The 144,179-nt window shown below is 46.1% G+C and overlaps 1 protein-coding gene across 1 annotated transcript; it reads left to right on the top strand.

Annotated features, from left to right (window-relative positions):
- The first annotated feature begins 37,413 nt into the window (after positions 1–37,413).
- On the top strand, positions 37,414–140,705 carry LOC115912681 (netrin receptor UNC5D-like). The gene is given in 17 exon segments (XM_030964337.1): positions 37,414–37,954; positions 77,343–77,561; positions 85,286–85,410; positions 85,412–85,430; positions 88,950–89,053; positions 105,672–105,852; positions 106,821–106,988; positions 108,031–108,195; positions 117,276–117,461; positions 119,900–120,277; positions 122,789–122,873; positions 124,998–125,166; positions 126,445–126,672; positions 130,253–130,402; positions 133,043–133,207; positions 135,929–136,107; positions 138,520–140,705. Coding segments are annotated over 17 exon segments (2,802 nt in total). The 5' UTR covers positions 37,414–37,875; the 3' UTR covers positions 138,722–140,705.
- The last annotated feature ends 3,474 nt before the right edge of the window (positions 140,706–144,179 follow it).

Raw genomic sequence — 144,179 nt, 5'->3', positions numbered from 1 at the left:
GATTAAAGGGAAAAGTAAACCTTTGAAAGGAGGATTTGCATGTACAACATGTTGCACTAATTCCAGCAGATCAGGGGGAATTGTTACTGTGCAGTCAGAGTCACATTGCAGAGTTTGGGATGAAAGAGCTGCTGGCTTGGGGGAGAAAAGTCTGGGCAGAGTTTGGGGATATTGGGGAAGGTTTGTAAAGCGCTGCTCTGTCTGTGTTGGATTTTCTGTTCACTGCAGGGCAAGGATTTGGCCAAAGGGGTTTCCACATGTACAGAAATGTCCATAAAAACCTAAAAACCTGGTGAGAGGAATGGCGGATTTGTGTTTCCAAACAAGCTGTGGGGCTGCTGGTAGATAAAACCAGCACTGGGAGAGAAAAGAAACAATGGGAAGGGTTCCACTGATTGATGAATGGAAAAATGAGATTTAATTTTACAAATAAACTTTAGAGTTGCTGATCAATGAAATTAGACATTGAAAGATGAAAGAAACAATGGGGAAAACCCTCTAAATTCTGTAAGAATTAAAATGAAAAGGAAGGGTTATACATTACAGGGGAATCTTTGGGATCAGGTGTTCTGGGAAGTCTGAACCTCTCAAGTACCTCAGAAATGGGGAAAGAGAGAAGGGAAATGTGGCTGGAAATTGGGATAAAAAGGGAGGCTGAGTCCTCCAAAACTTGCAGAGACCCCAGGGGAATGCCCCATGGCCTCTGCCTTGATTGGAATAAAGTCAAAGGACTTCTCTGTCTCCTTTTTGGACATAAACCTCTGGTGTTTGGGGACTAATTTTCCTAACAAAATCAAAGATTTTCCTGATTTGTTTTCTCACTGTTGTTTCCCCAGAATGAGGCGCGCAGCGGTGACAAAAAATGACACGGCAAAATCTCCTTATGTGAGGGATTAAAAGTTAAATCTGCTTTTGTTCTAATTTCCTCCTGTTTCAAGACGAGGAGCAATCGGGGCTGATTTTCACCCTGCCCAAAGGCAAGCTTGGCTTTTTTGGCGTGAAAGAGCAGAAATGTGACATTTCCTGACAGAGCCCTGGAGTGGGAATTTCAGCGAAGAGCCAGGTACACATTGAGCTGTTCCCTCTCTGAAATCACCTCCTCCATTGACTGGGCCACAGAAAAGTTTATTTACGGGGATCAATATCACTTTGCCTCCTGCCCACACCAGAAGCACCTCCTGCAGTCAATAGCAATTAAAGAGAGGAAATCTCCGTGGAGGGGGAGGCAGAGAACTCCAGCTGCTCCCTGAGCCTGCACCAGGACAGCTGATGGTGGGAAATGCGGCATTTGGGGACCTGTCCTGCAGAGGGGATCCCACCTCCAGAGTTATCATTTATTATTAGGTATTATTGGTATTATTGGTGGTAGTAGTAGTAGTAGTAGTAGTAGTACTATTATTATTATTTCTGATTTTTTATTTTATTAATTTTTAAAATTAATGTTACTATTTCTTTATTATATTAATTTAATTTAATTTAATTTATTTATTTATTATTATTATTCTAGCTGCTGGTTCTGCTAAACCCGGGTTACCAAGCAGCAGGGAAAGGCAGGGAAAATGGAGTTTGGAAATCCAGACTGCGGGGGTTTGGAAATCCAAATTGGGAGCAGTGGAAATCCAGATTGGGGGGTTTGGAAATCCAATTTGGGAGCACTGGAAATCCAGATTGAAGGGTTTGGAAATCTAGATTGAGGCATTTGGAAAGGATGATTCCCTCCTGACCCCAAGGTTCAGGATTCAAGAATCCATCGAGCTCCAGCTGAAGGGCAGGACAAAGTGAAGCACTGAGGAGAGGGACAGGAAATGAGGAGTTCAGAGCTTCAGGAGTTTCAGTTTTAGGATCTGTGTCTATATTGGATGTATGATGCAACACACACAAATACATATATTTATATATTGCAAAATCTTCTGTTTGATGCCTCAGCACTCAGGGCTTTGCTCATTTGGCACAGAGCATTTTGTGCCAGGAAAATGTGGTTTGTGTTTAAATTTCCCATGGAGTGCAGATGTGAGGCTGCAAAAGAAACAAACCCAAAGGGGCCAGAGCATTCCCCCTGCCCACTTCCCAGTGCCCTCCCCTCCCACTCCCTCTCTCCAAAAAGATTTGATTTCTGTCTGTTCTGTTTTGTTGTTATGAGAACAAAAGAATTAAAAATGACTCCAGGAATCAGCCCATTATCTCGTGGCAATAATTCAATTAAAGTTGCTAACACCAGGCCACGTACCCCCAGCACCTGCAGTGCTCACAGGAGTTTTGGGTCATTCCTGCTGCAGCAAGGAACATTTTCTTTTTTCCCTTTTCCACATGAATGCCTGAAACCCCCTTGGGGAATGTTCAACCCTGTCAAAACAAAGGCAGGGAGATTTTTAAGAAACAGTTGTGTGAACAAGTAGGACAAAATCCATGAAGAGTGAGCAGGAGAGAGGGAAATTCTGTTTGAGTCTCAAAATGGAGCCAGAGGAGCCCTGGATTCAGGAATGTGTGGACATGGATGCCCATCCCCATTTCCCTGTGTGCCAGAATTCCCACTCTGCTTCCTGCCCTTCCCATTGCCCTCACTTGTCTGGGATTTCCTGGATGTGCTCATTCCCCCCCTCTAAAAAACAGGAATGAATAAACACCCCCCAAAACCAACCCAAAGCAACCCAACCCAACCCAACCCAACCCAAACCAAACAAACCTAAACCCACTGAAACCAACCCAACCCGAACCCAACCCAAACCCAACCCAAACCCAACCCAAACCAACCCAAACCAAACAAACCTAAACCCACTGAAACCAACCCAACCCCAACCCAAACCAACCCAAACCAACCCAACCCAAACCCAACCCAACCCAAACCAAACAAACCTAAACCCATTGAAACCAAACCAACCCAAACCAAACAAACCTAAACCCACTGAAACCAACACAAACCAACCCAAACCAACCCAACACAACTCGAACCCAAACCAACCCATACCAAAAAAAACTAAACCCACTGAAACCAACCCAACCCAACCCAAACCAACCCAACCCAACCCAAACCAACCCAACCCAACCCAACCCAACCCAAACCAATCCAAACCAAACAAACCTAAACCCACTGAAACCAACACAAACCAACACAAACCAACGCAAACCAGCAGCACAGCCTCGTCCAGGACCCTGTAAAATGCTTTTCTTTGCCTTAAATGAGAGCTAAAATCAGAGAGATTTCACCCAAACTCCTGGCAGAGCCCGGGGATGTTTCCCTGCTGCCACCAAAGCTCCACGAGGCAGCAGGAAAAGCTCCTCCATGAATTTTTCAGTGGCTATCAGTGAAATTAAAAGCCCTGTGCAGTCGCTGGGGGGAGGCAGGGCAGGCTGTAATATTTCTCTTTTTTCCTGCGTGAAGCAGCAGTGCCAGGGAGCTCTGCAGGCAGAATGCCAGCTGCGGCTGGCACAGGTGTTAAATGGGAATTTTGCTGCCCAGCAGCCTGCACAGGATGCTCTCACCACCTCAGGATTGGGAATTAAACCCATCCTGAGAGCCTCTAAACACTTGGAGACATTTCTGTGTCATTTTTAGTCAGGCACGGGCCAAGGACTTGTTCCTCAGCAGTTCCTTTCACCAAATCCTTCTCAGAAAGGACAAAATTGTCTCTTTTTTGGACATTCTGCCCATTACAGAACGCAGAAATCTGGTAGTAAAATTCCTCTTGCCTTGTACTGCTTTGCCTCTATAACTTTTAAACCCCTGAAAGAACATAAAGTTAAAATTTTAATGGCATTTCAGCAGAAACCCTTTGAATTTTGTATTAGATCTCAATTTAGCCTCCAGTAAAGCCTTTAAAAATAAAAAAAAAAACCCCGATGCTTAAAAATGTAATAATCATACAGGAACCTTCCAAAGGCAGCATCAAATAGAATAAAATATATTTTATTAATGATACAATTCATAAAATTACCAGCCCTGCCACTCTGTGCCCGCAGGAGAGACTTCCTGGGTTGGGTTTTATGGCACATCCAGGAGCTGCTGGGTTGGTTCTGGTTTCACCCTGACTCCTCGGGGTGCTCCATGGGCTGGGGGAAATGAGGGGAATTTTTGGCCATTTCAGGGATTTGTGTCAGGAAATTCCAGCCCTAAGAGTAATAAAAAATGAAAAGTATTTTAGGAATGCTTGAATGGGGTTTTCCTTCTGCAGGGAAGGGTGTGGAGCCGTCAAAAACTTCACTGTAAACCTCTGGATTCCCAATAAAACCCTGGGAATTCACTCCTTGCTCAGGGGAAATAACAGAGCAGAGCCCTGAATTCCCAATAAAACTGGGAATTGACTCCTTGCTCAGGGAAATCACTGAGCAGAACCCTGAATTCCCAATAAAAAAAATTCCTCAATGGATCCACCTTGGGCAGCACAAGAGCCCAGCCAGGGCTGCACCCAAGATGAACCAAAATGGTCACAAAATGAACCCAAAATGGTCACAAAATGCACGACTGGTCACGAGGTCTTACTTTTATCAGTTCTGCTCCATTTGCATATTGGAGTTAATTGTCCAGTTACTTTAGCCCATGAAGTCTCATCCTGCTTGTTTTCCTCTCTTCTGTTCACTGTTTTTTGTACTTTTTGGGCCTGAAGTTTGGGTCATCTGTCCTCGGTCCCCAGCTAGAGAAGGAACTGTTTTGTCTCTGTGCAGAGAGCTCACCAACACTTCATGTGAAGTTCAGAACTAAAGCAGCAGAAAATGTGAAAATATAAAAGCTCAACCTGAGGCATCAGAAGGGCTGCGAGCTTCAGTGATTATTGGCCATTCCTGCCCTGCAAACCCCAGCAGCAAAGGCAGGGAATTGTCATTTTTCATTGGGAATTCCTGTCACAACTGGGACAGGAGCTGCCAACCTCACTCAGGGCTCCAGAGGCGGCTCCAGCCTGGGAGTTCTGAGGGTTGAACACAGCAAAAACACAGCCTGAGCTCTAAAACCCCAAACTATCCCAAACAGACAGAGCTCGACATCCCAAAATGCTTTTGGGATATCCCAGCCTGGATATCCCACAGGCTGGGATACCCCAAGTTTCCCCCACAAGTCTGGAAGAGCCAGAGCTGTGATGGGAGGGATTTTCTGAGCTGTTCTCACCCTGCAAACCTTCCCAGTGCAAACAAACAGACAAACAGCAAATAATTAGGGAGGGAAGAGGCAGATTTGCAAATATTTGGGCTCTGAATGTCAAACCTGAAAGAATGAGGGAGGCTTTTCTCTCCCCCACGGACACTTCCCAGGCAGCAATTACACAAAAGTGCAGTTTACAAGATCCCTTTCATTGTCTATTTGCTCAGGCGTCACTTTCTGCGTTCGTAAACAGCGCTGCAAACCCGAATTTAAGGAGCTGTAAAGTTGGGGAATAATTTATCACTGAAAATCTGCCAAAAAAAAACCAATTAGGAGGATTTGTTCTTCATTTAAAGCATGGCTGCAGCCTGCTCAGCAGGGAATGTGCATCCCTGATTTCCAGCTCTCCCATGGGGCTGGGAAGTGTCTGCTGGACCAAAGGCAGGGATTCATCCAAAAATTCCTTTGGAGGAACCTGTTGTGGTGTTGTGAGGGTGCCCAGGATGAGGTGAGAGGTGAGAATGGACTCCAAGTTCTCAGAGGACTGGTATTATATTATATATTATATTATAGGACTGGTATTTTATATTATATTATATTATATTATATTATATTATATTATATTATATTATATTATATTATATTATATTATATTATATTATATTATATCATATCATATCATATCATATCATATCATATCACCTTACATTATACTAAAATTATATACTGAAACTATACTAAAGAAAGAGAAAGGAGACATCAGAAGGTCTTAGACAAGAATGAATAATAAAAAACTCGTGACAGACTCAGAGAGTCCGACACAGCCAGACTGGGATTGGTCAATAATTAAAAACCATTCACACGGAACCAATCAAAGATGCACCTGTTGGGAAGCAACCTCCAGACCACATTCCAAGCAACTGGATATTTATTGTTTACATTTCTTTTCTGAGGTTTCTCAGCTTTTCAGGAGAAAAATCCTGGAAAGGGATTTTTCATAAAATATGACATTGACAGGCACCTCTGGATTTGCCCTTGCTCCGATCCCTGCCTGAAGCAGAGCCAGGTGGGGCTGCAGGGAATGTGCATCCCTGATTTCCAGCTCCCCCAGGGGCCTCCACAGGGCTGGGAAGTGTCTGCTGGACCAAAATCAGGGATTCATCCAACAATTCCTTTGGAAGCACCTCTGGATTCGCCCTTGCTCCAATCCCTGCCCGAAGCAGGACCAGGTGGGGCTGGGGGCTGAGGGCAGGGCTTCACATCCAGGCACAAAAATTTGGGGCACTTTTGTGTCTCTGGCAGCTCCTGATAAACTGATTTGTTGCTCAAAGCTTTAAATGGCTCTGCTGAGAGCTGCAGGGAGGAGCAGCAGAAATTCTCCTTTTCACAGAAGAGCAATGGGAGAGCAGGATCCAGGCAGGGGGAATTTAAATCCCCTGGGATGAACGGGGCAGCTCCTTCTGCTGCCCCAGCAGAGACAGCTCCAGGCACAGAGGGGAGGCTGGAGACACCCAGGGGTTTTATCATTAATAATAATGATTATTTAATCATTATCATTATTGTAAGCTGATTATCAACAGCTTCTCTTCAACAGGAAGAGCTGTTGAAAGCCTGGCAGTAAATAGGAATATGAATAATTACTGTAATTCCATTTATATAATTGCTATTATTTATTATTATTACTATTATGTATAGAATTACTATTATTATATTACTATTATATGAACAATTACTATTATTATAATAATATTACTATTACTATTATTATAGTAATAATAGTAATATTATTATAATAATGTTATTATGACAATAATAGTAATAGTAATAGAATAATAATACTGGTAATATGATAATACCAGTGATAATAGTACAATAATAGTAATAGTAATAGAAAATAAAAAATATATTATTATTATTAATAGAATAATAATAATATGACATAATAATAGTAATATAAAAATAATAATTGTAATATGATAATAATAGTAATAGTAATACAATAAGAAATATAGTAATAATAATAATAATAATAATAATAATAATAATAATAATAATAATAATAATAATAATAATAATAATAATAATACAGGAATTTGGGGTGCTGGCAGGAAAAGCCTCCCAGGCTCCCCAGGCAGGCCAAGGCACGGCTCCAAGCCCGGAATTCCAGCAATTCCGAGCAGATGGTTCTGGGCAGAGCCAGGCACAGCACAGGGCACTGCTGGAATAGAAATGCTGATTATTATTCCAGCAAACAGATGGGGAGGGCTGAGCCAGAGCAGGGCCACTTGTAAAACACTTTGGGATTGCAGGGATGTGAAGCCATTCCACGTGGAGGAGCGCAGGGAGCTGCAGGGAAATGTCCCTCCTGGTGCAGGTTATTAAATCACAGAGGTGCTGGGGATTATTGTGAAATAATCTGCCACATTCACATTCTCTGAAAAATCCCTTCACCCAGGATTTTGCTCCTGGGAAGCTGAGAAGCCTCAGAGAAAAAGGAAAACAATAGCTATGTGAATTGCTTCTCCTGTGTTTTGCTGCTTTGGAATGTGGTTGGATATTGTTTATCCAACAGGTGAATGTTTGATTCATTTCTGGTGTGAATTATTTTGACTCAATGGCCAATCAGGGCCAAGCTGTGGAAAAGAGTCACAAGTTTTCATTATTATCTTTTTAGCATTCAATAAGTATTCTTTCTCTATTCTTTAGTATAGTTTAGTATAGCATTCTTTAATATAATATAGCATTATAAAATAATAAATCAGCCTTCTGAGAACATGGAATAAGAGTCATCGTTCCTTCCTTCCTGCCACGGGGATCCCTGTATGTAATAACATAATAACGCTGATTGTTTTGGAAGGAAGGGGGATTTGCAAGGAATTACAAGTCCCCACCCCAAAGTGCCACCAGCCCTCCCAAGGAGTGTGACAAGAGCTCCCCCCCGTCCCCAGGGCACTGCTGCAGTTCCCACATTCATTCACTGCTCAGGGCAGGGAAGATTTAACACGCAGGAAATGTCAAATTGTGCCGCTCTGCAAACGCAGCAGAGCAGCCCCAGCGTGGCACTGACTGCTCTGACTATTTATTAGCTGAGCACAATGTCACTTTAATTGAGTTATTGCTGCTCTTCCCTTAAAGGACAGCAAAAGTGATCCAGGCTGGGATGGATTGGAGCCATTCCATGCTGGGGAATAATTCCACTCCAGTCCAAGAGCAGGCGTGGAATGTAAAGCGGGGAATTGAGATCTCCCATAAATTTCCCTCCGTACTCAAAGGCTGTCTGGGTAATTAAGAGCCTGAATTTACTGTTTGCTGTCCAAGGGTGCAGAAATTTTACACCCCGGAGCTGTGGAACACCTTGGGGCTGGAATTAAGTTGAAACCTCCACATAATGTAAAGATAGTTCAGACTGACAGATCTTAGATATCAACTCATGTTCCGAGCCCCTTTCATTTTGATTTGAGTATTTACCACCATCCCTTTAAAAAGCTGCTAAATTCAGCTGCTTGTAGCAGATCTGGATAGTTTTGCACTTTCAAGCCCTTTCCCATCCCATATTGATTATCAGAGAGCATTTCACATTATCATTCTGCCAAGTTTCCACCCAGCTGAATCATAAATCCCCCCCATCGATCCCTGGACTGATTAAATCACCAGTCTGGACCCCCAGGCCTGGAGCAGAACTCAGGGAGAGCAACTGAGGGCTTTAATTAGGCCTGATTGGGCCTGGAGCTCCATCACAAAGCAGACACAGGCTTTGTTCCTCCTCCCAGTTCCCTCCCATTAAAACCACTGGTGGCCTGAGGGGGATTCTGGGCAAAGTAACAAAATCCATTTTTTGGAGACTCCTGTGCCTGATTCTGGGGGATGGAGGGGCTCAGGGCACTCCAGGGATGGAGTTTGTGAGGGTCCCCAGGATGAGGTGAGAGATGAGAATCTGACTCTCTGTTCTCAGAAGGCTGATTGATTATTTTATCATATGATATTAAAGAATGCTATACTATAACTATACTAAAGAAAGAGAAAGGATACATCAGAAGGCTTAACAAGAATAATTAATAAAAACTCGTGACTGAGCTGAGAGTCTGATACAGCTGATGGTGATTGGTCATTAATTAAAAACAATTCACATGGAACCAATCAAACATTCACCTGTTGGCAAACAATGTCCAAACCCCATTCCAAAGCAGCAAAACACAGGAGCAGCAATCAGATAATTATTGTTTTCATTCCTCTCTCAGGCTTCTCAGCTTCCCAGGAGAGAAATCCTGGGCAAAGAGGATTTTTCAGAAAATATCCTGGTGACACTCCAGGGGTGGCACTGCACAGCAAATCCCCCAATCTCCTCCATTATTTCATGATTTCCCACCTTGGCAATAATTTCAGCCCAAGGAGGAGCCCAGCTTTGCAAAGCCAGGCCCAGCTCTGTCCCAGTGAAGGACAGAGCTTTCCTGCCATTCCCCTCCTTCCCCAGACACCAGCCGAGGTCTCCTTGGCTGCTCAGCTAATCCTTCCTCTGTCTTGGAGAAGAGATATGTTTTTGTCACTTCCTCCTGCTGATAAGACTTGTATCAAAGTTGTGGGGGGAGTGAATTGCAATTTTTCAATTTAAAAGCCTGCTGCTATCAGCCGGAGCCTTGGTTAAACAAATCCCCGGGGAGACCAGAGATAAGAGGAACATTTTTGTGTATTAAGCAGGAGATGTTTCCCCTGCTATAGGCAGCAAATAAATATCTGAGAATTCCTTTTCTGCTCATTGATAATGACTGACTAAATAGTGCAATTAATGAGATAGCGGCCAATTAGCTGTGCTCGGCTTTGGCTGCTGGTGGGCAGCTGACAAAGACATCTCAGCCACGATCTGGGAGCGTTTCCCTGCTCTGTGGCACTCGGCTGGCAGGGCCTGGCAGGTCCTGGAAGGACAGACACACAGAGGCAGCGCCAGCACCACGGGGGAGATGGAATTCCTGCTGCTGCCTGGGTTATCCTGGGCTTTCCTAATTAATCAGTGGTGAGGGTGTTTTAATTAAAGGACCAATCAGGTACACCTGTATCACACCTGTCTATAAAAGAACAATGGGTTTCTTAATAGAGATTATTATTGATCAACCTTCTGTAATCCATGGAGTATTATTACCAATATACTATTGGTAATAATATTGTTATACTATAATATGCTAGATCAATATTATTACCAATATAATATTGGTATAGTATATTATAGTATAATAATATCGGTATAACATTATTTTATATATAACCATATACAAAACTATATATATAAATAAATATAAAAATATATAAATAAATATAAATATAAATATGTATAAACCAATTCCAATATTATTACCAACATAATATTGGTATAGTATATTATAGTATATATAATATACCAATTATATATATATATAGGTATCATATTATTTTATATATAACTACATACAAAACTATATATAAATATAAATATATAAATAAATATAAATATAAATCTGTATAAACCAATGCCAATATTATTACCAATATTATATTGGTCTAGTATATTATAATATAATAATATTGATATAATATTATTTTATATAAAACTATATGTAAATATAAATATATAAATCTATAGATATAGGTATGTATAAATCAATACCAATATTATTACCAATATAATATTGGTATACTATATTATAGTATAATAATATTGGTATAATATTTTTATATAAAACTATATATAAATATAAATATTAAATATAAATATAAATATAAATATAAATATAAATATAAATAAATATAAATATGCCAATATGATTACCAACATAATATAGGTATATACCAATATAGGTATATACCCAGCCAGGCAGGATGGGCACATTCCCATAATATTCCCACATCACTCCCCTGGGATTGCTCATGGACAATTTCACTTTAACCCTGTGGTGAGGGGTCCCTGCACACCCCCAGGGGTTTGTCTGGGTCAGCATCAGAACCTGGGGCCTCTCCCTGATCGAGAATCAAAGCAACCACGGGGAATTGGCAGCTCTGAGGCTTTGCCTTCTCCCAGTCCAGAAATTCAAGAAAAACACAAGGTAGCCTCTCGCCCCGTTCCTTTTTTCAGTGAGATTCTGCCCATTTTCATTGCTGTTAGCGCTCTGCTCCATCCCCTCTGCAGCTGAGTGCAATTCTGAGAATGTTCACAGCCCAGAGCTGCCCCAGCTCCCCTCCTGTCCCATAAACCCCGAGGAGTTTGGTGTTATTTTTATGGAGTTATTCTGCTGGGCCTGGATTTATTCATTTCAATGACTGCTGGCTTCTCGAAGGGCTGGATTATTTCGTGGAGACTTCCACTTTATGTTCTTTACAAATGAAATCTTTCACAGTTACACGGTGTTATTTTTATTTATATTTTATTCTCTCTTCCTGGCTATTTAGAATAAACTGCTTGCCACAGCCCCAGGAGAAAAATCCTTCAAAGCTAATGACCTTGTTAAAGGTTCACTCATCACGGTAAAATGTCAAACAAGGTACTTTAAGGTAGCAGAGCTGGATGGCAAATGTAGCTTTACATTATTATTTAGGGGAAAAAAAGCTGCAGCAAACCCACACCTAGAGGTAGGGCTGTCGATTCCATGCATTTAAATGTCATTCTTGGCCATTTCTTGGCATTTTATGTCAGGTTGAATATAACAGGGACTCCACCAACATAAGTTAACAGAGCTGCTTCTGCCACTAAACATTGCTTTGCCCTGGAAAAAGGCACAAATGAGGATTTTGCAGGGAAAAAGGTCCGCAGGATTAAGGGTTTAATTTATTTTTAGGTAAGCAGTGCTGTCCCAGGGGAGGCAGCTCAGGCAGCTGCTGCAATCCTGCACAAACCCAGATTCCAAAACCTTCACAAGGTGCCCGACAGGAACTCTCTGGTGCTCAGACTGTCCCTGCAGCTCTGGGCTGCAAAATGGGCTGGAAAATGGGAAAATGGGCCCCAAATCCTGCCCCACCTCCAGGGGTTTCATGCCAATCCTTGTAAGAGCTGCATTTTGATCCTTTTGGCTCAGCCAAAGGTGGAACACCCTGGAGGGGCTTGGAGGACACGCAGAGGGGGAGGCTTGGGGCACCTTGGCTTGGAGGGAAGGACAAAAATCCCTTTTGGCCTGGCAAAACTCCAAATGTGTGGCTGCCACCACGGTGCCGGCAGGGATTTCTGTGCTGGTGGCACTCAGAAATTTCCAGATTTCACATTTCCATGGTAATGGCACCCAGAAATTTCCAGATTTCACATTTCCATGGTAATGGCACCCAGAAATTTCCAGATTTCACATTTCTATGCTGGTGGCACTCAGAAATTTCCAGATTTCACATTTCTGTGCTGATCCACCCAGAAATTTCCAGTTTTGTAATTTCTGTGCTTAGGCACTCAGAAGTTTCCAGATTTCACATTTCTGTGCTGATGGCTCTCAGAAATGCCCAGATTTCACATTTCCCTGCTGATGTGCTCAGAAATTTCTAAATTTCATATTTCTGTGCTGATGGCACTCAGAAATTCCTAGATTTCACATTTCTGTGCTGATGGAACTCAGAAATGTTCATATTTCACATTTTTGTGCTGATGCACTCAGAAATTCCCAGATTTCACATTTCTGTGCTAATGGAACTCAGAAATTCCCAGATTTCACACCGATTTTCAGGTTCACTCCATGAGTGCAGAGCCTTACTCCCAACCTCATGCCCAGCTTTTATCCCAGGTTCTTGGGGCTGCCAGAGCTGCTGTCCTGCAGGAGATGAGATCCCAAACCCTTTCCCACCTGAACCCTGGCACGGCCCAGAACTGGAGCTGGGCAGTAATTAAATTCCTGGGCATTGCACACCAGTGTAATGAGTTAATAAAAAACTAATTGCACCTCCATTGTTTCTGCAGGTTTGGGTAATTACGTGGCACTTCCATTCCTCCGAACTCACTCCCAGCAAGGGCTCTCCTCACCATCTGCTGATATTTAATTAATATATGCTAAATGTCCTGCTATATTATTAAATCTCATTTAGAAGTGTCCTCAGCTCAGTACAGGGCTGCCCGTATTGCAGCAGGATGAGCAGGGACCTCGCCTCGTGTTTCAATAATTCAGATTAAAGAAGGCTCATTAATGAGAGAGAGGTGTTATCTTCCCCCCTAAAAATGAGCAAAAGTGGAGGACAATTATTCCAGAAATGTAATGAAATACCTGGAGATTTCCCAGAGATAAAATTTATCTCGAAATCCTTAAGCAGCACCGGCTCTGACAGTGCTGGCTGAGGAGAGGCAACGCCAGGAGCTGCAGGTTCACTTTGGAGCTGGCATTAAACCCATAGGGAGAATATAGGGAGAAAATAGGAATAAACCAAACAGGGAGAAGTCTCCTATTCCCAAATCCCTGAGATTTGCCCTGGGCCAAGCCGTGGGGGACTCAGCCAGGCTGAGCTGGTGTTCCTGCCAGATTTGTGGTGGTTTCAACATTTCCCTGCCAGATTTGTGGTGGTTTCATCACTTCCCTGCCAGATTTGTGGTTTCCCCTCTGTTGTATTTGCAGGGTGCCCCAATGAAGGAAGGAATGATTAATCTGACTCCATGTTCTTAGAAGGCTGATTTATTATTTTATGATCTATATTATATTAAAGAATGCTGTACTAAACTATACTAAAGAATACAGAAAGGATACAGACAGAAGGCTAAAAAGATAATAATGAAAAACTTGTGACTCTTTCCAGAGGCCCGACACAGCCTGGCCGTGATTGGCCAATGAGTCAAAACAATTCACATGAAACCAATCAAACATTCACCTGTGGGTAAACAAGCTCCAACCACATTCCAAAGCAGCAAAACACAGGAGAAGCAAATCAGGTAATTGTTGTTTTCCTTTTTCTCTGAGGCTTCTCAGCTTCCCAGGAGCAAAATCCTGTCGAAGGGATTTTTTCAGAGAATGTGAATGCCACACCCCTCTGCAGAAATGTCCCCGAGGAGATTTTCCAGCTGTCACTGCCCAGGTCACACTGCCAGCCCAGATATCCCTGCACGTGGAAAAAGGGGCGAACACAGGGGAGAAACGGGACAGAACCAAAAAAATCTCATTTCTTAGGAAAAACCACAAGGAGCAAGGATTCCAGGAGAATCAAGGGTGAGGAGAAGAGCAGGGAGGGAACATGCAGTCCTGGCCGAAGGCAGTGGGAATTGAAGTCAATTAACGTCATCATTTCACTGTTTCCTCACTATTCCATGTGATAATAAGATAATATTTAATAATAAGCTATTAAAACCTGGGGGAGCAATGACTGCAAGTGCACTAACCCCCAATATGAGCTGGATTCCAGAATTCCAGCCATTTTTAAACCCCTGGCTCCATCCTGTTTTAAAGAACTGCAGGTTTGTCTCATCTTGTGTTGCCCGAGCTGTTGTGGATTTCCTTTCCGAGCCCTGGGCAGTGCCCAGGTGCCCCCAGGGACCCCAGGGTGTGCAGAAATGAAAAGATAATTTCCATTATGATCTTTGGGCAGTGCCTGGGTGCCCACAGCCTTTGCAGGGTGTGCAGAGATGAAAAGATAATTTGCTTTATGAGGATTTTGGGCAGTAACTGGGTGCCCACAGCCCCCAGGGTGTCCCAGCTGGGAGCAGGACAAACACCCCAAAACTGCTCTGGTGGCACCAGAGGAATCCCAGAGAGGGCTCTGCTGCTTTTACCTGCTGTGCCAAAACCTGAGGGGAGGGAGAAGAGGAACAAGGCCACAATTATTTCTAACGAGCTCTCCCAGATCTGTCCGTGGGGATTCCTTGCAGATCGAACTCTGCCTGTGTAATTTGTTTATTGCTGGTTTTGGTGAGGAACTTCATTCCTCACAAAGACCTGCTCAAAATCTGCAGGGGCTGATCTGCTGCTACCACCAAAGGCATTAATTTCATTATCTGTCTGTTTTATTCATCTATCTGATGAATAAAAACAAGAACACAAACCTGGCTCCTTCTACGACATGAAGAAGGAGATTTTTTTCCTAAGCTGCCCCAGGGATGTTGAATAAAAGCCACCAAAAGCCCCCAGAAGAGCAGGATCCTGTCCAGGACATGGCACAGAGCTCCTCCCCCATTTCCACAAGAATCATTGGCTTTGAGGGAACACTTAAAAATAATAACTTGATTTAATTAGCTAACGTGAAAGCAGAGATGAGGATTAGCAGCTGATTAAAATGCTTGCAGAAAACAGTTATGATGAAGCAAATTAATCCTCCACGAAAGCCAAGCTGCAGCAGATAAATCCTGCTTTGGAGCCCGGGGCTCAGCAGGCTCCTTATGCTCTGAGAAGGCTCCTCAAGAGCCCAAATTTATCCAGAAATCCAGAGGGAGCTGCCCTGCACTCCCTCAAAAGCACAGCCAGAGCAGAATCCATCCCCCAGCTCTTTATCCCAGTGTTTCATGTCAGTGTGGCCCTTAAAGAGCTTCTGCAGCTGGAATTGCGGGAATTTCCAGGAGATATTTCATGAATTAATCTGATTTCCCAGTGGTTCATGTCAGGGTGGCCCTTAAAGAGCTTCTGCAGCTGGAATTGCAGGAATTTCCAGGAGATATTCCATGAATTAATCTGATTTTCTATTTCTGGGCAGCTTTCCTGCAGCCTGTTCCTCTCTGGCAGCTTCACAGGATTATTGGAAATTCAACATTTCCTCTCGCCCTTTGCCTGGTGCTGCAGGAGGGGAATATTGCCCTGCACCTCTCTGGTTAGTTCAGCCTGGTTTCAGCAGGATTTCAGCCTAAATTCAGCATTATTTCAGAATTATTTCAGCATTATTTCAGCCTGAGTTCAGCAGGATTTCAGCAGGATTTCAGCCTGAATTCAGCTTTATTTCAGCCTGAGTTCAGCATTATTTCAGAATTATTTCAGCATCATTTCAGCAGGATTTCAGCCTGAGTTCAGCAGGATTTCAGCAGGATTTCAGCATTATTTCAGCCTAAATTCAGCATTATTTCAGCCTAAATTCAGCTTCCCTTATTTCAGCCTTATTTCAGCATTATTTCAGCAGGATTTCAGCCTGATGGATCCTCTGGATGAGGAAATCTTACCTGGGATGCCTGAGCACCCAAAATCTCCCCTGGCACACCTGAGCGCCCAAAATCCCCTCTGGGACACTTGAATGGATCCACTGGGTGAGGAAATCTCCCCTGGCACACCTGAGCAGCCCCAAATCCCCCCTGGCACACCTGAGGGTTTGTCCTTTGCTGCTGTGCCCTGTTCAACCCCAGCTCCCTCTGCTGTGATTCCCTCTATTTATGGCCCTTCCTGCTCGCCAGGGATCAATTCGGGCCTCACAACAGAAAAAAGGCAACAATGGTTTAAAAAAAAAAAAAAAAAAAAAGGGAAAAGGAAGACAGGAGAGATTGATTTTGCCAATGAAGACAGGGAGAAACAGCAGGCGAGCAAACAAGGCAGAACAATATCAATAAAAGAGCCCAGGGTGGCTGTTCAGCCACAGGCACACTCACAGCACAACCAGAGCTGTGTTTCCTGAATTTCCCGTGAGCTCAACAACTCCTCTCGTTCCAAGGTGGGCACCAAAAATGCTCCCGAGCTCCTCCCACCTGGCAGGGATGGCAAGGAAGGGCCTTGGAGGCTCCAGGTGGGAAATTGAATTTATTCTGGGATCTGTTTGGGCTTCCCAGAGTTGCTCTGCCTCAGAGCTGGCCGCTCTGAACCCCAGTTCTTCTCTTTTTGCCCACAATATTGACGGTTTGGAGGTTCTGACATCACTGAAAAGGCACAAACATTCCAGAAAAGAACATTCCAGAAAAGCTGCAGTGACCCACAGCAAGGTTTGGCTCTGAGCTTTCTATCTAAAGCCAGCAGATTGTCCAGCTAGGAAATGAAGGGTTTGTGGGTTTTTTTAGTTTCATGACAAAATTTGCAGCCTTTTATTCCCCAAAAGTGGAGGGGATGTGAGGGGCAGCAGTTTGTTCGTGGAGCTGTGACTGGAGACACCCCCATCCCTGCCCACCGTACTGAGGGGATGAAAATCCTTCATAAAAATTAAAATAAAAATAAAATAAAAATCCTGCACTGCCCAAGCTGCACCAACAGCAGGGGATTCCCAAGGAATATCCCAGATCCCTGAGCTTGTCCCGCTGGAGCAGATCCCAGGCTGATTTGAGATTGATTCCCTCAGGGATGCTCTGGGTGTTCCCAACCCAGGCTGGGGAGGGGCAGCAGCTGCCCAGGGGACATTTGGGGTTAATTCCCTCTGGACATTCCCAAATTGAACAACCCTGGGTGAGATTTGGGATTAATTCCAACCCAGGCCAGGAATGGGGAGCAGCTTCCCAGGGGAGATTTGGAATTAATTCCCTTGGACATTCCCAAGGTGAACAACCCAGGATAGGATGGGGGAGAAGTTTCACAGGTGAGATCTGGGGTTAATTCCTTCAGGACATTCCCAAATTGAACAACCCTGGGTGAGATTTGGGATTAATTCCAGCCCAGGATAGGAATGGGGAGAAGTTTCACAGGTGAGATTCGGGATTAATTCCCTCTGGACATTCCCAAGCCAGGCCAGGAGTGGGGAGCAGCTTCCCAGGGGAGATTTGGGATCAGTTTGGGATCAATTTGGGATCAGGTGTGGGTGCAGCCCCCAGGGAAGATTCTCCCCATCTCTCCTCGCATCCCCACTGACAGAGCATCAACCCTGAAGGGCTCAGAGCCTTTTGAAAAATCCAATTTGTGTAAAGTGAGGTAGAAAAGCTTTTATAAAAAAAACCTTTTTTTTTTCTATTCAGGGCATGCAGGGCCCCTCAGCCCAGGAGCTGCATTGAATTTCCAGCAGCTCCTGGAGGACGTGGGGGTCACTCCTGGCTCCAGGGGTGATGAGGGGTGCTCCCAACCATTGATCTCAGCGCAGGCAGCAGGAATCAGAGCTGCTGAAATTTGATTTTTTTAGCTGATGGCGAGGTGCTGAATCATGGCTTATTGCTACACCCAGAAACGGGGGATGCAGGTGGGGGCAGCTAAATCGAATCACACTCAGTGCCTGCGGGAGAAATGTCTTTAAAAGACATTGAAGGGTCATCAAAAACCCCTCTGTGGAGAAAAGGGGCCCTGAAATGAAATTAAAAAACAGTGGGAGCAGCAGAAAAGGATGAAATCATGGAAATGAAAGCCTAATTTTTAATTAAAGTCTCTAAGAACACTCACGGAGGTATAAATGCATATGCAAATGATATCATCTCGAGGAGCCGTAATTACCTGGTGGAGTGGCAGTTGTTTACGCTGAATTTGGGTTATTTTAAGTCTCATTCTGGAAAAGCTCAGCTCTCCCCGCTGCACTGAAGAGTTGGAGGTGTCGGGCACTCTGCAAATTGAGGGCAGAAAGAGAAGAATTGTGGCAAAATTTGGCACAAAAAGCCCAGGAGTGCAGGGCTGGCAGAGTGAAAACCCCACAGCAGCACGAGGGGGAGCAAAGCTTTGCTTTCTCTTTAAAAAGTTAAAAAATTCACACAGTTTTCAAAATGAAAAAGCACAAATCCGATTCTTCATTATTTACTCATTGCTTTTGTTTTCTTCCCAGAGCTGGCTTCGGCTGCATAAATACTTCATGAGAACCTTATTTATATAGTCTCAAATAAAATGAGGCTTCAAACCCAAAAATATTAACTCTGGGCTCCTCTGGAGCAGTAATTTCTTGCCTGTAAGTATAAAAGTTAGTTTAAAACTATATAAATACATCATAAACCACAATTCGAGTTGAAATGAAAAAATCCAGATTTTAGAAGTGGGAGACAGGCACAGGAAGAGAAGCAGCAGGGAATAATAAAAAAAAAAAAAAAAGAACAAAAGGACAAAAGTAACTTTGCCTTGGAGCTGGGAGCTGAAATGGGATCGGCTGGGATGAGGCTGGGAAGGTGTGGGGGGTTCATCTGGGCTAATGAACCTGTGTTAATTGGCTGCTGTAATGAACAGGATGGCCCCCAGCTCCGAAATTCCCAAAGCATTTCATGCCAGCAGGGCTCCCAGCAGAGCTGTGGGACCCCAAAAGGGCGGATGCAGCCCTCAGGGGACCCCGCAAACCCCACTGGGATCTGGATATTCCAGGGAAAAGGGAAATCCCTCCAGGCTGGGGAACTCACACCCCAGCAGGGCTCTGCCAGTGCCGGGACCTTCCAGAAAGAACCATTTTGCATTTTTGGGGTTGTTTTTGTCAGGATGGGCAGCTCTGAACACCCCAGGGTTCCTGCTCCCACCAGCAGCACGCACTGAACTCTGAGGGGAAAATCCAAATTTAATGGGAATTTCTGTCCCAGGGCTCTGCCAGAACTGGAAACAGGCAGAACCTTCTAGAAAGGCCCATCTTGGATTTTTTTGGGGGTTATTTTTGCAGCTCTGAACACCCCAGGATTGCCGTTCCAACCAATATCCCATGGGCACAGCGCCCACTGAACTCTGAGTCTCCAAATAAAATTATCAGAAAAAATCAAAAAATCAAAAATCCAAATGAAATTGGGATTTATGCCCCAGGACTCTCCCAGCAGCCCATTCAACTCTGAAAGCATTTGCCCAAATTTTCAGTCAGTTTTGCAGAATTTCCTCCTGAGTTTGTCCTTCTGGATGAGGAAGCAGCTCTGCTCCTGCTGGAAGGAGCAGCTCTCTGAGAGTTTATCAACATTTCAACGTGCCACTAATGGAAATTAAAAAGGCAAATGTTTGTTGTTTCGCTGCCTTCTAGGAAAATAAAAAGCAGAAAAAAAGGGACTCATTCTTGGGTGTTTCTCTGGGGAATTGGTGGGGAGGAGGCTCTGCTGAATCCACCAGGGTTTATTTCAGTGTGGTGCCTCTTCTGCAGCTGCACTGAGGGGAAAACACAGCAAGAATCTCTGAGAGAAAGGAGAGAAAAAGTGATTTTTGAAATATCTGTGGCCCTACAAAAATTTTCCACTTAATCTTGTATTTGTGGGTTTCCCAGAGGAAGGAAGGAGGGAGTGATGAATCTGACTCCATGTTCTTAGAAGGCTGATTTATTATTTTATGATCTATATTATATTAAAGAATACTAAACTAAACTATACTAAAGAATACAGAAAGGATATTTACAGAAGGTTCAAAAATAATAATGAAAACTTGTGACTCTTTCCAGAGTCCCGACACAGCTGGACAGTGATTGATCATGAAATAAAAACAATTCACATGAAACCAATGAAACAATGACCTGTTGGATAAACAATCTCCGAACATTCCAAAGGAGCAAAACACAGGAGAAGCAAATGAGATAAGAATTGTTTTCATTTTTCTCTGGGGCTTCTCAACTTCCCAGAGGAAGAATCCTGGGCAAAGGGATTTTTCAGAAAATGTGATGGTGACAACTCAATATCCTGGCACTCCTTGGTGTTCATTTCTGAATTCCTGTGAGCACAAAGGCTGCAGAGATTTCCTCTTTTTTTTATGGGAACATCAATAGTTTCCACCTCTGCCTGGACTCATTCAGGTGTCAGGAGCTGAATTTGCACCTGAACCGCATTTGAAAATTCATGAAAATGCACCTGAGCTGCATTTCCTGACATTTCCTTATTGTCCCTTAAATCCCTCATCCAAAAGAAAAGAAAAAGTGCAACTTCTTTAAAAACCATGATGATTTTTAAAATATTCTTGGCCCTACAATAATTTTCCAGTTAATATTGTGGCACTCCTTGGTGTTGGCTTCTGATTTCCTGCTCAACACAAAGGCTGGGGAGGTGATGGAAGGGTGGGAGCACCGTGGCTATTTAGCAGGAATTATTTCACCTCAGAACCTGGAGAAAAGGGAAATTTTTATTTTTAACCTCAAAAGGCTGGAGAACAGCCAGGTTGGAAGAGTTTCCCTGCAATGCCCAGGTGACACCTGATGAAAATTCAGAACCGTCAGGGGAAGAGCTCCTCGAAGCTGCTGGTGGGGGGAGTTTTCCCACCAGGAAATTTCCATTTCCACCCCTGGAACACTGGGATCCTCATCCCTTGGCTGAATTTCATAGGGCTGAACGCTGGATTTCTCCTCAGACACTCGTGAGATCTCCCAAGCTCTGGAACCAACTGCAAGCCCTTAATTCAATTATCCCTGCCACAGCTGCTTTCCTTTAAACATGAACTCTCTCAGAACAGGCTGTAAATTATTGAATTCCTATTTTAATTTGTTTTCTTACGTTTGTAGCTCTCTCCTCCACCCTCCCAACACCTCTTTATATAATAAAAAAAAAAAGGAGACACAACAACAACAAGCCCCAAGCAGGTATCAGGCTGTTAATAATTGATGAAGCATTTGTAAACCCTTAGCAGTGAACAGGAGAGTGACACATGAATAAAACATGGGCAGAGGCTCTGGCTGACAGCGTAAAACACCCGGGCTGGGCTTTAAAGCAGCTTTTGTGCAACAGGAGAACAAAGCTGGGCTTTGGTTTGTGTGTGAGAGGGGAGGGGAAGGTGCTGGGGGGCAGAACTCACCTGGGCAGGTGTCTCAGACCTCCAGCAACAGCCCTGGCATGCTCCTGAACCTCTATTTTAAAATAAAAATATCTTTATTATTGTTGTTGTTTTGTTGATGTTATTATTACTATTGCTTAGTACTATTGTGATTATTACTATTTATTAATAATATTACTACTACTATTACTATTATTATTACAAGTTATTATTATTATTGCTATTAATAGTATGCTATTGCTATTATTGTGATTTATTATTGCTATTATTACTATTATTGTTATTCCTCCTCAAAGAGTATTTTTTTGTTATTTTCACTATTATTTCACCCAATTCTTTGCCCACCGCAGCGAGTGAGAAAGACAAAACAGATTCACAGTTGTGAAATGCAGAATGCAAAGACTCCTTAATAAGGAGCTAATTTTATTAATTCCTTAATAAATGTGGAATTGACACCCCAAATTTCACTGATCCCTCCCCAATCCCTCTCCCTCCCTGCCTGCCCTTCCATTTGCAGGTACTGGATTTCCAAACCCTCAATCTGGATTTCCAAAATCCCAATTTGGATTTCCAAACCCCCAATCTCAATTTCCAGTATCCAAATCTGGATTTCCAAACACTCAAATCTGGATTTCCAAACTCTCAAATCTGCATTTCCAAACCCTCAATCTGGATTTCTAGACCCTTAATCTAGATTTCCAAACCCTCAGTCTGGATTTCCAAACCATCAATTTGGATTTCCAAATCCCCAATCTGGATTTCCAGACCCTCAGTCTGGATTTCCAAACCCCTCAATCTGGATTTCCAAACCACTCAATTTGGATTTCCAACCCCTCAAATCTGGATTCCAAACCCCCAGTCTGGATTTCCAACCTCCAATCTGGAATTTTCAACCCTCAATCTGGATTTCCAAACTCCTCAATCTGGATTTCCAAACCCTTCAATCTAGATTTCCAAACCACTCAATTTGGATTCCAAACCCCCAACCTGGATTTTCAACCCCTCAAATCTGGATTTCCAGCCCCTCAAATCTGGATTTCCGAACCCCTCAATCTGGATTTCCAGACCCTCCAGGCTCTGGTTTGTCTTCAGCACCATCTCCCCCCTGCCCTGAGGTGCCTGAGCAGGCATGGATGGATTTCCTGGAGATGGGATTCCAGCTCCATCACTAAAACCCAACTGCTGCTGTTGGCCTGGGTGAGATTTCCCTCCAGCGAGGGTTTTGCTCAATCGGTGATGGAATTTTTACTTTTTGTCACTACAGGACACGAAATAACACGCAGCTTTCTTAAGGGTAAAAGAGAATTTTTAAATTTCTGACTCCAATATTTATAGATTTCCAAAAGTGACAGTGCCACTTCTCCAATGGCACTGGACAAACCAACAGTCTGTTGTTGGGAAGGATGGAAGTTTGACAAGAAAGTCTCACAGATCTGTGTGCTTGGCAGAAAGATTTTTAAATGTAGAATCTGAAGAAGGAATAGAGATGGAAGCAAATTTTGATATAGAAGAAAAGAATTGCTGAGCCAGTCTCACTGGATAACCAAGAAGGCAAAGGGTGTGTTAGTTAGAAGGGGTTTTTATGGCTTAGAGCGAAGGATAAACCCACCCCAAACAAGAAGATGTTTTTACCAAGCACAAAGATAGCACAGATAAACAAGCCTGCTGATTTTGCAAGTAGAAAAAAGGTCTCAGAATTTTCCACTGCAAGAAAACTGAATAACAACTTCTAGCTTAAACTGTAATGTACTAACTTTTAGTGATTGGAAAACAGTAACATGAATATGGTAATTACAGTAATGACAGGCTATAGATAATAGTTAAGGTATAGATTGGTTCTGCTGTATTAAGACGCTCAGCAAAGAATTTATTTACACAATTTATTTCTGCTCCCTGTGTGCTGTCCCACAGCCACCTGTGACAGCACTCTGCTCTCACACCATGAGCTTCCTGAGGAGTATTTAAATGCTTCTATTTAAAAGAATTCAAAGGCTTTTTAAAAGGCTTTATATTTATATTTTATATTATTTATATTTATATTATTATTATTTTATATATTTGTATTTAATTATTATATTTATATATTTTTATTATATATTAGTTATATAGATTAACTATATATAGTAATTATATATTATATTATATGTTGCTATTGCTATATTATTATATTGTTCTATTAAATTTTAATATATTATATCATAATATATATTATTTTTATTAATTATATTATATTGTATTATATTATTATGTAATATATAATAATATAAAATATTGTTTTATATATTATATTATATTATATTATATTATATTATATTATATTATATTATATTATATTATATTATATTATATTATATTATATTATATTATATTATATTATATTATATTATATTATATTATATTATATTATATTATATTAATATTTGGTTATATTTGCTTATCTGCCAAAGGAACCCTTGTAAAATCTTCCAAGCTGAAGGTGACTTGTTTTGTTTTGGAGCTCGAGCAGAATTCTCTCCTTTCCATAGCAACTGGAGTTTGACAGCAGAAATGTCGGGTGCTTGGGGAGATGTTCAGCTTTGGCTGAAGGTTTTTGACAAAAAAAAACATGGTCAGAAATGTAGAAGTTTTTTTATTTGTATTAAATAAAATTAGATATCACTTAGGGACAGCCTGAGAGAAAAATGAGGAAATATTCTTTGTTGTTTTTTTTCTGGGCAATACAAATTTAGGGGTGAGGGCAAAAGAAACCGAAGGAAATTGTCGGGAACAACAAGGAAAGTGTGAAACCAGGGACATTCACACCTTTTTGTGCTGCAGCTGCCACCGGCCAAGGAAATCCTTCCCGGTCCCTGTGAACTCTGCTGCCCTGTCTTGCGGTATCACACATATCTTGAGATGATTTGGAAACCAAGTGGCTGGAAAATCAAAGGGTTGGGAGTTCATCTGAAGCGGGTTTTTAATTCTGTCTCCTACGTGATCACTTAGGGGAAAACGCTGATGATGGCAGGGGCTGGGATGCCAAAATGAACCAGCTGGGCTGGGGAAATTGGGATTTGGGGGAAATGTTGTAGGGAAATGCCTCTGTGGGAGGAGAACAAACCCACAGCATCTCAGCAAACCCACAGCACCCCAATTCCTGAGTGTAAAACAAACCCACAGCACCCCAATTCCTCCGTTTAAAACAAACCCACAGCACCCCAGTTCTTGAATGTAAAACAAACCCACAGCACCCCAATTCCAGCATCCCAGTTCCTTTAAAACAAACCCACAACACCTCAATTCTTCAGTTTAAAACAAACCCACAGCACCCTAATTCCCTCAGCTAAAACAAACCCACAACACCTAAATTCCCTCCATTTAAAACATACAGCACCCCAATTCCTTCAATTCAAAACAAACCCAGATCACCCCAATTCCTGAGTGTAAAACGGACCCAGAGCACCCCAATTCCTCAGTTTAAAACAAACCCACAACACCTCAATTTTTCTATTTAAAACAGATCCACAACACCTCAATTCTTCAGTTTAAAAAAAAGCTACAGCACCCCAATTCCTCAATTTAAAACGAACCCACAGCACCCTAATTCCCTCAGCTAAAACAAATCCACAACACCACAATTCCCTCCACTTAAAACACACAGCACCCCAGTTCCTTCAATTCAAAACAAATCCACAGCACCCCAGTTCCTGAGTGTAAAACAAACCCACAGCACCTCAATTCTTCAATTTAAAACAAACCCATAACATCTCAATTCCAGCACCCCAAATCCTTCAACGCAAACCCACAGCATCCCAATTCCTCAGGATCCTGACTCTGGGGCACAATGTCCACTGGGATCCCCTCCATGTCCCTGCTCTCCATCAATAGATGGAGCTGGCACCACACAAATCCTGGGAAGTCGCTCCTGGGAGGCCTCAGGGGCTCCTGCAGCCACCAGGATGAGAGGGAACACATCAAACAGAGCTGGCAGCCCTTTAAAACGGAGCTGGGATTGTTAGCCCACCAAAATGCATATGGATGAGCAAGATAAGGGGTTTTTTTTAAGGACCAATTCATTAAGTTCTGATGAATTTCCATCTTATACCTGCTACAGTGCTTGAGTTTATTGGGAGTAATGTTTTTATCAGCTGCCAACTCCCTATGGTGACTTTTCTTTCATGATTTTTTTTTTGGTTTTGAGATAAAACAATGCATTTTAGAGAAGCTGCTGATGACTCTGACATTTGCCCAGAAACTCCTCTTTCTTACAGCTGCAGATTGAAAATTAATTCCTCCTTGTACAATTCCGCTTTTTATTATGACTTTAAGCACTATCACTGGTCTGAAATGTTGTAAGTTCATTTGGAAGGGCTGAATTCCCAGAAATTTTGGGTTGTCTCTTCATCCCGGGGTGAGAAGGGCTGGGAGGGTTTTTTATTCTGCTGGTGGCTGGGAGGTCCCAGGAGCTGAGGTGGATTTTGGGGAAGGACAGGACCAGCAGCTCCTTCTGGGCTGGCCAGAGCCAGCCCTTTATTTCCCTGGTTACTGAGAAATAAAGGGTTGGTTTGGTGAGAAAACACTGAAATGGGGGAAGCCTGGGGCTGTGACAGCTCTGCCTCACCTGGAACTGCTGCACAAAGCCCAGGAGCCACCTGGGGCTGTTTGGGATCCAGGATGGGATCAAGGCAGGGAAACCTGGTGTGGCGATTCCCTCCCTCCTGTGGCTTCTGTCCCAGGGAAGATCAGGAAACCAAAACTGGGAGAGGATGAAACAGAGCTGGGGTTGGGAAAGGGAAGCAGAGCTGAGTTTGGGAAGCAGAGCTGGGTTTGTGTGGGAAGAGGAAGCAGAGCTGGGTTTGTTTGGGAAGGGGAGGCAGGGCTGGGTTTGGGAAAGGGAGGCAGGGCTGGGTTTGGGAAAGGGAAGCAGAGCTGGGTTTAGGAAGGGGAAGAAGAGCTGGGTTTGTTTAGGAAGGGAAAGAGAGGCAGAGCTGGGTTTGGGAAACAGAGCTGGGGTTGGGAAGGGAAGGGAAGCAGAGCTGGGTTTGGGAAACAGAGCTGGGGTTGGGAAGGGAAGGGAAGCAGAGCTGGGTTTGTATGGGAAGGGGAGGAAGAGCTGGGTTTGGGAAGCAGAGCTGGGTTTGTTTGGGAAAGGGAGGCAGAGCTGGGTTTGGGTTTGGGAAGCAGAGCTGTGTTTGGGAAAGCAAACATCATCAGTTCATGTTTTTAATGAACCACCCAGGCAGGCCCTCAGGGGCCATCATCCCCCAGGGGTTAATTGATATTAAAGTTGGTGTTTCTCCTTTAATAAATTGCAGCAGAGGAGCGAAACTTTCCTCGGTGAGGCAGCAGCAGCAACTCCTCCTTTTCCCCGTGTGACCCCAGGAGAGGAAGGATCCCAGTGTGGTTTTCATCCTCTGCCCCCACAGGCTGCTAACCGGGTTTGTTTAATAACTTCCCCTTTGTTCTGGCAGGTAATCATGGGCTGGCCCAGATAGCATCACAAATCCTCTGATCACGGGATCTTTATCAGGGCCTCAGCAGCACAGGCCATTGCCAGGATGTGGCTTTAATTAAAATGACAATATGGGACAGCCAGGTGAGCTTCCCTGGCCTGGCATCTCGGCAGCATCAGCCTGGAGAGGGACAGGGTAATAAATGGCTTTTATCTGCTACAGGGAGAAGGCAGAGAAGAGTTTTGCTGATGCTTTAATCAGCTGCGGCTGGATGGAACTTCACTTGGAAGTTGTACGGGGAAGGGAAGGTGTGTGGAAACCATGGAGCCCAAAACACCCAAAACCCTGAGCCGACATGAAAAGGGAGGCTGGAACTGAGCTGGGATGGTTTGCACCTCTCCTTTGGGTCCTTAGGGATGGGCGTGGGAGGTTTTGGGATGTAGAACACAGGATTTTGGAGCATAGCATCCTCAGTCTGGGCTGGGTTGGTTCAGGGCTGGATTTGTTCTCAGAAACTGCAGAAATGGGGCTGTAGGAGCATCCCCAGGCTGGAGATTGTTTACCCAAAGTGATTTGTTAATTGGGTGAAAGTTGTTTTAAATGATTAACCAGACTCAAAGCTGTGTCTGACTGTCTCAGACAGTCACGGGTTTTTCTTAAGTATTCTTAAGAAAATATATATATTATTATTCTATTTATATCTATTACATATATTATATCTTTTATAATATATATTATATATTATATAAATTATATCTAGTATATATATTATATATTCTTATATATTATTTTATAAACCATATATATTATATATAATATATATTATTCTTCTATTTTCTTAAGTATTCTTAAGAAAATATATGTAAGAAAAAATATATAAAATAATATATAATATATAAAATAATATATATAATATATAATATGGTATATGTAATATGATATATTGTATATAATAGATACAACCGATTACATATATTATATAATATATTATATAATATATTATATATTACATATTATATATATTATATAGAAAGATATATCATAGTTTTTCTTAAGGAAATATATATATTCTTAAGAAAATATATTCTTAAGTATCTCTAATATGTAATTTAGTATAGTATTACTGTAATATAGTATAGCTTAATAAAGCAATTGTTCATCCTTCTGAATCATGGAGTCAGAGCACGTATTTTTAATTCATTCATTCATTTATTCATTCATTTTTATTCATTCATTCATTGTATTCATTCATTCATTTTATTCATTTTTATTTTTTTTATTTATTTATTCGCCGGGTTGGGCTCACCTTGCAGCAATCCTCGTTCATCCTGGGGCTCTGTGGGATCCCCTGAGTTTCCTCCCCCTGGCATGGGGCTGCCCAGGGAGCTCCACGCGAGGCTCAGAGCTCATTCCCCACTTTTTGAGGTTTCTTTCCTCTCCTTTGGGTTCCTTGCCAGCCTTTGAAGGGTGAGGGGGGAGCATTTCAAAGCAGGAGCTGCCCCCAGCCGGTGCCCAGAGTTTCCCAGCACTAAGCATCTTCTAAATTGGGATTTCATTCTGCAGCCTCCGCAAACGGCGAGTTCTGTGAATATCCCAAAAAACAAGAGATGACAATGGATGAAAAAGCTCCAGGAATCAGCTGACTCAAGGGAAAATAATTACTTTTACTCAGCAAAGCTGAAGTTAATATTTTTGGAGTACCGAGTTGCCCGATAGAAACCTCCTCAGAGAAGTTTTTCCTGAATAATCTTAGCATTTTTCTTGCTTTGTTTTGTATCTTGTATATTTTGTATATTTTATTTTGTATCTTTTTGTGTCCTGTCATGGTTGGCTTTGAAATGAAGGGAAATCTCTGCTTGGCTGAGAATTTTTGGGGTTCATTCCCTTGCTGGGGGTCACGTTCTAAAAGCCTGATGTGATGCTGTGCCCCGGTGACAAAATTAATACACAGTGATGGGATTGGCTTTAATTTCTTTTTTCCTATCAAGGTTGTGTCACTTCCAGTGCAGAAATCCCTGACACCACGCTGGAAGGATTGGGTTTATCTGTCACCCTGCAAAACTCTTGGATTTATTAAAATAAATTTATTTATTAATAAATTTATTTATTTATTTATTAAAATAAATTTGTATTTCCCATGCTGGGTGTTTACCAGCATGAGAAACACAAACTTCTTACTAAAAAAAAAATAAATCTGCATTTTGATCTGAAAGCAGCAGCGTCCTGAACTGGAGCCCTGCACATTTCCTGGGACCGGGAGAATTTTATTGCAAATCTCAGCTTGGCTCCAGACCCAAGAGCAATTTCCTGGCAGTCACATTCCCACCTTAAAATACAGTGCTGGTTTAGAAATGTGAGTCTCTTTGTCTTAGTTCATTGCAGCCACCCTTTAAATAATCAGTAATTACCAGCCTTTAACCTTTAGATCTAACCCGAGACAGCTGTTATTTAATATTATTTTTACCTTAAGTGTTGAGGAAAGGAAGAAATCTGTATTTCAAAGCAATTTAGTCTTGAGCTTTTATCATATGATCTGGGCTTTTAACAGCTTCATAATTATTCCTACCTGGGCTGTCTCCTTCTGCCTCCCTTCCCACAAATCTTCTTTATAGCAGGATTAAGGAATTGTCTCCTTCAGCTTCCTGGGCACGGGGCAGGAAGGGGAATTTTGAGGCAGAAAGGGGAGCCCTGGCTCAAAACTGAAGGGAAAACTCCTCAGAAAACCCTGAAATTCCCAAAGGTGTGCCCTTCAATCCCTGCTCTGGGGTTTGTTGTGTTCCATCTTTCACAAATTTATTGTCACGAGCAGTTAAAAATAGATATTTATTGTATATTGTATAAATATATAATATATTGTATATATAATATATGATATATTATATATAATATATTGTATATAGTAATACAATATATAATATATTGTATATTTTATAAATTTAGAAATTATTGTCACGAGCAGTTAAAATAAATATTTATCGTATATTGTATAAATATATAATATATCATATATATAAAATATACGATATATTATATATATATTCATATATAATATTAAATTACATATATTATATTATATTATATATTACCTATATTATGTAGATAAATATAATATATGTAATATATATTATAAAATATTGATAATATATATTATATATTTTATATGATATATAAATATATATGTATATATTTATACAATATCTAATATATTGTATATTGTATAAATTTAGAAATTTATTGTCACGAGCAGTTAAAATAGATCAATGATGGCCTTGGATGATTCACCTGGGAATTTTGAGGAATGTTTGGCCATTATTTGCATTAAGTTTTTTCTGGTAAAACACCAATTGTATCTGCAGTAAGTTTTTCTGGTAAAACCAACACAGTTTTTGTATTTGCAGTAAGTTTTTCTGGTAAAACACCAACACCAGGTGTGGACAAGCAAAGCCAAACCCTGCACGCTGCTTTGCTGGCTCCTTTTCCTGAGCTCGGGGAGTTTCCCTGTAGCCAGAGGAAATTTGTTCTTTTCACCCTCTTGCAGCGAGCCCAGAGCTCACCACGTTCGGGAAGGAAATGTTTAAATTGGGTGGCCGAGCACGTTCTGGGGCCGGCTGCTTCCCTCTGCTGCACGCAGCCAGAAGTGCTCAGGAGCTGTCGGACAATTCCCCTTTTCCTGACCAAAAATGGGGCAACTGAGAGGCAATTTCAAAACTTTCATTCCATTTTCGGTCTCGTGAGAAGGGTGAGACAATACAGATTTTATAATTCACGCCATCACAATCAGAAGCCAAGTATTTCCTATTTACAATATATTATTGTCACAGTTATATTTTCTGAAAAATCTCTCTGTGGTGGTCCCAGGACGAGGGAAGAGATGAGAATCTTGACTCCATGTTTCAGAAGGCTGATTTATTATTTTATGATATATATTATATTAAAAGAAAATTAAATATTAAAACTATATATTAAATTATACATAAAAACTAAAAGAAGAGAAGAAAGGATTTCATCAGAAGGCTAGCAAAGGAAAGGAAAGAATGATAATAAAATCTTGTGACTGCTCACAGCCTCGACACTGGTGGCTGTCATTGGCCATCAAGTAAAAACAATTTCACATGCTGGGTAAACAATTCTCCAAATCACATTGAATGCAGCAAAACATGGAGAAGCTGAAGTTTCCCAGCTTCTCAGGAGAAAAGATCCCAAGGAAAGGATTTTTCAGACAATATGTCTGTGACATCTCTTCGCCCAGGATTTTCCAGAGGGAGGAGGAGCTGTGGGATCAGTCCAGGACAATCCAGGCAGGGGGAGCGTCACTGATCAAACCCAGCAGGTTTGCAGTTTATTTTCATTAAATGGTCTCTATCTCCCTCCCAGGCTCCTGGGGCTGCACAGGGCAACGTCCAGAGGAAACTCAGATTTTGTCTTTGGCCTCCTGCACAATCCCAGGGTGGGAAAAGCCCCCAAGGTCACCAGGCTGTGCCCCATCCCCTGCCCAGAGTTCTCAGTGCCACCCCCAGGCCTTTCTTATCTCCCTGATCACCCACACCCGGAGGATGTGCCAGGGCAGGTGGGACCAAAGCATGGAGTTACACAGGAAAGTCCAAAGAGGGGCTGGAATTGCACAATAATTAACTAATAATGAATGCTGAAGTCGGAATTCTGCCTCGCCCGCTTGGAGGAAATGCTGCAGGTGAAATTTCAAGTGTGGCTGATTTCCCCAAATTACCAATCCAAGAGCAAATCAGGTATGAAGATTATGACATTTTCTAAATGCCTGGGCCTTGTGATTCCTAAAACCAATGAGGGAAATTCAGCTGTGACATTGTCCCTCCTGCCAGGTAAATGCACATTCCCCATCCTGAGCTCAGCCAGCCGCTCCAGCATTTTGCTTTTTATCAGATCCACTTTGCCCTGTCGCTCTTTGGAACGAGCAAACCCAGGGAAATGCAAATAATTGCATTGTATTTCATCTCGGATTAATGAATTAAAAAAAAAAATAATATAAATTCGCAGCTCATCAGAGCTGCTGGCTTGTGACAGATCAAATGGGGACTTCACTTGAAAGCAAGTGGCTGGGAATTGTTTAGAGAAACATCATGAGGGGTTTTAAAGAGTTTTTTCCTCATCTCTGAAGAGGATGAAGTTTATCCTTTGAAATAAAACAGCTTCTATATTTATATATATATATTTTTTAAATTGATATGGAAACAAAAGAACACAAAACTTGAGGGAACTGCAAAATGTAAATGGGGGGGGAGGAGAGGAGAAGAAGAAAAGAGAAGAGAAGAGAAGAGGAGAGGAGAGAAGAGAGAGAGGAGAGGAGAGGAGAGGAGAGGAGAGAGGAGAGAGAGAGAGAGAGAGAGAGAAGAGAAGAGAAGAGAAGAGAAGAGAAGAGAAGAGAAGAGAAGAAGAAGAGAAGAGAGCAGAAAATGATAAAACTTTTCTTTGGTGCCGTGAATTTTGAAAATTCTGTGTTATGAGTTTGGAAGTCCTGCAGTGTGAGCTGTGGGAATGTCACCTGGGAGGGGCAGAATGCCCCAGGAGGGGCACAGCGTGCACAGAACCCCCTGGGCTGGGGGATCCCGGGCTGAGGAGGGAATTCCAGGGCCTGGGATGGGGAAAGTGTTGCAGAGAATATCCGAATATCCAAATATCCAATCTGTGCTTTTATTGCAGCTGGGCAGAGCGGGATCCTGGATGGGACAGGGATGAGGGAATGTGTTCAGAACTAAATAATCAATACTGTTTTTATTCCCAGGCTGCCACAGTGGGGTCCTGGATGCAGCAGCGATGAGGGAACGTGTTCAGGACTAATCTCCAATATCTGATTTTATTGCTGGCTGGGCAGAGCAGGATCCTGGATGGGGCGGGGATGAGGGAATGTTCAGAACTAATCTCCAATATCTGTTTTTATTCCCAGCCTGGCAGAGTGGGATCCTGGATGGGGCAGGGATGAAGGAATGTGTTCAGAACAGGGATGAGGGAATGTGTTCAGAACGAATCTCCAATATCTGATTTTATTCCCAGCCTGGCAGGGCAGGACCCTGGACAGTGCAGGGAAGAGGGAATGTGTTCAGAACTAAATCAACAATACCTGTTTTTATTTCCAGCAGGGCAGGGATGAGGGAATGTTCAGAACTATCTGGTTTTATTCCCAGCCTGGCAGGAAATATTCCGATGAGGGAATGTGCTCTGTAAATGCCTGGGCATCCCAAACTCCTCCACCTCTGCGAGTTTGGGACAGCAGGGGCAGCTGGAGGGTGCCCCAAACTCTGGGTAGAGGAGGAAAAAGCTGAATTTCGGAAGTTTGGGGCATTCCCGGTGTCCTGAACACTTTTATCTCCACACGATCCTGGCTCCTGAAGGCCGGGCTGGGTCGGAGCCTTCATCACTCCTGGAATTCCTGTGATTTGTCCTTGCCGGGCATGCTCTGCTCTCTCTGCATTACTCACCTGTCGCTCAGGTGTGAACACTTGCAGCTGCTCCCCGTGACGAACATCAATGGCTCAGGTGCGTTTGTTCTCTTTGATCCCTGCTCACGCAGCGGCTCCGTGGCATCGCGGGGATGTTTTCATTTGCCAGAGCAGCAGAAGGAGGCAGCTGCCTTTCATCTGCGTCCCCAGCCCCTCTCTGACACGCAGGTGATGGAAATCCTGATTTATGGCACGGCACAGGTGGGGAGCTCCGGGGGCATCCATCAAACAGCCACACACGGAGCTCACCTGGCTGCAGAGACTCTCGGCAAGCTCAGCTGGAACGTCCTGGATTTTTATTTTATTTTATTTTATTTTATTTTATTTTATTTTATTTTATTTTAAAATTTTGATTTCTTATTTTATTTTATTTTATTTTATTTTATTTTATTTTATTTTTAAATTTTGATTTCTTTTTTTATTTTATTTTTTTATTTTAATGTTAATTTATTTATTTTTTATTTTGTTTTATTTTAATTTTATTTTATTTTATTTTATACTTTATTTTATTTTATTTTATTTTACTTTATTTTATTTTTTATTTCAGCCTGCAGCTCTCTGGGTTATTGAAAACGATCTCCACGAAGATTTCCTCTGCAGCTGGGAAGTTTGGCGAGTCAATGAGGATTGCAGGAGTCTCCTCAGTGCCCAGCTGGCGGGCACAAGAACAAACCTGAGATGGGGGAAGAAAAGTAGCCCAGGAGTTCCTGTGGGGAGGAAATTTTGGATTCTGGATCCTCTCTGCCCCTCCCAGGGGTGTTCTCCAGTTGGGATGAGGCTGCTGGGTCAAGGCGTGCAGGAAAGGCCAAATCAGAGCAACTTTCTCCTTTTTGTTTGTTTTTTTTTTTTTTTGGTTTTTGATGCAGCTGCCTCCAACTTCCAGGAAATGCAGGCTCCAGGTGTGGGACGTGGACCAGGCCTGGATTCCTGGAATCCCTGAAGTGCCCTGCTGTGCTCAGAGCTTCACTTCTGTATTTATTCTGCGCTCTTGTTTATTCTGCAGCAGCGCCTGAAGGACAGATAACTCCAGCTTGAGCTGCAGCTCAGAAAGAACTGCCTCACCCCGAGATTTTATTTTTGTGGAATATTCTGCTTATTTCCATTTCCAAGTGCGCTGATTGAAGCCACAGCTGCTGCCCTTATTTCTACTTTTGCTCTCTCCTTCCCCATCAGAGCTGCGTTAGGAGCTGAGCACTCGGTATTTTTATCTGAAGCACCAAACACAGACTCCGTGGCGTAGGCAAAAATCCATAATTAGTGGGGCTCGAGGCAGAAGTGGCTGCACTGACGTGGGCAGGCTCGGGAGGATGCTCTGCCACGTGAAAACTTTCCCGTGGAGCTGTCCAGCTCTGCCCCTCTGTGGGGTTTTGGTTTGGTTTGGGTTTTTTAATTATTATTATTGTTATTTTTTGTATTTTCCTTGGCAGCATCAAACACAGAGAAATGACCTAAAAGGCTGTTGAAGAAAATGTATTTTTCATATATTTGCTCCATGCCTTTGCGAGCTGGAGCCTGGCAAACACACGTCGGCGAGGGAACAAGGAATCTTCTGATGCGATGTGCTCAGATATTGATTTTTTCCCCATTCCCTCTCTCTTAAAATTCTGTTTACAAATTCCTTTTGCTTTAATTATTTGTTTCCTCCTGAAGGCAGCACAAAGGCAGGTGCTGAGCCCTGCTCTTCAGGAGATGGCACCAGCCCTGCTGCATTCTCACAGCCCCGTCCGGGCAGGGATTGCAGAACATTTTGTGCTGTCTGAGCCCCACAAAAGCTGAGAAACGAGCGGGGTTTGGGGCTGGGGTGGCTGGGATGGGGCGAGCTCAGTGCAGCTTAGGGCACGGGTGGGGATGAGCCCTGAGCATCTCTGGGTCCCCATAGAAATGGAGTTGATTTCCAAAAAGAGGGGTGGAAATTGAATTTATTTCCAAAAGTATGATGGAAATTGGATGGAGTTTATTTCCAAAAGGAGGATAAGCCCTGAGCTCTGCTCTGGACCCCAATGGAAATGAAGTTTATTTCCAAAAGGGAAGTGGAAATTCAGTTGATTTCCAAAAGGGGGTGGAAATGGAGGTGATTTCCAAAAGGGGGTGGAAATGAAGGTGATTTCCAAAAGGAGGATGGAAATTGAGTTTATTTCCAAAGGGGAAGTGGAAATGGAGTTTATTTCCAAAAGGGGATGGAAATGGAGTTGGTTTCCAAAAGGAGGATGGAAATGGAGTTCATTTCCAGAAGGGGGATGAACCCTGAGCTTTGCTCTGGACCCCAGTGGAAACTGAGTTTATTTCCAAAAGGAGGTGGAAATGGAGTTTATTTCCAAAATAAAGAGGATGAGCCCTAAGCCCTGCTCAACACCTGATGGAAATGGAGTTCATTTCCAGAAGGGGATGGAAATGGAGTTGGTTTCCAAAAGGGAAGTGGAAATGGAGTTGATTTCCAAAAGGGGGATGAGCCCTGAGCTCTGCTTTGGGCCCCAATGGAAATGAAGTTTATTTCCAAAAGAGGGTGGAAATGGAGTTGATTTCCAAAAGGGGGTGGAAATTGACTTGATTGCCAAAAGGGGGCATGGAAATGGAGTTGGTTTCCACAAGGGGGTGGAAATTGAGTTAATTTCCAAAAGAAAAGGGATTAGCCCTGAACTCTGCTCAACGCTTCATGGAAATGGAGTTGACTTCCAAAAGGGAAGTAGAAATGGAGTTGTTTTCCAAAAGTGGAATGGAAATGGAGTGGATTTCCAAAAGAGGGGTGAGCCCTGACCTCTGCTCTGGGCTGGACCCTGATGGAAATGGAGTTATTTTCTAAAAGGGTGATGGAAATTGTGTTGATTTCCAAACTAAAAGGGGAATGGATGCAAAAAACTGCAACGTCTCGGCCAGGAATTCCGCCGTGCTTCCCTTCCACAGACAGAATTCCCTGCAGGCACCACGATGCAAACAGGGCCTGGCTGTTCCTGCCCTGTGCTGAGGGAATCTCCACTCCTGAGCATCAAATCCCATTTTGTGCCTTCCCCTGCCCCGTTTCTGCAGGCTTTGTGTCCCACACAGCTCTGACACACCAGATTCCCCATGGCTTTGCCCCTTTCCTCGCCCCCTCTGCCCGCTGGGAAGAAAACACCACAAATTGCCCAAATCCTGTGGCCTGGCTGGATCCAAGGGCAGAGCTTGGCAGAGCTGCTGTTCTTCAGGGCCACAATTCCTCCTCCAGGTGCTGCCCCTGCTTCCCAACGTCTCCCTGGCTGGATTTACCCAGAGCAGAGCAGCCGTGGTGGCTCCACTCGGACAGAGCCAGGAATTCCCGGCCTTGGACCCTTGAGGTGCGTCCTGATCAGGTGTGTGATAAAAAGATTGATGTGCAATTAGCTGGGGAAGGGAAATGGTGCTGCTGCTGCGGGCAAGAAACAGAATTTTAGATCACAGCCCCCTGCAATATTGATAACAACAGCCCAGAGCAGGGTGGGTGGGCTCGGGGGGCTTCTCATCCTGCTCCTGGGCACAGGGATGTGATTTTAGGGGTTTGGGTGCAAACGTGGGAGGTTAAAGGGTTGACAGGGGCAGGGAGGGAACAGGGCCACGTTTGGGTGGCACAGCTTGGTGGCACGGCTTGGTGGCACAGCTTGGTGGCACAGCCTGGCCTCGGGGCTGCGGGGGAGCCTCGGGGCTGCTTCCAGCGGCTCTCCCGGGGTGGGGCTGGTGGGTCCCGCACCCCCGGCTGGGGACAGTGTGGGGCAGGCCCCGGGCGTGTCCGCACCTGCACATCTGGGCGTGTCCCCATCCCGCACACCTGGAGGTGTCCCAGCTCACCTGGGTGCCCCTCCCCCGCCGCATGTGGGGGGGAAGGGCCGGGGGGGGGTGGATGTCGCGTGTCCCCATCCCCCTATCCCCCCCATCCCGCACCTGCGCGCCACCGCCGGCAGGCCCCGCCCCCTGCGCCCCTAATTGGCTGCGGGGGGAGGGGCGGCTCATTAGTGATGCGGGCGCGCGCCGCGGCCCCGGAGTCGGCGGCGGCCGGAGCGGGGAGCAGAGCCCGCACCCCCGGGAGCCGAACAGCGAGACCGCGCGGGGGAGAGGAGCGGGAAAAACCCCCCGAAACCGCCCGAAACCCCGGCTGATTCTCCGGCTGGAGCTCGGCTCCGCATCCCGGGGATCCACATCCCGCAGCTCCATCCTCGACTCCGCATCCCGAAGCTCTGCATCCCGCAGCTCCATCCCCGACTCTGCATCCCGCGGCTTCGCATCCCGGGGCTTCATATCCCGGTGTTCCGCATCCCGCAGCTCTATCTCTGGTTCCGTATCCCGGTGCTCCATCCTTGGCTCCGCATCCCGCTGTTCCATCCCCGGCTCCGCATCCCGCGGCTACATATCCCGGTGTTCTGCATCCCGGGGCTCCATCCCCGGCTCTCTCCCAGGCTCCGCATCCCGGGCTCCGTCCCCGGCTCGGTCCTCGGCTCCATCCCCGGCGCTGCGGGCTCAGCATGGGCGGAGGAGCCCCGCGCCTGCACCGGTGGCTGCTGCTGCTGCTGGGGCTGTGCAGCTGGACGGCCGCGCTGCGAGGTAAGCGGGGCTCGTCCTGCCCTCCCCAGGGCGGCTGCGGGGTGCGGGGGTCCCACCGGTTGCTGCGGGGCGGGGATGGGGGAGCGGGAGATGCGCGATGCAGGGGATGGCAGGGACCCGCTGGGAAAAACATCCGCTGTCCCAGCGCCGGGAGCACAACCCACATCCCAGCTCCGGGAGAAATCCCGCATCCCAGCTTCGGGAAAAACATCCGCTATCCCAGCGCTGGGAGAAAATCTGCATCCCAGCTTCGGGGAAAACATCCGCTATCCCAGCGCTGGGAGAACCACCGGCATCCTCCCTCTGCGAGGAACATCCATCTCCCGGAGAAACACCCGCACCGCCCTGGGGGCGACGGCGCCGGGGGTCCTGGCCGTGGTGCCGGGGTGGTCCCGGCTGTGGTCCTGGGGTGATTTCGGGGTGATCCCGGCCGTGATGCCGGGGTGGTCTTGGCTGTGGTCTGGGGATGATCCCGGTCGTAGTCCTGGGGTAGTCTCGGGGTGATCTGGCCGTGGTCCCTGGGTGATGCCGGCCGAGGTCCCGGGGTGGTCCCGGCCGTGGTGCCGGGGTGATCACGGCCGTTCGGCTCCTTGGGGCTCCGCGCATCCCCGCAGGCTGCGGCTCTGCGCTCGGAGCGCTCCGCGCTGTGCGGGGCAGCAGCCGCGGGCATCCCGCGGGGCCGGGGCCGCCTCCGGGCCCGGACGCCGCTCGGGCTGTCCCGGGACAGGCTCAGGGACCCGCTCGGGCTGTCCCGGGACGGGCTCGGGGGGCTCGGTCTCTTCCCCGGATGCCTCCGGGGCCGATGCGCACACGCGGGTGGATCTGTTTCCCGTGTACTGGAGATGCTCCGAGTCCTTTTTTTGGGTGATTTTATTTAACTTTTCGCCGGTAAATCACCGGAGGGCAGTCACCTCTTCATGGCACCCAGCAGAGGATGCCAGCAGCCCTCACCGCCCGGGCTCCCGCACCCTCGGCGGGGCTGCCGGGGCTTCTCTCGGGCGCTGGAGGTGCGGGGATGTGCGGGCGGGGCTGTGTCCTGCCTTTCGGAGGAAGGAGCCTGCTGCGGTGAGCATCTCTGTGATGTTCAGCACCAGCGCTGCTGCCTGCACAGCGCAGCGATCCGACTTTGCGGCTCCTCACCCGCCGAGCTCTCCCTTTGCACGCCCGGGGTGTCTGCGCTCCCATTTTCCTTTGGATTTCCTTTTTCCTTCCGTTTCCTTTGGAATTTATGGGCTCTGCTCTCTGTAGGGGAGACCATCCTCAGGTGTAGCCATGGGCTGGAGCCTCCCTGGCCCCCTCACCTGCCCGGACCTCTCCCTGAATTGGCTCCAGCAGAGGCAAAACTGGGAGGATTTTAACAGCCAAAATGTGGCTTTTGGGGCTGTTTTGGGGAAGGAAAAAAACAGACCCTGTAGGGGAGACCATCCTCGGGTGTAGCTACGGGCTTGTGCCTCCCTGGAGCCTCCCTGGCCCTCTCACCTGCCTGGACCTCTCCCTGAATTACAGCTCCAGCAGAGGCAAAGCTGGGAGGATTTTAACAGCCAAAATGTGCTTTTTTTGGGAGGAAAAAAACCCCCAAGCCAACCCCCAGAACCCCACCAGTTTAGAGGGCAGTGAAATAAATGACAATAGTAGAATGGAAAATAATAATTCCTGATTTTTGTTATACTCTCTGGCCACCTCACCTGCCCGGACCTCTCCCTGAATTGGCTCCAGCAGAGGCAAAACTGGGAGGATTTTAACAGACAAAATGTGTCCTTTTGGGGCTGTTTTGGGGGAGGAAAAAAACCCCAAACCAACCCCCAGAACCCCACCAGTTTAGAGGGCAGTGAAATAAATGACGAGAGTAGAATGGAAAATAAGAATTCCTGGGTTTTATTATAATTTGATCAAGCAAAGTATAATCGATCGTATGCCTAAATCAGTGCTGGGACTGCTCGGTGCCCTCTGTGCTTCCCACCTGGGAACCTCTGGCAGCTCCAGCTCAGGAGCTGGAATTTCACACCACGGGGCTGGAGGAGGCTCCTGGTGCTGCCAAGCAACAAATTCCATCCCTTTAATTAAAAACTCAGGTTGGACGTTTGGAGCTCCGGGCTGCGGCAGGGTTTTGGGCATGGTTTTGAGGCAGAACAGTGATTTTTGGGCACTTTGGTGGCTGGAGCAGTTAAAGCTCAGCTCCAAGCCCGGAGCTGGGAGGTTTTGGTTTATGAAGTTGTCTCAAAGCTGCCTCAGAGACAGATTGTGCTCAGATCTCTGTTCTGAGCAGGGATTAAAGACAAATGGAGCGGTTGTAGAAACCCCTGGCACGGCGTTTGAAATCTGTTGGAGTGAATATCCATGGATACCTCTGGGCTTGTGTTTTTACAGCAAAAAAATTGCCCTGACAGGCTGGTAACTGGAGGAGAGAGTCACTAATATTTATTATCTCACTGATGCCTCCAAACTCATTTTGAGCTGCACATTTCTGAATGGAGATGTCTGAATTCTGTGAATTCCCTGCTGTATCTCCGAGCTGTGCCTCAGTCACAGAGACCCGGGTGGGTTTGGTGCTAAACGAGCACTGTTTGGGGATTTTCCTGCTGGGTTTTTAAACGAGCATTGTTTGGGGGTTTTCGTGCTGATAAAATGAAGATGGGGCGGCTCTGTGGGCAGGGAGCTGCTGGAGCAGAGATCTCCGAGCGTTCCTGTGGCTTTGAGGCATATTTAATTGGGTTTTTTTGGCCGTGAGAAGCTCTGATCTCTCTGCTTACAGCAGAGCTGTCCAGCAGGACAAAGAAATAAAAAATTTAAAAATTCTCCAGAGAAACAAGGCTGGGTTTGGGTAAAACCAGCAACTTGTGCTGGTGTGGGGATGAGTCTGGCAGCGAGGGCAGGGCTGGGGTGCCCAGGTTGGCCCTCTTGTCCTGCATTTAACGATGGGAATTGATTGAGCCCCCAGCTGTTGATCCTAAAGGGGCTGGGATTCGGGGCAGCGCCACTCTGGGGGCTGCTGCTGCTTGGCTGTGCCCATTTCTGCTGGTTTGGGGCAGTTTGGGGCAGTTTGGGGACGTTCAGCAGCTCCTGGTGGGACATTTCTGCTGTGCCAGCCCCAGCTGAGGGCACAGGTCCTGTATCAATAACAACACAGGCTGATATCAGTGATAACACAGGCTAATATCAATAAAATATCAATAATAACACAGGCTAATATCAGTAATAACACAGGTTAATATCAATAATAACAAAGGTTAATATCAATAATAACAAAGGTTAATATAAATAATAACACAGATTAATATAAATAATAACAAAGGTTAATATCAATAATAACACAGACTAATATCAGTAATAACACAGACTAATATCAATAATAACACAGGTTAATAGCAGTAATAATACAGGCTAATATCAATAATAACACAGACTAATATCAGTAATAACACAGGTTAATAGCAATAATAACACAGGTTAATATCAGTAATAACACAGACTAATATCAATAATAACACAGGTTAATATCAATAATAACACATGCTGATATCAATAATAACATAGTCTAATATCAGTAATAACACAGACTAATATCAGTAATAACACAAGTTAATATCAATAATAACACAGTGTAATATCAATAATACCACAGGATGATCAATACCATCCCTGGACTGATTGATCTGGTGGCACCAATAGCCCAGCTGGGCATTGATACCCCAGCCCTGGGCTTGGCACGGGATAAACACAAACCCAGGCAGGCCCTGGAGCTGCTGGAGCCTCTCCTGGCTCTGCTCCATGCAGGAATTTCTGCATTTTCTGTATTTTCTGTAGTTTGGTCTCGTTAGGATGAAATGTTCATTAAAATAACAACCACAAGCTCTGCTCCCAGCTGTCCTCCCACTCCCCTGCAGTGCCTCGTGTGGGCTTCCCCATCAATATTTATATTATTGAATTTCTTTTTTTTTTTTATATTTTATTTCAACCCAGGGAATGAATTCCATTCCCCATCTCCCAGGATGTGCTGCAGGCCTGGAGCTTTTTGGGACACTCAGCTTTGGAACAAGGATTATTTCCACAAACCACAAGAATCTGGGGGCTCTGTATTTCTATTACTGAATTTATTTTTTTTTATTTCAACCTTTATATTATATTTATATTTATATTATTGAATTTCATTTTTTATTTTATTTCAGCTTTTATATTTATATTATTTATATTTATATTATTTATATTTTTATTATTGAATTTAATTTTTAAAAAATTTTATTTCAACCTCCCAGGGAATTAGCTCCCTTCCCATTCCCCATCTCCCAGGATGTGCTGCAGGTCTGGAGCTTTTTGGGGCACTCAGGTTTTGGAACAAGGATTATTTCCTCCAAATTTGGGGGAATTTGGGGTCTGCAGAGCAAAGCTGGGTGTCAGGAGTGCCTGCTTTGGACTTGTTGCGTCAGGGGTTCTGTCCAGTCCTGGATTTTCTCTGTTTTTGTGCTGTGACAGAATCTGGGAGAGAATTCAGAGAGAAAAAGCGGCGAGGCCTGACTTTGGGCAGGAACATCTGAGCACTGACCCTTTGTCAGGGTGTGTTCCACTCACAAATAATGCGATTTATGCCCAGATGGAAAATCTCAGAGCAAAGGAGCCCTGGGGGCCCCTGGCTGTGCATTTTCTGTATTTTTAGCCCTGCTTCTGGTGGAAGGTGGAGAGGAGGGAAGGAGCAGGATGTTGACACCAGAGGCTGCTGTTTCAGAGGCTTTGGGCTGCTGCTGGAGCAGATGGTCACATTCGTCTGCCTCGAACGCAGAAATGCTTCATTTGCTATTTATACTTTTAATGCTCTGCTTGTGCCACGTGGGGCTCAGGGCAGGGGGGTGGGGAGGTGTTGTGTCCCATCAGTTTCCCCCAAAAAATCCCTTTTTGTGTCCCATCACCCCCCAATAAATCCCTTTTTGTGTCCCATCAGTTTCCCCCAAAAAGTCCCTTTTTTTGTCCCATCACCCCCCCAATAAATTCCTTTTTGTGTCCCCTCAGCTCCCCCCAATAAATCCCTGTGTTCCCTCAGGTCCCACCAATAAATCCCTTTTTGTGTCCCCTCAGTTCCCCCAATAAATCACTTCTTGTGTCACATCACCCCCCCAGTAAATCCCTTTTATTTGTCCCCTCAGTTCCTCCCAATAAATCACTTTTTGGAGCAGGCAGGGGGTCAGAGGTGCCCGAGCACCTGGAATTTACCTGCACAAAGGTGATGAAGGTTTCCATCACCTTCCCCTGCCAACCCATCCTTTCCTGGCCTTTTAAACCACCCAAAAATATTCTTAATTAAGAGACTTTTATTAAGTCCAACAACTTGCCCAATATTGTTCAGAGCTTTCTGTGTCCTCTCAGTTCCCACCAATAAATCCCTTTTTTTGTCCCCTCCTCTCCCACCAATAAATGACATTTTGGAGCAGGCAGAGATGCCTGAGCACCTGGAATTTACCTGCACAAAGGTGATGAAGGTTTCTGTCACCTTCCCCTGGCAACCCACCCTTTCAGGCCTTTTGAACGACCCAAATATGTTCTTAATTAAGAGACTTTTATTAATCCAGCGACTTGCCCAATATTGTTCAGTGCCAAATACTTCTAGGAATTTCCATGCAGGGAATTATCCTTAATTACACTTTGACATCATCATCCCTGATTAATTAATTTTTTTTTTTTTTCCTGTGGGTAATTTTGCACAACTGGTCACAGAGTCTGTCACTTTTATAAGTTCTGCTCCATTTGCATATATGGGTTAATTATCTAATTACAGCTTTAGGTTATCGAGTCCCATCCTGCTTGTTGGTTTTTTTTCCTCTTCAATTCAATTATTTACAGGTTTTTTTGGGCCTGGAGCTGGTTCCAAGATGGAAAAGGAATTATTTTGTCTCGCCACCCTGTGAAGAGAACTTGCAAACCACACAAAGCTCAGAGAAGGAAAGGAAAGGGGAAAATAAATGGGAAAAGGAAAGGAAAGGAAAGGAAAGGAAAGGAAAGGAAAGGAAAGGAAAGGAAAGGAAAGGAAAGGAAAGGAAAGGAAAGGAAAGGAAAGGAAAGGAAAGGAAAGGAAAGGAAAGGAAAGGAAAGGAAAGGAAAGGAAAGGAAAGGAAAGGAAAGGAAAAGAAAGACAAGGAAAGGAAAGGAAAGGAAAGACAAGACTTGCTGGGGACAAGAAATAAGCAGCAGCACTCTGGGAAGAGATCCTTCATACACTTCACACAAAGCTCAGAGTAACTAAAGCAACACAGAATGTAAAAACCAGAAAAGCTGGAATTTAAGGCATCATTTCTGCAGGGAAATGTTCCCTGGGCTGGGGAACCTCGTGCTCCTGAGAGGTTCCCTGAGTGCTGCAGACGTCTGGGGAGCAGGATTTGGGAGGATTATTGTTGGGAGATCTCTTTAAGACGTGATTATTCTGCAAAGATTTTTTCTCCTCTGTAAAATTACCCAGTAACCGCTTGGAATTATTGGGGTTTTTATTTTTTAGCAAACTGGCTCTGAGTGCTTTTTGTTCTGTTTTGGCTCAGTCCTGGAGAGCCCAGCACAAACCACATTTTGCCAGGGTTGATTCCACACCTGGGGGTGCCAGAGCTGCTCCCTCTCACCTATGGTCCCCTTTCCCTCCCTTCCCAGAGATTGTATCCCTACTTTTCTCCATTCCCAAGGATTTATATCCCTATTTTCCTCCCTTCCCAGGGATTTATGTTCCTCTTTTCCTCCCTTCCCAGGGTTTGTATCTCTATTTTTCTCCCTTCCCATAGATTTGTATTCCCCTTTTCCTCCCTTCCCAGGAATTTGTATACCTCTTTTCCTTTCCTTCCCAGGGTTTGTATTCCCCTTTTTCTCTCTTTCCCAGGGTTTATATTCCCCTTTTCCTCCCTTCTCAGGGATTTGTATCCCTATTTCCCTATTTGTATCCCAATTTGTATCCCTCTTTTCCCTCCCTTCCCATGGTTTATACTCCTATTTTCCTCCCTTCCCAGAGATTGTATCCCTATTTTCTTCCCAGGGGTTTCTATTCCCCTTTTCCCCCTTTTTTCCCCCATTTTCCCCCCTTTTTCCTTTTTTCCCCTTTTTCCCCCCTTCCCCCCCTTCTTCCCCCCTTTGTCCCCCCTTTTTCCCCCATTTTCCCCCTTTTCCCCCTTTTTTCCCCATTTCCCTTTTTCCCCATTTTCCCCCTTTTTCCCCTTTTCCCCCTTCCCCCCTTCTTCCCCCTTTGTCCCCTTTTTCCCCTTTTCCCCTTTTTCCCCTTTTCCCCCCATTCCCCTTTTTCCCCTTTTTTTCCCCTTTTTCCCCTTTTCCCCTTCTTTCCCCCTTTTGTCCCCCTTTTTCCCTTTTCTTTTCCCCTTTTTCCCCTTTTTCCCCATTTCCCCCTTTTTTCCCCCTTTTTCCCCTTTTTTCCCCTTTTCCCCCCTTCCCCCCTTCTTCCCCCCTCTGTCCCCCCTTTTCCCCCTTTTTTCCCCATTTCCCCCCCCTTTTCCCCCATTTTCCCCCCTTTTTCCCCCTTCCCCCCCTTCCCCCCCCTTTTTTCCCCTTTTTTTCCCCCCTTTTTTTTCCACTTTTTATTTCCCCCCTTTTTTCCCCTTTTTCCCCCCCATTTTTTTTCCCTTTAGGGTGATTTAATTGCATGTGAATTGAGGCTTTTTCCGCTGGATTAGTGCTGTCAGTGCATTTCATCAGCCACGACCTCTGCCCTGCAGCCCTTCCCGGGCTGGCACAAACCCCGGGCTGTTAACAGGGACATCGCCATCGCTGTCCCCGTGCTCTGCCTGCCCGGGAAAAACGCAGATTTTATTTTTATTTCATAAATGTTAGGAAAATTAACCCACAAACACCAGAGGTTTATGTCCAAAAAGGAGACAGAGGAGCCCTTTGACTTTATTCCAATCAAGGCAGAGGCCATGGGGCATTCCCCTGGGGTCTCTCCAAGTTTTGGAGGATGCAGCCTCCCTTTTTATCCCAATTTCCAGCCCCATTTCCCTTCTCTCTTTCCCCATTTCTGAGGAACTTGAGAGGTTCAGACTTCCCTGAACACCTGATCCCAAAGATTTCCCCTCTAATGCATAATCCTCCTTTTTAATTTTTAATTCTTACTGAATTTAGGGTGTTTTCTTCTCCATTGTTTCTTTCATCTTTAAATGTCTAATTTCATTTATCAGCAACCCTAACATTGACATTTTTGGGGTGCTAGCAATGACTCTCAGTGCTGAGGGGATTTTTCCAGGTTTATATTTTGGCTGGATCTCCCTCTCTGCCCCCTCTGCCTCCCCAGGCCTTTGGTTTTGGGATATTTGCTCCCTTCTGCTTTTTCTGCTCCTGGAGATTTTCCTTCCAGGTTGATTTTTGAGGTGTTTTCTTTGCTGTCCAGCTCTGATTAAAGAATCCTTCCAGCCCTTGGACATTCTGGGGAGGGAAATGTCACAGCTCCTGTGCTGTGTTCCCTTTCCCATTCCCATTTCCCTTTCCCATTTCCCATTTCCCATTTCCCATTTCCCATTCCCATTCCCATTTCCCTTTCCCATTTCCCTTTCCCATTCCCATTCCCTTTTCTATTCCCTTTCCCATTCCCTTTCCCATTCCCTTTCCCATTCCCATTTTTCCTTTTCCCATTTCCTTTCCCATTCCATTCCGTTTCACCTTTTCTATTCCCATTCTCCCTTTCCCATTCCCATTCCCTTTTCTATTCCCTTTCCCAATTCCCTTTCCCATTTCCCTTTCCCATTTCCCTTTCCCATTTCCCATTCCCTTTCCTATTCCCTTTCCCATTCCCATTTCCCATTCCCATTTCCCTTTCCCATTCCCATTTCCCATTCCCTTTCCCATTCCTTTTCCCATTCCCTCTCCTTTCCCATTCCCTCTCCTCCTTTTTTAACTCCTTTCCCCCCATTCTTGGCTTTCCCCCTCCTCTTTTCAAGCGGCACTTTCAGATAACCCCTGAAAAATTAATTACTGAGAAAAAAATAAAATTAAAATTAATCAGTGAAAAAAACAAAACACTTGACTGGATGGCTTTGGCTTGCGGATGCAGAAGGAACATTTGGGCTGAAATGCAGCGGGTTTGGGTCTGGTTTTATAAACTTTTAACAGGCAAGAGGCTTCCCTGGGTGAATGTGAACCAGGTAAATCTGAAACTGAGCTAAATCTGCTGTTCCAGCGAGCTGGGAGTGCCAGAGGTTGTGTTTAAATGAGTGCTCACTTAAAATGTTTTATGGGTGCTGGTGGCCACGCTGGGTTTCTGCAAGCTCTTTATTTTTTAAATTTTTTTGCTCTTTATTTAACCTGGAAGGTGTCCTGAGCAAGCCAGGCAGCTCCTGGGGAATCTCTGGCAGTAAAACCTGCAGGAAATGGCAATTTTGGTGATTTAGGGTGATATTTTCATAGGGTGTTTGGAGTTACCACCAGAAATTGTGCCAGGGCTGGGTTTGGTGTCAGTAAAAGGCACAGAAAGTTGGTTTTGTGTCAATAAAAGGCACAGAAATCTGGTTTTTGTGTGAGTTATGATGCTGATTTATGGTGATATTTTCCTGGGGTGTTTGTCAGAGGCAGGCTGAGTGTTGGAGTCACCACCAGAAACTGTGCCAGGGCTGGGTTTGGTGTCAATAAAAGGCACAGAAATCTGACATTTTTGTCAATAAAAGGCACAAAAAGTTGGCTTTTGTGTCAATAAAAGGCACAGAAATTTGGGTTTTTTGTCAATAAAAGGCACAAAAAGCTGGTTTTTGTGTCAATAAAAGGCACAGAAAGCCTCTGCACACACCAGTCCCCAGCCCTGATTTTCAGGTTAAAGCTGCTGGGCCAGAGCAGAGCAATTATTGATGGTCAGAGGGAGTAAAACCTTTTGGAGCTCAGCCCTGGAAATGCCAATTCTTGTGGCTGCTCTGGCCCTGAACTCTTGGGTTTGTTCTTATTTTTGTTGGTTTGGTTTGGGGTTTTTTTTTTTGGTTTTTTTGGCCCTGAACTCTTGGTTTTGTTGTTATTTTTGTTGTTGTTGTTGTTGTTATTTTTTGGCCCTGAACTCTTGGGTTTGTTGTTATTTTTGGTGGGTTTTTTTGTTGTTTTTTTGTTGTTGTTGTTTGTTTATTTTGTTATTTTTTTGGCCCTGAGCTCTTGGTTTTGTTGTTATTTTTTTTGTTGTTATTTTTTGGCCCTGAACTCTTGGTTTTGTTGTTATTTTTTTGTTGTTATTTTTTGGCCCTGAACTCTTGGTTTTGTTTTTATTTTTTCTCTCCCTCTCTCTCTCTGCCATTCAAAGCAGTGATGCTGTGGGAGGATGAGCACAGCTCTGAATGCAGAACAAATGATTGTCCTTAGAGAAGATAAAAGGGAAAATCGAGTGCTTGTCCAGGCCCCTTTTATCTGAACCAGGAGCCAATTACTTAATTCAAGATGAAATTGGGTCTGGACAGTGTCAGAGCAGTGAAAAGATGAAAATTCACCTCTGGATCTGGATCCATTTTCTTCTCATTACTCTGAGAGGATGTTTGGCACCTACAAATTAAAACCAATTAAAACACTTGTTGACCTCCTAAATTGTTATTTATTCATAACAATTTAAATTGCCGCCACTTGTAATTTAACTAATAATTCCGTTTTAAATAATTGAAATAATCGTTGTGCTTAATTTAAAGCTGAATGATGTCTGTGGGAACAAATGGCATTAAAAAAAAAAGTGGTTTCATCAATAACATGTCAAAAGGCAATCAATATTTAGCTCTGTTAATGGATGGTGATATTAAAAAAAAATAACAACCTGCTTGAAGCACTGAAATTTCCTCCTGAATGGGAGTTCTGGCAGGGAGGCTTTGCCTGGAAACAAAGTCCTTGATTTGACACCTTCAAGGCACAAAAGCTTCTTTAATATTAAAGGATCAAATGAGGGAGAAATCCCAGAGTCGGTGGGAAAGAATTTGGTGATGAAAACGTGCGGGGTTTGTGTCTAACCCAGCGTGGGTTTCACTGCAGCTTCCCCTGGGGCGTCCTGAGGAGCAGCAGGGCTGGGAGGGCCAGGGGGGAACCCCAGACCCCAATGTTCCCAAATCCCAATGTTCCCAACCCCCAAAACTGCATTTTCCCTGTTTCCAAACCCCAAACTGCACTTCCCTGTTCCCAAACCCCAAAGTTCCCAAACCCCAAATTGCATCTCCCTGTTCCCAAACCTAAAATTGCATTTCCCCTGTTCCCAAGTTGCATTTCCCTGTTCCCAAACCCCAAAATTGCATTTACCCTATTCCCAAACTCCAAATCGCCTTTTCCCTCTTCCCAACCCCAAACTGCCTTTTCCCTGTTCCCAAACCACAATGATCCCAAACCCCAAACTGCATATCCTTGTTCCCACACTGCCTTTCTCTCTTCCCAAACCCCCAAACTGCCTTTTTCCCTATTCCCAAACCCCAAACTGCATTTTCCCTGTTCCCAAATCCCAAACTGCATTTCCTTGTCCCCAAACCACCTTTTCCCTGTTCCCAAACTGCCTTTTCCCAAACTCCAAAGTGGACTTCCCTGTTCCCAACCTCAAACTCCCTTTTCCCTGTTCCCAAACCCCAACAATCCCAAACCTCAAACCACCTTTTCCCTGTTCCCAAACTGCATTTCCCTGTTCCCAAACCCCAAACTGCATTTCCCTGTTCCCAAACCACCTTTTCCCTATTCCCAAACCCCAAACTGCTGAGAGCCCTCGGTGGCTTTGGGATGGCTCCTTGTGAGCAACTCCAGTGGGATCGAGCTTTGTTTTCCTGCCCACCTGCTCAGAGTTTTGTGAAAAATGTGTATTTTATGATTGGCTTTTCACAAATATCCAAATGAATATTGTATGTGTTATATTAGAAAGTGATGCTGTATTAATTCTCTTAAGTAGTGTGTTAAATATAGTTTTAGGTTATAACAAAATGTTAAAATAGAAACAATGCTATGTAGGATACTTTTTTAAAGAAAGGACTCCAAGATAGCAGCCACAGGACACCTGAATCTTTCAGAGAAAGAGAATTTATTGCTCCCTTATCAGAAGAAACGAACTTCTTCCCACCTGGCTTGTGTCAGGATTAAGAGGAAGAAGCTGACACTGCCCAGACAGAATCCTGTGTTTGAATGGAATTTATGCATCATGTATGAGGTGTATGAATATGCAACAGGCTGTTGCTTTTAAGGGTTAATCCTCTGTTAACGTGGGTCCTTTTTCGGGCTTATTTTGCCCAGAAAGAGGTACCCAGACTGTCCCTAACACTTTGTTTCTATTTTCTCATATTGTCCTAATTCAAATTGTCCAAATTATTTTTACTCAAATTATATTAGTATTTTTATAACCACTTTATTACTATTAAACGTTTAAAATTTAAAAAAAAACCCAAGTGATTGCCATTTTTCACAGTTTGCTCCTGGCTTTGTGTTTCCTCACTGAGGCAATTTTGCTGGGTTTTAATTTTTTTTTTTTTGGTAATTTTTATTTTATTTTTATATTTTTCCGGAGCCTTTCTGGATAATACCTTGCCCCTTTGCACTTCTCTCACTGTTGTCTCTGTGCCTGCCCAGGTGTTTGCCCTCTCTTTGTGCCTCTGCTGTGGCTGCAGAGCTTTTCCCTCCCCTTTGTCCGCACTGAAAGGGAATTCTCAGGTCAGCAGCCAGGAGAAACGGCCTGGAAAACAACTTGAAAAGCAGATCAGATCAGCTGAGGTTGTTTGATTCATTTGGATTCCTCAATGCATCCTGGAGGAATTAATCTCCCCGGGGTCAGGAGTTTCCCAGCAAGCAGCAATTTCCAGTTGGTTTAAACCCTTGGCTTTGTGTCCTGGAGTGGGCCCTTGGTGCTGCGGAGGAGCTCAGAGTGTGCTCGAGGTGCCTCTTCACTCCTGAGTGTGCTCCTGCCTTTGTCCCTCCGCCAATCGCCCAGGCCAGGGGCACAGAGCAAATTGAGAGGGATAATTCCGTGTGCACAGGGATTTGGGAAGTCTGCTCCAGCGGCTGGAGAGCCTGGTAACCCACTGCTCCAAATAAAGCTTCTCCTGTCTCCTTTCCTTTCCTTTCCTTTCCTTTCCTTTCCTTTCCTTTCCTTTCCTTTCCTTTCCTTTCCTTTCCTTTCCTTTCCTTTCCTTTCCTTTCCTTTCCTTTCCTTTCCTTTCCTTTCCTTTCCTTTCCTTTCCTTTCCAACCTTCCCCCTTTTCTCTTCCCTTTTATTTTCATTCCTTTCTCTCTCCTCTCCTCTCCTCTCCTCTCCTCTCCTCTCCTCTCCTCTCCTCTCCTCTCCTCTCCTCTCCTCTCCTCTCCTCTCCTCTCCTCTCCTCTCCTCTCCTCTCCTCTCCTCTCCTCTCCTCTCCTCTCCTCTCCTCTCCTCTCCTCTCCTCTCCTCTCCTCTCCTCTCCTCTCCTCTCCTCTCCTCTCCTCTCCTCTCCTCTCCTCTCCTCTCCTCTCCTCTCCTCTCCTCTCTCCTCTCCCTCTCCTCTCCTCCCCTTTTCCCTTTTCCCTTTCCATAGCACTGAACTCTCTCTGCCTCTCTCTCCTGTTTCACCTGCACAGGATTTTTTCCTCCTGCAGCCCTGGAATATCAATGATTTTCACGAGGACTTGGGAGCTCTTCCCCCGACACCGCGGGGACAGCACCGGCTTCTTTGTCAACTCTTTAATGGCAACAATTTCCTAAACCAAAGCAATCTGTGCTTCCCCATTTACAATTTCATTTCCAAGCACTAAAGCCTCATAAAAGGGTTTACAGCGCGGACTCTTGGCTGCTGTGAAGTTCCCCAGCAGTGGTGGCATTATCTTCACTGGAGTATTTTATCTTTAAAATTACAAGGATTTGTTCTGCTCTCTTTTATGCAGAAATAGAATGCTAACAGATGCAAAGTTTATTTTTAAACTTGGCTAGGGGCTGGAAAAGCACATTTAGTGGAGGTGTCATTTGGTGCTCTGAATATATTTCAGGCTTTAATAGTAAAATGCTTCAAAAAATTACAGAGCTGATAATTTCCGTGGTGGAGGTGACACCGAGGGTGGACACCGAGAGCTCCCCCTCACGTTTCCTTCCATCCTTTCCTGCCTGGGTGTTGCTGAAGAAGCAAGTTATTATTAATTATTATTATTATTAATGAACAGGAGAGGTGGAGCAAGGGCTCTGCTCATCCCTGCCAATATGACCCAGGTGTCACATTGGTGCTGGGAGAGCACATTTGTGTCCCCCACAGGGAAAGAGGGTTAATTTTCATTTAATTTTCACATAATTTTAATATAATTTTCATTTAAATTTAATTTAACTTTTATTTAATTTTTATTTAATTTGTATTTTATTTTATATTTTATTTTCATTGAATTGTCATTGAATTTTCATTGAATTTTCATTGAATTTTCATTTAATATTTTTAATACTTATTTAAATTTTCTTTAATTTTTAATTCTTTTAAAATTAATTTTTATTTAATTTTATTTAATTTTTAATTATTTTAATTCTATTTCGGTTTTAAATTGTGTGTTCGGGCTCAGGGAAGGTTCTGACAATTGGGGTAAATCCTCATCCCAGGGTTTGGGATAAACCTTCATCCTGGATTTTGGGGTAAACCCTCATCCTGGATTTTGGGGTAAATTCTCATCCCAGGTTTTGGGTTTGGCATTTTTGTTTGGTTTACTGGAGTTTTTTTTTTTGTTTGTTTGTTTGTTTTTTTTTTTTTGTCTGTTTGTTTTTCTTTTGTTTGGGTTCGAGGGTGGCTGCACATTAATTGACTTTTTCCCTCCTGTAACATTGGCTTGTTAAGGCTGGGAAATGTCACATTTTGAGGCTGAATAATGCCTAGAACCAGGACATTTTTGGTGCTATTAAAGCTGGGAAATGCCACATTTTGAGGGTGAATAATGTCTGGAAACAGGCCAGGAGTGGGGAGGGGACAGAGAGGGACAATTTCCCAATTCCAGCCGATTTCAGCAGCCTGTGCTGGGCTTGGGATCACCCAGCCTGGCTGGGCTGTGACGAGATAAACCCCGGAGGGAGATTAAGGAGGGAGATTAAGGAGGGAGATGTGCTCTGCTGCCCTTATCACCCCTCATTTCCAGCCTTCATCACTCGGGATTGAAGCTCATCCTCAAGGAGGAAAATGGTGGGATCAGTTTGGGCTAAGCCCATCTTTGTGTCTCCCGAGTGGGATTTTAAACACAAAACGAGCAAAACAGCGAGATTGCCAAAGCCCTGGGGTTTCTTCTGGAAGTTTTTAGGTTTTATTTCTTAAACCCACGCCTGGTGTGTGGTTCTGGGGGTCAGAGCTGAGGGGGATGCTGGAATTCCTTGGGAGCCTGGATGTGCCCAAACCCTGCCTTTGTCTGGGCTGGTGCAGAGTCTGCTCTGCCCAGCCAGGGCTGGGTGAGATTTCCCAGCTGTGCCTCTCCAGGGGGGTCAGGTGTGTGCTGTCCTCGCCCATCCAACAGGAGTTTTGATTTATTGCATGTCAATTAATTGGGAAAACACTCCGTGGTCCTCATGAGCTGCTGGAACTCCATGAATCCAGCACGGGTTCATTGGAGGATGTCACAGAAACTCCACAGACTCCAAATGAACTTTAATTGTTGTGGATTCATGAAATTAATTGTTATAAATGACAGTGAGGCAGCAAAGCAAGGAGTTCCTCACCCATCCAACAGGAATTTTTATTTATTGCATCTCAGTTAATTGGGAAAACACTCTGTGGTCCTCATGAGCTGCTGGAGCTCCACAAATCCAACACAGGCTCATTGGGGGATGTCACAGAAACTTCACAGACTCCAAATGAACTTTAATTGTTGTGGATTCATGGAATTATTTGTTATAAATGACAGTGAGCCAGCAAAGCATGGCGTTCCCCATGTATCCAACAGGAATTTTTACTTATTACATCTCAGTTCCTTTAAAAACATGAGTGCTGGAGCTCCACAAATCCAGCAGAGGTTCATTGGGGGATGTCACACAAACTTCAGGAACTCCAAATGAACTTGAATTGTTGTGGATTCATGGAAATCATTTGTTATAAATAACAGCGAGGCAGCAAAGCAGGGGGAGCTGCAGGAAGGAGTGCAGGAGATGCAGATTTCCCTGCTCACACCTTGGGATCATCCCCAGGGCTCTGCCCCAGCCCTGCCAGGGAGTGCAGAGTGTGTGAGGTGCTGATTAAAGCTCGCTGTTAATTGTGGATCCCAAGCAGGAGACAGGAGCGCTCAGCTGTCAGCTCCCAGCCCCTGGCATATGGTTCCATTAAGATAAAGGAACAAAAGGTAATTTACAGGAACAGATGGGCTTGAACTCTTTCTGGAGCTGCTGAATACTTTTTTAATTTTTAATTTACGGCGACTCCTCCACGCAGCATTGGAGCAGCTCCTCTGTCGTGTTCCTTTAGAATCCACCAGCAGGGAAAATGTCTGTGAGGGACTCCCTGGGAGCTTTGTGTCTGCTGGGGGACGGAGCAGGGAGGGCCTGGCCAGGGCTGGAATCCTGCAAATCCTAGGAGTGCAAATCCTGCTGGAAAAGCCCCAAACCCGCCTCTGACAGCAGGGATGGGGCAGGAATTATCTCCGGGTTTGGCACCAAATCCCAGAGCAGGATTGGGCACCAAATCCCAGAGCTTCTGCCCTGGCTGCTCCCCATGCAGATTTGGGGATTCCAGCGTGGCATCCCTCAAATCTCCAGCAGCTGATGCCCTGTCCCAGAGCCAGGCACTGGGTGTGGTAATCCATAAAATCAGATTTTATGAATTCATAAAATGAGAGGGTTTTGGGAAAGTTCTGCTCAGAGGCAGAGCTAAGCAATAGACATGAGATTGGTCAGCAGAAAAATTATGTAAGAAGTAGAAAAGTAAGGGCAAATAGAACAATGGTCTGTGTATTAACACTTGTCTAGAATAGAATATTATTCTATTTTTATATAGAATAATTCCCTAAGCTGCAGAAAAGTTTATCCAGCAAGATATTAGGAAGTTTGAAGCTTAATAATGGAGCTCTGTGCATTGTGTTTTAAGGCTCACATGCAGGTATTGTATTTGAAATAAGCAAGCATTGTTTTAACCAAAGGTACCTGTGCTTACAGTGGTTGGATAGAACTACTGTCAATGTGCTTTTGCTTTGTGTGATTGGTCAAAAAACTTATAAAGTGAGTTGTAAGATTAAATTCTTGGTCTGCTGCCTGGGATGTGAGCTGGTGGCATCTTCCCATTGTCATAACCATGGAATGAGTCTGATGCTGGAAAATAAAACAGCTCAAGGCACGTTCCTAGGATGTCGGAACCCAGGACATTGCTCTGGCTGCCCTGGAGGACTCCAGACCCTGGCAGGGGGCTCAGAGACCTTGGCACAAAGTCAAAAACACCTGTGTCTTTGATTTCAGCCCATGGAAACAATTACCAACTTTGTGTGAAGATTTACAAGCCACAAGGGTTTGAGTAGAATGATAGTGAATTTGTCACAGGGTGAAAATGTAGAATTTTGGGGGTTTAGAATGGGGGTTCAAGAGGCAAGATGGAGGAATCTGGGTGCGTCTTCTCCACCTCCTCCTCCTCCTCCTCCTCCTCCTCCTCCTCCTCCTCCTCCTCCTCCTCCTCCTCCTCCTCCTCCTCCTCCTCCTCCTCCTCCATCTTCTGCTGGGATGGTGGCACTCTTGGATTGGTTTAGAGACAGACTGTCTAACACAGGTGATAGGTATTGGAAAATTATTGTAAATAAAGCACACGTGGTTCTTGGTAGAAAAAGCCAACACCGCACCAAGGGCAGGGACTGTGCCACAACCTGACCTGCTGGACAGATCCCAGCAGGGCAGAGAAGGACAATGATATTCTCTGGGGTAAATCTGGTTTTCTCTGATGTGAATCCAGCTCTGCATCCGGGAATTCTTTGGGCTGCAGTTGAGGAGCTCTGGCTGCTGTGCCAGTCTGAGGGGAAAAGGGACGATTTCCAGTGGGACAGGTGTAATTTCCAAACAAATAACAATAATTAAAAATCAATAACTCTGCCTGGAAGAGGAGAGGCTGGAGGTGCCAGCTGGCAGGGGAAGGCAGCATGGAGCGACCGTAACAGAGTTACAGAAACAGCCCCAAATTCCATGGATAGGCAGGGAAAAATGAGAATTGTTCTGTTCTGTTCTGTTCTGTCCCCAGCCCTTCCCCGTCCCTGGGGAGATGTGGGACCCCTTTCCCCATCAGAGAGTGAGGGATAAATCCTCCCAGTGCAGAGCTGGAGCAGTGGATCAATGTTTTCATTGAGCAGGTACCAAACTGCCCTCGCAGCATCCTCATCCCCTCAGCCAGATGGGAGCAGCTTTGGCTGCTTCCAAACACCACCAGAATCCAGGAATTGGCTTTTTTTGGGGATAGGAACTGCAGCTGCCTTTGGAAGACCAAAAAAAACCCCAAAAAATCAAAAAAACAAAAAAAACCCCAAAAAACAACAACAACAAAACCCGAAACAAAACAAAAAAATCTCAAAAAACAAAACAAAAAAGTCTCAAAAAACAACATCAAAAAACGCCAAAACAAAACAAAACAAAAAAGCAAAAAATAAAACCCAAAACCAAACAAAAACCAAAAAACATCCCCCAAAAGAAAAAAATTAAAACAAAAAAAAACCCACCCAAACAAATAAACAAAAAACAACTAACAAAAAACAAACAACCAAAAAAACAACCCACCCCAACCCAGGAATTGTGTGGATAGTTTGGGAAATAATGGAAGGTTTCCCAAATGCTGTTGAGTTCCTTGTGTGTTAGTTGGGCCCAGGAGAACAGCCACCACCTCCTGCAGTTGATTATGCAAATGTGGATAAATATGTGAATACCTATTCCAACTTTTTATCCTCTGCAATCTAATGTCTCCCCTGACACAATAATCTCAAATTATCTTCAGTGAGTAATGACTTGCATTTAGCATTTTACACCAAACTGTCATATAGATCATTTTCTGTAATACTTTACATAAATTAGGAATCCTCCCCCGTGGAACGTGTGTGGCTGCCGGAGAGGTTTTTTTACAAGATTAAAAGTGCAAACAACACAATTCCGGTGTCATTTGGAAATCCGTGAAGTGGGGAACGTGGAGGTGACAGCGAATTACGGAGCCATCAGTCAGAGCCCTGCAGGCTTCCCCAAAATGGGATTTTTGCCTTTGGTGGGGCAGGCTGGTGGCTCGGGGTCGCTATCCCGGTAATTGTTATCCTAGTAGTTGTTATCTTGCTAATTGTTATCGCAGCAAGACAACAATTCTCAGGTTTCTGTGGTTGAGATGACTCCTGAGGTATTAGAAAGTCTCTTTTTCCCAGCCCCGTGACCAAAGAAGAAGCCAAAATTTGTCAGTTCTGCCTTTCAAGGTTTTTTATTTTTCCTTATCTATTCCATTCTTTCTCTGCCCTGCTGAGATCTGTCCAGCAGGTCGGGTTGTGGCACAGTCCCTGCCCTTGGCGTGGTGTTGGCTTTTTATACCTAGAACTACGTGTGCTTTATTTACAATAATTTTCCAATACCTATCACCTGTGTTAGACAGTCTGTCTCTACTCTAAACCAATCCAAAAGTGTCACCATCACAGCAGAGGATGGAGGATGAGAAAGAGAAGGAGAAGAAGGAGGAGAAGAAGGAGGAGAAGGAGAAGGAGAAGGAGAAGGAGAAGGAGAAGGAGAAGGAGAAGGAGAAGGAGAAGGAGAAGGAGAAGGAGAAGGAGAAGGAGAAGGAGAAGGAGAAGGAGAAGGAGGACAGGACACGCCCAGATTCCTCCATCTTGCCTCCTGACCCTCCATTCTAAATCCCCAAATTTCTACATTTTCACCCTGTGACAAATTCACTGTCATTCTACTCAAACCCTTGTGGCTTGTAAATCTTCACACAAACTTGATAATTGTTTCCATGGGCTGAAATCAAAGGCACAGCTGTTTTTGACTCTGTGCCAAGGTCTCTGAGCCCCCTGCCAGGGTCTGGAGTCCTCCAGGGCAGCCAGAGCAATGTCCTGGGTTCCCACAAACAATAAGGAACATTTTACTTTCAAATCTCCTGTTACAATTTTAGGTGTCACTGGCCAGTCACGGTGCTCTTGGATGTCCCCTCAACCCAGCTGTGCTGTCCAACCCCAGATGCTCTTGGGGCATTTTTATCCCTCAGTCCCTGCTCTCCCTGAGAGCTCCTGTGCTCACCTGAACTAGGTGTGGGGCTCCAGGGGGTAGAGGGGATGAGCCTGAGGGAGGGAGGCTCCAGAGCAACTGGGAGCTGCTGTACTGGGCAGACTTGGGATGCTGTACTGGGCACACTGGAGCTGCTGTACTGGGCACACTGGGAGTGCTGTAGTGGGCAGACTGGGAGTCTGTACTGGGCAGACTGGGAGTTCTGGAGCTGCTGTACTGGGCAGACTGGAGCTGCTGTACTGGGCACACTGGGGGTGCTGTTCTGGGAAGACTGGGATCTGCTGTACTGGGCAGATTGGGAGCTGCTGTACTAGGCAGACTCGGGGTGCTGTACTGGGCAAACTGGAGTTCCTGTATTGGGAACACTGGGCTGCTGTACTGGGCAGACTCAGGATGTTGTACTGGGCACACTGGGAGTGCTGTACTGGGCACACTGCAGGTGCTGTACTGGGCACACTGGAGGTGCTGACAGGGAGCGGTTTTGGGAACAGGACCCCACCAGCCGGTATTTTCCCCCAAAGCAGCTCAATGTGGCTGAATCATCTGTTCCTTTGAGAGGCAGTGGGATTTTTGTTTCCTGTAATTATCATTTTAGCAACTTTCCGTGCCAGCCTAAACTTTGCTGCTCATTTTCCCTGCTGGGATTCGCCTTGTGCTGAGCCCTGGACCTGCAGATTTGGGGTTTGGGATTTGGGTTTGGGATTTGGCGTTTGGCGTTTGGGTTTGGGATTTGGTGTTTGGTGTTTGGGGTTTGGGGTTTGGAGTTTGAGGTTTGGGGTTTGGATTTGGGGTTTGGGATTTGTGGTATGGAGTTTGGGTTTGGGGTTTGGGTTTGAGGTTTGGGGTTTGGTGTTTGGGTTTGGCGTTTGGGGTTTGGGTTTGGGTTTTGGGGTTGGGTTTGGGTTTGTGTTTGGGGCCATGCCAGCCCCAGAGCTGGATTGTTCCAGGATTGTTTTGTTCCAGGTGCCTCAGGGCTGGCCAGGAGGCAGCAAAAACCACCTTGATGTGTCCCAGTTCGGCACAAATGAATATTAAAGGCAGCAATTGGTGCTGTCCCTGTCCCCTGACCGCTGTCCCGGCAGCAGGGGGGGTTTATGGCCACCAGCACAGGTGACATTTCACAGGGACGATGCAGGGGCCATAAAAGGGGAGGTTTAGGAAACAAACAGGGCCAGGCCATCCAAATCCTCCCCAGGGTGGCCGTGTTTTGCTTTCCCTGTTTATGTGGCTACAGAGGAAGAGATAAAATTTTTATATGGCTTTTAACAAGAGATAAAAAGTGCTGGCGGTGTGACTGCTGTCCAGGGGATGGGGGACAGGGAATGAGACGGAAAAGGAGAAAACAGGGAAAGGGAATGACAGGGGAATGGAAAAACAGGGAAAAAGGGAATGTCTGCTGTCCAGGGGACAGGGAAAAGGGAAAGACAGGGAAAAAGGGAAAGATAGGGAAAATGGATTGAGAGGGAAAAGGAAATGACAGGGAAAAGGGAATGACAGGGAAAAGGGAAAAACAGGGAAAAGGAAAGGACAGGGGAAAGGGAAAAGACAAGGAAAAGGGGGAAATAGGGAAAAGGGAATGACGGGGGAAAGGGAATGAGAGGGAAAATGGAAAAACAGGGAAAAGGGAATGAGAGGGAAAAGGGAATGACAGGAGCTTCAGGTGCAGCCCCAGGGATCCTCTCCTGCAGTGGGAACAAGGTGAATTTATCCTGGAATATATTCCTCCCCTGGAATAACCCCATTCCCCCTGTTTGTGTTTTATTCACCACAGTCCTGGCCCAGGGATAATTTTTCTCTTTTTGTCCTGGTCCTTGTGCTGTGCGGATGGAGAAATTTCCCCCCACAAGAAATTGCCACCTCCACCCTGGAACTGCAAATGGAATTTTTCCACTGAAACCGTTGCTGCCCATTGTGGTTGTGGTGTTTAACTCCAGGGGGAAAAGGGATTTAATGTGCCCAAAACGCTGCTCCTCACCCCTGCCAAACACTGCAAACTCCAGGCTTTGGGATTCACTGGGAATATTGAGTGTACCTGACCATGAATTGCTGCTTGGTTGGGGTTTTTGGGGTTTTGTTTGGGTTTTTTTTCCAAAGCTGGATCCGAGTTCTCCTGAAATGAACCTCTGGCCAGAGAGTGCTTGGCAAACCCAACCTCTGAGTATCCATTTTTTCCTCTTCTGCTTCATTTTATGACCAGATTTTACACCACCATGAGGAAAACTTATTAAATATTCACCCTCCCCAGTGTGCATTAGTTAAAAAGAAGATCAAGGGGGAGGTGGCCAGAATGGAAAATCCTCTCAGCCCTGCACGAGCCCCTGCAGCAGAGCCCCTTCTCCTGCTTAATTCAGACACAGGGATTTCGTGGGGATTTCTTTTTTTTTTTCCCCCTTGATATTATTCTTAATTAGCCCTCAAAAAACGAGACAGAACGTGCCTTTTGGGGGCTGAGCTCAGCCTAATTAACAGAGTATTCCACCAGATTTCAGGCTATTATTGCGCTGCTGCTGCTCCCCGTAGGACACACATCCCCTGTTTGTGTAGTTAAGACTGGCTCAAACCATAAAAAGGGAACTCCATGGTTTTCCAACCCCTTTTAATGCTGCCAGAGGGGCACCAGGGGGCTTTGAGCAGTGTCTGAGGGCACTGCAGGGAGCTGTATAAATAAAATAAAATAAATAAATTAACCCCAGTGGAGTTAATTTATTTATATTAATATATATTTTATTATTTATTTTTAATATTTTTATTGTTTACTATTATTTATTCTTTATTATTTATTTATTTTATTTTATATTTATTTATTTTATTTATACTATTAATAATGGAGTTAGTTTATTTATTTACTAAATTAAAAGCACAACCTGGGTGGTGTTTCTGTGTCAGAACCCAGGACATTCCTCTGGCTGCCCTGGAGGACTCCAGACCCTGGCAGGGGGCTCAGAGACCTTGGCACAGAGTCAAAAACAGCTGTGCTTTTGATTTCAGCCCATGGAAACAATTACCAACTTTGTGTGAGGGGTTACAAGACACAAGCGTTTGAGTAGAATGATAGCGAATTTGTCACAGGGTGAAAAAGTGGAATTTTGGGGGTTTAGAATGGGGGGTCAGGAGACAAGATGGAGGAATCTGGGTGTGTCTTGTTCTTGTTCTTGTTCTTCTTCTTGTTCTTCTTCTTCTTCTTCTTCTTCATCTTCTTGTTCTTCTTCTTCTTCTTCTCTTCCTCTCCTCCTCCTCCTCCTCCTCCTCCTCCTTCTCCTTCTCCTTCTCCTTCTCCTTCTCCTTCTCCTTCTCCTTCTCCTTCTCCTTCTCCTTCTCCTTCTCCTTCTCCTTCTCCTTCTCGCCCTCCATCCTCTGCTGGGATGGTGGCACTTTTGGATTGGTTTAGAGTAGAGACAGACTGTCTAACACAGGTGATAGGTGTTGGAAAATTACTATAAATAAAGCACACGTGGTTCTCAGTATAAAAAGCCAACACCACGCCAAGGGCAGGGACTGTGCCACAACCCGACCTGCTGGACAGATCCCAGCAGGGCAGAGAAAGAATGGAACAGATAAGGGAAAATAATCTTGAAAGGCAGAGCTGAGGAATCTTGACTTCTTCAGTCGTGGGGCTGGGAAAAAGACTCTTTACTATCTCAGGAGCCTTTTCAGCAACTCCAAACCTGAGATTTCTGCACTTTTATCCACTCCTGCTCCTCTCCACCAGAGCCCTGCCTGCTGGAGCAGGGTGGATGGGCTGAGGGCTGGGCTCTGGCGCAGATGGATTCATCTCTGCTGGTTCCTTGTCCTCTCAGGGGCAGAGCAGCTCCTGCTGGGGCTGGGGGTGCCCAGGGGACCCCAAGCTGGCTCAGGGTGGGCACTGGGCTCAGTTTCAACACCCAGCCCAGTGCTAGAGCCAGTTCTGGGTGTCCATAAATCCCAAGATCTGTGTATTTTGTTCCTGGCTTAAAAAAGACACAAAACTTCCCAGCAGAGGGGGGCTGGCTGTGATTTCTGTCGTTTATGGTTTGTGCTCAGATACCCAACATCCCTTAAATGCTGGCTGAGTGTTGCCCTGATTTTTTAAGATTTTTTGAAGCCTTCTGATGTTGACATTCTTGTAGCGAACTTTCTCACACACTTTCTGTAAATAACTCATTGTTTTGCATTCTTTTCTGGAGGAGGAGAAATTTGATGGATTGTCCAGTGTCATTGGAGAGGTGGCACTGTCACTCTCCAATCCACTGTCACTTTTGAAAAACTATAAATGTTGGGGTCAGAAAAGAAACTTCCCTTTCCTTCACCTTGAGAGCAGCGGTGTGTGAGCTCGTCTTGTTTCGTGTCCTACAGTGACAGCTGAGGGCACCCGGAGTGTGGCACTGCTGGGATTTGGGGTGGGCAGGCTCTGATAAATCAGTTTATTTCTGTTTGGTGAGATCTTGGTGGTGAATGGCGCTGCCTGCGCACAGGGGTTGTGTTCCTCACAATAGGTGATGGAGTTTTGTGATGAAAAATGGCTTTAAAATGTCACAGTGCTGCCCTGATGAGGCCTGATAATGCTAATGACATCCAGGGCTTGTTTTCTAAGCTTGTGTATTTAAAGTAACACCACTCATCCTAGCACGTGGGCAAGAGCAAAGGCAATCTCATTTTTCCACTGAATGTGTCTCATTTGTACCTGTTGATTTCTCAAGATCCAGAATGAAGGATGCCTGGATGGAGTTTAAATGTTTTTATATCTTCTTAAAACTCCATAAACCACATGTTAAGCACACGTGAGATCTGTCACTGCCCCATTCCTTGATGCTTTCAGATCTTTTTAGAGAGCCTTTTCTTATGGAAATGCAGATTATTATCTCCATGTTGTTTATCTCCTCCTCGTTTCCAAATCAACCCTTGCTGCGATTTTGGCTATTTCCTGCAGCTCGTGATTTCATAAATTCCTGTTCAGGCCCTGCTGTTCCCCGCAAGAGGAGATCAGAGCTGTCAGACTTGACAAATAAATCTCCAAGTCCTGGAACAAAAGGGCCCTGAGTCCCCGAGCAGGCTGCGAGCGCGGGGTTAATAACGCTGCCAGAGCATGACTCAGGCAGCAGAGCAGCAACAAGTGATTTTATCACGCTGCAGATATGAAAAGGATATTGTTCACAGGGCACTGGAGCAGGGCTCCTGAATAATTCCCAGTTCTTCCCAGAGCCTTTGCTGGAGGATGAGCAGAGAGTGGGGGCAGAGCTGGGGCTCTGTGCTGCACCTTGAGGGGGCTGGCACGTCCCAAGGGGGCTTTTCCTGCCCTCCTGAAGCTGGAATTTGCTCAAAGGAACAGCTTGGGGTGGAGGGGAGCAGGTTTCTATCCAGGGGCAGTTCTGGGATGGGGTGAATGAGGGAGGGATGGATGGGAACAGCTCAAGGGATGGATGGATGGATGGATGGATGGATGGATGGATGGATGGATGGATGGATGGATGGATGGATGGATGGATGATGGATGGATGGATGGATGGATGGATGGATGGATGGATGGATGGATGGATGGATGGATCCATGGATGGATGGACGGATGGATGGATGGATGACAGATGGATTATGGATGGAGGAGAGCAGCTCACTGGGATGAGTTCTTGGTACTCCTGGGACACTCAAGAAGTGTCTGGGGATGATTCCTGCTCCTGTCTCCTGTCCTAGGCACAGCCCCAGTGACATTTCTAAGGCTCTTCAGGGTCCGTTTCCATCCAGGGACAGTTCTGGAATGGGGTGAATGAGAGACAGATGGATGGATGGATCCATGGATGGATGGGAACAGCTTGTTGGGATGAGTTCTTGGTTTTCCTGGGACACTCAGGGAGTGTCTGTGAGGATTCCTGCTCAGCAGCCTGTCCCTGTCCAAGGCACAGCCCCAGTGACATTCCCAAGGCTCTTTAGGATCAGTTGGTGTTCAGAAGTGAGATAAAACCCTCTGCACTTTGTTCAGAAGTGAGATGAAACCCTCTCTACTTTGTTCTGCCTCAGAGCAAAGCCCAGGGATGCCTCTGTCTCTGCCAGGCTGTCTGAGCTGACGAGGGAGGGCTTTGTACATTATTAATCACAAATTGTCACCGCTGTCGCTCCCCTCTGTTCTCCACTCCCAACACGAAGCGTGGCACCACGTGCTGCTGTGCCAGAGCTGCTCCCAGGGGTGACAAACGCTGAGGAAGCAGCCCCAGAGCAGATTTGCTGCCTTTGTTGGAGGTTTGTCTCCCCCGACTCGCTGCATGTTCTGGGGATTGCAGTGTCTGTGCCCTGCTGGGTCTCACTCAGGCATCCAGCTGGGAAGCAGCAGGAATTTGAAGTTTTCCAGCAGGGAAACCTTGCAGGGATCCTGCTCCATCCCAGCTGGGGTGTGTCGGTGTTCACAGGGGCTCATGGAATGGGGAAGAGACGAGGATCTGACTCCATGTTTCAGAAGGCTTGATTTATTATTTTATGATCTATATTATATTAAAACTATACTAGAAGAATAGAAGAGAAGGTTTCGTCACAAGGCTAGCTAAGAATAGCAAAAGAAGGAATGATAACAAAGGCTTGTGGCTTGGACAGAGAGTCTGAGCCAGCTGGGCTGTGATTGGCCTTTAAGTAGCAACAACCACATGAGACCAATCACAGATCCACCTGTTGCATTCCACAGCAGCAGATAATCAATGTTTACATTTTGTTCCTGAGGCCTCTCAGCTTCTCAGGAGGAAAAATCCTAAAGAAAGGATTTTTCATAAAAGATGTCTGCGACACTGGGGAGGCTCAGGGAGAGGGGAATTCCAGTTGTCCCTCGTGTGTCTGAGCCCAGCCCTGCTCAGAGCTCCAAATCCTGGGGGGCTCAGACACCCCCAGCACTCCCAGATTATCCAGAGTGGGAAAGGAGCTGAAGCCAGGCAGGTGCTTCAGCCTCGGTGCTTTTGAGCCATAGTCTGAGAGCTACTCAGGGCTGAATGGGGGCTGGGGGCTGCTGGCATCACCTGGGGGTTTTTTTTTGGGCCTTTTATTATTACTTTTTTTTAAAATATTTTTTGTTATTTTTTGTTGGGTTTGGTGGGGTTTTTTTGTTTATTTTTTGGGTTTTTTTTGTTTTGTTTTGGTTTTTTTTTTTGCTTTTTTGGGGGTTTTTTGTTTATTTTTTTGGGTTTTTTTGGTTTTGTTTTTGGTGATTTTTTTTTATTGCTGTTGTTTTTTGGGTTTTTCTTGTTATTTTTTTGTTATTTTCAGCTGCTTACAGCCCCAAGAAGGGAAGGTTCCAACCAGGGTTTGGATGTGCTGGAGGAGCTGAGCCAGCCTCATGGGTTTTTTTTGTTATTTTTGGGTTTTTTGGAGGTTTTTTGGTTTTTTTTTGTTATTTTGGGAGAGACGGGGTTGTTTTTTGTAACAAGATTTTATTATCATTCCATTCCTTTCCTTTCAAGCCTTCTGATGAAACATTTTTTTCTGTTCTTTCAGTATAGCTTTAATATATCATTTTCTTTTAATATAATAGATATCATAAAATAATAAATCAGCCTTCTGAAACATGGAGTCAAGATTCTCATCTCTTCCCTTGTCCTGGGACCCCTGTGAACACCACCACAGTTGGTAATTGTTTCCCTGGGCTAAAATCGAAGGCACAGGTGGTTTTGATTCCACGCCAGGCTCTGGAGTCCTCCAGGGCAGCCAGAGCACTGTCCTGGGTTCCAAAAAGGCTCCATAATTTTTGAAGTGCTGGGGGAGACAAACTGGGAGTGTTGTGGGATGTTGTTGCTGCTTTTTGTTCTGAGAGCGGCTGCTGAGCTGTGAGAGAACAGAGGTGGCTGCTCACCCTCTCCCCCTGCCCTGTTAGGGACAAAAAATCAGATTTTCATCAGGTTTCCAGCTCTGGGTGCTATAAAACCCCCCAGCATTCAGTCCCAAGGTCTGTATTCTGTATTTCTGAGCCATTCTGCTTTCAGTCAGTGGGCTGCATTTTGCTGCCTCTCCAGCCATCAGCCTCCACTTCCAAATTGGAATATTCCCGCTCCTAATGGCACCAAAACCCCTGCAAATGGGTGCTTGTTCAACATAAAAATTACCAGCAATTTGAGGATAAGCCATGGAGGATGTAATGACTTGTATTACACGGTTCAGGAAAATTGAAGTGTGAATTGGGATCTGAAGGGGCGGCTTTGTTCTCTGCCAGGAGTTCAGTCCTGAGCAGGACCTGAGGAAAATCACTGCCCTCCCTTCCCTTTTTCTCAGAGCCTTTTATCTGCTGGAAAAGCTGTTTGGGTCGTGGTGTTCCCTTTCCCACGCAGAAAAGAAATTGGGGCTGTTAGCTGAGCGATAGCAGGGGAAATTCTGATTTCATGGAGGCCAAAAAAAAAAAAAAAAGGAAAACTGAAAATATTCCTTTAGAAATCAACCCAAAATCTCACCCTCAAAATTTCCTCTGGTTTTAGGGGATAAAGGAGGTGTTCTCAGAATGCTGGGCTGGCCTTTCCTGAAATGCAAAAGGGGCTGGTGTTCCCTGATCCCACAGGCAGTAGGAATTCTTCCCATCAGCAAATGCTGGAGATCCCAGAGCTGGTGTCACCTGCAGGGCCCTTTCATGGAGATCTGGAACATTCTGCAAATGAATTTTGTAAAATTCCTAAAAATTTAGTAAAATTCCTAAACAAATTTGTGGTAAAAGCCCTGTAGGGATTCCGTAAAAGATCAGAAAGTGCAAAATTGAGTAAAATTGCTGGAAGCCAGGCTGGAAATGGGGAAGGGAAGCTGGGACAGCAGGAAGGGCTCGGCTTTGAGGGGAGGTGGGGAAGGATGGATGAGCTGGAGCTGTCCAAGGTGCGCCTGAGGATCTCAGGGCAGGGAATGTGGCCGGGAAATGAGGAAACGAGGATCCTTTGGGATCTTTGGTGCTGGCAGCGCCCGTCCCTCTGCAGAGCCACCAGCTGGAAATCCGCCGGGTCTTTACCATGACAAAAGCGTTTCAACCAGCCTAAAATGCCCTTCAGCGTGAGAAGCAGCATGGAGCAGGATATGGAAAAGATTTCTCACAAAGTAGCTTGTGATTCAGATGGAAAATGTCAGGTTTTGAAAATTATTAATCTTTGTGCTGCACAAAACCGTCAGCTGTAGGGGCGGCGGGTGTGGGAGGTTCCTGCGGGAGAGCGTTTCCAAAAGGGGCTTTTTTGGGGGCTGTTTTTCTCTTTCCCTTTGTTTTTTTGGGGGGTTTCTTTTGTTCCTTCCCCCCCACGGGGGTGCTGAGTAAACAGGCAGCTGAGGCTGGTGATGGGGACAGCAGCAGGAGTGACAGGGAGGGGAGGTGAGGTGGTGACAGCAGAGTCAGGGGAGCGTCACCAGCCCGGGCTGTGATTCACTGCACGGGGAAATGGGGTGGGGAATGGGGAAAACAGCTCCTGGGGGATGGTTTGGGGTGGGAGAAATGGGATTGGGGTGGGGGATAATGGGAATGAGTTGGGGAATGGGAAAACAACTCGAGGGATGGTTTGGGGTGGGAGAAAATCACAGAAATGGGACTGGGGTAATGGGAATGAGTTGGGGAATGGGAAAACAACTCCTGAGGGATGGTTCGGGGTGGGAGAAATGGGACTGGGGTGGGGGATAATGAGAAAGGGTTGGGAAATGGGGAAACAACTCCTGAGGGATGGTTTGGGGTGTGAGAAAAATCACAGAAATGGGAAAACAGCTCCTGGGGGATGGTTTGGGGTGGGAGAAATGTGACTGAGGTGGGGGGGATGGGAATGAGTTGGGAAATGGGAAAACAGCTCCGGGGGGATGGTTTGGGGTGGAAGAAAATCACAGAATAGGGAAAGCAGCTCCTGAGGGATGTTTTGGGGTGGGAGAAATGGGATTGGGGTGGGGGATAATGGGAACAAGTTGGGAAATGGGCAAACAGCTCCTGAGGGATGGTTTGGGGTGAGTTTATCACAGAAATGGGAAAACAGCTCCTGGGGGATGGTTTGGGGTGGGTTTATCACAGAAATGGGACTGGGGAGGTCTCCGGTGTCTCCATCCTGCTCACCCTGGGCTGGCTTCAGGCAGGAAAAAAAGGGGGAAAGTTCCAGAAAATCCCTTGAGGGAAGCCCTGGCTGCGAGGCTGTCCTGGGGCAGGCAGTGAGGTTTTCTCTCCCTTCCCAACCAGGGCATGGTGGGGTTGGGTGGGGTTGGCTTTGCTCTCCCGTTTCTTGTGGGACATCTCATTGCTTTATCCAAAGTTACCTGAGTGCAAAGGGAAGGGGGAAAGAAAAACTGCAAAATATTCTGAAACCCAATCGTGTCCTAGTGCAGAAAACAGCTGATGGGGGCTACAAACATCAATACATCCAAAGCCTCACAGGCCTGTAAAAATATTATTTAACAGTATGCTTTACTATTTAATTTTAATTGAGGTTGTATTTCAGGAAATATTTGTAGCAGAACACTCTGGAAAAGCAGAAAAGAAGCAGCCAGAACAGGCTGGGTGTGGAGCCCAAAACTGCTCCAGTGCCCAGCTCCCCCTCCTTGTTTGCTGTGTTCAGCTGCTGCAAACACAACATTGAAATATTCCTTAAATGTCACTTGTTGCTCTGATGGAATTTACAGAGAGATCTGCAACATCTGTGGCTCAGTCTCTCTGCACGTGTAGAAAACATCAATTAATTGGATTTTCCCTGTTGTCAGGGACATTGGACACTTCAAAAACTGGGCAGAAATCCCAAATTTGTTTTGTTGGAAAAAAAAAACCACTGTAAAATTTTACATCCCACGCTTTATTGTTTAACTGCAGCTAAAGTTTGTTTCCCCAATCACAATGAAATAAAATTCCAGATTATGAAGATCCATCATTAAATTCAATTTGTGCAAAATACCACAAGGACTGGAGATTCCTGCCAATAGAGCCAGCACAGGATTTTACAGGAATTGCGAAATCTGAGTTCCAAATCTTCTCCTCTAAACTCCTGTTTAAATTCCAACACTGCATGTTGGAATTATTTCTATTAATACTTAATGGGCCCAATTTTCTCAGCAATTCAGAGTCACCTGGAGGAGCTGCAGCATTGCTCAGTCCAGTTTTAATGAGCTCGTTGGGGATTTTGGGCTCAGTTGTTGAGAGTTGCTCTGTGATGTCTCACTCAGCCACTGAGTGTCCCTAAATTGTAATTCCCTCATTTATTTATTGCTGTGCACTGCAATGAAGTTTTCGGAGCCTGGTTTCTCTCTCAGCCTGGCTGAAATGAAGCTGAATTTCTCTCTGAGCTCCCATTGTGTTGTTTTTTTGCGGTTTTTTTTTTCCAAATGAGTGTTTCCATATCGTTGTCTCAGTAATTAAGATTAACTGAACCCAGATCTCATCAGAGACACAACTCTGGGAGCAAGGCAGGAATTAGCAGGTGAAACATGAAATTTGGAGGAGGAGAGGAGTTAATTTGGGTGGAGTTAATTTGGGATGGAGTTAATTTGGGGTGGAGTTAATTTCGGCAGAGTTAATTTGGGCGGAGTTAATTTGGGTGGTCCCCTCCTTGCCTTGCTTACCCATTTCTCCTGTTAGTCTGGAGCACTGGGAGGGTTTTGGTGTGAATTCAGCAGGCTCAGGGTGAGCTCTGTGCTCTCTGCTGGGCCATAAATGCCATTTTTGGTGGCTCTGGACAGAAATTTTCCTCTCAGCATTCCTGGCTGGAATTGCTGAGGGCAGCAGGTCAGGTCAGGCACTGAGAGAAATCTGATTCTCCTCACACACCCCGTGCTGGGACACTTTTAGTTCCAGATCCATCTCTTTGGGGTGCTGGAGGATCCTTCTTCCCTTTAAAGATTTATATTGCTTGCATATTGCTCCAAGGAAAAAAAAATCTAGATGTTAAATAAATGTATGAAAGATTCTTCAAGTGTGTAACCCACTTAATATTTAATAAATGTAATACATCATTTTTATAAATAAGTGCAGCTGGGGTATAAATAAATTGAGGATGCAGAAGGGATTACAATAGGATGCACATTCATCTCTGTGGCACAGGAAGGGCCAGCAATGTTTTATCAACAAATTAATCCTCACTGGGGAAAATAAATGCCCTCCCCTCCTGCAGCCAGGGATGGGGTGGTTCCTGGAAATTCCCTTCATAAATTCCAGGGAATTGGAAGTTCATGAAGTGGGTCTGACACTCTCAGAGTGGTTCTGACAGAGCCAGAGGGGAACGAGGGCTGGATTTGGTAAAGGTGGGATGTGATAAACTCCCTTCCCTTTTCTGGGAACAAAGGCGAGAGTGAGGGGGGACAGGGGCACAGGGATTGAGGGCTGAGTTTGGGAGAGGAGACAGGGAAGGAGGAGATGAGGATTGGGGAAAGGAGGAGGAAATGAGGATTGGGGAAAGGCAGGAAAGGAGGTGAGGATTGGGGAAAGGTAGGAAAGGAGGATTGGGGAAAGGAGGAAATGAGGATTGGGGAAAGGCAGGAAAGGAGGTGAGGATTGGGGAAAGGTAGAAGAGGAGATGAGGATTGGGGAAAGGTAGGAAAGGAGGTGAGGATTGGGGAAAGGAGGAAAGTCAGTGACCCCAGATGTGTTCAGTGCCCCCAGATGTACTCAGTGACCCCAGATGTGTTCAGTGCCCCCAGCTGTGCTCAGTGTCCCCAAAACCCCGTGATGAACCAGCAGCACAGGTGACAGCCTCGAGTGTCTCAGCCTGGCACTCAGCAGGAGAAATGAGATTTTTAACTCCCAGATAAGAGGGGTTTGTGCCTGAAGATCCCCAGCTCGCTGCTGGGGGATTCACTTTTCCTTTTTAAAGCCCAGATTTATTTCCACAACTTACTGCACGTTCATTTTTTGGAGTTTTCACTGCGGAAAATTGCCGGGAGGGATGGATTTTGTCTTCCTCAGCTGGCAGAACAATTTTCCACCTGTTGCCCAAATATTTGATGGGAAGGATTAGGGCAGAGCCACTGGGAGTTTATCCTTTATATCCCTGGGAAGCAGGAGGGTCTGGAGGAGTTAATGTGAGATATCAGGGGCGAGATGGAGCTGCAGCACTTGTGGATCTCAGAGCGGGCTGGGAATTTGGGAATGACAGGAACATGGGGATGAGCTGGGCTGGGAATTCTGGAATTTTGGGAACACAGGGATGAACTGGGCTGGGAGGAGATGGGAATAAAGGGATGAGCTGGGAATTCAGGAACAAAGGGATGAGATGGGCTGGGAATTTGGGAACCCAGGGATGAGCTGGGCTGGGAATTCTGGAATTTTGGGAACACAGGGATGAGCTGGGCTGGGAATTTGGGAACATAGGGATGAGCTGGCCTGGGAATTTGGGAGTAATGGGAACACAGGGATGAGCTGGGAATTCTGGAATTTTGGGAGCACAGGGATGAGCTGGGCTGGGAATTCTGGAATTTTGGGAGCACAGGGATGAGCTGGGCTGGGATTTTACAGATCCCTGGATCCCCACCAGAGCTCCCTGAGGAGCACCTGCCCCTGGAAGCGCTGGGTTTGCTGAGGTTCATTGATCTGTGGAGGGTTCATAGATTTATTGAGAATTCATCGATTTATTGAGGATTTAGTGATTTATTGAGGGCTCGCTGATTGATTGAGGATTCGTAAATTTATTGAGGGCTCATTGGTTTATTGAGGGTTCACTGATTTACTGTGAGTTCATTGATTTATTGAAGGGTTCATTGATTAATTGAGTGTTCATTAATTAATTGAGAGGTTCACTGATTAATTGAAAGGTTCACTGATTGAGGGGTTCATTGATTAATCGAGGGTTCATTTATTTATTGAAGGTTCACCAGTTTATTGAGGCTTCTTCCTCACAGGGAAAATGTCAATATCCAGTAAAAAAATCCACTGTATTGTTGAGCAAAGGCATTTAAAGTTCATTAATGAAACTAAATCTGGCTTTGGGCTGTACAGCAGCCAGGAAAAATCAAGAATTCTGCTAAAAGCATCGAAAAAACCAGGAATAGATGGAGATGAGCGAGCTGGTGTGGTGGAAGGGTCCCCGCAGGGGTGGAATGGGATGAGCTGGGAGGTCCCTTTGGAGAGGGAAGGGATTTGTTCCTGGCTCTCCCATTTAGGGTTTGCTAAATCCCCTCTCCTGGGGCCTCATCAAATCAGGGCAAACAACAGAGCCAATCAAAGATTTCACAATCCTCGGTGAACAACAAAATCTGCCATTTCCACCCATTTCTGAGCGCCTTCCAAAAAACCCACTGTGCGTGGGGGCCGGGGTCATCTGATGAAGCAAATGCAGGCAAATCTCAGCGAGCTGCTTTCCTGACTGAATAATGACTTCAATTTCATCATGGAAACCGTTCCAGGCAGGAGGAAATGCTCTATTCTGGAACAGGATTTTTATTTTTTCCATCCCCTGCCTTCCCTGGCAAAGCTGACGCTTGGATTTGTTTGGTGCTAGAGGAAATCTGGGCTGGAGGGGGTAAAAGTCCAGCAGGGATCAGGGGGTTGGACACATGGAAAGGGAGGAATGGGAATATTTGGAATATTGGTCGTATCCAGTTGGGTTTCTGCTCCTGGATGGATCTGTCCAAAGGAGGGGTTGGGATGGGTCCAGCTGGGAAAAGGCTTTTGCCTTCTGGATTGGGGCAGAAAAGATCCAAAAAACATCCAAAAAACATAAAAAAAATTCCAAAAAACCATCCAAAATCATCCAAAAAATATCCAAAAACATCCAAAAAGCATCCAGAAATCATCCAGAAAACATCCAAAAAGCATCCAGAAAGCATCCAAAAAAATCCCCAAAACATCCAAAAACGTTTAAAAAAATCCAAAAAACATCCAAAAACATCCAAAAAACACCCAAAAAACATCCAAAAAGTATCCAAAAAGCATCCAAAAAACACCCAAAGCAGCAGAATAACCCAGTGCTGCTGGCAGGATTTATAAATTCAGGGCAAAGGAGGCAAAGGGAGAGGAATTCCTGAGCGGGAGAAGGAGGTTGGAGAGAACGGGGAATGTTTTTGTGTGGGAGTGGCTCCTGTGTCCCTGCAGGAGGAATTGCTTCAGGGCAGTCCTGTAAATCAGGGAAATCCCAAATCCTGGGCAAAGAGAGGGAAAATCCCAAATGCCGGACAGAGAGGGAAAATCCCAAATCCTGGGCAGAGAGAGGGCAATCCCAAATCCTGGGCAGAGAGAGGACAATCCCAAACCCCAGACAGAGGGAAATCCCAAATCCCAAATCCCAGGCAGAGAGAGGGAAATGGCAAACCCCAGACAGAGGGAAAATCCCAAATCCTGGGCAGAGGGAAATCCCAAATCCCAAATCCCAGGCAGAGAGGGAAAAGAGCTCCCTCAGATCCCAGCTGCTGGATCAGAGAGGGGAATTCAGCCCCGTTTGGGACTTTCAGAGCTTTGTTTTTTTCTGATCCTACAAAGTGTAAGAGAAGTTGTGTTTGGACACTTGGGAAAAGTCTCTGAACAATTTATTGCCAGATTTATTTGCTTTTATCATGAGTTACTTGGCTTGTTGGAGACACTTTAACTTTTGGGTTGGTTTTTTTAATACAAAAAGAATAATGCCACTCACTTTTAATAATTCTTAATTTGAAAAAAAATATAGATATTTCAGAGCTCACAGCTTTTCACTGGTTTAAGATCTCATTTTAACATCTAAATTATCCTAAACAGTTTTGAAATACTGACTCATCCCTGTCTGCTGCTGTCCAGATCTCCTAATGTGTTCTGACAGCAGCAGTGTGTTTATTTCAGAGAAGAATTTAATGTTTGGTCCTAACATTTTTTTTCTTTCCCCTCCTCTCTTTTTCATTTCTATTATTGTCATAAAAAGATTTAAAGTCCCTTTTGGCCTCGCGTGCAGAGCATAAAACACAAAACCCTTCCTGAAAGGTAATTTTCCAGGAATGAAGCCACAAGAATTGTGTCAGGCTTTGCTCTTCTGTCATTTGCTGCTGCTACAAAACTGATTTTTTGGGAGAGCTCTGAAGGGCCTGAATCCCAAAAATTGACGTGGAAAATCTCAGGGATTTGCAATCAGCTCTGGTGGAATGGGAATTCTGAGTTTGAGTTAGAGCACAATAGAGGTGATCAAAACAGGAAGAGGTAAAATCCTGAGGATTAATGGCATTTTGGGAGAGGCTCCTGCAGATAAATGGGGAAATGTTATAGGAATAAATAATAATAATTAATAATAAATAAACAAATAATGTTACAGGAATAAATAATTTCCTCCACCTGAGCAAGGATGTCCTGCAAACAGGAATTCAGGCAATTCCAGGTGTAAACCACAGAAATATCTGTGTGAGCAGGAGGGGATGGGGAATCATTGCTGCTTTTGTGTGTTCTGCTTGGATTTCCAAAGGAAAAGATTCACCTGGATTTACCTGGTTGGATTTCCAAAGGAAAATGTCAAAGGGAAAAGATTCACCTGGGTTTACCTGGTCGGATTCCCAAAGGAAAATGTCAAAGGGAAAATCAAAGGGATGCACCTGGATTTACCTGGCCATGTGTTGTTTCATTCTTCTAAGTTCTTCTAAGCCTTCCAATGTTTACATCCTTGTAACAAATTTTCTCATGCATTTTTATGTAAATAATTATTGTTTTACATTCTTTTCTGGAGGAGGAGAAATCATGGACTGTTTGTTTGTCCACTGTCATTGGAGTGGTGGCACTTCCATCCTCCCATCCACTGTCACTTTTGAAAGTCGATAAATGTTGGAGTCAAAAATTAAACTTCCCTCCTTTTTACCTTGGAAATTCCAGTGTTGTCGCTATAAGACACGAAAGAACACAAGCTCACGCTGCTGTTCTCAAGGTGTAGAAAAAAGGAAGTTTATTTTCTGACTCCAACATTTATAGTTTTCCAAAAGTGACAGTGGATTGGAGGGTGACAGTGCCACCTCTCCAATGACACTGGACAGACCAACAGTCTATCAACTTTCTCTTCTTTTATAGAAGAACACAAAACAATGAGTTATTTACAGAAAGTGTGTGTGAAAGTTCGCTACAAAGATGTCAACATCAGAAAGCTTAGAAAATCTTAAAAAAAACCAGGGTGACATAGTGTCTGCATCATTTTATTTCGTGTCCTATGTGAGAGGTTTTCATGGGGAGGGAGCCACTCCCAACCCCAAAATCTCCAACACCCAAAAAAAAATCCAGACCACACATTCCAGCCACAACGTGCCAGGAGAAATCCGCCCTGGGTTTTGTGGGGCTGGGATTTCCTCCTCCGTGCCTTGCCCTAAATAGCAAATTCAGTGGAATAACTCGGGGTCACCGGGAGTTCTCCTGCTGGGGGATCCTCACGGGCTTGGCTGCTGCTCACCCTCCACTCCAGAGCTGCAGGAGCCATGGTGGGAGCCTGGGAGTTCCCAGCCTCTCCACAATCTCACAATTTTTTTGTTCTCTCCTACAAAACTCGGACTGAATAAATCCTGCAGGGACTCAGATTGTCAAGATGGAAATTGGCATCAGCTTTAGGGAGTAAAACACTGGAAGTTGTGCTGGTGTTTTGTTGTGATGGTGTTTTGTTGTGAAAGCACCCTGAGAAGGGGCTGAAAGCACTGCAGTCGTTTGAGGGTGGCTGTGATTTCCCAGCACAGCTCGGGGAGTGTTTGCACACACAGAGCTCCGTGCTGAGGGACAGCTCCCAGGATTTAAAAGAAATAAAATAATGTCCCCCAGGATTTAATAGAAATAAAACAATGTTCTCATTCTTCTGTCGCCTCCTAGACATGGGAATGTGGTGTTTGTGAGGGTCCCCAGGACGAGGTGAGAGATGAGAATCTGACTCCAAGTTCTCAGAAGGCTGATATATTATATTATATTATATTATATTATATTATATTATATTATATTATATTATATTATATTATATTATATTATATTATATTATATTATATTATATTATATTATATTATATTATATTATATTATATCATATCATATCATATCATATCATATCATATCATATCATATCATATCATATCATATCATATCATATCATGCTATACTAAAACTATACTAAAGAAAGAGAAAGGACACATCAGAAAACTTAACAAGAATAAATAATAAAAAACTCGTGACTGACTCCTCAGAGTCCAACACAGCTGATGGTGATTGGTCATTAATTAAAAACAATTTACATGGAACCAATCAAACATTCACCTGTTGGTAAACGATGTCCGAGCCACATTCCAAAGCAGCAAAACACAGGAGAAGCAAATCAGATAATTATTGTTTTCATTTTTCTCTGAGGCTTCTCAGCTTCCCCGGAGAAAATCCTGGGCAAAGAGGATTTTTCAGAAAATATCACGGCGACACTTTAGGGGTTCATTTTTCCTTCACAGCAGCACAGCTTCCCTCACATCTGCCTCAATTTCATTGCTCTGGGTTCCATCAGCTCCTTGTGCTGTTCCCTCCCAGCTCCCTCCATCCCCACATTGTCCTGTTCTCCCCCTGGCTGCGCTCTCTGCTCTCCCTGTAGGAATCAATCCCTTCTCACCCACATTTGTCGCTTTCCTCTGAATTTCTGCCAAAAACCGACAAAGTGCTGAAATGAATTCAGCATTGCCGGAGATCAGTGGGAATTTCCTGGGTTTGACAGCAGCAAGGAGGGTGGGAGCTGATCCAAAGGCAAAGCCTCTTCTCCAGAGCCTCTGGAATTTGGGAATTGAGGGACCTGGGAATTGAGCCCCTGATGGCAGCTGAAGATGTGGAGAAGGGCTGAAAATTCCCTTCACATCCCGCAGCTTCTGAACCCTCAGGTCCCCACCTGTTTCTGGTGGTTTTGGGGCTGTTTTGTGGCATTTGGCAGCCCTTACACTTCAATATTTGATTTTTTTCCTCCGTGTGTGTGTGTCCTTCCAAAGCCCAACTGGGCAGCTCTGCAAGCGCTCCTGGAGTAAAACTGATCCTAAATAAACCTGGACTAAAACCAATCCTAAATAAAACCCAGAGTAAAACTAATCCTAAATAAAACCCGGAGGAAAACCAATCCTAAATAAAACCTGGAGTAAAACCGATCCTAAATAAAACCCATCCTAAATCAAACCTCGAGTAAAACAGATCCTGAGGAAAACCAATCTTAAATAAAACCCAGAGTAAAACCAATCCTAAATAAAATCCAGAGTAAAACCCATCCTAAAGAAAACTCAGAGTAAAATGGATCCTAAATAAAACCTGGAGTAAAACCGATCCTGAAGAAAACCAATCCTAAATAAAACCCAGAGGAAAACCAATCCTGAGGAAAACCAATCCTAAATAAAACCTGGAGTAAAACAGATCCTAAATAAAACCCAAAGTTGATTTTTCCTTCCAGCAATAAAACGAGATGCCAGAAGAACCATGAAAAATGGAATTTTTCCTCTGGTTGCCTTTCAGGACATGAGAACAGCGAGGCCCTGCCTGAGTCCCTGCCCTCGGCCCCGGGGACCCTGCCCCATTTCCTGGAGGAGCCCGACGATTCCTACATCATCAAGAGCAACCCCATCGTGCTGCGCTGCAGGGCCGTGCCCGCCATGCAGATCTTCTTCAAGTGCAACGGCGAGTGGGTGCACCAGAACGAGCACGTGTCCCACGAGAGCCTGGACGAGGCCACAGGTGAGCAGGAGCTACTCCTGGGTGAGGAAGAGGTTCTCCCAGGTGAGCAGGAGCTGTTCCCAGGTGAGCAGGAGTTGCCCCAGGTGAGCAGGAGCTGACCCCAGGTGAGCAGGAGGTGCCCCCAGGTGAGCAGGGTTGGACGCTGGAATTTCCCCTCAGCCCCAGTTTTTGGGGGATTCCTGCTGGGTTTGCCTCCAGCCCCAGTTCTTGTGGAATTCCTGCTGTGTTGGATTCTGGGGTTCCCCCCCCAGACCCAGTTTTTATGGCATTCCTGCTGGGTTCGCCCCCAGCCCCAGTTTTTATGGGATTTTTGTTGGATTGGACCCTGGAGTTTTCTCCCAGCCCCAGTTTTTATGGAATTCCTGCTGGGTTTGCCCCCAGCCCCAGTTTTTATGGAATTCCTGCTGGGTTGGACCCTGGGGTTCCCCCCAGCCCCAGTTTTTATGGAATTCATGCTGGGTTTGCCCCCAGCCCCAGTTTTTATGGAATTCCTGCTGGGTTGGACCCTGGGGTTCCCCCCAGCCCCAGTTTTTATGGGATTCCTGCTGGGTTGGAGCCTGGAATTTCCCCCCAGTCCCAGTTCTTACTGGATTTTTGTTGGGTTGGACTCTGGGGTTTGTCCCCAGCCCCAGGAATTGGGGTTGGAATAACCCGAGCAGGAGGAATCCACAGCGCCCAGAACGTGTGGAAGAGAAGAGAAGGAGAAGGGAGAGATTTGGGAGCGATCAGGAGATTTTATCAGCTCCGAGCAGAGCCTGCAGCTCCTCTCATTTAGCTGATAAGTATTGCAGACCAATTTGATGCTGTGGCTCCACAATTCTGGTTGTTATTGCTTTCTCCCCTCTCCCCTCCCAGCATTGCTAGGCAACCCCCAGCCTTGGCAGCAGCGCTCTGTGTACAACACCTTCTCCAGCAACACAAGAAATTCCTTTTTTAGAGGCAAAAATGCCATTTAAGAAGAAGTTACACCTCTTAAAGTAGTGCTTGGCATTCTTTTGAAGTGACACATTCTGAAGAAGTTTCGTATTAGAGGTTTTTTTTTTTTTTTTTGGAAATGCTAATCTGAATGAATTTTAATTTTTGCAGTTACCTTTTCAGAAATAATTTAATAGGCATAACCTTTACTTCTAAAGGCGCTGCTGAATCAATACGGGAGAAATGTCGTCCCTAAAAGCTTTCCTTCCATATGGTTACGGCAAATCTCTCTTTGAGTGCTGCAATTATGTTTTCTAAGCTTTGGGTTAATAGCAGAACAAACCAAGATTGGTAACACGAGGTGGGGTTTAAATGGCATCAGTAACGTTGGGGTTTGAGACACGGAGCAGCAGAGCTGGGTTTGGGTTGGGAGAAAATTCATCTGGTTCCAGCCCCTGGGCCAGCTCCCCTGTGTGAAAAACGCCAACTGCTTGTTTTTAAAAATTTAAAAGTTTAATAGTAGTAAAATGGTTATAAAAATAGCAATATGATTGGAGCGATCAAAATTTTGGACAATTTGGATCAGGACAATATGAGACAATAGAAACGAAGAGTTACGGACATCTGGGTCTTCCCCTTTTGCCCTCTTTTTCTGGGCAAAATAAGACCAAAAAGGACCCACTTTAACAGAGGATTAACCCTTAAAAGCATCAGCCTGTTGCATGTTCATACACCTCATCCATGATGCATAAATTCCATTCAAACACAGGATTCTGTCTGGTCAGTGTCAGCCTCTTCCTCTGAATCCTAACATGAGCGAGGCAGGAAGAAGTTCGTTTCTTCCGATAATGCAGCAATAAATTCTTTTTCTCTGAAAGATTTAGGGGGCTGCTATCTCGCTATGAGTCCTTTCTTTAAAAAAAGTATCTTACACAGCATAGTTTCTATTTTAACATTATGTTATAACCTAAACTATATTTAACACACTACTTAAGAAAATTAATACAGCATTACTTTCTAACACAACACATATAATATTCATTTGAATATTTGCAAAAAGCCAATCATAAAACAGGCATTTTCCACATTCCCTGACCACATAAACGCTGCAGGGCTGGACTTAGCCCAGGGCTGCAGATGCCCCAAAGCTCTGAACCCAAAACCCACAGCAGGGCAGCGCCCAGGTGTTCCCAGAACGGCCCTCAGGGCACAAAAATGCAGAGAGAGGCAGCACCGAGGGGAATTCTGTCACCAGGATCCCATCCATAGCCAGGAATTCCTTTGGAACTCTCCCTCATCCTTCAGAGCAGCAGCTGTTGGGGTTTTTGGCATTCACATGTCTGGAACCCAAAACCCACTGCAGGGTAATGTCCAGGTGGATCCTCAGGGCACAAAAATGCAGAGAGAGGCAGCACTGAGGGGAATTCTGTCACCAGGATCCCATCCATAGCCAGGAATTCCTTTGGAGCTCTCCCTCAGCCTTCAGAGCAGCAGCTGTTGGGGTTTTTGGCATTCACGTGCAGTTTCTGGAGTCCAGTCTGGGGCACAGCTGAGTCTGTCCCCAGGCACAGCCTGGATCTGCTCCAGCTGGGAATGCTGCTCTCTGGGATTGGTGCCAAAAGCAGGGATTTTGGTTAAAGGGGGTTCTGGGCTTTTGAAATCACCTTCTTTTAAATATATTTAAATATGCTGACTGCATTATTTCTGAAATTATCTAGAATAAATGGGATCATTTTCATTTTGTGCCACTGCAGCTCCCATTAGGACTTGAAGTTTTAAGAGGAGCATGAACAGGAATTTCCCTGCTTTTGAGTATCGATGGTTTTCATGCTGGAAGTATAAGCTGCTTTTCTTTAATTAAACAGGGTCTGACCTTCTGCATCCTTCACTGCTTGTGAGGCATCAAAATCCCCAGAGGTTGGGGAGGAGAGGTGAAAAACAGCACCCAGAGCCCCAGGCTGGAGAAGGCTTGGTGCTGGATGGAGGGAACGTGTCCGAGCTCCTGGCACAGGGGCTGCAGTGGCACTCGGGGCGTCACAAGGCTGGCACTCCCCACGGGTGGCTTTGTCACCATGATGGGCACGGAGCCCAGATTTCCATGATTTTGGTTTTGCAGGAGAGGAATAAAGGCCTCAGAGCAGCCCAGGAGTGTCTGTGAGCAGGAGCAGCAGGACAGGGAAGGTTTTTGCAGGATTCTGGGCATGTCTGGAAGGTTTTACAGCAGAGGAATAAAGGCCTCAGAGTGTCTGTGAGCAGGAGCAGCAGGACAGAGAAGGTTCTGCAGGACTCTGGGGATGTCTGGAAGGTTTTACAGAGAAATAAAGGCCTCAGAGCAGCCCAGGAGTGTCTGTGAGCAGGAGCAGCAGGACAGGGACAGGGAAGGTTTTGCAGGACTCCTGGGCATGTCTGGAAGGTTTTACAGCAGAGGAATAAAGGTCTCAGAGTGTCTGTGAGCAGGAGCAGCAGAACAGGAATCTGGGGATGTCTGGAAGGTTTTACAGAGGAATAAAGGCCTCAGAGTGGCCCAGGAGTGTCTGTGAGCAGGAGCAGCAGGACAGGGAAGGTTCTGCAGGAATCTGGGGACGTCTGGAAGGCTTTGCCTGGAGTGTCCCTGCGGTGGCTTTGCTGCTCTGCCTCTGCTTTCCCTGTTTATTCCCCAAGCGTGGCAGAGCAGGGACTTTGTTCTCTCCGTGCTCTGCCTCATCAAGGGAGAGCCGAGCTCGTGGATGCTGCTGTGATGAAAGTACGGTAATTAGGGGCTGATTAATTTCCCTCTGCTGCATTTCCTGCACGCTCCAGAACCTGCCTGGCTATTTCAGGTTGGGGTTGAGCAGAGGCTCAGCCCAGCTCGCAGACTTTCCTTGTCTGATAACTGGAAGGATTACAGCAATAACTGCTGTCAGTGTTTTTCTCATTTAAACAAATAAAGCTGACAAATGCCGAAGTTCTCTGCAGCTCCGTTGTGTTTAGTACACGGAGAGCAATTATTCATCTGCTGCCAGCACCGGTCTGTGCAGCTCCAGCATCCAGCAGAGCCCATTAGCATTTCAGCACCACAGCCAGCACTTGATATTCTGCACGGCTCTACTGTAAAACAAAAGATGATGGTTCTAATTTGCACAATAATTTAAAGGGTTGGGCTGGCGGCGCTTATTGGAGTTATTGGAGGCGCAGGTAAAATGTCGCGGTGCTTTACGAGGTGCCTGCTTTGATTTGCAGGGATTTTTCACCCGCTGTCACTCCCCATGAAGGATTTTCCCGGTGGTTCCCGAGGTGCAGAGGGGAGGTGGATGTGTTTGCTGGTTGAGAGGAATGGGGGATTTGTCTTTCCAAACAAGCTGCGGGTCTGCTGGGAGATAAAACCAGCACTGGGAGATAAAAGAAAAAATGGGAAGGATTCCACTGATTGATGAATGGAAAAAGAGATTTGCTTTTACAAATAAACTTTAGGTTTGCTAATAAACAAAATTAGACATTGAAATTTGAAAGAAACAATGGGGAAAACCCCTCAATTCAGTAAGAATTAAAAATTAAAAGGGAGGGTTATTCATTAGAGGGAAATCTTTGGGATCAGGTGTTCTGGGAAGTCTGAACCTCTCAAGTACCTCAGAAATGGGGAAAGAGAGAAGGGAAATGTGGCTGGAAATTGGGATAAAAAGGGAGGCTGCATCCTCCAAAACTTGGAGACACCCCAGGGGAATGCCCCATGGCCTCTGCCTTGATTGGAATAAAGTCAAAGGACTCCTCTGTCTCCTTTTTGGACATAAACCTCCGGTGTTTGTGGATAAGTTTTCCCAACAATGGTGAAATACGGGGGTGATAAATGGAGAATATTCCTCTCCTCCCAATAGGTTTGCTCTGTGTTGTTGTTCCTAAAACAAATGGAAATAGCTGCGCTTTCTCCATAAACAAAGCACAACTTCCCCCAAAGACCCCGTGCTCTCCAGAGGTCCCGTCCAACCCCAACAATTCCAAGATTCTGCACTTTTGGATGCATTTATTTTGTCAATGGGTGAACTGGGAGACCTTTAAGAGGACCTGAATTCCTACCTGGCCCATTCTCAAAACGCTGAACCACCAGCTTCCCCAAACCGTGTGTGCTCTTTGTTTGCCACATTAAATACAGGCTGATTTATAGATTAATTAAACGCCGTGTCAATGAAAGGAAGAGCTGGGCTGGAGAATATTCCACCTTAATAAATCTGGAGCTGTAAATGCCTGAATTCACTGACGCCTGCTCAGAAATTTGCAGCACCCCGGAGCCAAGAAATGGCTTCAGCTTCTCCAAAATCCATCATCAAGTGATGACTTTTTCTCGTTTGGTATCAAAATCCTGTCGTCGTGAGCAGGGGCAGCTCCCACACCTCTGCCTCTCTCTGCTGCTTCCCGAAATCCCCAGGAGGGAAGGGAGCAGGGGCTGGGGGCGTGAGTGGGGTCAGCACAGGGAGAGTTTTCCCCCAGGAAGCTGCTCCTGGTGGGAATGGGATCCCAAACCCTCAGCCAGGGCAGCCCTGCTTTGTCCCAGCACTCCAATCCCCTCTGAGGGAGCTCTCTGAAGCTTCTCTTACCTTAAACCTGGACAGATCACTCTGCAAAATGTTCTCATGCCAGAATCCAAGTATTTTTGGCTGGCAGAGCAGGGATGGTTTGGTTCAGGGGGTGCATTTTCCTGGCAGGGGCTCTGGCAGAGCCTCTGTTCCTCAGGGTTTGTTGTCACCGTGTCAGGAAATAAAAGGAGGCTTTGTAAACAGTTTTGTTAAAGACGGCATCAACACGGGGGGAAAACAAAAAGCGGCCAGAAAACCTGTGTTTGTTTGTTGCATGGGAATAAATATTTGAGGCACTGAAGGGATTCTGGAGACAACTTGGGGAGCTGTCAAGGGTTTGCCCCTGTCCTTGGGTTTCATTGTAAGCCAGACTTAATGAAAAGAAGTAAAAATCCCCTTTTCCTGTTGCTGGAAAAGTATCAAATATTCTGTATTTTTTGTACAGGATTTAAAGCTTGTCTGAGCTTCCCCTCTTGGAGCATCCCCAGTGAACCCTGTCCCTCCTCTTGCCAGAGGAGCACAGTGACTTCCCAGTGCCTTTGAGGAGGGGCTGCCCAGCTGTTAATGATGCCTGAGATTAAGTGGAAGCCAATTTTTATGGAGTTCAGGTTTAGAATCCTTGCTGCTTTATAAACTCCACAGGCATGAAATACGGTGAGATTGGGTTTGCCTCCATTTCCAGTGGAGGGGAAATAACTGCCTGGGGACCGTGCTGGAGGAGAGAGGAGGAAGAACAAGGCCTGAATGTTTTCTATTTTCATTTAATGTTTTTCTGACTCTTTCAAATGGTTCCCAGAGCCAGGTTTGGATTGGATTTCCTCTCCCAAGGCTGCCATGCCGAGGTGGCTGCAGGTCTGGGGAACATCCCAGGGGTGCCACAGGAAAGGTGTGGGAGGATCCTGGAGTCTGGAATTTACCTTTGGGCTCTGTCTGGGGGAAATGCTCCTGGTCTGAGGGGCCACAGGTTTGCAAGGGCATGGAGGTGTCCTTTAAAGACATTTTTATTGTACATGATTGAATGCAGACAAACATCCTGGGTGAAAGAGGCACCAGGGATGAGGAATCTGAGGGAGCAGCTGCAAAGACCATGGTGGGGGCATGTTAAGGGTCCCCAGGATGAGGTGAGAGATGAGAACTTGCTCCAAGTTCTCAGAAGGCTGATATATATTATATTATATTATATTATATTATATTATATTATATTATATTATATTATATTATATTATATTATATTATATTATATTATATTATATTATATTATATTATATTATATTATATCATATCATATTATATTATATCATATCATATCATATCATATCATATTATATTATATTATATCATATTATATTATATTATATCATAACAATATGCTAAAACTATACTAATGAAAAAGAAAGGAGACATCAGACAAGACTAAATAATAAAACAATAATAGACAAGAATAAATAATAAAAACTCATGACTGACCAGAGAGTCTGACACAGCTGGACTGGGATTGGTCATTAAGTTAAAACAATTCACAAGCTGGGTAAATAATTCTTCAAATCATATTCCTGAAGAACAAAACAGGGAGAAGCTGCAGCTTCTCATCTTGCCAGGAGAAGAAACCCTGGTGAAGGGATTTTTCATAAAATATCACGGTGACAGGGGCAACTCCTGGAACCCAGTGCATTATGACCCGCTCATCTTACAGAATTTAATTAGTGGCACTACATGACTGTGCAAGTAATTAGGGCTTTGCCCTGATTGAAAAGTGTGGTATTTGCTGGGTCCCTAAGACAAAGGAGGAAATGATGAATCTGACTCCATGTTCTTAGAAGGCTAATTTATTATTCTATTCTATTCTATTCTATTCTATTCTATTCTATTCTATTCTATTCTATTCTATTCTATTCTATTCCATTCTATTCTATTAAAACTATACTAAAGAGCAGAGAAAGGATACAGACAGAAGGCTGCAAAGAAGGATAATGAAAACTCGTGACTCCTTCCAGAGTCTGACACAGCCTGGCCGTGATTGGTCATTAAATTAAAACAATTCACATGTTGGATAAACAATCTCCAACCACATTCCAAAGCAGCAAAACACAGGAGAAGCAAATGAGATAATTATTGTTTTCCTTTTTTCTTTGAGGCTTCTCAGCTTCCCAGGAGAGAAATCCTGGGCCAAGAGGATTTTTCAGAAAATAGGATGGTGGCATTGTTGATTAAAGGACAGGCTTGTGTCCTTGATGATCTGATTCTCTGCCTCTCCCCGCTCAGGGCTGAAGGTGAGGGAGGTCTCCATCAACGTGACGAGGCAGCAGGTGGAGGATTTCCATGGCCCTGAGGATTACTGGTGCCAGTGCGTGGCCTGGAGCCACCTGGGCACCTCCAAGAGCAGGAAGGGCGTCGGTGCGCATCGCTTGTGAGTACACCCTGCTCAAACCCTGCTCTTCTGGGGCTTTGGGGGGTGGGAACGCTGTTTTTGGGGTGAAATACAGTGAGTGCAGCCTGCTTAAACCCTCTGGGGCTTTGGGGGGTGGGAATGCTGCATTTGGGGTTAAATGCAGTGAGTACAACCTGCTTAAACCCTCTGGGGCTTTGGGGGTGGGAATGCTGCTTTTGGGGTTAAATACAGTGAGAACAGCCTGCTTAAACCCTCTGGGGCTTTGGGGGGTGGGAATGCTGCATTTGGGGTTAAATGCAGTGAGTACACCCTGCTTAAACCCTCTGGGGCTTTGGGGGGTGGGAGCACTGCTTTTGGGCTGAAATACCAGTGACTAAACCCTGCTCTTCTGGAGCTTTGAGGGGTGGGAGCGCTGCTTTTGGGATTAAATACAGTGACTAAACCCTGCTCCTCTGGGGTTTCCAGGAGTGGGAACGCTGCATTTGGGGTTAAATACCAGTGAGTACACCTTGCTCCTCTGGGGCTTTGAGGGGTGGGAACACTGTTTTTAGGGTGAAATACAGTGACTAAACCCTGCTCCTCTGGGGTTCTGAGGGGTGGCAATGCTGCTTTTGGGGTCAAATACCAGTGGATGTGGTCAGGCACCTCTGTCCCTGCAGGAAGCAGAGGTGTCAGCAGAGGGACAAAACCTTCCCTCCCTTTTTTGGGATAAAGGCATCCCAAAGAGAGCCAGGCTGCCATGGGAATCCTGCAGGGCCCTGAGCTGGCCTGGCAGGGAACAAACCATGGAGTTGCTGTCCATGGAGGCTTTTGGGGAAGGTGGGGATGATCTTCATCTCCTCATGTCCTTGATGTGCTGTGGGGTCATCACTCAGCACCCACAGACCCTGCTGGAGCTGCAAAAAGGGGAAATGTTCCAAATGCCCCACAGCCAGAGGGACAGCAGGGACACGGCCGCAAAAACAAAACTGTTACTGGGAGCTCCAAAAAGGGAAATGTTCCAAGCACAGAACTGACCCTGGGAGCTGCAAAAAGGGAAATGTTCCAAATGCCCCACAGCCAGAAGGACAGCAGGGACACAGCCCCAAACACAGAACTGTCACTGGGAGCTGTGAAAGGGGAAATGTTCCAAATGCCCCACAGCCAGAGGGACAGCAGGGACACAACCCCAAACACAGAACTGTCACTGGGAGCTGTGAAAGGGGAAATGTTCCAAATGCCCCACAGCCAGAGGGACAGCAGGGACACGGCCCCAAACACAGAACTGTCACTGGGAGCTGCAGAAATGGAAATGTTCCAAATGCCCCACAGCCAGAGGGACAGCAGGGACACAACCCCAGACACAGCTGTGACCAGGAGCTGCTCCAAGCCTCATCCCATTCCTGGAATCGGACCTGGGATGTTTTCCTGGCAGAACCAGAGCCTGACACTGCCCCTGCCAGAGGAGAATTCAGGGATTGCTTCCCCCAGTCTGTGGTGAGCCCTTTTCCTTTGAGCCCCCAGCTCAGTTCTTCCCTTTCCTCTCCTGGGGAAGGAGGTGCAGCCTGCCAAAAGCTGGGAGAAACATTCCCGGGGAGAGGAGGGCAGGAGCAAAGGGAGAACCCGAAGGGAGACTTTCCAGGGAGTGCTCCAGCAGCTCCTGACAATATAAAAAGGTGTCTTTTACCAGGGTAAACATTTAACAGGATAAAACAAACATTTGTCAGAAGTAAAAGGACAGTGTAAGAAAACCTTCATTTCATTAACGGCGGAATTTTTTTTTTTTGTTGGCTGATTCAGTCTGAATGTCTAAATACGTGTAAATTCAATTTTTTATTTCACTGCATTAACTGTCATAACACCGAGCCAATAATTCCCTTGCATTGCCGAGCTGAAAGGACCTTTATCTGAATTGAATTTTTATTGACTTTTCTCCACGCTGTGATTTCCCAGCCCCACAAAATGGCAATTTGAGCCAGGCTCAGCGTGAGCAGGAGCAGGAGGCGCCGTGTGCTGGGGCTTTTCAACCCCTCACTGTGGGAGCAATTCTTCCCAAGACCCCATTAACCCCAGAGTGCTCTGGAGAGGCTCTTCAGCTCGGCCTGGAGGGCTCTGGGGGTGCCTGGAGGCTTTGTGTGGGAGCTGAGCTCCTCTCTGCCCCTTCCTGGGCTGTTTTTCTGCTCAGAGCTGAGTGGTTTGATGGGAGAAGCAGCAATTCCGGAGGGCAGAGCTGGAGGGGCTCCTCAGGCACAGCAGGAACACGCTGGGGTGGGATTTATGGCTTGGGGAACACCCTGGGAGGATCAGGGATGAGACCCTGCAGGTCCAACCTCTGGCAGAATGCCCCTCTGGGATGGGCACTGAGGAACTGGCAGCTTTATTTCATTCTTTTTTTTTTATTTTTTTTATTTTGCACTGAATTTCTGATGTTTCTGAATTGTGAGTCAAGCCCACAGTGTTGCAGCACTTTATATTTCTCCGAAGAAGCAGGTGAGTATTTCTTTGTGCTAGTGGGGAAGGCAGAGCAAAGGGATCCTGCTCCATTTTTCACCCTAATAAAGGCATTTGTAGGCACAAGCGCAGCCCAGCTGTTAATGATTGCCCTCTTAAAGGGAGCACTGGAAAAGAAATTGGTTGTCTGAGGGGGGAAAAAAAATCAACATTAACAAAGAATCATGGAAAGGAGCGTGCAGGCACTGTGAGCATCTTTGTGCAGGCAGCAGCTTGCTCAGATAATTCTGAATGCGTTTTGGAAAATGCAGTGCCAGGGCTGTATTTCATCAGCTGTGAGCAAGGCAGGGAATGAAGTCAGTAAATCCCCACCGTGGAGCCTGAGGCGCTGGGAACACAACGAGAGCTCCTGAAGGAACATCCTCCAGCAGAGGGAAAAACGCCAATCGCTTGTGGTTTTTAAAATTTTAAAAGTTTAATAGTAATAAAATGGTTATAAAAATAGTAATGTAATTAGAGTAATAATAATTTGGACGATTTGGATTAGGACAATATGAGACAATAAAAACAAGAGTTATGGACAGTCCAGGTACCTTTTCTGGGCAAAATAAGCCCAAAAAGGACCCACGTTAACAGAGGATTAACCCTTAAAAGCAACAGCCTGTTGCATATTCATACACCTCATACATGATGCATAAATTCCATTCAAACACAGGATTCTGTCTGGTCAGTGTCAGCTTCTTCAATCCTGATGAATTCTTGAATCCAAGGAATCCCAGTCCTGATTAATTATTGTATCCAACGATTGCCAATCCTGGTGAATTCTTGCATCCAAGGATTGCCAGTCCTGGTGAATTCTTACATCCAAGGATTGCCAGACCTGATTAATTCCTGGATCTAAGGATTGCCAATTGTGATTAATTCTTGCATCCAAGGAATGCCAATTGTGATTAATTCTTGCATCCAAGGATTGCCAATCCTGGTGAATTCCTGCATCCAAGGAATGCCAATCCTGATGAATTCTTGCATCCAAGGATTGCCAATCCTGGTGAATTCCTGCATCCAAGGAATGCCAATCCTGATGAATTCTTTCCTCCAACCCTGCAGATCTACGGAAGAACTTCGAGCAAGACCCCCAGGGCAAGGAGGTTCCCATCGAGGGGATGATTGTTCTGCACTGCCGGCCCCCCGAGGGCGTCCCCGCGGCCGAGGTGAGCTTTGGGGTGGGCACAGGTGTGACCACAGGGGCCCGAGGATGAGGGAAGAGACGTGGATCTGACTCCAGGTTTCAGAAGGCTTGATTTATTATTTTATCATATATATTACATTAAAACTATACTAAAAGAATAGAAGAAAAGGTTTCATCACAGAAGGCTGGCTGAGCTAAGAATAGAAAGGAATGGATAACAAAGGTTCTGTCTCGGACTCTCTGTCCAAGCCAGCTGGGCTGTGATTGGCCATTGATTATCAACATCCAACATGGGCCAATCACAGATGCACCTGTTGCATTCCACAGCAGCAGATAATCAATGTTTACATTTTGTTCCTGAGGCCTCTCAGCTTCTCAGGAGGAAAAAATCCTAAGGAAAGGATTTTTCATAAAAAGATGTCTGTGACACACAGGGGCACAAGGAAAACCTTTGAGATGGGGGAAGCACAGGGCTCAGCTCCTGTGTGCTGCTGCTCCTGGTGCTCTTCTCCCCCAGAGCGCTTCAAGTGTCCTTTTTTGATTCATTAGCTTTACAAAAATGTGGCTTTTTATCCAAATTCTGGACTGTTTTGATGAGAAATACTGGTTTTTCAGGCAATTTTCAAGCCCCGTGCTTTCAAACTGAAAGCAGATTGTTGCACATTTTCCCAGGAATTACTTTCCTCCTCGAAAAACAAGGCAAAGTAAAAGGCAAACCTAAAAATATTATGATAAATGGTTGCTGGGGAGAGCAAATCTGCTGCAAGTAATAATTTGGTGGGGTTTGGCTTCGCTTTAAACAGGCTTTTTGTGATGAGAGCTGGATCTTAACAGGAAAACCATGGGGATGCCTTAAAATGGCAATAACCAGGCTGCTCTTGGAGGGAGAGGCTCGGAGTGGGTCGTGTTTAAAAATCTGCTGCAGGGGCTTTAAAACCCAAGGAAATGTTGAATTTTTAATTGCACCCTGCAGTTCTCTGCAGCACCTTCTGGGGAATGAGAGCTGCTGGCTCGCTCAGGAGTTGGTTTTGCCCCTTATCCCCAGCGTGGCCGGGTTGGTAATGAAGGAAGAAAAGGAAAATAAACCCCAGAGAAATGTGTGCTTTTAGTTAATGAGAAGGGATTGGAGCAGATGTCCCTGGAAATAAAGAGGAGAAATGCAGAGGCACCAGCAGTGAGGCAGAAGTGCTCAAGGAGAGGAAAATGAGGCAGAGATGGGCTCAGTGAGTGGCTGGGTTTGTGTGCAGGTTTTACTCTGGCAGTGCAATCTCTGCTCCCACCTTCTCCTCAGCTCTCTGGCATTTTCACTCGTTACCAGGAAAATGGATGGTGCATTGCAGGGAATTGCCAGGATTGCTGAATGTGTGTGCTCTGGAAAATGGATCTGCTTTGGAGACGAAATAAACCTCCACAGGTGTGGCTCCCCAAACACCCTCGGTCTCATTGAATTTAGTGAGAATTTTAGATTTCTTTGAACTGGCAGCTTTACATTCCCCACTTAAACAGGGAGTCTGTCTTTTGTGGAAGGTAGGAATTATGTCCAATGAAAACCTGACATTTTAATTGCTTGCTCCAGATAAAAGTGGTGGAGTTCCCAATGAACCCTGATTTACTGCTGTTGACAGTAAAATTGTTATTGCTGCTAATAAAGCTGGTAAATCTCACCAGGTCAGATTTGCTTTGGCCAATAAAATGTCCCATAAAGGCTCAGGCTAATTCTGGGCTCATCGAGGTAAAGAGTCTGCTGGAAATAATTCAGTGTCTTTAGAAAGTGGGTTAAACCCGTTAGAGCAGGCCTGGCTCTGGGCTGGGGGGATAAACTCAGCTTTATTTCAGAGTTAAAGCACAGATTAACACAGGCTGGGCAATAACTGAGCCACAAAGGCTTCCTCAAAAATCTCCAGGTTTATTTTATTTGTTCCGTGTGTGCTGAGCAGTGCTGAGGGTTTCAAACCCCCGTGCTGGCAGAGAATCCCTGGTTCTGATCCAAGAACTGATTTCATTAGAGCTTGGATGCAGCCCTGGATGGAAACATAAGGCTGGAAAGAACTGGGACAAAGGAGCTCGTCTGGTGTTTCATGAGATGCAGATTGGGGCATGGTCAGGGTTTGTTCAACCTGAGAGAACTGGAAACGAGGGGGATGGAGGCTCCAGCCCATCCCTGCTCCTGCCAGAGCCCCTCCCTGGGGAGGGTTTGGTTATTCCAGGTCCACAGCTTCAGGAATGCTGTTGGAGTTTGCTTATTCTAATTGCAGAGCTTCAAAAAATGCTGTCAATTTGATTATTCCAAGTGCAGAACTTAGGAACATTGTCAAAGTTTGGTTATTCCAAGGGCAGAACTTCAGGAACACTCTCAGTTTGGTTATTTTAGGTTCAGAGTTTCAGGAATGCTGTTAGAATTTGGTTATTCCAAGTGCAGAACTTCAGGAACACCGTCAGAGTTTGGTTATTCCAGGTTCAGAACTTCAGGAATGGTGTCAGAGTTTGGTTATTCCAGGTTCAGAACTTCAGCAATGCTGTTAGAATTTGGTTATTCCAGGTGCAGAACTTCAGGAATGCAGCCAGAGTTTGGTTATTCCAGGTGCAGAATTCTCTACAAAGCAGGGAATGAGACTTTTTCCACAGCTCTGCTTTGGGAGGGCGCTGGGATTTGGGGCACCCTGGGCGCATCAGCACAGCAGGAAGAGAGGAAGAAAACCCAAATCCCAGTGCTGGGCAGGTGGGAAAAGGCTTTTAAATCCTCTTCTCATGCATTTACATAGCAAGCAGAGAGAGCTGGTGAGCAGCTGTGCTTGCAGCCATCGGGCACCCAACCCAAATAAATTCAGTTTTTATGAGTTAAGCATTGAAATGAAAAAGAAAATTCAGCATTTAAATAGAGCAGCTGAAAATCCCCCGCTGAGGCAAATGTTGATTCAGCTCTGGAGAGTCTCTGCTGGCTCGGGCTCAGTGGGACCAGAGCCTTTTATTCACCATTGATGGGAGCTGGCCTGGGCAGGAGGCAGCTCTGGGCCCCAGGTCCTCAGCAGCCTCTGCAGGGAGAGTCTGAGGAACTGTGAGCAGGAACTGTGAGCAGGAACTGTGAGCAGGAACTGTGAGCAGGAACTGTGTGCGGGATTTGTGAGCAGGAACTGTGAGCAGGAATTGTGAGCAGGAATTGTGAGCAGGAACTGTGAGCAGGAACTGTGAGCAGGAATTGTGTGCAGGATTTGTGTGCAGGAATTTTGTGCAGAAATTGTGTCCTTTGGCTGGGGAGATATTTAGGATAATAATATCTCATTGAGATATTGAAGAATTGTGAGCAGGAATTGGGTCCCAGTCCCTGAGCAGCCCCCATGGGGAGATATTTAGGAATTGTGTGCAGGAATTGTGTCCTTTGGCTCAAGGTGTGCTCCTGAGGGACCTTCAGGGAGATAATAATAATAATAATAATAATAATAATAATAATAATAATAATAATAATAATAATAATAATAATAATAATAATAATAATATATTAGGGAGATATTTAGGAATTGTGAGCAGGAATTGCATGCAGGAATTGTGTCCTTTGGCTCAGGGTGAGCTCCCCCAGTCCCTCAGCAGCTTCTGCAGGGAGAGATTGAGGGATTGTGTCCTTTAGCTCAGGGCGTGCTCCTGAGGGACCCTCAGGGAGATATTTAGGATAATAATAATAATAATAATAATAATAATAATAATAATAATAATAATAATAATAAATAATAATAATAATAATAATATCATCTCAGGGAGCCTTCTAAAAACATAAAGTCAGATCCATAATTTCCTCCTTTGTCCTAAAGACCCAGCACATACCACACTGCCAGAGGGGTTTCCTCTCCCTGGGCTCAGCTGGAGTCGGTGACAGGAGCATTTCCCTGCAACGAGGAGCAGGGACAGCTCTGCTCTGTCACCCTGGGCAGCTCAGGAGGAATCAGGGTGACTGACAGGTCCTACAGCAGTGGCAAACACAATGAATTCCACCCTCCTGGCTGGTAATTCCTTCCAGCTCCTGCTTCCCCCCAGCCCTGGGGCTGCTGTCACAGCAGGGCTGAGCTGTAACCTGGAAAATCCTTGGTCAACACCCATTTAATGAAGTTTGGGATAATCTCTGAGCTGTGTGTTCGGCCTTATTGGTGCCTCAGAGTGTAAAATATTAATTCTGTCGGGTACAACAGCACAAAAAGAAGTGTTTAGGGAGCTGGTAATCCTTCAGGCAGGTGTGGTGGGGTGCTGGGGGGTGTCACTGCTGCCTCCTCCATCAGTGACAAGTGGGATTCAGATTTCTCAGCTGTCAGGGCTTGTTCTTGTTTCATTCACTGGGCTTGAAAATCGGGTTTTTAAATGTTCCCTCGATTGGACAGGGAGCTGCCATTCCCTGCACTGGAGGGAAGCTCCAGGAGTGGATGTCACCTCCTTGAGGCCTGGGTGTGATGGGGAAAGGGGAAATCTGAAATCTGCAGGGCTGATGGGGAAAGGGGACACCTGAAATCTGCAGGTGTGAATATGGACAGGGGACATCTGAAATCTGCAGGTGTGATGGGGAAAGGGGACATCTGAAATCTCAGGTGTGAATATGGACAGGGGACACCTGAAATCTGCAGCTGTTATGTGAAGGGGACACCTGAAATCTGCAGGTGTGATGGGGAAAGGGGACACCTCAAATCTGCAGGGGTGAGACTGAGGGTGCTGTGAAATGGGGCTAAAGCTGCCCTGAGGGGGGGGTTCATAAATTCTGTCACCTGTCCCTCAGAAATGTCCCTGCCCTGGTATTACACTGCCAAATAGCCCTGATAATAGAGATAAATGATTACAAACCTCAGGATTTCAAATTAATAAACCCAACCTTTAGCTTGCTGGACTCTGCTTATCTACACTGAATGATGCTGAGGGCCTTTGGACCTGAAGGGAGGAGCTGGGGGAGCCCATTCCCACCTGGAAGACTTGGGATGGAGCAGCAGCCAAGCCCATTGTGAGGCACAAGGTGCAAACCTGAGCCTTAAAATTCACTCTGAATCCCTTTCTTGTGAATGAACACTCAGACCAAAGCTGATATTTGAGCATTAGCAGGAAATCACAGCTCTCCCTACACCCCCTGTCTGCTCTGCTTGTGGTGGAGCTCTCAGGAGTTTTGGGTTCTTTTTGTTTGCCTTGTTTTTGTTTTGGGTTTGGGTTTCTTTTGCAATAAAAGGGCAGCTGTTGTGCTAAACGATTGCTGATAGTTTACTGTTACTGCACTATTACTGTTGAGTGCTCTGCAGAGGTTTGTGAAATACTCTAAAATATCTTTATCACATAATATATGCATATATTTAAGATTTAAATGTGTTGTATCCACTGCTGCTTTTTCAAATGTTTAACACAGATTCTGACATTTTAATGGAGTGCTGTAGATGTTCCCAGGAATATCTGCCTGAGTTCCACGGGTTTATTTACAGCCAGGGCTTTTAATGGAAATGTAAAATCATTTCTCTTCTGGGCTGCACGCATTCCACTGCCAGCACATCAGCACAACACGAAACCCACATAAAATTCAAAAGCTGTGAGGACTCCACAAGCATTGAGGCCCTGTTTTACAGAGGTTTGTGTATTTATGGGGCTGGCATACTGTGTGAAAAATGCCAATCACTTGTTTTTAAAATTTTAAAAGTTTTATAGTAATAAAATGGTTATAAAAATAATATATTTAGAGTATATAAAATAAAAGTAATATAAATAGAGTAATAATAATTTGGACAATTTGTATTAGGACAATATGAGAAAATAGAAACAAAGAGTTACAGACAGTCCGGGTACCTCTTTCTGGGCAAAATAAGCCCAAAAAAGGACATAGTTAACAGAGAATTAACCCTTAAAAGTAACAGCCTGTTGCATATTCATACACCTCATACATGATGCATAAATTCCATTCAAACACAGGATTCTGTCGGGTCAGTGTCAGCTTCTTCCTCTTAATCCTAAGCCTGAGTGAGGTGGGAAGAAGTTCTCATTTCTTCTGATAACGGAGCAATAAATTCTCTTTCTCTGAAAGATTTAGGTGTCCTGTGGCTGCTATCTCAGAGTCCTCTCTTTTAAATAAGTATCCTACATAGCATAGTTTCTATTTTAACATTTTGTTACAACCTAAAACTGTATTTAACACACCACTTAAGAAAATTAACACAGCATAACTTTCTGACACAACACACATCATATTCATTTTAATATTTGCGAAAAGCCAATCATAAAATACGCATTTTTCACTAAAACAGGGCAGGATAATGGGGATGCAGTAAAACACCACAGCCAAGCAGGCTGAGAGTTCCAGCCTTAGTGAATCCTGCTGCAGTCACAGAGCAGGGTGGGATTGCTCAGTGCAAACAGCTGCATTTGGCCAGGTGCTTATGGGTCTGCAGTAGCAATATTTGCTATTTGCTTTGCTTTTAAGGGATACTGGTTACAAGTACAATAAATGTGATTCATTTCTCACCGGAGATATTTCACTCTCAGGACCCAGCCCGGGTGTCTGCAGTGTCTCATTTGTGATTGATCTGATATTTAGATTGAGCTTTTAAGAGCAAATTTGTAGTTTTGTAGCTGCTTTTAAGAGCAAATTAATAACTTTTATAGTTTCCCATTCAGCAAAGATTGAGAGCTGTCATGGCCTGTACAGGACATGCCGGTCTGGACTGATTTTATAACCAGGTTGCCTAATGATGTGTCACCCTCTTCATTCTATAAAACTTGGCCTCAGTTAGACTTGGTTTGTTTGAGGTGTTTGTTGTGGACAGCACAAAACCAGTTCCATTTCCAAATTCCATTTATTTTGTGTGTTGTTCACACCTTCAGCCCCACTTTGTCCTTCCTCACCCACTGCTCCAGCTGTTCCTGTTGTGGCATTTTGTGGTGCTTTCTGAGACCCCCATCAAAGGGAGGGATGATGAGTCTGACTCCATGTTCTTAGAAGGCTGATTTATTATTTTATTATCTATATTATATTAAAGAATCCTATACTAAACTATATTAAAGAATAGAGAAAGGATACAGACAGAAGGTTAAAAGATAATAATGAAAAATCCAAGACTCCTTCCAGAATCCCCAACACAGCTTGGCCCTGATTGGCCAATAAGTAAAAACAATTCACATGAAACCAATGAAACAATCACCTGTTGGTAAACAATGTCCAAACCACATTCCAAAGCAGCAAAACAGAAGAGAAGCAAATGAGATCATATTGTTTTCCTTTTTCTCTGAGGCTTCTCAGCTTCCCAGGAGAAGAATCCTGGGCAAGGGGATTTTCCAGAAAATGTGACAGGATTTCTCCTGGCAGCAGGGGAATTTGGGGTGGTTTGAGCTCCAGGAGTGGTCAGGGCTCCCCAGGGTTGAGGGCAGAGCTGCTCCTCCAGTCTGGAGCTGCTCCAGCCCTCCCACCCTGGGTTTGCTCCATTGCCACCCCAGAGCCCTGCTGGACACTCTAGGCTCTTCCCTGTCCTCCTGAATGTGTTAAATCTGTCCCCCCATTTGTCCCCTCTGTCCCTGAACCAGTTTCCCCAGTCAGTGGCACTCCCATCTCCAGGTGCCTCTCCTGCTGATTTTGTGCATTTTGCAGCCCCTGGGGGCTCTTCAATCCCTGCACATCTCCCCTTTATTGGACACAGCCCTTGGATGATGAGGGGCTGTGCTGCCTCTGAGGCAGGCAGGGGAGCTGTGCACGGTGTTTTCTTCCAGCAGGAAAAAAAAGAAAAAAATTGTTTTCCTTCTGAGATTTGTGAATAAATCAATACAGCCAGGAGGTAGCGAGGTCATGAAATAGAAATGCCGGAGAAAAGCACTTCTGAATTAGATTGCTAAACTGAAAAGAAAAAAGAAGGGAGATAACTTTGTAGTTCCCCTGAATAGATAATTCCTTTTTATACAGACATGTGCTCTGGGGCCTCGCTGGGTTTGATGTGCTGCTTTGCAGCCCTGTCTGTTTTCTCTGGCCCTGTTGCCAGAAATGGTTTTAATTTTGAATGCTTGAACATGAAAGGAGAAGTTGTGAGACTTTATCATGGTGTTTGTAATCATGGGGATGATTGTGTGAGCGAGTCCTGCAGGGATTTGGGAAGTTCACAGCGATGGAGGTGGGGACTGGAGCAGCTGGAGGCCCCACCAGCGGTGACACTGAAATGCTTTCATGGTTGGGGGAATGTTCTGCCTCTGGGCACAGAGATCAGCACCTCTTTTAATTGTAAGCAGCGTTAAAAGAGAAAGCAGAAGTTGGAAACCTGGCGCCTGTTGTATTTAGTACTCAGTGACAAGGCAAGTGTCACACTTATTAGATATCAATTGTTATTTCTGTAGGGTTTGGGATTAAGTACTGTTTCCAACGTGTACAAAATATGATTCTTTAATGAATCTAAAGGTGTTCAGTGATCTCTCGGGTCCCTCCCAACCCAAGTTGTTCTGTGACTCCTGTAAGATCTTCTCAGGATCTCTGCTGCTCACAGTGACCCCAAGATGAGTTTAAAGTCTCTTTTCCCAGCCTAGCGGTCGAAGAAGGAGTCAGAACTCCTCAGCTCTTGTTCTCAAGGTTATTTGTTGTATCTTATCTATAAAATTCTTTCTCCTGTCCAGCCAAGGTCAGCTCAGCAGGACAGTTCCAGGCACTCTGCCTGCCACTGGGGCTGTGTTATCTTTTTATACTAAAAACTATGTGTACAATATTTACAATTACTTTCCAATACCCATCATCTATGTTAGACAGTGAGCTTCTACTCTAAACCAATCCAAAAGTGCCACCATCACAGCAGAAGATGGAGGCCAAGAAGAAGGAGAAAGGCTGGACACACCCAGATCCCTCCATCTTGCCCCCTGAACCCCCATTCTTAAAACCCCAAAAAATCTATTTTTTCACCCTGTGATAAATTCACTATCATTCTACTTAAACTTTCGTGGCTTGTAATCCTTCATATAAAGGTTGGTAATTGTTTTTTTCCAAGGGCTAAATCAAAGGCACAGGGGTCTTGGGTTCTGTGCCAAGGTCTCTGAGCCCCTCAGACAGGGGCTGGAGTCCTCCAGGGCAGCCAGGGGCATTTCCTGGGTTCCCACAAGATCTCACAGTTACATTCTTGAATTTATCCCATCTGAAGGCTGCTAACAAAAAGGAACATTGTCAGGTATTGCTGATCCCCCAGAACTCAAGAGAACAGTGAAATTACAGCCTCTGAAGGCTTTGGTTTCAATTACTGAAAGCTTCCTGTGATGTTTTCCTTATCTCCAAGCATTTCCTATATAAATGTGATCCTGCCTATCAGGACAGGCAGAACCTGCAAACATCATCACCGACAGCCTTATCTAAAGAGAGCTTTTCAGTGTCAGCAGCACTTTAATTACTGCCCAAATATCACTGAGAACCAGTTTCAAAGGAGATCATGGGTTTCTCTGTCTCCTTCAATTCGGAACCATTTAGCAGATGTTTGGAAACACAAATCCGCCATTCCTCTCAGCTGTAATCATTGTTTAGACATAAGAATCATGAGAAACTATGTTAGGTGTTTGAGGGGGATCACGAGAAATCCGTGCTCAGATGAAATCAATGTATACAATAGAACAATTTAAGTTTAATAATTAATATGTAAATTATATAATGATAGAATATAAAACGTGTTCATCCCAAACCTATGTCGGATCAGATTTGGGTCTGTGCATCCCTGACACCCAGAGCTCTTCAATAAAAGCCCCTGCATAGAATGATTCTGCGATTCTGTGTTCCTGAACACTGACACGGGGACAGGGATTTGAGCTGCACAGGATCCTTTATCTCTGCTCACCATCCCATAACTGAAGCCAGGCCGTGTGTGTGCTCTGCCCCACTGGGAAACTCCCACCCCGGTGACCTTTGGGGTTATTAACGCTGATTTGTTCCTCATTTGTGCATGGGGATAAAAAACAGTGCTCCAGTTAATGGTAGATGTGCCAAAAATAGGAATAAAGATAAACTTATCTGGGATCTGATGATGTCTTCACCAAGCAGACAAGGTACCATTAGAAGTGGCATTTTTAGCAATGGCTCCTTATTCCTGGGATCCAAAATAGCCTGGCTGAGTCAGCTCCTTGCCCACCTCTACCACTATAAATTGATGCACACGTCCAGGCTGTCACCTCTCCCTTTACACCCATCCCAAACCTGATTTTAATTGAGTTTTGACTCACCCCCTCCCATGCTGGCCTGCATTCCCTCCTCTGGGTCTTGGTTGAGATTTCAGAGAATGAACCCTGACTCAGTTCGGGTTTCAGCATGAGAGGAATGGGGGATTTGTGTTTCCAAACAAGCTGTGGGTCTGCTGGGAGATAAAACCAGCACTGGGAGAGAAAAGCAACAATGGGAAGGGTTCCACTGATTGATGAATGGAAAAAGAGATTTGCTTTTACAAATAAACTTTAGGTTTGCTGATAAAGGAAATTGGACATTGAAAGATGAAAGAAACAATGGGGAAGAAAAACCCCTAAATTCCATAATTAATAATTAAAAGGAGGGTCATGCATTAGAGCGGAAATCTTTGGGATCAGGTGTTCTGGGAAGTTTGAACCTCTCAAGTACCCAGAAAAAACCCAATTCAGAAAAATTAAAAATTGAAAAGGGAGGGTTATTCATTGGGAAATCTTTGGGATCAGGTGTTCTGGGAAGTCTGAACCTCTCAAGTACCTCAGAAATGGGGAAAGAGGAAGGGAAATGTGGCTGGAAATTGGGATAAAAAGGGAGGCTGCATCCTCCAAAACTTGAGAGACCCCAGGGGAATGCCCCATGGCCTCTGCCTTGATTGGAATAAAGTCAAAGGACTCCTCTGTCTCCTTTTTGGACATAAACCTCTGGTGTTTGTGGGTTAATTTTCCTAATGAACACCTGCTAATATTTTAAGCTTTTTATAAAAGGCTTCAGACTTGAGGAGTGCCAAAAGCCTCAGCGCAAGTCTGGAGCACAGCTCAGGGTCAGCTCCCCACCTTACAGAACCAGACCCTAAAAATAAAAGCAGAGTTGCCATTTTTATAAGAAATTGAGAACAAGATTTAAAAAAAAAAAAACCCCAACAGAGGCAAGCGTAATTAAAACAAGAGGTAAATTTCCAGAGCTCTGAGGAGGAGCTCAAACGAGGATTTCTCCCCTTGCTGGGGGAGGTTTGGGCAGCAAACCCTCCCTGCCTGCCCTGCAGTGGGAGAAAAACCCCAGAAATGGGCATGGGAAGCCCTGGAGGTGTCAGCTGAACCCCAGAAAGGGGCATGGGCAGCCCTGGAGGTGTCAGCTGAACCCCAGAAATGGGCATGGGCAGCCCTGGAGGTCTCAGCTGATCCCTGTGGCCACCACCAAGTGCATCCCCTCGGAGCAGAGCCTCCTCCAGCTGATTTATGGGTTAGTCAGCGTGTCAGATGCCTGTAATGAGATTATATATTCAATCTAATGAAGGAAAAATATGCTTACCAGCCTGGTGTGACAGAGCTGCGATTAAATGATTCAAGAGCAGAGTTCCCTCAGTGGATTAATTTAAAAAGAATGCAGCAGGTACAGCTGACCTGCTCGGGCTGTTCTGAGGGGTTCTGGCACAGGATTAATGGCTTGCGATGGTGTTGATAAAATCACAATAATAAAGGCAGAGAGGAGTGTGTGCAGCCCTTGGGTTGGTGTTAAACCTCCCAGAGATTCGTGCTGGTGGAGGCTTCCCCTCCTGGTTTTGAGTCTCAGGGTGGAAAAGAGGATGAAAGTGTGACAAAGGGGGGACCTGCCCTGCCCATCCCCATCCTAATTCCAGCTGCAACAGCGAGGAACATTCCTCCAGCCTGAATTTTTAGGAGCAGGAGTTCCATGTTAGAGGAGGGTTAGCAGGTTTTTGCTGCTTTTCCACCTGAGAGAGAGAGAGGAAAACATCACCATGGAGTGGAACAAGAGCCCTTTGTGCTGTCCTGAGCCACCTTCCCCATCTCAAACCCGGAGCTTTTACTTTTCCCTGGGGTCAGGAAGCCATTGGCTGTCCCCTGAGGAGGAGCTGGCACTGCCACTGCCTTCTCTGGGGCGTGGATGTGTCTGGGACTGGCCATGGGGAAAGCACAGGCTGTGTTTAAAGGGCAGCAGAGGAAAATGCCAAAGCAGGGACAGGAGGCCCTTTGTCACAGAATCCCAGAATCCCAGAATCCCAGAATCACAGAATGATGAGGTTGGAAGAGACCTCTGAGATCATCCAGTCCAACCTGTGCCCTGACACCTCACCCAGACTATAGCACCCAGTGCCATGTCCAGGCGTTTTTTAAACACATCCAGAGATGGTGATTCCACCACCTCCCTGGGAAGGGCATTCCAGTGCTTTATTATTCTTTTGGTGAAAAATTTCTTCCTAATATCCAACCTGTTGGTCTCTTCCACCAGGCAGCACTGACAAAAGCAGAGGACACAGCCTCAAGCTACCTCAGGGAAGGTGTAGGTTGGATATTAGGAAGAAATTTTTCACCCAAAGAATAATAAAGTACTGGAATGCTCTTCCCAGGGAGGTGGTGGAATCACCATCTCTGGATGTATTTAAAAAAAGCCTGGACATGGCACTGGGTGCTATAGTCTGGGTGAGGTGTCAGGGCACAGGTTGGACTCGATGATCTCAGAGGTCTCTTCCAACCTCATCATTCTGGAATTCTGTGATTCTGGGACTCTGGGGTTCTGGGATTCTGGGATTCTTTGATTCTGTGATCCCTTCCCTGACGCAGTTTGAGGCTGTGTCCTTGGTTCTGTCAGTGCTGCCTGGTGGAAGAGACCAACCCCACCTGTCTCCAAGCTCCCTTCAGGAAGGTGTAGAGAGCAATAAGGGCACCTCTGAGCCTCCTCGTCTCCAGGATAAACAGCCCCAGCTCCTTCAAACATTCCTCATGGGGTTTGTGTTCCTCCTCTTCTCCAGGCTAAACAGTCTGCTGACCTCCCAAATTACCACCATGCCCACAAGGGCTGGGAGCTGCCTCTTGTGTTAAATCTGGCCGGAATCTCAAACAAGGTCACCAAAAAGAGCCAAAAGTTCAGTCCCAGCTCTTGGGATGTTTGAATGTCCATCAGAGCGACTGGTGAGGAACTCTTAGTGGATGGGTTGGGATAAGCTTTGTTTTTCAGGGAGAAGAGTTCTCTAACTCCCATAATCTGCCCAGGCTCTGGGGTGTTGAGCTGATTTTACTCTGATAATGCCATAAGCTGGTCTGTGGTAATTGCTTTCTGTAACTGGGACAAATTTATGATGATGCTAATTGGGCTGCTGCCACCCAGGGAGGGGCCCAGTTAATCCTGGTGCCCCAGAGCTGCAGGTCCTGATGTGATCAGCCCTCCTTGGAAACTGGGGACAGGGGGTTAATTCTGAGCAGATTGAATTTCAGAGGAAAAAAAACACCCAGATCTTTTTCTACAAACTTCCAGCATTTTATAGCAGGTTAAAAGTCTGGTTCCAGACCATCAGAATAATTCTTAAAAGGAAAAGTATTTTAATTCTGGTACAAGCAACTATGTGACCTCCATGGTGAGGGAAGTGAAATTCTGAGGAGTTTGGAGCTGTTCTTCAGACACTGCAGTCCAGACCCCATCATTCATCCCAGTGGGGAAATGTTTTAGGTTCTTGGCTGTTTTTATTTTCCCTGGTTGCTTTGTGAGTGTTTGTGAAACTGGGGAGGGGGGGTCAATTCTGAACAGATTGAATTTCAGAGGGAAAAAAACCACCCAGATCTTTTTCTACAAACTTCCAGCATTTTATAGCAGGTTAAAAGTCTGGTTCCAGATCATCAGAATAATTCTTAAAAGGAAAAGTATTTTAATTCTGGTACGAGCAACTCTGTGACCTCCATGGTGAGGGAAGTGAAATTCTGAGGAGTTTGGAGTTGCTCTTCAGACACTGCAGTCCAGACCCCATCATTCATCCCAGTGGGGAGATGTTTTAGGTTATTTGCTGTTTTTATTTTCCCTGGTTGCTTTGTGAGTGTTTGTGCGGGGGCTGAAGTTTCCCAAAGGTTACATCCCTGCCAGTGACAAACATCTTTTGTCATCACGACTCCTTTAAATGTATTTTTATCCCATAAATCCATCCCTTGGTTCTCCATCTTTGAAAGCCTCCATCTGCTGAGGCAGAGCAGGGGATGGCCTTGGATAAACCTGATTTTCTCAGGGAAAGGGGGGCTGGGATAAGGGGAGCACTGGCAGTGCAATCCTCCCTGACAAATCAGGGTTTGATCTCACGTCCCAACACTTTGGTGTTTATGTTCTGTCTGCTTAATGTTCTCCCTTTGCTGGCATCATCGTTCTTTGAAATGCACGGTTTAATGTAAATGTTTTAATGTTTTCTGCTCATCAAACCCCACATTCCCAGGCTCAGCACACACAGGATCAGCGTGTGCTCCCTCCGAGGGTGAGGCTGACAGGAATGGGGCCCTTGAACCCCTCTCACCACCCAGAAATCCCCTGGCCTGAGGAGAGTCAACATTTACAAACACACTTGTGAAATAATGAACTCGGGGAATGCTGGCTGTGTTTGTCATTTCTCTGCCCATTTCACTGCACATAAAGTGTGTTCAGCATCGAACTCCTGTCACTTGATTTATGCCCGTGTGGTTGCTCCATAATTTAAATTGAATTCCTAATTTCTTTGCTGAAGCCCCCTCGGATAATTACTGTTAAGGTTAACTGCAGAAGGGGAACTGAATAGTCAGTGGATTAGCTGGTTGTTCTTCGTGTCTTTAGACCACAGGGAAAGGGAACAAAATCCAGGGGATTTTGTCCAGGGAAGGGTTTGGCATGGCTGGAACTACCAGGGATTTTGTCCAGGGAAAGGTTTGGCATGGTTGGAACTCCCAAGGATGTTGTCCAGGGAGAGGTTTGGCATGGCTGGAAAAGATTTGGCATGGCTGGAACTCACTCTCAGGAATATTGCCCAAAGACAGGTTTGGCATGGCTGGAACACAATCCCAGAGATTTTGTCCAGGGGAAGGTCTGGCATGGCTGGAACTCCCAGGGATTTTGTCCAGGCAAAGGTTTGGCATGGCTGAAACTCACTCCCAGGGGTTTTATCCAGGGAAAGGTTTGGCTTGGCTGGAACTCCCGGGTATTTTGTCCAGGGAAAGTTTTGGCATGGCTGGAACTCACTCCCAGGGGTTTTGTCCAGGGAAAAGTCTGAAATGGCTGGAACTCGCTCCCGGGGGTTTTATCCAGGGAAAGGTCTGGCATGGCTGGAACTCCCAGGTATTTTGCCCAAGGAAAGGTTTGGAATGGATGGAACTCACTCCCAGGGATATTGTCCAGGGAGACGTTTGGCGTGGCTGGAAAAGGTTTGGCATGGCTGGAACTCACTCCCAGGTATTTTGTCCAGGCAAAGGTTTGGCATGGCTGGAACTCACTCCCAGGTATTTTGTCCAGGCAAAGGTTTGGCATGGCTGGATTTAGCGCAGCTGCTTGGTCCCAGGCTGTGCCCAGGCTCCTGCAGGCACAGGGGAAGTGTTCCCTGGCTGGGAGGGAGGGTTGGATACAGGAGGACAGAGAGATGGCAAAGGGATCACAGAGCTGGATTCTCCCCCATTTTTGGTGTGAAACGTGTGGTGCTGAACCTCACCCTCAGGCAACTCACATTTGCACAGATGTGTCAAATCACGATTTAACTCCACAGCCACCGTGTGGGATGAGGTGCCCCAGACCTGGAGCCTTTTCCAGGTGAGTTTGCAGCCCTTGGCTGGGATGTGCAGGGCTGGATCCATCCCAGCAAAACCGGGAGTGCTGCTGCGGAGGGGAATCTGCTGCCTGGCACCAAACGTAATTGGCTTTGATGGTCAGCGTTTGCAGATTTGTTTAGGAACTGGAAAATGTACAAATTGCAGCCCATCTGCGCAGAGCTGAGTGCTAATGAATGCCTGCAGCTACCACAGCCATAAGCTCATTACCACAAAGTTCCAAGTCCTTCCACAAGTTGCTAAACAAGGTTATTCATCTGAACAGAGTGGGGAAGGGAGTTTGACTGCAGGCCACAGCCAGAGCTCCTCCAGATCTAGAAAAGCTGTTAAAACAGCCCCCTGCTCTTTGGTCTTTTAATAGAATTCGTTGATTTTATTTCTATTTTTAATTTTGCTCTCCTGTGACAGCAGCTTGCCATGCCTTAACCATTTTCTGTTAATGTTTCGAGAGGAAAGGCGCCTTGCGGGCGATTCCTGGGCGTGCTCAGAGCCGTTGGGAGGTGAACTGGAGAAGATGGATTGGAACACATCGTACACAGCATTTCAGGGGGTTTATGGACCGTGGCAGCAAACACTAATGGCCTCTGTTCTCAGGGTGTTTGTGTCAGCTGGGAATATGTGATGATGACTCGGCTCTTCCTCTGTGTGCCGTGTCAGGCAATTTCATCTTCCTGTTTCTTCACAAAAAAAAGTGGGATTGATAATGCTTATTATCTGTTTTATAGAACTGGTAGTTGTCCAAGTGTTTGAACATCCAGTGCATGGTGCAGCAGGAGCAATATGTAAAAATATCTTTGGGAGAATTTCCTATTCTCTCTCTCGGCTGAGATTTTATTCCATGTTCCTTGGTGAAAAAGTTACCAGCCAAAGGAAGCATTTCCCCACCCAATTAACGAGGTCTTGAGGTGCCTTTGGCCTGCTCCATGTTTTCCTGTGCTCCTCCCTGCCAGGTGGAGTGGCTGAAGAACGAGGAGCCCATCGATTCCAACCTGGACGAGAACATCGACACCAGGGCCGACCACAACCTCATCATCCGCCAGGCGCGCCTCTCTGACTCGGGCAACTACACCTGCATGGCTGCCAACATCGTGGCCAAGAGGAGGAGCCTGTCAGCCACCGTGGTGGTCTATGGTCAGTGACAGGGCTGGGGGGCAGAGGTGGCTGTGCCCCGCTTTGATTCGCGCTGTTATCGCTGATTCGAACCTGGCACACGCGGGATCGCCCGGTTGTGGTGTCACACTTTAGTTAAATGGTTTGCTCTGTGTCACCCCTCTGAAATGTTTATTCCAAGCCTGTGATCATCCCCTGAAGCATCACGGATCTGTAATCCCATTGGCCCAAGGCTTATTCTGCGCCCACTTTGAATCTCCCTGTTAAGCTGTGAGGGGCACTTACTCATCTTCATCTTTTCTTTCTAACAAAAAAAAAGGGTGAATTGTGGTGTTACATTTTATTTAAATGGTATGCTCTGTCTCATCCCTCGAAAATGTTTATTCCAAGCCTGTGATCCTCCCCTGAAGTATCACGGGAGGATCTGTAATCCCATTGGCCCAAGGCTTATTCTGCGCCCACCTTGAATCTCCCTGTTAAGCTGTGCGAGGGAGATCAGAATCTCTCTTGGCCCTTTTCCCCCTAGGCTCTCCCTCTCTCCCCCTCCCTCCCTCTTCCCCCCTTCTCCCTCAGAAACCATGCTGCTCGCAGGGATGGGACCCCCAATAATTAGCACCCTCATCTAATTAGCACCCTCAGAATCCATGTGGAGTCTCCTTGCCTGCCTGCTGCTACCATCAGAGACTCCCCGGGGACCCTCCAAACGAACTGCTACACCCAGCCAAGCCCTTCCTGCTGGGATGGGTTTGGGTTTGGTTCTGGGGGGCTCTGGCACAGCCCCTCAGCCCCCTCACATGTTGGTGTTTTAATCAGCACCCTCAGAAGCCGTGTGGAGTCTCCTTGCCTGCCTGCTGCTACCAGTGAACATCCAAGCGAACTGCTACACCCAGCCAAGCCCTTTCCACTGGGATGGGTTTGGGATTGGTGTTGGGGGGCTCTGGTACAGCCCCCCAGCCCCTCAGCCCCCCTCCCACGTTGGTGTTTTGCAGTGAACGGGGGCTGGTCCTCGTGGACGGAGTGGTCCAGCTGCAACGCGCGCTGCGGCCGGGGCTGGCAGAAACGCTCGCGCACCTGCACCAACCCCGCGCCCCTCAACGGGGGAGCCTTCTGCGAGGGCATGTCTGTGCAGAAAATCACCTGCACCTCCCTCTGCCCCGGTGAGTCCCTGCCCAGGGAGGGCTACGGGGACCTCAGCTTTCGGTGGGAAACAGCAGCAGGGAATTGGGAAGGGAATGGGAAATGCGGCCGTATTTTGGCCCAGCCTGGTCTGGGTGTGGGTGTGGGTGCAATGCTAGGCACCTGTGGGCAGGCTGGATCTTACCCTGTGTTGGGAAAATTAATCCACAAACACCAGAGGTCTATGTCCAAAAAGGAGACAGAGGAGTCCTTTGACTTTATTCCAATAAAGGGAGAGGCCATGTGGCATTCCCTAGGGTCTCTCAGTTTTTTGGAGGATGCGGCTTCCCTTTTTATCCCAATTTCCAGCCACATTTCCCTTCTCTCTTTTCCCACTGGCTGAGGTACTTGAGAGGTTCAGAGTCCCCAGAACACCTGATCCCAAAGATTCCCCTCTAATGTATAACCTTCCCTTTTCATTTTTAATTCTTACTGAATTTAGGGGTTTTCCCCCATTGGCTGAGGTACTTGAGATATTCAGACTTCTGGAAACACCTGATCCTGAAGATTCCCCTCTAATGTATAACCCTCCCCTTTAATTTTTAATTCTTACAGAATTTAGGGGTTTTTCTTCCCCGTTAATGTCTAACTTCATTTATCAGCAAACCTAAAGTTTATTTGTAAAAGCAAATATATTTTCCCATTCATCAATCAGTGGAATCCTTCCCATTGTTTCTTTTGTCTCCCAGTGCTGGTTTTATCTACCAGCAGACCCACAGCTTGTTTGGAAAGACAAATCCACTATTCCTCTCACCTGGGACCCCCAAAACCCTGCCAAGACAGCTCAGGGCCCAGGGGGAGAAATCAGGGATGTGGGTGGGGGTCTGGGTTTGGCGCAGAGAGGAGGAGCTGATGTTAACAACACCAGAAAGAGAAACACAGAAACCCAAGCTGAGAACATCGTAACAAGCATTATTTATCTCGCGAAAGTTTGCTTAGGAGTGTGTTAGACATGGAATTATGGAGGGGAGAGATGAAACAAGCGCTGCTGCAGGAGCTGCTGACTGTGTTTGCCCCGGGCAGTGGACGGCAGCTGGGAGGTGTGGAGCGAGTGGTCGGTGTGCAGCCCCGAGTGCGAGCACCTGCGCGTGCGGGAGTGCGCCGCGCCCGCGCCCCGCAACGGCGGCAAGCACTGCGAGGGGCTGAGCCAGGAGTCCGAGAACTGCACCGAGGGGCTCTGCATCCAAGGTGAGCTGGGGATGGGCTTGGGGATGGCCTGAGGGGTGGGCTGAAAGCCAGGGAACCTGTGAGGTTGGGAATCCTGTGTCAGAGCTATTCCTGTGAAAAGGGATTAGAATAATTACCAATATTGCGTACGGGACGGGCCTGAGCTTGTCTGGCCCTTGGTGCTGAACCGAATAGTGGCAACTATGGTGTTTCACCCCACAGACACTTTGGGCTGGCTGGGTGTGTGGTGTTTCACCCCACAGACACTTTGGGCTGGCTGGGTGTGTGGTGTTTCACCCCACAGACACTTTGGGCTGGCTGGGTGCTGCTCTGGGCACTGCAGACAAGTCCAGGCCTGCAGGAGCTCTGGTGGTGCTGGGATGGAGCTTCCCCCCATACCAGGGGCTGCTCCTCAGGTTTCCCTCTGTGCAGAAGCTTTAAGGAGATGGTGAAGGAAAGGAGTCGGTTCTGATGCAGGGTTTGGATCCAGAGCTTTATTCTGGCCCACAGGCCTCTGAATGCAGCACCAGCTCCAACAGAACTCCCTGAGCCCGTGGCTGCTGCTCCTTTGAACCCCGGGGAGAGGGGCAGGGAAGGGGCCGGGAGCCACCAAGCAGGGACAGGAGGGGAGGGACAAAGGGACAAAGGACACCTGGATGGCCCAATGCCCCCCGGGGGTAGAGGGCATCCTTTGGATCTGCCAATTCTGGAATTCCAGAATGACAGACAGTGCTGGGAGGGGAAAGGAGAGGTGACTGACACTCCTGGGAGGGAATTATCAGGGGAGGGATCCGAGGTTGTGTAGTAAACCCTGAAATCACAACACAACAGACGTGGTTCTCTGGTTTCCCGGTTTTCCGTGCGGAGTTTGAAATCTTCCTGGTCTCTGGATTTGTGTCGCTCGTTCTCTGCCTGTGAATGATCAGGCGATGCTAAAATCCCAAATCCAGGGGGGTTTTGCGCCCCAACCTCCATAACCAAATGTGCTCCTCAGCCTTTCCTTGCAAGCAAATGGCAAAGCCCCCGGGAGAGCTGCGGGTGCAGGCGCCGGTCAAGGTCGGAGTTTTCTCCTTCTGCTGCCTTCAGCAGGAGCTAAACCAGGCAGAGCTGCAGCTCCCTGGGAAAGGGTTTGCCCTTCACCAGTGTGAAAAACGCCAATCACTTGTTTTTAAAGTTTTAAAAGTTTAATAGTAATAAAATGGTTATAAAAATAGTAATACAATTAGAGTAATAATAATTTGGACAATTTGAATAAGGACAATATGAGACAACAAATACAAAGAGTTACGGACAGTCTGGCTATTTTTTTCTGGGCAGCATTAGCCCGAAAAAGGACCCACGTTAACAAAGGATTAACCCTTAAAAACAACAGCCTGTTGCATATTCATACACCTCATACATGATGCATAAATTCCATTCAAACACAGGATTCTGTCTGGTCAGTGTCAGCTTCTTCCTCTGGATCCTGACAGCGCCTTCGAGGTGGGAAGGAGTTCGTTTCTCCTGATAAGAGGGCAATAAATTCTTTTTCTCTGAAAGATTCAGGTGTCCTGTGGCTGCTGTCTCGCTGCGAGTCCTTTCTTTAAAAAAAGTATCCTACATAGCATCGTTTCTATTTTAACATTTTTTTAAAACCTAAAACTATATTTAACACAGTACTTAAGAGAATTAATACAGCATCACTTTCTAACACAACACATATAATATTCATTTGAATATTTGCGAAAAGCCAATCATAAAATACATGCATTTTTCACAACCAGTGTCTGGGAAGCATCTGGCACTGGGAAGCTGCTGCTGTCCCTCCCCAAACACGGGGAGCTGGGCAGAGCAGCCCTGCAGCTGCGCACACGGGAGGAATTTGTGAGTTTATCCCTGCCCTGAGCCCGCTCCCGTCCCTGCGGAGGGGCTGTCACCTTGTCAGGTGGAACAGCAGCCCTGGGAGCCATCAGGAGTGCCAGGGCTGGGAGATGTAAATAAGGATGTGCCTGCTTTCTGTAATGCTGTGTTTAACCAGCCCTCTGTCCTTGTTTCTATGGTTCTGCATTGCCTTTTCTCTTATAAACAAAATGAACTCTCTTTTTTTTTTTTTTTGGCCTGGGATTTTAAGGCTTTCCCAGTGGCAGAGAGCATCCTGTGTATTTATTCAGGCTTCAGAGATACCTGAGCTGAGAGCTTCAATCAGATTTTGCTGGGGTTTGGAGGGAGGGAACACTCAGCACTCTGGCTGTGGATCCCAGCACTTAAAATTCCCAGGGCTACAGAACAGCTCCAAGGTGTCCAAGGACAGAAATGTAATTTAATTTTTTTTCCTTCCCTGTGTTTTAAGAAAGAATAACCAGAGAGGGTTTGGGAGCAGTGCCATTCACTCAGCTCTCAGGGACTGGGCTGATCCTGGGATGTTTCCTGGGGTGTCTCTCTGTGGCGGTGTTCACAGGGGTTCTTGGATGAGGGAAGAGACGAGGATCTGACTCCATGTTTCAGAAGGCTTGATTTATTATTTTATGATATATATTACATTAAAACAATACTAAAAGAATAGAAGAAAGGATTTCATCAGAAGGCTGGCTAAGAATAGAATAGGAAAGAATGATAACAAAGATTTGTGGCTCGGCTCTCTGTCTGAGCCAGCTGGGCTGTGATTGGCCATTAATTACAAACATCCAACATGGGCCAATCACAGATGCACCTGTTGCATTCCACAACAGCAGATAACCATTGTTTACATTTTGTTCCTGAGGCCTCTCAGCTTCTCAGGAGGAAAAATCCTAAAGAAAGGATTCTCCATAGAAGATGTCTGTGACAATGCAGAGTTTGCTTTGGCCCCAGACAGCCCCAGCACCTCACTGCTGTGCTGCATGTTTGTTCTCCCAGTGTTTATTCCCTCCCAGGATTCCCAGCTGGATGTTTTGCCAGCCTGGATTTCTCTCTTTCCTGCAGAGGTGAAAGCTTTCTCTTTGCTTAATAAAAGAGAAGGATTTTTTTGGGTTTTGGGGTTTTTTTGAGAGCTTTTTGTTTTACTTTTATCTGTTTGCTTTAAAGCTATTTCTCCTGACTTCAAAACCTATTGATTTCTTCTCCCAGTGCCCAAAACCAAAACAAACAAGTAGGGCCACAGGGACTGACCTGCAAACATGTTTTTACTAATGCACCCCCGATAATCACAGCACAATCACAAATCATTTTGTTTTCCATTTTCCCAGCAGCGCTGCTGCTGTTGCCAGGAGGCCCCTGGATGCAGGAATCTCCATTTCCATGGGAAATGCTTTTGCCTTTGCAGTTTGGTGCCAGCAGCAGGGAAGGGTTTGCTCCACTGCAGGCTCCAGTACTCACCCTCCTCTCTGGGTCTTTTTTCTGCCTCATTTTCCTGCAAAACCAACCTTGGGCAGGGAAATAAAAACCTCATCCAAACAAATGACAAAGCCAAAATCCAATGATCTTCTGGGTTATTTCTAAACTGAGCATCCTCACAAACATTAAAATGAAGAGAAGGAGCCTCGTAATCCACCTGAGTCTCCCAACTTTAGGGATTACTTTGGCAGGTTTTAGGTTATAAATGGTGACTCAAGTGCTTGGCATGAGGGAGGCAGATCGGGAGGCACATTTTTGAGAGCTGCAGTCCCACAGAAAAATGGGAAAAAATAGAAAAACCCCCCTTTTATCCCATATTTCCATCTGCTGGGGGCACATGGATGTGTGTGTTCATGTACACACAGAGAAGTGCCATTATTGGGGGTGTTTGGTACAAAAATGTGAATAAACCGGGCATTTTTATGGCTTGTAACTAATTTAAGTGCCCATCACCAGCCTTTCCATACATCAAACACACAAAAGAATCATTAATTCTGACCTGAGTCTCTTTGCCAATGATCCACTGCAAGGTATTGAACTTCCTTCTTGCTGAGGTGTAAATAAACAACAGCATCCAATAGAGCCAACAAATAACCTGAATTAACCAAGTGAGAAATTGCTGCAAAGGAACTTCCTGATAGGGATTTAAGGGGAAAAAAAAAAAGAAAGAAAAAAAGAGAAGATGAAGAGAAAAACATGGACAACATAAAATATTCATATTGTCAGCAAACGAGGAGAAAATGTTTCATTTATAGAGTGAGACAGAAGCAATATAGGAGATAGATATGCTCCATGTAAATTTATTAAGTGCAACTTCCTCCCTTTCTCTCCCTCTCAGATAAAAAACCTCCTCATGAATTAAAATCCCAAAGTTCTTTTTTTTTTCTATTGTAAATATGATTTTCCTCATCTCCTCTGCTGTTTGGGTTGTTTGTTTAGGAGCTGAGGAGGAGCCGAGGTTTTATGAGAGGCTTTAGCATCTGCAGGTTCAGTGAGCCAGGGGATCATCCTCAGCAATTCCTGTCTGACAGGGAGCCCTGGCTCAGGGCATGCTCAGCTCAGGATCAACCTCTGGAATTGGGAAAAAAGGGATTTCTGCAGGAGTTTGGGTTTCCTGGTGCAGTTCTGGTCCTGCTCAGCTCCCTCCTGTCTCACCTGGAGGGTGTTTCTGTGCCTGGCATCATCTCAGGGCTGCTCTGTCCTGCACCTGCAGCTCTGCCAACCCCACCAGGGCAGGAGAGCAGGGGGACAAGGGCCAGGAGGAGAGGGAACGGCCCTGAGCTGTGCCAGGGTTGGGACATCAGCAGGAATTTCCCCTGGAAAGGGCTGTAGGGAATTGCCAGGGTGGGACATCAGGAGGAATTTCCCTCTGGAAAGGGCCTCAAGCTGTGCCAGGGTAAGACATCAGGAGGAATTTCCCTCTGGAAAGGGCCTTAAGCTGTGCCAGGGTTGGATACCAGCAGGAATTTCCTCATGGAAAGGGCCTTCAGCAGTGCCAGGGTGAGACATCAGCAGGAATTTCCTCATGGAAAGGGCTGTAGGGCATTGCCAGGGTGGGACATCAGCAGGAATTTCTCCATGGAAAGGGCCTCAGGCTGAGCCAGGGTTGGGACCTCAGCAGGAATTTAACCCTGCTTCTGTCTGTCATGCTGAACGGACCTCGGCAGGCCAGAGAAAGAATTTTATAGATAAGAGACAATAAACAACCTTGAGAATGAAAATAGATGAGCTCTGACTCCTTCTTCTACCTCCAGGCTGGGAAATGAGACTTTAACGCATCTCGGGGTCACTGTGAGCCGCAGAAGTCCCAGCAGGGCAGCGACACAGAGCTCACGGAGCAGGAGCTGCTCCAGGATGCAAAATCAGAGCCAGGGATGAAGATGATTGAGGGACAGCCTGTTCCACTGAAGGATCTCTTCCCCAAGCCCCTGACTCATGATCCTTGTGCTTCCAGAGTGAGGAGAAGGACTTGGGGCTGCGGGAGGGATGGGAAGAACCTGGGAAGAAGCTCTGGGATCTCCTGCCCCTCTCCCAGCCCTCCCGTCCCTGCTGGAGCTGGGCCCTGCACAGCTCCTGCAAAGCTCTGCTTGGAAATGAGATAATTTAATCAATTACCTCTCCTAATGCACTAAACCAAATGTTTCACTTTCTGCTCCTGAACATCTTAAATTATCTTCAGGTGCTTTATGAAACTTAATCATAGTTAATAGAAACTTCATTACCATCAAATGCGCTTTCAATAAATGTTGTGTAACAGTGGCAGGAGGTGGAGTGAAAAATGGGCTGCAATTACCACAAACATGGATCCTGGAGCAGAAAGGGATAAAATTTGTGGTGCCTGCCAGGGTCCCTCCCACCCCTGGGCCAGGAGGATGCAGCTCATTAAGGAATAATTGGTGGACTATAAATGTTTGCTTTTCTGGTTTGTTTGGTTGCTTTCCACTTTGTTCCCTTCTGGGAAAAAACGTAAAGCAGAACCTCACCCTGCTCCCCCACATTCCCATGCCTTCCTCCTTCCCTTAATTTCTAATCTCCCGTGGAAGGAATTCTCCAAAAGAAAAGATCAGAAGGTAAAGAGGTAAAAATTAATGGAAAAAAAAAAAAAAAACAACAAACCAGTGGTTGTTTCTAAAGAAACACCAAAATCCCAAAAGAAATGCTCCTTTCTCATGGAGTTGTGTTCCATGGGAATAATTCCAGGAATACTGAGCCACTCTGGCTTTGCCCTTTGAGCATAAAGCTGTTTAAAACCCCACTAAACCCTGAGGAGGATCCTCTGAGCTCTGTTCCCCTGAGGTTTGTGAGGCTTTTCCTGGCAATGGGGCAGCTCTGGGAACACAGCAACCACCAGCTCATTCCAGGGAAGGACCCTCGGGAGATTTCAATCATCAAATTTATAGACCAGGCTCAATTTCAAGCCCTGGAGATATTTCAGAGTCAATGAAAAGAGAATTCTTCTCCTCAGAAAGATTTTGTTCGAGTCCAACCGCTCCCATTCTTTTGGATTTCGTGCCCTCCCTGTCATCTTTAACCCATGCACAACTGTGTAAAAATGGGAAAGGGGAATTGCCTGACATGGGAATGGATGGAGAAGGAGATGCTGAAGCACCTGAGGGGATTTAGAGGCAGAAATGGCAATTACAGTGAGGGGGGGGCAGGAGATGAGCTCTGGGATCCTCCCCCATTGCTGTCCTGGGGCTGGAAGCTTTTCCTGCCAGGTTATTTCTGCATCTCTCAGATTTGATCATTTATCATCCCAGCAGGGCAGGAGGGATAATTCCCATTTTCAGCACTTTCCTTTTTTAAAGCTGTGATACAAAGGGAAGAGTTAGAGATGCTTTGTGGTGCAAAACCCAGGAGCTCTCTCTGGGAAGGGAAACACCCCAATTGTTCCTGGAGATCCATCCCCTCCTTCCTCCTGCCTCATTCATTGCTCTAATTACCCACAGAAATTAACTCAACAATAGCAATTCATAATTAATTCCCTGTAACAACAAAGCAACTTGGGAATAGGAAATTGGAAGAAATAGAAATGTAATTATTGCCTGTACTTCCCTTTCTGCACCTGGTGCTGGGGAACAAAACTGGGCGGGGGGAGAGGAGTTTTGGACTGGGCTTTGTGTGGTTTTGGTCCCATCTGAGACGTTTCCAGTTTGCCTTTGTGACCCCTTTTTCTTTGCTTTTTCTGTCTGGCCTGTCCCCTTCTTACATTGTCAGCCAGTTTCTCACTCTCTGCAAACCCTAAAATTCTCTTCACAGCATTTTTAAGGGGGGATCTCATGGGAAAAAAAAAAAAAGGGGAAAAAAGGGTTTCAGGGAAATAAAACAACAAATGCTTCTCTTTTAGTGATTGACTTGGTGGAACTGTGTGGCAATGGAATTGTTCTAGGAAGTTGAATTTTGTAACCTTACAAGTTTGTTCAGCGTGGTTTCCTGACCTGCCACAGAAGGTGGATTCCTCCCCAAAGCTGATATTTCCATGCAAATTTGGTGATTTTTCTTTTTCCTTCCCAGCAAGTTGTGAACGTGTTAAAAGCAGAACCATTTTTTATTCGCAGATTATCGAAAATACAGCAGAAATTATGCAGCAGTATTTTCTTGCTAAGTAGGAAAATACTCTTGCAGGAATATTTTCTTTCAGTATTTCTTCTGGTTAAGTGGTTCTGGTAAAACTGATACCCAAACATCTCTTTTGGGTGCTGGAATCTCGTGGTTGGGGCTGACTGGGGCCAGTAGGAGAGTGGGGATGAGAGGGATGTTTTCTGCCAAGGATGTTTGAACCAAACCTTTGATTTTACTTTGGATTGCAGTGCCCAGCTGAAATTCAGGGTTTAGGGACTGGGGGTCCTGGTGCTGCCATTTCCCTTCTGGAAGCCCTTTCCCAGGACACCCAGCTGGGGCTGGTGGCACTTTTCAGACACTTCTTTTTTGTCGGGAAGTGCTGAGCCAAGGAAATGCTGCCCAGAGGTGCTTGTTCCTTTCATCTCAACACTCTGAAGTTTCACGTTCGTTTTCAAAACTCAGCTAAAATGAAATTATCTGACTTTCAGCAGAAAAGCACAACAGAAGCCTCCTCCCAAGCAGTAATTAAGTAATTTCTGTAATTGGCTGTTTATTAAACGCTGGTTTTAACTTTCCACCCTATTTCTGTGCAGTGCAGTTCATTCCCTGACATGGAGCACTCTGGATTTCCCAGTTAGTTTTTGTTGCCCTCGTTGGCCATGAAAAAATCCAATTTCTGTTCCTGGGGCTCTGGAGGAGCCCCCAGCAGGACCCAGACCCTGCCCAGGGTGGGCTCTGAGCTCCCTCCTCCCACCCTGGAGCTGGGAATTCAGGGAACCCCCCAAGGACCCTCCTAGGGGACGTGCCAAGGGATTTAATTCCATGGTGCACAAATCCCAGCAGATCGAGGACAGCAGGACGGGATATTCTAGTTATGGAATATTGCAGGATTCATTTGGGGTCATTCTGTCACAGCAGTCAATTCCTTCTCCCCAAACCCAAACAGGCTCTCCAGTTTGGGGATGGCTCACCCCAAACCCCACCAGGCTCTCCAGCTTGGGGTGATCCATCCCCAAACCCAAACAGGCTCTCCAGGTTGGGATGAGCCATCCCTGAGCCCAAATAAGCTCTCCAGTTTGGGGTGCTCCATCGGGAATTCTGCTCACTCTCTCAGCCCTTGTTGTCCAGTGCTGCCCCTGCTCGTGCGCCCAGCTCCACCTTGGTTCTCCATGTGCCGCCATGTTCCCCTATCCCCTCGTGTCCCTGTGTCCCTGACACAGCTCTTGTCCCCCCACATCTCCCATGTCCCCACATCCCCCTACAACCCCTTGTGTCCCCATGTCCTGTGTCCCCTGTCCGTGATGCAGCTCTTGTCCCCCACATCCCCCATGTCCCTGTCCCTGACACAGCTCATGTCCCCCACATCCCCATGTCCCCCATGTCCCCACATCCCCCATCTGCCCCACAATCCCCATGTCCCCCTGTGTCCCCCATATCCCCCACATCCCCGTGTCCCCCATGTCCCCATGTCCCGTGTCCCCGTGTCCCTGACACAACTCTTGTCCCCCACATCCCCCATGTCCCCCTGTGTCCCCCTGTGTCCCCCTGTGTCCCCCATGTCCCCATGTCCTGTGTCCCCTGCCCCTGATGCAGTTCTTGTCCCCCACATTCCCCATGTCCCCCACATGCTGTCACATCTCCCATGTCCCCTGTCCCTGTCCCTGTCGCTGACCGCTCTCTCTCCGCAGACGTGGAGCGCGGTGCGGACGTGGCGCTGTACTCGGGGCTGGCGGCAGCGGTGCTGGCGGTGGCCGTGCTGGCGCTGGGGGTGACCCTGTACCGGCGCAGTCAGAGTGAGTACGGCGTGGATGTCATTGATTCCTCTGCACTCACGGGAGGCTTCCAGACTTTTAATTTTAAAACAGTCAGACAAGGTTAGTGCGGCGATTTCCTTTCTTCTCTGCAGAGCTCCCGCTGCTCGGGCTCGCCTGCGTTTGGGGAGGGGGTTTGATGGAGTCAGGGCATCACCAAGGCTCTGCATCGTGTGGCAGATGCCAAACACATCCCCCCTCTCTCCTGAGAGCGAGATAAAGCAGTTTAGCTGCAGTGGTACCCAGTGGAAAACGGCCCTGTTAACTTCTGATCCACTCTGGTGCTGCGGAAGGAGGATGGGATCACACGGGTGCGGGAGCTGGGATGAGTGGGGACAGGCACCTAGAATTGTCCCACAGACACAGGATCCTCCTTGGCCATGCTCCAGATGCTCTAGAAATGCTGCCCAGCATCCAAAATCCCCAGCTCCTCCACTGATTTAGGAAAAGTTCAAATTAAAGCCAAGCAACAAAATCAGAGCAGCTCCCACGGCTCAGGCTCGCCTGCGTTCAGGGAGGGGGTTTGGGGCAGCCAGGGACAGGGACAGGGATCTGGAATTGGCTCTGCTCTGTCCCACAAACCCAGGATCCTCCTCGGCCACGCTCCAGATGCTTTGGAAATGCTGTCCAGCATCCAAAATCCCCATGCCCCTTCCAAAATCCCCAGCTCCTCCACTGATTTAGGAAAACTCAAATTAAAGCCAAGCAACCAAATCAGAGCAAGCTCGGGCAGCACAGCTGGAGCTCCTCCTGTTCTCAGTTACAGAGTTTTCCTTCACTCCAATAAAAGGAATTATTCTTTTCCTGCTAATCCAAGACCCCCAGCTGGAAGTGTTTTGTAACCTGCTGTAACACAGGCACTGAGGGAAATCAATTTGTGTAAAACTGGACCCCTAAAGCTCTAGAAAACACCACCAGTGCCATAAAATATGGACAAAACCTTTGCTAAAAGCAGTGCTCGGGTTTCCAGGAATGTTATTCCCTCAGAACAGGAAGGTGGGGAGGGAGAGGGGATGGAAGCAGGATGTTTATTGATTCTGTGCTGCCGTTCTACCTCAGACCTGCCTGATTGTGGGTGGGTGGGAGCGTGGGCAGGCTGTGAAAGTGTCCCCATGTCTCTGTTCTCTCTTCAGAAAAGGGAAATATGTTGCAGAGTTTGTTTGGGGGGGTTTTGTGGGGTTGTTTTTACAGTTTCTTTATTTCCTGGAGACGTTCCTCACCAAGCATGACTTGCAAGAAATTGGCAAAAGGGCTTGGCAGACAAGGACGTTTGAAGGAAGTTCATTCATCCATTTCTAAATCCAAACCTTTAATTAGGGCTGTGTAAATCTCAATGACTGTCTCAAACAGGAACATTTTCCTTTGAGTCTTGTTTTCAGTCTGGGGAATTGTTTGCTTGGCTTAATGCTTAAAACCTTTCATTCTGGAGGCTCTGAAAATACCCAACTAAACAACCAAAGAAAAAGACCCCACCATAAAACCAAGCAGCCAGAGGACTCAGGCCCTAAATCCATGCACTCCTCACTTTTTTCAGAGCGTTTTCTGAGGTAAAACACCTCAAAATGAGTAACTGTGATGTCTTTCCCTGTATCACTCCTGTCCCACCTCCCTTTCAGCCCAGTTTCCCTCAGGCATGAAGCTGTGGGTTTGTGTAAAAGGTCTGCAGGAAGATGTTGTCACCCAGTGGGGTTTAATATAAGGAAAGAAAACAACAAGAGAGGCAAAAGGGCAAACACAACAACTGAATCCAAACCAAAGGAGGCTCCTCCTTGGATTGTTCCTGCACTCTGGAGCTGCCTGAGGTGTGGCAAACACCAAGTGTCAGATCTTGGCACCAGCTCTGCTCTCTGACGTGGCCTGGTGTTTTGGAAGGAACAGGGCCAAGGTCTGACACTTCATAGTTTGCGAAACTCAACAGGGATTTTGGGCTCTGAGAGCTCGGGGAGGGTCGCAGAGGGGACGGGGGAGGGTTGTTGAGGTGTCCCCTTGTCAGGAAAATGAATCCACAAACACCAGAGGTTTATGTCCAAAAAGGAGACAGAGGAGTCCTTTGACTTTATTCCAATAAAGGGAGAGGCCATGGGGCATTCCCTGGGGTCTCTCAGATTTTTGGAGGACGCAGCCTCCCTTTTTATCCCAATTTCCAGCCACATTTCCCTTCTCTCTTTCCCCATTTCTGAGGTACTTGAGAGGTTCAGACATCCCAGAACACCTGATCCCACAAGATTCCCCTCTAATGTATAACCCTCCCTTTTAATTTTTAATTCTTATGGAATGTAGGGGTTTTTCCCCATTGTTTCTTTCATCTTTCAGTGTCCAATTTCATTTATCAGCAAACCTAAAGTTTATTTGTGAAAGCAAATCTCTTTTTCCATTCGTCAGTCAGTGGAATCCTTCCCACTGTTTCTTTTCTCTCCCAGTGCTGGTTTTATCCACCAGCTTGTTTGGAAAGACAAATCCCTCACTCCTCTCACCCTCCATCCCTGCTGCTGTCCCCACAGGTAACTCCCTGCTCCTGAACTCGTCCCTGCAGCCCGAGCTGACAGTCAGCAGAACCTACAGCGGCCCCATCTGCCTGCAGGACCCCCTGGACAAGGAGCTGATGACCGAGTCCTCCCTGTTCAACCCCCTGGCCGACATCAAGGTCAAGGTGCAGAGCTCCTTCATGGTGTCCCTGGGTGTCACCGAGCGGGCCGAGTTCCACGGCAAGGCCCACCCCGGCACCTTCCCCCACGGCAGCCCCAGGCCCTTTGGGACCCTCCAGGCCAGGAACAAGGCCATGTTCATCCAGAACCTGGCCTCCATCTCCAGCAGCAGCGAGCTGAGGAGCACGGCCCTGTTCGGGCACCTGGGGGGACGCTTGGTGGTCCCCAACACAGGTGGGTGGCTATTGGAATAATTACCAATATTGTGGATGGGACGTGTGGATGGGACATATGGATGGGAGCTTGTCTGGCCCTTGGTGCTGAACCAAATAGAAACAACTGTGGTGTTTCACCCCACAGACACTTTGGGCTGGCTGGTGTGTGGTGTTTCACCCCACAGACACTTTGGGCTGGCTGGGTGTGTGGTGTTTCACCGCACAGACACTTTGGGCTGGCTGGGTGTGTGGTGTTTCACCCCACAGACACTTTGGGCTGGCTGGGTGTGTGGTGTTTCACCCCACAGACACTTTGGGCTGGCTGGGTGCTGCTCTGGGCACTGCAGACAAGTCCAGGCCTGCAGGAGCTCTGGTGGTGCTGGGATGGAGCTTCCCCCCATACCAGGGGCTGCTCCTCAGGTTTCCCTCTGTGCAGAAGCTTTAAGGTGATGGTGAAGGAAAGGAGTCGGTTCTGATGGAGGGTTTGGATCCAGAGCTTTATTCTGGCCCACAGGCCTCTGAATGCAGCACCAGCTCCAACAGAACTCCCTGAGCCCGTGGCTGCTGCTCCTTTAACCCCGGGAGAGGGGCAGGGAAGGGGCAGGGAGCCACCAAGCAGGGACAGGAGGGGAGGGACAAAGGGACAAAGGACACCTGGATGGCCCAATGCCCCCCAGGGGTAGAGGGCATCCTTTGGATCTGCCAATTCTGGAATTCCAGAATGACAGACAGTGCTGGGAGGGGAAAGGAGAGGTGACTGACACACCTGGGAGGGAATTATCAGGGATCCGAGGCTCTGAGGCAAACCGTGACATCACACCACAACAGGTGGCTCCTTGCTTGTCAAAGCACGTAGAGGAATTTGAGCTTAGGCTGCCTGATGTTGTGTTTTATAACTGAATTTTAAAAAAATTTAAAATTTAAAATTTTTCTCCAGGAAAGAAGAAGCAGGGGCCCCGTTAATGCAAATTTTGGAAGTAGGGCACGTTGCCCACACAGGACACGAGTGATCAGAGGGAAGCCTGGGCTGACGACTGAAGAGGCATTATGCCTATTTGAACTGTTTTAAATTACTGCCTCTCTTGATGTCTTCAGCATGAAAGTCACATTAATCAAAGCTGTGCCTTGCTTGGATGCTGCTCCAGAGGAGAGGCTCCCCGGGAAGGGTCGGTGCTGGATCTTACATAAAGGGCTCACGTTCCAGCAGCACCTCCAGCCCCACACCCCTGCCCCATGGGGGTACACAGGGACAGCCCCACTGCCCACCAGGCTCCTGCCTCTCCTGCCTGCCCCTTTTCCCCTTTCTTGGAGCAAAAACCTCCCCAGATTCCCGAAGCAGGGCCCCTGTCCCAGGCTGGGCGCTTGGGACGCTCCCTCTGCTTTGTGGCTCCTCTGCTTTGTATGCTTTTTGAGTTTTGTGGCCTTTGTGGGACGTGTTTCAGACCTGCAGGGTTGTTTGTTTGTTGTGGAATGAGCTGAGCAGCAGATCAGAGCCTGGCAGGGTCACAGCCCTGCAGCTGCGCCCCAGGGCTGTGCTTGCATCACCCCAAATCCCAGCCCTTACCCTGGGTATTTTCTCTCCCCAGAAGGCAGCACAAAAAGCCCAAATACTGCCAGCTAGGTGTTATCGTCCTTCAGCTCTAGTGATATTTATCCACTTTAAATTCAGCTCTGTTTTCATTTGAGCAGTGGCTCCAGGATTATCTGCTGCTCTCTGGTTGAACTGGATGATTTAGAGCTTTATCCTTCATGTCCCACAAAACGGGTGCTTTAAAGGTTACCATAAAAAACGCGGCTTGTGTTTAGAGAGGATTGATACCAGTGACAGCCCAGGCATGCACAACGTGGGGAATGTTTTCATTTCTCCACAGACTGGTTTTGTGCTGAGGAAGGAACATTGCAGAGGCACGAAGTTAAGGCATGAATTAAGAATTCCCTCACACTGTATATTTAGCTACTTTATGTAATGATAGTCCCATCAATTAGATTATTAAAATATGTATTTGGTCCACTTGAAATTTATGTAATTCTTGCTGCTTTTATGTAAGATCAGCTGTGCCAAGCAGTTGTAAATTCCAGTGTGATCGAGCTGGTGCCTCACCAAGGCTCTGCATCGTGTGGCAGATGCCAAACACATCCCCCTCTCCTGAGAGTGAGATTTAAAACTGCCCTGTTAACTTCTGATCCACTCTGGTGCTGTGGAAGGAGGATGGGATCACTGGGGTGCAGGAGCTGGGATGAGTGGGGACAAAGGGATGATCCCCCTCTCCATGGGGAGATTCCCTGAGATCCCACAATGATCAGGTGTGATTTCAAAAAGGAAAGAGCCTCCAAGAGGTTTTATGGGAAATAAGATGTCTTTTCCTTTGATGGGAAAGCAACAGCTTTATTTTCTTGGATAGTTTACATTCCTTTCATCTGGTGAGGTTGCCATGAGAAGCAGGAGTGCAGAGGAACATTCTGGTGGGGCTCCCTGTCCCTGACAGCCCTGCCCTTCCCAAGGGTTATTCCTGCCCTTGCTCTTTTCCAGGCGTCAGTCTGTTGATTCCACACGGGGCTATTCCAGAGGAGAGTTCCTGGGAAATCTACCTGGCCATCACCCAGAAGGAGTCCAGGTGAGGGATCCGGATCATGGTCCTTCCTTTGTTCATGAGTTTGGGGTGGAAGGTGCAGGAGCCACTCCTGGTGTGACCCTGAGAGGGACACCCAAATGCCCTTGGAATGCTGCTCCTGTGGAACCCTTGGAATTCTTGTGCCTGCTGCTCCTCTCCCTGCTCAGGAGGAGCTCAGCACCTTGGGCTCTGGGGGTGCTTTGATTATTTTTTTTTTAGCCTGAGAATCCTACAGACACTTGGAAGCACCGAGGCTTCAGCAGAATTTATTATTGTGGCACTTGAGAAAGGGAAAAAAGGAATTGGCTTTTTTTGTTACCCGGTTGTGTCTTTTTTTTCCTCCCCTGCAGTCTCCCTCTCACCAACACTTGTACACACAGACTGAGGGGAGGCTTGGAACATTCCAGCCTCTCTCTAGCAGGAATGGTGATGGAAAGGGCATTTTCTGGGCACCCACAGCTACAGCTCCACATCAGGGCACTGGAATGGGGTACCCAAGTCACCTTGGGCTTTTCCCCTCTTTATATCCTGGTTTTATTCTTGTATCTTCTATTTTTTATCTTGGTCGAGGTCCTTTCCCTAATTTTTACCTCGGTTGAGGCTCCTCCTCTCATTTTTTATCTTGGAAACACCATTTGCTTTTGTTTGAAGAGGAAACTGCACGCCCAGTGATTTAGAACCCAAATGGATTAAAATACAACCAAACAGCAACAAAACCAGCAGGGCAAGAGGTTTCAATTGCTGGTTCAGTGTCCAAGGGATTCTCCTCCACTCTGGCATTGCTACTGCCTGGGGATTTATTCCAAGAGAGACAGAAAACACGTGGGTGTGGGGGTGGCTCCAGTTTGTTGGAGTGGGAGAGAAGAAAAGCAGATTACACATCTCTGGAAGGCAGCAGGCAGAGGATGCAGGCAGTAACTGAGCCCAGGTGAATCCCTGGAGCTCAGGTGGGATCTCCCATGCCTATCCCAGAGCCACAGCCACTGCTCCACCTGGCCCAGCCCTAATTCCAAGCACAGCCCTGTCCCCGAGTCTGTAAAAGTCACTGAGCTCCCTCCTCCTGCAGAATACAAATGGGTTTTCAAAGCAGAGAGATCACACTCAATCTGGAAGAATTTATGAGCCTGTGTTTTTTCAGCCATAATTTGTTTTATCTTCGCTCCTGTGAAAATATTGTTGATGGCAGCGTTTGAAGGCAGAGCACGGTGGGGACGGGACCAGCTGGTGCTCAGAGATGGGCTGGCTGGCACAGAGCAATTCCAGTGCTGGATTTGGGTTAAACAAATTGAAATGTGTTTTAAATACCAGAGTCCTAGACTGACCGGCCTCTGATTGGAGTTAGATGGGGTCTAATGGGTTTGTTTCATCTCCAGCTGCTGCTTCCACGTGAAACGAGCAGAAATGAGCAGCAGTGTGGGAGCCCAGGACATTCCTCTGACTGCCCCGGGGGACTCGAGACCCTGGCAGGGGGCTCAGAGACCTTGGCACAGAGTCAAAAACACCTGTGTCTTCGATTTTAGCCCTTGGAAACAATTACCAACTTTGTGTGAGGAAAATATTGTTACAAGCCACAAGAGTTTAGATAGAATGATAGTGAATTTATCACAGGGTGAAAAAAGTAGAATTTTGGGGTTTTAGAATGGGGGTTCAAGAGGCAAGATGGAGGAATCTGGGTGTGTCCTGTCCTTCTCCTTCTTTCCTCCATCTTCTGCTGTGATAGTGACACTTTTGGATTGGTTTAGAGTAGAGACAGAGTGTCTAACACAGGTGATAGGTATTGGAAAATTATTGTAAATAAAGTACACGTAGTTCTTAGTATAAAATGATAACACCACCCTGAGGGTGGTCAGTGTGCCACGAACCAACATGCTGGACAGATCTTAGCAGGTCAGAGAAAGAATGTAATAGATAAGAAATTATTATTTCTTATCTAACAACCTTGAGAATGAGAGACAAGGAATCCTAACTCCTTCTTTGGTTGCTGGGCTGGGAAAAGAGATTTTCTAACACATCCCGGGGTCATCCTGACCACAGAGACCCCGAGACAGATGAGGGGGATGCTTGGATTTGAACTATTTTCAGTGAATTCTCACTCCTGACAGCCACTCTTGTCTTTGCTGCCCCAAGCCTGGAGCCAGAGGGCCCGGAGGTGCTGCTGGGGCCTGAGGTGAGCTGCGGGCCCCCCGAGCTGGCCGTGAGCACCCCCTGCGCCCTGAGCATCCCGCACTGCGCCCACGCCGACCCCCAGCACTGGAGCATCCACCTCAAAAGGAGGACGCAGCAGGGCAAGTGGGAGGTAAGCCCAGCCCCAGGCTGCACCCAGTTGTTGTCACATCGGGGTCATTTCTCTTGAATCACGTCGGGGTCACCATTTGTTGTCACTATAATGCAAGCGTTCTATTGTCAGTACATTGCAAGGGTTCCATAGCGCTAGAGTTTCATACGTCCTTGATGTTTCTTGTAGGCATCTCCTCTAGGCACTGACTCTTCCTTGTCCTCACAGTAGCCAACTGACTCCAGTTCCCCTCAACCAACCAATCCACTCTTTCATAACACGCTTCTTGTTGGCTACAGCTCTGGCCTGTTAAAATCAGGCCCGCTCCTAATCTTTAGTAATTGGTTCAGCTGCAACCCTTTAGGGGATAAGATTACATTCTATACTTCCTCTATTTACTTATATTCTATCCCCCTACACCCGGTGTGGAAATGGAGTTGAGTCTTGGTTGTGCAGAGGTTCTGGTGGGGATAGACACAGAGAAGAAGAAACAATCGCAGTGAAAAAGATTTTGTGTTTTGTGAAGAAGCAGCAGAATGGGGTTTGGGTGTTTCACCCAAAGATGTGCAGAAGTTTATGGCTACAAAGCCCAGCCATGGATGCCATGGCTGCGGCCTGTCCTTCTGTCCTGTCCCTCTCTGAGCCCCTGCCTGAGGTTTCCTGTGCTTTAAGCCATTCCCAGTCCCATTTTCCTGATACAGATTTACTCAGAGCTTGGGCAGCTCCAGCAGTGCTGGCCTCAGACAGCCTGGGTCACTGAGGAGAGGGACGCAGACAGAGGGACAGATGGACAGAGGGTCACAGGACACACAGACAGAGGGACACAGGGCAGGACTGAGCAGCAGAGGCAGAGCAGAGGGAGTTTTTGAGGAAGGGAAACATGGCTGTAATGGGTGTTCTGGAAGGAAGTCAAAAGCCCAGCCATTGTTCAAGGTTTGCTTATTGACTTTAACCTTCAAGGTAATTTTTTAACTTGACACTGGGGGGAAAAATTAGCCAGAAAGTCAAGAGCACTTGAAAAAAGCTGCTAAAATTGCTTAGGCATCATCATTATTATTGTATGTACACAGCGAGCTCTGTGCTGGGCATGGCCATAAATCCTCCTGCTGACTCAGGGCTAAATTGGGAATATTTACTCAGGGAAGCAGTCCCCCTTCTCCCCTTCCCCCAGAGTGGCTCCCAGCAACACTCTGCATTCCAGTTGAATAAAAATAAAGAATTAATGCCATGACTCCTATTGTGGAGGCCTATTGATTCCACTTCGCTTTATTCTCTTTAAACCTGAATTTCATTTTGCAGGAAGTGATGTCTGTGGAAGAGGAAACTACTTCTTGCTACTGCCTGTTGGATCCTTATGCCTGTCACATTCTCTTAAACAGCTTTGGAACTTATGCCCTAATTGGGGAACCCATCTCAGACTGCGCCGTTCGACAGCTGAAAGTCGCCGTTTTTGGCTGCCTGTCTTGCAATTCTCTGGATTACAATCTGAGGGTTTATTGTGTGGATAACACCCCTTGTGCATTCCAGGTAAATGCCTTCACTTTGCTCCTCTGGGCTTGCTTGGTTTTCCCATTAAACCCCTTTGCTCCTTTCATCCCCAACCTTAACCCTATGGGAATATTGGATTTTTTTAAGAACTTGCTGCGCCATTTGAATAAATCCCTTAAATTCCCTGCAGTTGTGGATTTACACTGAGAGCTTTAGGGCAGCCAAACTCTCTTGTTTGCTCTCTCATTTTTTGCCACATTCTCAGCTACCCAAACTCACCCAGCCCTGGTTTACAAAAATTCAATTATCCTGCATTTCCTCTTGAAAAAAACATCAAACCAAATCCCCATGTGGCACTTGGGATGAGAATGATTTTCCTGCACCGTGTTCCAGGACGCAACAGTGACATTCTCTGGCTTTTGGTAAACTCAGGGGCTCAAAATATGGGAAATTTCAGAGGTTTTTGGATAAAATATGGCAAATTACAGAGGTTTTTGGATAAAATAAGGGGAATTTCGGAGGTTTTTGGACAAAATGTGGGGAATTACAGAGGTTTTTGGATAAAATGCTGTTCCTTGGGGAACTGAAATGCAAACAGTTGAGAGATGGAATTTGCCATAAAATATGGCAAATTACAGAGGTTTTTGGATAAAATACAGGGAATTACAGAGGTTTTTGGATAAAATGCTGTTCTTTGGGGAACTGAAATGCAAAGAGTTGTGAGATGAAATTTGCCATAAAATATGGCAAATTACAGAGGGTTTTGGATAAAATACAGGGAATTACAGAGGTTTTTTGGATAAAATATAGCAAATTACAGAGGTTTTTGATAAAATACGGGGAATTACAGAGGCTTTTGGATAAAAAATGCTGTTCTTTGGGGAACTGAAATGCAAACAGTTGTAAGATGAATTTTTTCCTTCCCTTGCTGTGGCACAGGAGTGGGAACAGGGCTCTGAGTGGAGCTGCTGTCTCTGTGCTGCTAATAAAAGCCAAGGCACCAAAAGGATTGTTAGAGGCTCACAATGGCTGCCTAATTATCCTCTTTATAACACTTAGACAATTAGTGGGTACCGGTGTCTTCCTGATGAGTCTGGAGGAAATGATCAGAAGAATAATTACCAGTTCTCTGCCTTGCCAGGAGTGAGCAGGGTGTGTGTGGATAGTGAGACAATCCTGCATTTATGGAGTGATGCAGCCCTAAGAGCAAGGCAATATCAGGAATACGGGGAATTTCAGACGTTTTTGGATAAAATATGTCAAATGTCAGAAGTTTTTGGATAAAATATGGCAAATTACAAAGAGTTTTGGGTAAAATATGGGGAATTTCAGAGGGTTTTGGGTAAAATATGGGGAAATCCAGAGGTTTTTGGATAAAATATCAGGAATTTCTGAGATTTTTGGATAAAATATGGGGAATTACAGAGGGTTTTGCATAAAATATGGCAAATTACAGAGGGTTTTGGATAAAATATGGGTAATTTCATTTTTGGATGAAATATGGGGAATTTCAGAGATTTTTGGATGAAATATGGGGGATTACAGAGGTTTTTGGATAAAATATCAGAGTTGGGGTTGCCAAGTGGTGTTTGGCAGTTAATCCTGCACAGTGCAGGTTTATGTAAGAGACAAAATTCCCTTGTTTTTGAATTTTTCCCTGGCTGGAAACTCTCCTTGCTCCTCCAGCAGCTGCCTTGGGCCTTTGGGAAGTTCTGAGTGTGCTGGGAAACTCCTGGCTCTCAAAATTGAAGAGACCCAGATCCTTTGTGTTTTGCCCCAAATTCTCCTGTTGTGGGAGGAGCCCCACATGTGTCACTGAAGGCAGAGCAGCACTCACACAACATTCACAACCATCCAACATTCTCCAAGAATTTTGAGAATGGTTAAGAAATAATCTGCTCCCTCTGTGGCTAGAAACCAAAAAACTGAAGTCTCCCAATATTATTCCTTCAGATGAACCCAACCACCTCTCTTGGTTTGGAAAGACAGGAGTCTGCTCAGGAAGGCAGGAACCTCCCTGAAATGGAAAATGTAAAACCCCTCCCTCTGAACTGTTCTAAATTTTAAATTAAGGGGCTCTCAGGCAACAAATATGGGAACAGGAATAACAGTTCTTTAATAGGGAAGAAAAAACGATAAAATAAACAATGCAGTAACTAAACCAACACTGACAGAGTCAGAACCCCACCTGACACCCTGTGGGTCAGGGTGCTGGCAGCAGTCCCATTGGAATTGTGGCTCAGCCCTCCTGCAGTGTCAGGGGTGGTTCTGCTGGAGCAGGGATCCTGGAGAAGGGTGCAGTCTCTGCCTCTGGAGATCCAGGGGCAGAGGCAGCTGCTGCTCCTCTGGGAAATCCAGTGGAGAAGCCGGGCTGGTGTTCCAGAATCTCCAGATTATATCCAGGCAGGAATGCTTGGCTGGTGTTCCAGAATCCCCAGATTATATCCAGGCAGGAATGCTTGGCTGGTGTTCCAGAATCCCCAGATTATATCCAGGCAGGAATGCTTGGCTGGTGTTCCAGAATCTCCAGATTATATCCGGGTAGAAATGCTTGGCTCCTCCCTCTGGGCTCCCATCTCCCAATGGGATGCTGCAGTTCTTATCAGCCATGCAGGGACATTCAATAGCCTCTTATCAGCAGATGTCCCCCCCAGAGGGAGGAGTGGAAGAGATAAGGAAAACTGCCCACTGAACAGAAGACAACTGCCATACAGATGGCAAATGGAATAAATACATCTTGCCTTGCAGTCTGGAACACCACCAGGGGTTAAACCAACCTAAATGCCTGGAAAAAAAATTGGTTTATAATAGAAATCCATTAGTGCAGTTTCAGAGAGCTGGAGCATTGAATTTGCAGAAGGTCACAGTGATTCCAGGAGCTCCTCTAACGGCGACTTTGGTCCTGACAAGCACTAAACCCCTTCCACGGACACACATTTGATATAATTTATGTGGATTGAGAAAGGTAATTTGGAAGCACTGCTTGCCTGCTGATTTTTAAAGACTTCTGCAACCTTTCCTCCCTCACTGGTGTTTTTACTGCAGCACCACAGGAATAAACATTGCTTAAGTACTGGCAGGGGTGATTTTTTTTTTCTGCCATTATGTTTTAAATTCACTGAATTACATAAAAATTTCTCTTGGAGCAGAGCTCTGGAGGGCTGTAGTGCAAACCCCTGCCCAGAGTCTGCCCTTCACACTGCTCAGGGTCTTGTGCAGTGATTCTGGAAGTGCCCCAGAGGTGGGAAATGGAAGTGAATGATTTCACCTGAAGTGTTTGAGGGCTCTGAAAAGCCCTGAGAGAAGTTCCCCAGCAAAGCTGCTCTGGAGTCCAGCTGTGCTGGGCTGCACTGGGGGTGTTGGAGAGTGGAGACAGCCAAAAATTCAGTGTCCAACCAGCATTATCTGCCCAGAAATGGGGCTGGCAGTGCCCAAAACCAGCCTTCTGGGAAACATCGATATCAATTATTTATAAATATAAATATTTATATTATAAATACCATCAGCTGCCTATGAGAGAGACCACTGTGGGGGAGCCTTGGACCCCACAGAGAGGGATTCTCACTGGATTTGGGGTTTGTTCCTGATGCTGGAAATATTCTCTCCTCCTCCCTTGCAGGAAGTGGTTTCCGATGAAAGGCTCCAGGGGGGACAATTGCTGGAGGAACCCAAACTTCTGCATTTTAAAGGCAACACCTGCAGCCTCCAGATCTCAGTGCTGGACGTGCCTCCCTTCCTGTGGAGAATCAAACCCTTCACTGCCTGTCAGGTACCTGGCATTTCACTGCTTCCCTCTGCACTGGGGGAGAACCCAAATGAAACCAAAATGAACCAAGGTTCCTTTTATTTAAAAAGCTTTAAACCCCCCGAGCGTTTAACAAAAACATGTTGCCTTTTGGTTCTGACAAACACAGATTTCGTTTACACCAGAACGCTGTAAATTTGTCATTTTACAGAAACGCTTGTGCCTTCCCCCATTTCAGTTGCCTCCAACAGAAGGCAAATATTCCTGCTCAAACTTAACCACTCCTCAAGATGTTTCTAATATCTGTCATTGCAGTTTAGATATAACTATGGAAATATGGCTAAAAATGACATTTAAATGTAACCATGAGTTCAAATCACAGCACGCAGAGAGCAAGCATTAGAACTGAAGAGCAGCAAATTGATTTTTCTCTTCTCCATTAATTAGAGAGGCTGTTGAAAACCGAAAAGGAAAAATCAAAACAAAAGAAGAATTTCCAAGGATTTTGATGACTGGAAATCTTAAGGAATGTGCTGGCACATGGAGTGGGCTGGTTTTAAAACACAGCACTCAATTAGAATGTACAATCTCCCTTCTCCCAGAAGCAGAGACACAGTTTTTGCATCCTCCAGAATTTTGGCAAAAACCCTGTTTTAAATGTGTTGCCACATTCCCCAAAACATAAAACATAAGAGGGTAATGGGCTCTGAAAGTTATAAACACAGACCCAGAGCCAGAGCAATCCCCAATTATCCCTCATGGGGATAATTCAGGCTACAGCTTAAGAAATTAAATAAATTAATCCTTTTCAGCTTCTTAGGAAGAAGAGCTTTTTGGTATTTTGATTGTTCTTCTCACTTACCTGTATTTTAAAAGCCAAACCAAGTAGGGTCAGGATGTCCCAGTCCTGCCAGTGTGTGCCCAAAAGAAAATCAAATCAGAGGAGTTTCCTCTTAATGCAACAAATTCACTTCTGCCCTCAGCAGATTATAGAGTTCCACACTTTAGTTATTTTATTGTCTCCTAATCCCTTCTCCAAACACGAAGAATAAATGTCTGGAATTCAACCTCCAAGTGCCATTTAGAGCCTGATCAGAGCAGGGCCTCAGGGCTGGAAAAAAGTCCTGTGCCAAACCCAGGGCTGCCCTGACCCAGAAGAAAATTTGCATTTTATAACCGGTGTAACTGGTATGCCTTGGGCAGCTCAGAAACACAATCACTGTTCCTCAGAGGAGCTGCAGAGCCTCCCCTGGCCCGGTGCTTCCCTCGCAGTGAAGAGTCTGGTGACAGCTCTGGTTTGCTTCCAGCCCCTTTATAGAGAAAAGGATCTATTTTTGCACGTGGAGTTTCTTCCAGTGTTCCCTGGGTTCCTCTCCTACGTCCCACCCTGTGAGAGCAGCTGCTTGTGCTGCCTGGCAGGAACAACTGAACACAGCCTGTTCCAGGAATGTCTCTGGTCCAGCAGCAGAGCCTCCCCGGGCAGCGTGGGGAGCAGGATTTATGGAAATTACGTCTCAGGGAGGCCGAGCAGATGAATAAATCACACTGAAGAGCTGCTGGGAGGCAGCTGGTGGCAGGTGGCACCAGGATTCCTGCAGATCCTGCTCAGAGCCTGTGTTTGTCCTGGCCTGGCACGAGCAGCTGCCCAGGGCTTGGCTCCCTTCCCGCCGGGGATCCCTGCGAGCTGTGGGTGGTGCAGGCAGAGCAGGGATGGGCCTGGCAGGAGCTGGGCACACACCTCTGGCTGCTCAGATCTGCATCTCCTGGAGAATCCAGCTCTGCCTGGGGCCAGGAGATGATTTACAGCACCTCCATCTGCGAGGAGCTTAATTATAAACGCAGAGTGGAGCTGAAAGCATCTCTGGAATACTCCAACCCCTCATTGTTGCAGCACTCCTTGCTGCTCTGCTTTGTTTCACACAACTCCTTTCAGCTGAGTGATTCTTCCACTCGGAGTGAAAGCAGAGATCATCACCCTGAAAAAAATCTAATTACAGCTGCTCCACTTCTAACATTTTGCTAATGTTGCCTTTATCATTGGGAGCATTTTACTACTGCTGCTGCTCCCAGCTCGAGATCCAGCCTGGGGCTGGGGAACAGGCAGGGAGCTGAGGCAGCCAGGGCAGATCCTGGTGGGAAATTCCTTTGGAATGGAGAAGGGAAGGATGGCAGGGCCAGCGCAGTTCCTGGTGGGATGTTTCTTTCGGATGGAGGAAAGAAAGTCGGCAGGGCCAGGGCAGTTCTCAATGGGAAGTTCCTTTAGGACGAAGAAGGGAAGGGTGATAGGACTAGGGCAGTTCCTGGTGGGAAATTCCTTTGGGGTGGAGAAGGGAAGGCTGGCAGTTCTCAGTGGGAAGTTTCTGTCCTTGCGTTCTGGTTACAAGGTGATTCCCAGGAGACACAGAGAGGAATCCTGATCCTGGCAAGAGGGAGGAAGTGAAATGCATCTTTTTGAAGTCTCTTTAAGCATCTCTTTTAAGAATCTCCAGTTACTTGTTCCTCTGAGCTCTCGGTCACTGCCACACCTCAGTTCCATCAACTCAATCCTCATTTTCTGGTTTTGCTCAGAGCTGGAGGTGCCATTACCGAGCCCACCCCAGCCGAGTAGCACTGGGTGTGTCCCCAGGCCGTGTCCCCTGTCCCTGACGTGTCCCTGTCCCACAGGAGGTGCCGTTCTCCCGCGTGTGGCGCGGCAGCCCCCGGCCCCTGCTCGGCGCCTTCTCCCTGGAGCGCTTCAGCCCCGCCACCACCCAGCTGTGCTGCACCGTGTGTGTCAGGCAGCTGCAGGGCCACGAGCAGCTGCTGCACGTCCAGACCTCCGTCCTCGAGGTACAGACACCAGCACCCCCTGGTCTGTAGGGTGGGATGGTCGTGGAACCGAATCCTGGGGTGGGGTGGGGTGGGTTGACTTGGCTTGGCTTGGGCTTGACTTGGCTTGGCTTGGCTTGGCTTGGAAGGGCCTTAAAACCCATCCAGTCCCACCCCTGCCATGGGCAGGGCCACCTTCCACCATCCCACCCCTTGGACCCTTCCAAGGAGGGGACACCACCTCTCTGCCTGCCAGTTCCCTCCCCAGTTTTGTCCTTTCCTCCTGTAGTTTTTGCTCGAAGCTGGAAGCAGGCTTTAAAGCCTTGCAGGTCCCATTTCCAGCAGAAATCAAGGCACAGAGACCCTGTAGCACCAGCAATAATTTATCAATAATTTAATAATTGATTGTTTGGGCTGGTGGCTGCAGTTTCCTAGCAAGAAGCCCTTGCACAGCACTGAGGGTTGGGGACAGGGGTACAAACTGTGCCTTGTGGGGGCTGAGCCCTGCTCATGGCTAAAAGAAATCAGACCTACAGCTGAGCACACTGCTGATCTGTCCCACAGCCACGAGAACTTCAGCAGCTGCATTTTCTTAGATTATTGAGCATTTTTGTTGATTAATCCAGATTAATAATTCTGGATTAGAGCTCTTCACCCATAAATGCTCTGAGTGGGGAGTGCAGCAGCTGGGCAAGAGCACACAAACATCATCCTGTGCAAAAACTTCTCAGAACTGACCAAATGTTTTCTGCTTCTTTATTGTTATTTCATAAAACCCCTCTGTCACTCTCTGTGTCTCCAGCCCGTGCTGCTGCTGCCTTGCTCTCCCTCTCTGCTGTGTTTTTAAGGGCCCTGTCTGTACACAAGTCCCCAGAGCATGTTCCCGTTCTGCTTCAAGCAGATTTACTGCTGTGGAAGGCTTTCTCATGCCTATCTCCAGCAGTGATTGAAGAGGGAGGATAATTTGACTGCGAAATAAATCTGTGAGTGACAACTCCCCCCCGGAGCCGCTCCGTGCGCGACAATCCCCGCAGCGCCCGGGTCGCTGTGCTTATCGCACACGTGCAGGGCAGGAGCTTCTCCTGCTCTGCATCTTGAGCAGAGCCCAGGGCAGAGCTCCAGCACCGGGTGCTGAGCCTGGCTGGCCCTGGGGACCTGTCACAAACGGTGGAGGGAGGCAGCAGCATCACTGCTGCTGGTTAATATTGATGCTGTGTCACTCTCGGATGAGTAACGCACTGAAATTTTTACTTTGTTATGCAAGGCTGGTGTGATTCCACAGGAAAAGAGGGGCCAGATCCTCTCTGGATTCCAGAGAGTCCAGGAGAGCTGAGGTGCTTCAGAAATTCAGGTGTTTAAGAAAACCCAAAGAAAGAAAGAAACAAACACGAATTTGTGTGCCCGTGTTTCGGGTTTAAGCAATTAAAGATTTAGAAACCCAGCACTGCTCTGCAACACAAAAATAACCAAAAAAGAAAACTCGTGGAAGGAAAAACCACCACTTTAAAGGTTTTTATGCACAAGTCCTTGTGATGGTGAAGGAACACCTTCTGGGTGTTCTTTCACAACTCACAGAAGCACCTCTTGTAGCAGGCCCAGAGCCTGTAACACTTTCCTGGCGTTCAGAAGCTTAAGATAGGAAATGCCAGTTCATGGTGACTGGAACCTTAGAAGCTCTTCTCTTCTGCCTTTGGATCCCTTGCTTATCTCACTATAAGACTATAAGTCACTTTCTTTTAACCCTTGCTATTGGACAATTTCCAAAACCCCTGTACCCTATATAAAGAGCTGCTTTTGCCCAGCTCGGGCAGAAGAGCTGTCACTGGGAACCTTTGCAGAAGATTCAATAAAGACGCTCCTGTGGAACCCCACACAGACTTTTCCTCTCTCTCCCTGCATCTGCCTGCCTGGGCACCTAGCAAGCTGAGAGCTGAAATCACAAGGAGCTGATAATCACTAAAGAGCTGATATCACTTCAGCTTGCCAAGGTTGCCTGTGGCTAAGAACTGCTTGGGAACTCGGAAAAGCTGTGCCGAGCAGGTCAGAGCTATCCGTGACGCTGGCTGGGGGCTCTGTACAAATCACAAACGGGATGGGGCTGCTGTGGAACGTGCCTTGAGCTGTTTTATTTTCCAGCATCAGCCTCATTCCATGGTTATGACAATGGGAAGATGCCACCAGCTCACATCCCAGGCAGCAGACTAAGAACTCAATGTTACAACTCACTTTATAAGTTTTTTGACCAATCACACAAAGCAAAAGCACATTGACAGCAGTTCTATCCAACCTCTATAAGCACAGGTACCTTTGGTTAAAACAATGCTTGCTTATTTTGAATACACTACTTACTTGTAAGCTTTAAAACACAATGCACAGAGCTCCATTATTAAGCTTCAACCTTCCTAATATCTTGCTAGATAAAATTTCTGTAGATTAGGGAGTTATTCTTGACAAGTGTTAATACACAGATCATTGTTCTATTTGTCCTTGCTTTTCTACAGTTTAAATAATTTTTCTGCTGACCAATCTCATGGCTGCTGCTTAGCTCTAATCACAGTTCAGCTGCCTCTGGGGCCTTTTGCAGCTTTCCCAAAACCCTCTGATTTTGTGGATTCCCACAATCCAGACCCCGTTGCAGCCTGCTGGGGACGCCCTGAACCCCAGCACAGCCGCATTAACCTCTGAGCCATTTTCTGTTGTCAGTTCAAGCAACCTGAGGTTTGATTCTCCTTTTCCCTGCAGGCTGAGAGAGAAAACATCCCCTTCTTTGGCCACGAGGACAGCGCCTTCCCCGCTCAGCTGGGCCCCAAGGCCTTCAAGATCCCGCGCTCCATCCGGCAGCGCATCTGCGCCACCTTCGACGCACCCGGCGCCAAGGGCAAGGACTGGCAGCTGCTGGCCCAGAAGAACAGCATCAGCAGGTGATGGCAGCGCCCCGGTGTAGGGGGATACAGTGTGGGTAAATGAAGATGGTATAGAATGTAATGTTATCCCCTAAAGAGTTGCAGCTGAGCCAGTTGTTAAGGATTAGGAGCAGGCCTGATGTTAACAGGCCACAGTTAGTCAATAAGAAGAGTGTTATATTGGTTGGTTGAGGGGAACTGGAGTCAGCTGGTTGCTGTGAGGACGAGGAAGAGTCAGTGCCTAGAGGAGATGCCTACAAGAAACATCAAGGACGTACGAAGCTCTAGTGATATGGAACCCTTGCGATGTACTGACAATAGAACTCTTGCACTGTAATGACAACACCCTGGCACGGGGTTTGTGGTGGTGTTCACAAGGGTCCCAGGACAAGGGAAGAGACGAGAATCTTGACTCCATGTTTCAGAAGGCCGGTTTATTATTTTAGGATATATATTATATTAAAAGAAAATGATATGTGACCGTGTTCACAGGGGTCTTAGAATGAGGGAAGAGATGAGGATCTGACTACATGTTTCAGAAGGCTTGATTTATTATTTCATTATCTATATTATATTAAAACTATACTAAAAGAATAGAAGAAAGGTTTTCATCAGAAGGCTAGCTAAGAATAGAATAGCAAAGAATGATAACAAAGGGTCTGTCTCGTACTGTCTGTCCAAGCCAGCTGGGCTGTGATTGGCCATTAATTAGAAACAACCACATGAGACCAATCACAGACCCACCTGTTGCATTCCACAGCAGCAGATAACCATTGTTTGCATTTTGTTCCTGAGACCTCTCAGCTTCTCAGGAGGAAAAATCCTAAGGAACGGATTTTTCATAAAAGATGTCTGTGACAATGATATATTAAAATTATACTAAAAGAATAGAAGAAAGGATTTCATCAGAAGAATAGTAAGGAAAGAAGTGGAATGATAAAAAAAGCCTGTGACTCTCAGAGAGTCCAAGACTGTGATTGGCCATTAATTAGAAACAACCAACACGGACCAATCAAAGATTTACCTGTTGCATTCCACAGCAGCAGATAATAATTGTTTTCCTTTTCCTCTGAGGCTTCTCAGCTTCTCAGGAGAAAAAATCCCAACGAAAGGATTTTTCATAAAATATCATGGCTACAGGGGTTGGCACCTGGAACGGGGATTTTGGGCCATTCAGGGGTGGGTGGTTGGTTGGTTTTTGGTTGGTTGGTTGGTTTTTGGTTGGTTGGTTGGTTTGCTGCTGGCGTCAGGGATGTGGGTGGGAATGAGGGGGGCTCGCTCCTGGTTTCAGCTCCACGTCCTTCTGTCCACTCTCAGGAGTCCAAGGCTGCAGAAGGATTTTGTCCATCATTGAACAGTTGTTCTTAGCCTTTAGGAGGCTGCACATTCCCCCAGAAAAATCCCCTTGAGTCTCTCTCTCTCTTTCCTCTTCCAAAATGAATCCTGCAGATTTTTTTTTTTTAAGGGAAAGACATCTTTAAAAGAGACAGTCATGCTCTACTGTTAGGAGTAATAATATTATGATTATTAAAACTGAAAGATGCTGTAAAAACCAATTTACTTCTTACTTTGCTTTTTCTGCTTGGCTAAATTAAATTGGCGGAGGCAGCTTCCTCACAAAAATATTTTCTGATTGTCACAAACTCTATAAATGCGTTCCCAGGAGAGCAGAGGAATACTTAAATCAGGCAAAGTAACTTTCCATTGGCTTCCTGCTTTGTGTGGGAGCCTCAATAAACCATATATGAGTCAAAGGAAAAAGAGTTTTGGATAAACACTTTGTTTTACCAAATTCTGTGCAAATCACCCCTGCAGGGTCCTAAAAACAGCACATTAGCAAAATAGAAAATCACGGATCAAAGGTGTTGTGTCTTTGCACAACCCAAGCATCAGCTGCTGAGGGGTTTTGTTTTCCAAACACGTGGATCGTGCTGGGCATAGGGCACAGCTGCTGCCCGGGCTGCTCCTCATCCCTTTTTCCCTCCCTTCCCTGCAGGTATCTCTCCTTCTCCTCATCCCTTTTTTCTTCCTTTCCCTGTAGGAATCTCTCCTCCTTCCTCACCCCTTTTTCCCTGCAGGAATCTCTCCTTCCTCCCCATCCCTTTCTCCCTCCTTTCCCTGCAGGAATCTTTGCTCCTTTCTCATCCCTTTTTGCCTTCTTTCCCTGCAGGAATCTCTCCTTATTCCTCACCCCTTTTTCCCTGCAGGAATCTCTCCTTCTTCCTCACCCATTTTCTCTCCTTTCCCTGCAGGAATCTCTCCTTCTTCATCCATTTCTCCCTTTATCCCTGCAAGAATCTCTCCTTCTTCCCCATCCCTTTCTCCCTCCTTTCCCTGCAGGAACTTTTCCTTCTTCCTCACTCCTTTTCCCCTTTTTCCCTGCAGGAATCTCTCCTCATTCCTCACCCGTTTTCTCTCCTTTCCCTGCAGGAACCTCTCCTTCTTTGCCACCCAGAGCAGCCCCTCCGCCGTCATCCTGGACCTGTGGGAGGCGCGGCACCAGCACGACGGGGACCTGGACTCGCTGGCCTGTGCCCTGGAGGAGATTGGCAGGACACACTCCAAGCCCTCCGAGGTGCCAGAGCCCGAGCTGGACGAGCCCGAGTTCCCCTGCAGCAGGAAGGGGCTTTAGTCCCTCTGTCCTGCCAGGACACACGGCCAGCAGGGGTTGGTGGGGATGGAACTCACCCCACATCAGTGGCAGCGGGAGGAGCAGCAGCTAAAAACCCTCTGGTGATGAGGAAAACCAGCTCCTCCCTGTCCTCCTCCACTTAAAATCCACATTTTGGTGCCCCAAACGAGCCTGCACTTGTGTCAGTGCCGGGGCAGGAGGGAGAGAGACACAGAGCCATAGGAGGGAAATGTTATTCTGTATTTAGGAACAGTCATGTTCGTGTACTGCCTAGTGAAAAATCAACAAATAACATTGGATATTTCGAGCCACTGGAGGCTGGTCCTGGTTAAAAGGTTTCTCTAGTGAAAATCAACAAATAACGCTGGATATTTCGAGCCACTGGAGGTTGGTCCTGGTTAAAAGGTTTCTCGCTTCGAGAGTGGTTTAAAATCCCATCACGTTGTCACTTTATGCCTGCTACAGGAAAACTGAAAATTTGGCCTTATCCTGTTCAGATGTTGGAGGAATTAGAAGATCTCATAATTATTTCACATCGTGTGTATTCCAAATAATTTGTTTTAAAAATTCAGCCCCTTAATGAATGTACATTTGCTGCAGAGCTCTGCTCTGTTACCAAAATTCCAGAACAATCCCCTTCTCCCTGAGACTGGGGGGTGTGCACACGCCAGAGGAATTTTCTAATTTTCTATGTCTGCAAACTTTCTTAGTCAAAAAAACTGTCTTTGGGGGTGGATTTAAATAACCAAATAACACACGGGAAATTTCCAGCCCTATTTTAGCAAGTTGAGACATTTATTTTTGTTACTTCATTCTCTGTGGCTGAGCTGAAGGTGAAGGCAATCAGCACAGCTTCCTTTTGGTTTGGTTTCAGATTGAAACCACAAACCCCACACAGCACTGCCAACACTGGCCTGGATTTTGTTGCACAATTTGGGAATTTCACAGGGTCCAGAGCTGGCTGTGTTAGCTTGGTTTAGTTACAAATTGCATTTACCCCAAAAATCAGGATCTAACTGGAGAATTCACCTCGTTTTTTAGCCATTCCATGCAAAAATGATTTATGACTTCAACCAAACCAAAAAGAGCTGTCACTGTGAGCGAGGGCCTGGTGGAGCTGGTACTGAGCCAAATGTCACCATTATTTTTGACCATTCTTTTCACTCCATCCTTCACCATAGCCGAGGTGCTGGAGCCTGTGGAGCTGCCAGGGCACAGGCAGGAGAAACAGGAGCAGAAATGAGGCTTTGGGAGCTTTGTGGAAATGCAGGAAACCCAAAGCAAGGGTTTGGGGGCTGTTTTAGCCTCGTGTTTGGCTGAGAGCAGGGCAGGTCCAGTCTGGAGCTGTTCCTTCACCCAGGACTGCAGTGTGAAAATCTGAACAACAACAACAAGATCAACAACATCAACAGCAGCTCTGTCCTTGCTCCTGCTGCTCTGAAATCACAAATGTCACTGCCTGCCCAGCTCAGGAACAGGCTGAGACATGGAAACCCTGAAACTTGGAAATCCTGAGACCAGTGCAAAGCTTTCCTGCAGCTCAGCATCTCCTGCAGCCTGGCAGGAGGCTCCTGGCACAGGTTTCGGGGCAGACAGAAATACCGGCTGCAAGCTGTCACTGCTTTCAGCAGCACATGCTCCTCCAGTTCTATCCCCACTGACTGCCAGTCCTCCTCCACAAACCTGTTCTTGGTTGGACAAAATGTCAGGCATTAGGAAAAAAAAACAAAACAAGGGATGATGGCACCCGGGGAACAAGCAGAGTCTGCGAGCTGCCGTTGTCGGGGAAACCAGCCCCGCTCTGCCTGCAGCAGCGATTTGTTCTCAGCACCCCAGAGCTGCTCTGCTCCTGGAGCAGGCTGGGTTTCTGTGCCCCAGGTGCTGCAGGGGATTCCTGGGTTAGACATTACAGGGAAATCTTTGGGATCAGGTGTTCCGGGAAGTCTGAACCTCTCAAGTACCTCAGAAATGGGGGAAGTGTTAGAGCCGAAATGAGAGATGCAGGACTCCAGGCAGCTCTCAAAATGCATTTATTGTATTCAAAATGCATTTATTGTATCCAAAATGCAGTTTGTTGTATACAAAATGCAGTTTTTTGTATACAAAGTGCACTTTATTGTATACAAAATGCAGTTTATTCCATCCAAGAGGTTACAGCAGTCCAGGGTTGTGGGTGACAGAGCTGTGCCCACAGCTGTCAGCTCCAGCTGCAGGCAGGCCTGGAGACCCTTTAATTTTGGCTACAAATGCATTATATTCTTTTCTTTCCTGAGCATCTTAATACCAATCTATAGTAGAACCAATCTATACCTTAACTATTATCTATAGCCTATCATAACTGCTGTAATTACCATATTCATGTTACTGTTCTCCAATCACTCAAAGTCAGTACATTACAGTTTAAGCTAGAAGTTGTTTTTCAGTTTTCTTGCAGTGGAAAATTCTGAGACCTTTTTTCTACTAGCAAAATCAGCAGGCTTTTTTATCTGTGCTGTCTTTCTGCTTGGTAAAAACATCTTCTTGTTTGGGGTGGGTTTATCCTTTGCTCTAAGTCATAAAACCCCTTCTAACTAACACACCCTGTGCCTCCTTGGTTATCCAGTGAGACTGGCTCAGCAATTCTTTTCTTCTATATCAAAACTTGCTTCCATCTCTATTCCTTCATCAGACTCTACATTTAAAAATCTTTCTGCCAAGCACACAGATCTGTGAGACTTCCTTGTCAAACTCTCGTCCTTCCCAACAGGAAAGAGAGAAGGAAAATGTGGCCGGGAAACTGGGATAAAAAGGGAGGCTTTGGGAAGTTGGGATAAAAAGGAGCTGCATCCTCCTGCTCTGCTCCTGCTGCCCCAACACCCCAAGGGAGCCCCAGGATCTGTGGGGGCTCAGCCCCTGCTGCCTTTCCTCAGGGAACGCCGGGTTCTGTCCAGCCCTGGAGCTCTGCAGACCCTCCCAGTGCAGGACACCCCGCTCAGAGGGACCCAGCCCTGCCCCAGAATCCCATCCCACCCACAATCCCATGTCCTGGAAGGGAATAAATGTCCAAACTGGACAATTCCAGAGGGAAGCTGTTCCCCCATGCAGGGCTCAGTTGGACGTTGCCCTTTAGGTTTTGTTCCCTGGTTTTTCTTCTTCCCTTGACTAAAGCAGTTCTTTGTTGCTGATCTCACTCTTTGAGATTCTGAATCAACAACTCTCCAGCTTTCCTTCCTATTCCTGGCTGCTTTGATGCTCTTGTATTCTTCAAATGAACCAGAAATGCCCCAAATATTTATTTCCTTTCTCTCTTTCTCTTAAAAAGACCTTTTGGAAATCTGTGCACGTATTCATATGGTTTGACCCAAAACACAGATGTGGAGGAGCACCTGGAAAAGGATTAGAGGCCAGAAATTAAAAATTCATTTCTTTCTTCTGTTGTATAAATTATGATAATTGAAAAACAATTTTCCCTGAACTAGAAAGTAAAAGAAGGAGAAATGTGAATTTCCCCCCTGTAGATTCCACGTGGCTGTCCTGCCTCTGTTCAGGAGAAAGAGCCATTCTGATTTTACATCACCAAAGAATCTGCTTTAATAGATTTTCATTTTCCCGAGCACTTTGCCCAGGTATTTCTGTGCCATGACTCATTGCAGACTAATGGCTGCATTTTAAAAATGACTCCCAGCTCCGCCAGCACCATAAAGCTCATTTCCATCTCGTACCGCCCTGCACTCCCACAGAAATTTTATTGGGATTTTTGTAATAGATGAAGAGATATCAAACAATTCTCTTAAAATCCAGCAAACTCCTTTTGTCCTTGTTTTTATCTCTGGCCACAGCTGCTCTCCCCCTCTCTGGCCTGGGCACTGCTGCCTTTCAGAGAATCTTATTCAGCATAAATCAGCAGAAAGGGATCTTGCAGACTCCAGGATATTCACATCACACTGCAAGTCCATTCTTTTCCACCTGCAAGGCAGCGCTGTGAGAGTTTTAAAGCATTCAATAACTGATCAATTCCAGTTTTCCACAAAAGGGAGGCACAGCCCAGGTGAGTTAAACAAAGGAAGGACTGGGCTGGGCTTCTGGTCACCAGCTGAATCTTCTTTTTTCAGGCTGTTTCTGCCTCTAAAACACAGATTGCAGCAAAGAGCTGTTCTTGGCTGGTAATTAACTGAGTGGAAAACAGGAAATGAGATTTGAAGTCCTTGACAACCAAGGATGATCTCCAGGGTTGCCTCTCTGGCCTTTCCTTGGCTGATGCCCCAGGGAGTTCTCTCTCACCTGTGGCACAGCAGGAAAGGGGGAACATCCCTCACCCAGAGCCTGCCCGTGGTTTCCCAGGGGCTGTTCATTCCTGGGATGAGCTCTGCTGAAATTCCTCCCTGGACACTGCTCCTGCTCCAACAGAGGCTCACAACCCTCCCTGCCCAGCCCCAGGATTTTGGGGTGGAATTGGTGAAGTTTGGGGTTCCCTGCACCCAGCCTGGGCAGAGCAGGAGGGGAAAGTTTGGGGTTTCCTCCCAAACCCTCCCAGCACCGACCAGCCCCTGGCTCTGGCAGAGTGGAACATGCAGCCCCTGCCATCCCCACGCTGGAATTGGGAATATTGACCCATGGTTGGGATATCTCCTCAAGGAATCCCCTCAGGTGTCCCTGATTGGGATATCTCCTCAAGGAATCCCTTCAGGTGTCCCATGGTTAGGATATCTCCTGAAGGAATCCCTTCAGGTGTCTATAGCTGGGATATCTCCTCCATGAACCCCTTCAGGTGTCCCATGGTTGGGATATGTCCTCAAGGAATCCCTTCAGGGATATCTCCCCCAGGAATCCCTTCAGGTGTCCCTTATTCGGGCACTGGAGGGGGAGGGAGGAAACCCCAAACCCCAGCCCCAAATTTTTAGGTGAATCTGTCAATTTTTCCATCCTTTCCCCTCTCGGCCTCCACCCCAGCCCCCATGCTGAGCCCCAGGGCTCCTGAGCGCCTCTCCCAGCCGAGCAGGGCACGCACAAACCCTGGGCTCACAGACACAGCTTTGGGAGCACAAACTCCATCCCCTCACCTGGCGCTCCCCCATCCCGCTGTGACCCCAATATCCCAGCTGATAAACAGCTACAAACATGTTAAATGTGCTCCTTCTGTTGGTTTGGATAAGATAAAATGTCGTGCTGGTCAGTCTGGTGAGGCTCTGGGCAGTGTCAGACAAGAGATAACAAAATTCCCATTGCATCCTCAACTTCCAGAACTTTAAGCCAGCTCTTAGGTGAAAATGGGAGGACGAACTTCGACCCAACCTGACACAAAATATAAATAACTCCTAAAAAGAGAAAAAAACAAAAAGCCCACAAGTATTCCTCTAGAGAGACTTGTTTTCTCTTCTGCTCCTTTATTTTTTGCAGTGAAGAGGTTGTGAAAAGCTCCTTGGCTGCTCTGCCTGAGCATCCCTCCCTGCCTCGGCGTGTTTGGGGTGAAGGAGGGCAG

This window comes from Camarhynchus parvulus, chromosome 22 (genome assembly GCF_901933205.1).
Source record: "Camarhynchus parvulus chromosome 22, STF_HiC, whole genome shotgun sequence".
Classification (NCBI taxonomy): Eukaryota; Metazoa; Chordata; class Aves; order Passeriformes; family Thraupidae; genus Camarhynchus; species Camarhynchus parvulus.
This window is presented reverse-complemented; position numbering and strand designations above follow the sequence as displayed.